The sequence below is a fragment of the Apteryx mantelli genome, chromosome 2, assembly GCF_036417845.1.
Source record: "Apteryx mantelli isolate bAptMan1 chromosome 2, bAptMan1.hap1, whole genome shotgun sequence".
Taxonomy (NCBI): Eukaryota; Metazoa; Chordata; class Aves; order Apterygiformes; family Apterygidae; genus Apteryx; species Apteryx mantelli.
Genome location: NC_089979.1, coordinates 154352298 through 154496476, shown reverse-complemented (window position 1 = coordinate 154496476; position 144179 = coordinate 154352298).

Here is a 144179-nt window from a genome sequence, read left to right as displayed (position 1 = left end):
AATAATCCCTCCTCAATCTTGTGAGTAGTTAACAGTGCTAATATGCAGAGCCATTAGTATGTCGGCATGTTTTTAACTTAATCGTTTGCAGCAGCCCAAGCTTTTCTAAGACCCATTAAAGCTGATCTGGATAAGCGTTGCCCATTTTTACACACTTTACTGTGTTTTCAGTGCTTAACAAAAGACACATTTAATCTTGCAACTTTTCCTGTATCTTTGTAACTTTATTTTACTTATTTCAGCAGTAATCTGAACATTTTGTAAATGCAAATATGCATTTTTTTTCAAGAAAGCTATATTTTGGAAAGTAATGCAGACCAAAACAGGGCCTCTATGTGGATACTTTCATCTCTGGACTATCATGGACTAACACTGTTAATCACACAAATAAATAGTGAGTCTGCCTACACTAACAATTTAAACAGATAATCCAAAGCTAAATAACATATGAATGAACTGGTCTTACATAAAAATAACTGTCTATACATCCTCACCTTTCCAGGTGTCCTTGTCTTTATTAGACAAGACAGCTCATTCTCCAATTCCCTCTCAAAGTGAAACTACAGAGACAAGGAGGAAGCATTGTTTTTTTAACAGGTACATACATAACTCATTTAGACTATAATGTAAAAGGACTAAATGTAAGGCCTCCAGTCCTTTGCCCCAACTAAGATAAAATCCAACTTCCGTCTACCTCTTTGACTGGATGATCACATCATTTTACTTTAGCAGGGTGGGATTACATGTGTCTACCTATCTTCTCGCACTTCTTTTATTGCATATCACCATCTTTTTGTTCTACTACTTGAAGGCAGTAACAATATCCAGCACTAGCTCACATTCTTATTACTTGAATTTACTTGCTTGAAACGCATGACACCTGCCATCTCTGTACCCTTAGTAATGATGACTAAACACAGCCTAAGGGCTGTTTTGTAGCTGATGAGTCAATTTATCAATAGGAGTAAATGACACACTCCTGTTCAAGAATAAGTCTTTGTATACTGTCAGAGCAAGCACTTCAGAGATGCAGAAATGTTCTGGACTGAAGACTGTAATTTGGTTTATGTTTACCCAGTGGCTCCATACTGTGGCTACAAACTTACTGTGTAGTTTCTGTGCTTGCTCACAGCATATATTGACCTTGAAAGTCTTCACTTTCCTTCATTATGTTTGCAATCTTCCTACATCAGCAACAAATTAAAAGCAAATGTTTTACTTTCAAGCTCACAGTCCACTAGCAAGTTAGTAGTTACTGACTCATAGCTTGAGTGATTTCAAGTCTTTACCCTGAGTTCAGGCTAACACAGAGTTCCTGGGATGATGAGGTTTCCCTAGTGGGAAACCAGACCAAGTTTATAACCTTGTTTCTCTTGAGAATCTTTCAACATGACTTTTGGTTCTGTTCTCAGGGGTTATTTTCAGTCTGTCATTCCTGAGGTCTTTGGCATGGTTATTTGGTTTCCCATGTTCCCACTGCTGTGTCTTGGCTCCCATGACTTTTGCTATATCACCTGCCCTTGTCCAGCAGTTATTGCCTACTGTTCGTTTATTTTGTCATTACCTGTGTACTTCTCAGAGTTGCAGCCACCACGGGAAGATCCTCTTCAGAACTGGTAAGTCCTTGACACAACAGCTACAATGACACACTTGCTTATTCATTTCAATTTCCTCATGCTACAGTTTCCTAGCTGTATAGTATGCAGATTGTGTGATGCACTGAAGCCTGTAAAAGTTGCCTCCAACACTATTCTTGAGCTCCGATAGCACCAAATAGGACCTCATAGTCAAGATTAGTCTTCACACTGCTGCATGTGCATTAAATTCCCCATGTTAGGGGAAGAAAACCACCTCCCCCAACATTTCAGAAGTAAGCTGAGGTCTGCTATGAATTACTATTGTGCCCAGAATTTCATTTCTTGCAAAGTATGCCTTTAATTTAAAAATCACTCTTCTGGCAATCACTTTGAATAGCTCCTAGGTACAGTAGGAGGTAATTCCTTCCCTCCAGATCAGGCAGAAGGAATCCATCTTTCTCAATTGTTAAAATTCAGGAGTTAGGCATCCTTGTAAAAGCCAGAATTCATTTATTTGGTATTTCTAGCACATCTTTTTCACTGAAAGAACAGATTTTTTTTTCATTTCCTTTTCTGGGTAATGTCACAGTCATTAGTATTTCCTCATGAAAAACTGTTTAGAAAAGATTAAGTGTTCTGAATTCATGAAGTATCTAGTTATGAGGGATCAAATTCAATATCAATAAGATGAAAAGTTTTCCAAGAACTGATTCCAGCTATTTCTACTCTGGCTTTGTAAAAGAAAGAAGATGAAAGACCAAATTCTTGACTGGTATAGATTGGCATTGCTTCATAGAATGAAATGGAGATATATTCCGATGAACACTGCCGAATATCTGGCTTTGAGATCATCAGAGCTAGTCTGTACTAACCCCATGTGGTTATTGGCTACACATTGCCCACTATAATGTGTTGATGTGAATACATTAACACATTCTACTGGGAAATTAACTACTCATACTATCAAGAGACATTAATCCTTATAATAAAGTTTGTCCCAGAGTTTCTCCAAGTGGGAAGTACACTTAACTGGATCAGGATATTTGCCTTAGTAAGGGATGATGGCTGCGGACTGACCTTACTCTCTGAATTAGTTTTCAGGAGTACATCTGAAAGTAAAGTTTGCTGAAATCAAACAGGGGTCTTAGTTACCCGTTTCACAGCATCAGAAATCTGCGTGTACATTATCATGTTTAATATGAGAACAAAAGTAGATGAATCTTCAATGGTTAATGCCCTTGGAGGACTTTGAGTATGTGTATGAGATTCAAATATATTAAAAACCTTGGTGGCCTCCATAAGGGAAAATAAATGACAAGTGAAAAGAGAAATGGAAAAATAAAAGGGGTGTATTTGCTTTTGCTGTTCCTCTTCTTTCTTTTTTTTATTGCATTTTAATTTCCTGCTCAGATAATCAAAAGAAAACTATATATAGCTGAAGCAAACTTTATGACAAAAGGAACTTGGTTTGACGTTGTCTTTATTACTGGCAGCTTTTTAAAGTAGCTTTCAATACTATGGACTGATTTTATTGAAGAATCTGAAATAGGGCAGAAGACAGACATTTGCATATGACTTTCCATGGGGAATTGATTTGTTATTTGTTTTATTATTTTATTTGTTTTATTCCTCATGTTGTAATAATATTGGTTCCTTGATACCAGTGTAGGAGTGAACTGAAGGTTCCTATGTTACAGGAAGAACCCAGGATTGCTTCTAGAGATTGCTGAGTAAACTAATAATTTTGAAGTTCCTTATTATTCCTTTCTGCCACTGACATACTTTGAGCTAAGAACAAGAAAGAAAGAAATTTCTGCAGGACACTTGCTAAGCACACTGCTGGGAGCAGTGTGAAGCACTATCACTCATGATCGTGATGCATTGGTTGGATGATTTAGTCAACTTTATCTGTTTTTTTCGCTTCCAAGTATCAAAGCAAAAGTTGGTTACATATTTAACAAGTTAAGAGTGATGGAATCTCTGTAGGAAACATTTCTACAAGAACTATGAACAGCTGCACAACTGGTTTTCATTTCAATATCCATTTAGGGGTAACTCCTTGCAGCAACCCAACACTGTTTCATGTAGATCCTATAAAAGTGCAGCTTTGTAGTGCAGTGATGATAAAGACTACGGATGACCTAAGAACAGGATATCTGTGTACTGGGGGGTCTTGAATATTCAGAATTAATTTTACATTTTGATCTGGAGTTAAAATATTTTGAAATTTTTCTGAAAAATTAGAATTCAAGGAAATTTGTTGGGGAATTCCCTTTTTTAACACTTCACTTTTAAACTACTAGCTACATCTCAATCTTTCGGTATGGTTTCTAAAATATTGCATCCCTGTTCATAGTTGTGGTGCTCAGACACAACAGTAGTGCATCACCTACTGGCAAGCAAGAAAATCCCGTAATCACAGTCTCATCCATATAGACTATGAATCTATACTAATTTAATACTCATGAAGTCAAAAGGAGACTGCAAGCTTTGTGGTCAGGGCAATCGCCTGAGAAAGTAACTTGGCTTTCTGGCCCTACTTCACTTAACCCCAACCCTGTAGCTTCACAATTAGTTAAACCAGCCAAAGGCCACATTACTATCCAAGTTAGGTTGATAATTTTGGTCACTCATTCTTGCCCTTTCCCAGTGTCAGAGCTATAATCGTATGACTACAAATTTATTTCCCTTATCTACATGGCATCTGATATTGTATTTTGGGGCTACTTTTCAGCTGCATAAGCAAGCTGACCTGACTTCCCCTGCACCCATGTAATTACAAGAGTCAAGATAGAGCAAACAGCAAGACTGCATGGACAGAGGTGGCATCAGGCCTTCAGGAGCCTCTGTCATCTTAAACCAACTGAGGAACAGTGTCTTTGTGAGAAACTTGCTGTCCATAGCTCTTCAGCACAAGCTGAGCCTGTGTATAGTGTCTTCTCAACCAGCAAGGAACTTCTCAAGGCCATTCTCACCAAACTTGAGATAAACCAGCTACCACTCTTTCTGTTTAATTTGGGTTTTGCTCACTATTTTTAAAGAAGAGATTCCATGGAATCACCAAAACCCACGAGCCAATGCGTTCCCTCAGACTAACATTTCCTGGACTTTGCTGCTTTGCTGTTGTTGCTTTCAGTACGATGTGCCTCCCACCCCACCCCCATTTTCTAAAGTGGTGGCTTATGAGAGCAGACTAGATTCTTCACTTTAATAGACTTACACCTATTTTGAAATCCATAACAGGGATCTAGCTGTTTATAGCAGATGTATTCTGCAGTGAATGCCCTTTTTCATTTAGACATCATAATTAATTTGGCAGACTTTGGAAGAATAAAAGAACTATTAAATTACTGTCCTAGAGAATAAAACCTTTAACTTGAAAGTCATATGACAATTGTCAGAGACTATACTGTAGGCACAGCGAAAGAAGAACTCCTTTAGGAAAAACTGAGATTTTAATTATTGACTTCTAGGAAGACATGATTAACAAGGGCTTCTCATCCTCAGTTATCAAATCCCAAGCCTCTGCTCCTGCATCCACTGTTTCTTAAATAAAATCCCCAAACTGTTCCTTCCAGTTCTCAGAGTTGACTCATTAAATCAACTGTAGTTAAACCTGCAGCAGATTAGAACTTGTTAGGGGAATGTAGATGTAACACTTGATTACCTTCCTAAAGCTGATGACATGAATTGATTTTTTAGAGATTGGTCAGCCCTGTTCCTGCCAGCAATCCCCTCCATTCTCCCTCCTTCCCCAACTTTCTCAAGCCTGAGGAGTTACCCTGTGCATGCATGCTTGCTGTAAATGAGCTCTTCTATTTACAGATAATTGCTAAAGTTTGAACCTAGAATAAGAAAACTCCACAAAATCTGTAGTCCACTGATACCATATGTCTTGTATCATCTTCAGGAAGGACTAAGTACCAAGGAAAAAGGCTGTACATCATCACAGCAGGAGACTTTGAGCTATTTAGCACTATGTGATTCAATCTAGGACTAGTTCTTAGTTTCTGAGGCCAAGAGTAGATAGGCCGCTGCTGTTTCTACCACAGTAATGATGGACAAAAGATCTAAAGACACTGTCTATAAACTGGTTGTAACGGATTGGACACATTTCATGCTATCCCTTTGGATAATTTTTGCTTTCCTTTAGTTAACATACATAGTATTTTCTGTCACATAAAACACACAGTGACTCATCAAGAGTAGCACACGAAAAATTATGATATCCTTGAATAATCATTTTACTGAATCATGACGTGTCTTAGGTCAATTTTGTAACAGTCTGCCTTGGCTATTTAACAGATGAACAAAGGGAATGCTTAAATCAAAGTACTGCCTGCTGCTTTAGCACAAGGTAAAACTTTGTCCACTTTGGAGAACTTAATGTCGACTATTGTACTTCTTTTGTTGGCTGTTCTTCTAGCCATTATAGAATATCATTGCCAAGTAAGCTAGATGGAGTAGAGTTTTATCCCTCTGTGCTTTATTGGCTGCAGAATTAATCAGCAGGCTGATTTTAAGATTTGGTCACTAACTAGGCTTTACACAGCTTAACTTCATCCTCTCAACATGAGGTTTTTGGTTGCTTATTCACAGGTTGTTTTCCTTGTTCCAATTTGAAAAGTTTTCATTTGTCTCATCTGTAGCTACAAATGCTTTACACAGATTATATGCATTTGCACATTATGTGCCCTTGGCAAAGGAGATGATCACTGAAAATCTAATTGTTTCTGAACCAAGGTTTGTGCAGGTTTCTGAACCAACTATCCAATTTCTATTCTGAAGTTATAGTTGCAAAATCTTACTGTATTTTATTTCATTGTCAAAGCATCATATAGTTACTTGAATTATCTGTTTAATTAAAGATGGATTTAATGATTACAGTTTTTTTATTGTAAGCACATTTCTTACTAAAGAATTCTCAAATTATATTCACATAGGAATTTTCTTCACCCATTCTTGAAATTCAGCTACTTTGTTATGAAGACTTATTAAAAGTACACTGAAAAGAGAATAACAATTATTCAACTTTGGCCAAAGATGTCTGGAAACATCCCTTTCTCAGATAAAACGTGTCATGGATCTTTAGTGTCTGCGAATCGCAAACACAGCTCCTCTTTACAGAAGATCTCATCTATGAAACATTCTTTCCTAAGTGTCACGGAGCTCAATTTGTCTCACTTGGAAGAGTCAGAGTAGGGCTACTAGACTCTGCCAGTTTTGAACCTACAGTTCAAGGGAATCCAGGTATTTCAAACCTAGCTTGGAGCACTAGAACAGCTCCTCCAGGTTTTGAAGTGTCAGCTTAATGAATCATTCCCCACAGAATAGTTGCTTCTGACATTTCAGCCAAAGCCCTGCTGCTTTTGCCAGAGCCTGTTTGCTTTTATCTTGCACATTGGTCTAAGCCGCAAAAATGTTCCAGTTTATCACATACTGCTCTGTACTGTCACTTAGAAATATGCTCGTGCTTGCTGAGTGAATATTGATAAGATACCTTGAGAATGTGATAAAAATGGGGCAAAGAAGATATTTTTCAAATTTGATAAATAAAGACTTTAAAACAGTGATAAAAGACTTCTGAGAATCCTTTACTGAGAATGAATTCTCAGAGGTGTACATGAAGTTGGGGGCTTATTGTTTGGTCATGCTCTTTCAAAGGTTTAGGGCTTTTACTCTGTGTTTCTAAGAAAAAGCTCTTTGAAGGTCATGTTTGAATTCAAAGCTGTACTTACTGTCTGTTTTTCCATGCTATCTACATTACTGTTGCATATCACATTTGGGAGCTCCTAAAGGTAATATTTTCTAATTCCACTTATCCTACCCTCTGGTGTAGCATTTGTCAGTGCAGGTTTGTGTCTGCAGGTGTTGATAAGGTAGCAAGAGCTACCTGACTAACATTATTATACTGCTTATTTTTTTCTAGGTAGTTTGAAATGATTATCACCACTGGACTATAGTTGTGTGCTAAAAGATAGCATACCTTTCTTCTGCAGTACCACCCTCAGCACTTCAAAGCAATGGTGGTTGCCCAGATTACTAAGCAGTGAGAAATCTGACTGTGAGGGATAGTGGGTGGAGGGAGGAGAGTGGGAAGAGGAGGAGCAGCTTTTAACTGGTAGTGTTATTCCTGCGCTGAAGGCTCCTTGTTCGGGAATCTGAGTGGGCAGTTCACCTCCCTGTGTTCAGGAGCGGCACTGAAGGCAGCCATTCCACCAAGCTAGTGGTGGTAAGGATGGTCACAGAAAAAGTGAGCTCTGAAACTGAGCCACAAAAACCTCTGCTGTTGACTTTGTTCTGTGAGATGCTGGATTTTCTGTTGAGCATCTGTGAGATGCTCAACAAGCATAAGGGGTGTGTGTGTGTGTGTGTGTGTGTGTGTGCACGTGTGTGTGCGTGCGTGTACAGATGCCCACCAGGCCCCAGGGAGACCAGAAGCAGCAGAAGCAGCCTGGGGAGACCAGAATCGCATCCTGAAGCTGCAGCACCCACGGTTTGGGTGTGCTGAGGGACGTAGCCGGCTGTTCCTCCCTCCTCCTCTTGTGCAGCTGCCCTCCCCTAGCAGGACCAAGGTGGCACCCTCATGTCCCTGCAAGAGGGGTGTCCAGGCAGGGCAATCGGTGTGCTTGGAGTGGCAGCCATGCCCCAAGGGACCCTGCCAGGTGTGTGGACACCATGCAGCACTCCTTGGTGCTGCACCACCCCAGTGCAACCTCTCTCACCTGCACATGGACTCCCAAGTGTCACTCTGGCTTTAGTAAAAAGCTGCTTTTTCCCAGGAGCTTGCGTGGTCCAGAAGCCTGGGGGTGGGCAAGGGGGACAAGCTTGAAAATGATTTTTATTCAATCAGTGTTTTTCTCCAAATTAATTATTTTATTTAAAAACAAAAATAAAAGAACCCCACTGAACCAGAAACTGAAACCACCAGTCCTTTGACTTCTACATGATCGTGACCTGATATTGCTGTGAGAGGCTCAAAAAATTAACTGCATGCCTGAATCCAAACAGATCAGGAGGAGAGTTCAGGGCCTCTGTTGGCTGCTAGAGACAATTCAGCTCAATTGCCTTCACTGCAGCTATCTGCGCTTTCATCAGCAAAGGATCAGGCCAGTTGTAGGTATAAATACAACTTGGCATGTCAGAACAGACCTGCCTTTCAACACCTCTCATGTGACAAAACATTCCTCCTTTCTCTTTCTGTAATAGAAACAAGCTCCCTAAAACACATTTAGTTCTAATGGAGATAGTTTACTGCATTTTTTCAAATCCCTTTTTTTCCCCAGGCTCAGTAATAATATAGCACTGGGATCAGAACGTGTGTAATAGGCACGTTGGAAAAGGAGCACATTTCTACAACACAGAAAAAAAGTTTCTATACCTTCAGCACTTACATTGTTTCATTTTTGTTTTACCTTTTTTCTACTTTCCTTCTCTTTCATCTTGAGCAGCCAGTAAAAGATATTCTTATCCATTTACTCTACGTATGTACATTGAACAGTGTAACATCAGGTAGGTTGGCAGCTAGACCAGCCTACAGGTGTTCTCAGTCTATGGCCTGAGAATCCAGAATTTCAGTCAGCCTTTGCGCAGGAACAGGTTTCTTATGCCGACATTTTCACAGAATCACAGAATCACAGAATCGCTGAGGTTGGAAGGGACCTCTGGAGATCATCTAGTCCAACCCCCCTGCTCAAGCAGGGTCACCTAGAGCACGTTGCACAGGATTGCATCCAGGAGAGTTTTGAATATCTCCAGAGAAGGAGACTCCACCACCTCTCTGGGCAACCTGTTCCAGTGCTCTGTCACCCTCACAGTGAAAAAGTTTTTCCTCATATTCAGATGGAAGCGTCTGTGTTTCAGTTTGTGCCCGCTGCCTCGCGTCCTGTCGCTCGGCACCACTGAAAAGAGTCTGGTCCCATCCTCTCGACACCCTCCCTTCAGATACTTGTACATGTTGATAAGATCTCCTCTCAGCCTTCTCTTCTCCAGGCTAAACAGGCCCAGCTCTCTCAGCCTTTCCTCATAAGAGAGATGCTCCAGTCCCCTAATCATCTTTGTGGCCCTTCGCTGGACTTGCTCCAGTAGTGCCACATCCCTCTTGTACTGGGGAGCCCAGAACTGGACGCAGTACTCCAGATGTGGCCTCAGCAGGGCTGAGTAGAGGGGGAGAATCACCTCCCTCGACCTGCTGGCAACACTCTTCCTGATGCCCCCCAGGATCCCATTGGCCTTCTTGGCCACAAGGGCACATTGCTGCCTCATGCTTAACTTGGTGTCCACCAGCACTCCCAGGTCCTTCTCGGCAGAGCTGCTTTCCAGCAGGTCAACCCCCAACCTGTCCTGGTGCATGGGGTTATTCCTCCCCAGGTGCAGGACCCTGCACTTCCCTTTGTTGAACATCATGAGGTTCCTCTCTGCCCACCTCTCCAGCCTGTCCAAGTCTCTCTGAATGGCAGCACAGCCCTCTGGTGTATCGGCCACTCCTCCCAGTTTTGTATCATCAGCAAACTTGCTGAGGGTGCACTCTGTGCCTTCATCCAGGTCATTGATGAAGAAGTTGAACAAGACTGGACCCAGTACTGACCCCTGGGGGACACCGCTAGCTACAGGCCTCCAACTAGACTCTGTGCCACTGATCACAACTCTCTGAGCTCTGCCATTCAGCCAGTTCTCAATCCAGCTCACTGTCCACTCATCCAGCCCACACTTCCTGAGCTTGTCTATGAGGATGCTATGGGAGACAGTGTCAAAAGCCTTGCTGAAGTCTAGGTAGACAACATCCACTGCTCTCCCCTCATCTACCCAGCCAGTCATTCCATCATAGAAGGCTATCAGAGTGGTTAGGCATGATTTCCCCTTGGTGAAGCCATGCTGACTACTCCTGATCACCTTCTTTTCCTCCACATGCTTGGAGATGGCTTCCAGGATGAGCTGCTCCATCACCTTCCCAGGGATGCAGGTGAGGCTGACTGGCCTGTAGTTCCCTGGGTCCTCCTTCTTGCCCTTTTTGAAGACTGGGGTGACATTGGCTTTCTTCCAGTCCTCAGGCACCTCTCCTGTTCTCCACGACCTTTCAAAGATGATGGAGAGTGGCTTAGCAATGACATCCGCCAGCTCCCTCAGCACTCGTGGGTGCATCCCATCAGGGCCCATGGATTTGTGGGTGTCAAGTTTGCTTAAATGATCTCTAACCCACTCCTCCTCCACCAAGGGAAAGTCTTCCTCTCTCCAGACTTTCTCTCTTGCCTCCAGGATCTGGGGTTCCTGAGGGCTGGCCTGAGCAGTATTTTCAAATAAAGGTATCTAAAATGTTATCCCTGGATCTCTGTTAAATACAGGTTTGTAAGGTAAATAGATGGATAACATTTTTTGGCAGCCAATTTATATATGTTGGCCTGATTCTTCCTGCCTTAGTTACCTAAAGATGATGATAACACATTAATAAGAATTATGGCCTGACTAGGATCCTGTGAAGATTCTTTAGGTGATGAGTGAAAGTGATGGAGAATCCTTTTCTGTGGCTGTCTCTCTAGCTTTGGAGCATGAACTAAGCCCTAGTGCGTTTATTCTCAAAAGACCCTTACAGTTTGGGAAATACTGTTATTCTCATCTACATGCTTAAATTCCACTTAAATGATGATTTAAGCATACTTCAGCGGCTCAGTTCAGTTGCCTAAAGAGAGGCATCCAGTGCCTGTTACCCAGCATCTGAGACTGCTACAGATGTGGCACATATGACACAGAACCTGTGGGAAACTCTTTATCCCTTTGGCACAGCAGCTGGGGACCAGAGAGGACACCCTTGGGTATCACAAAAGCCACTAGACAACTCCGTGATGACAGCTGAACAGAAATTTCACTGAAAAATTCAATCTGCTCTCTAAAATTCTGCCTGAACACTGAAAGTACCGAGGGTGAATAAATACCTTTGCTTTGGAGCAAAAATTCCTCAGGAGCCTTAGCAGAGGCACCTGCACATGCTCTGAAGCCCCGGCAAGACATGTGAAGTACAGTGCCTAAGCAGCACTGCTTCGTGAATTTTACATTGCAATGTCCACAAAAGGGGAATGGTTGGGAGGAGCTGGAGGGACCTCTAGTAGCACAGAAAGGGTTGCTCGCATAAGTAAGCTTCTCACCTATGTCTTCTGGAAAGAAAGAGCATTAAGTGGGCTTTTGAACAGATGGATTATTTTTGGCAGGCCAGATCAAACCATGGGCCATAGTTTGGACATTTTTGTTCTAGGGCATGCTACAAGAGGAAGCCAACATCTTTCTGATTGCCTTCTTCCAAGCTCAAAAAAAAGTCTAAAAAATGATTATTCAAGCACAATGTTTTGAATCTCTTAGGGAGAGAGGCATGAGTGGGACCCCTTGAGATGGGTGTTTGGTGAAACATTTGTCTGTGCCCAGCCTTCTTGTTGGCTTTAGACAGACGCCCTGCTTGACATCCAGTGACTAGTCTCCCTGGGTGTTAGTGATGACAGACAGCTCTTTGAAGCTCCTTCTGATTGCTGGAGAGGTCGCATGAGAAACTTAGGTTAACTTAGGGAATTTCACTCACCATCTTTATACCCCTTGTGAACCAGTATTAAATACTAACTATCCTTTTAACTACCCTATCCTGAGATTCAGTCCCTGAAGTGGGAGGTATAAATATGGACTTGCATCTCTCAACGTTAAATTGGAAGTCCATGACAGGAAGTGAATCTTCATTTCCTGAGCTTGGATCCTGGCCTGAGGATCCTGTAATCCACAGCTTTACTATTTAGCTTCAGCTATGAATACAACACTCCTTCCTTTTCAAAACTGATTCTTTTATGATGGCAGCTGTAACTACAATTATTAGTTCTGAACTGAGGCAGGGGAGGGAAAGGAAGTGCTGTTTCTTTTATTTCCCACAATATTTATTGTCCTAGATTGCTTTTCAGGTAATTCACAGTGATTCTTTCTTTCTTTCTTTTTAAATTTCCTCTTTGCTATTGCTGCTTAGATTTTATTTTTAAATTTTGTTTTGGTAACTTATTAAGTTTTGGTTAATGACGAAGATTTCTAAAGTCCTGCTTCTTCATTAGAATATTCAACATTTACAGCCCTTATAAGAAGCATAGATATAAATAGAAGGTGTGTTCACTTAAGCAAGACCTGGTAATTTGTTTTTCATTGTAATCATCACAATAATGAACAGTTGATTAAATTATTGATCTTTCAGGGAAAACAGTACCTCAAAAAGATGTGGAACTAGGTATTTAAAGCTGATGGAGACGCTGTTTTTACATTAGTGGAAGGTATGACCCATGAATGTAATACACCCATCTGCTGAAACAATGGCTGTGTACACACTTCTCTTCTCCCCAACATTTTTTATTCAGAGATGAGGAAATGATCATTACTGTATGGCTATTCTAAAACTGGAGTAATCGGTTGCTTCTACTTGGTATGGCCATTATTCATGCATGCATCTTATTTTAGCAACTACTATATTTCATAAGACTGAAGGTCCATTTATTCTAAACATTCTTGGCAACATGCAGAAACTTCAAATTGCGTTGTTTTCATTTCTGACAGAAAACTATACATGGCACTTTTTTTTTTTTAGTGTACTGAACATACGCAGTACGTTCTTTATACCAAAATGTACAAAATTAATAGTGTATGGCCATTCATTTGCATTCAGAACTGATGCATAGGCAAAACATGTGTACTTAATCCATCAATATAAGCCATTAAAATTAACCTATCTTGTACCTCATTCTGTGTAAAGAGGTTTTCTGCTGTGATAAGGTAAAAGTGAATTATCATGCAGTGCTACTTTGGCTCCTAGAAATTGTAACAGTGACTCAAACAATAGCAGTTCTATGCCTATACATCATAACTTTCCTCTGTATTTTTAGTGCAAATCTGTATAAATCCATACTTTATTCCTCCTGCGTGAACTTAGGCTGATACAATAGATCACTATTGCCATGGCAATAATAGCAGCCAAGGAGCGAAGGTTCTGCCTTGGTGCTTTAGGCCATCCACAACAATAAGAATAATATTTCTCCACTCATTGGAGAAACTACTTCATTTAGAGTCTTTCTAAAAATACTTTTAGAATCATCTGAGATACAAAATAGTCTACTTCTTCATCAAAGAACTCTAGTTCAGGTAAGTTCTTATCACTGGTTTGAACTATTCATTTTTTCATCATGAGAACCGTGTTTGATAAACTGTACATCTGATGATACGTTTGTCTTCTCTGCACAAACAAAATCTGTTGGTACTTTAAAATATTCCTTCTCCTTCTGAAGCTTGCTTAGAAAAATCTAACTTGTGCTAGAGGGTTGAATATACAAACAAATTGAAGCATTGATTTCCCCATTTCGTCACCTCTGGAGAACAATTCATAAAGCACGGAAGTTCTAACTAGTCAATCAATAGTTGCTACTTAAATCAGAGACGCTGCAGATCGCCTGTTGTTATTAAAAGTGTTCTTCAGAAGATGATGATAAATGAAAAGAGAGGAGCCAATTCAACCTCTGAGTAGAGTTCAGGATTGACAATGAGGGAAAGCAAGCCATATGTGCAAATTCTCTTTTTTCCCATAAAGGAATGGGAAAAGCATATCTCCCTAAAGGCTTCCCAACTCTTATGAGCAAGGTTGATCTGAAACATCAAAATGTTTTGTAGAAGTACCCTGGCTACAGCTCAGGCAGGGATCTGGCAGACACCTCAAACCTCAACTTTCCAGGCCCAACCCAGAGGTTTGGGTCCTGCCTTGCAGGCAGTGCCAGGATCAGACACGTTAGTGCTCCCAACTGCAAAGCACAGATCTGAAAGTCTAGAAGCCCCAGCAGACCCAGTCTGAGCTGGGAGTCTTGGGTTGCCATCAGTCCAGGAGCTAGACAGTTGCTGTGTTTGGTGTTTGATGATTTTTCATGCTTTCTGGGGCAGTTTGAGGGGACATTGGAGTCAGGAACAGTCAGGTCCATTTCAGGAAAGCAAGTCAGGATTCTCATTTCACTGGAAAAATTTAAAGATTCTTTCTTTCTTGATGAAACTCAGTGGCTGGGGTTTTATTTCTGAAATTTCATATGGAGTGGCAGTTTTAAGCTTTGAGCATTTCAGCCACAAAAGATGTTATAACACTCAGGCAAATGGTGCAGAGACAAATGTATTCTTCCAGCTGAAGGGAATGAACAGACATGGAAATGTACAGCACAAGATGTAGTCCTGTGCAATCTCTTTCTGAAGTTTAACTGTAGAGCTGTGAATAATTCAAACTTCAGATTTAGCTGATCAGGCTGTTTATCAGCTATTGGAAAACCTGTTATTCTTCCACATCCATTATTAGCATCTACTTCTTGATATTAGTTAAGGGCCTGTGCACATAAGCCAACAGGTGCAGGGTGGATATGAGGTGATCGTGCAGCCCGTACAAGCCAGCTCACAGCATCCTGAGATGGCTGGGTGCATGTTTTAGGCCCTAAGTAGCAGGGCTGCAGCTGTGTGTGGGGAGGACAGGACTGCCCTGGGTCAGACAGACCTGAGACACATAAAAACAGTGGGGAAAGAAACACTTTGTGGCAAAATTTAACCATTGTATGCCAAAACTATCTAATCAGAAAAGCACAGGCACCCTTGCTCAAATATATTTAAGAAAGAAGAGAGGAGATGCTGGAGGATGGAGGCATCCTCTTGGTGAGGAGCATTCAAGACCAAAACCAGGCACACTCCTGAGGGACCACTGCCAGGGCAGGGACACCCCAGAGGGACCGCAGCCACAGGTGGTCCATGCCGGGGCAGGGACACTAAGAAACAGAGTGGCAGAAACCATTACAGCAGAGCAACAGAAACTGTCACCTGTACCACCCTCACCTCCTATGCGGCCATCCCCTTGTTGGAGGAATTTTCACAGAGCGCACCCTGAGGTGAAAATTAGGGTAGAGGAGAATAAGGAGAGATAGAATTAATGTTAGTGCAAGTGGTTGTGAAATTGTTTCTATCCTCCTCCTCCTCAATACCTGAAACAGTGATTAGAGTTTGGTGTTGGTTGGCAATAAATTAACTCAAGTAACACTTCCCAGCTCTAGACTGCCTTGCCCACGACAGGTACCTGTTGGTGCAAAAGGGGCAAACTGTCTTGCAGTCACAGCAGGAAACTGTGATATAAGAATGTGCACTCAGGGAGTTTCTGCAAAGCAGTTAACACAACGTCAACCCACACCCTGGCAGTAATGTATTGGTGTACCTGTACCCTGACATGGAACAGATCATTTTCCTTTGTAGTCGTGCCTTCACCACGAGGATGGACTTTTCTCATATTGTTAAGTTAAGAAGAACGAGGCAGCAGGGAGTCTTGTCTGAGTGCAAAGACTGTTTTTTAAATTCACTGTCCAGTAGTGTTGGAACAAATAAAGCAGACCTTGCTGCCTCTTTGTTCTTTAATGAAGGAAAAACTCTGTTAACCCATGGACAGTGAACTGCAAAATGAGATTTAGTGGTTAAAGATATTTCTACCATTATTATGAGATTTAGACACCTCGAGCTATATCAGTACCTGGGTATCAGCTGAAGGGTCAGTGCCGTGCTGCTTATCCTGTTTAAGAAAATCTTCTTTTTAGCTAATAAAGTTTTCTGAACCTGTGATTCTTATTCTATTGCCTCATCCCTATGCTCTTCTGTGCCATTTAAACCATATTAGATTTGCAGTAAGATGCCACTGAGATGACATCCAGTGACCTATTTGCATTGGCTGTCTCTCACATGCTGATGTAATGGTGCATGACCTATCAGCAAGGCATTCACAAATGCATGATTGATTAAGCTAAGTGTTAATTGTTCTATTAAAAGAGACGGGGTGGGGGGGGAAACCCCAAACCTTCCTTCTCTTAACCTCAGGTTTGACCATGGTACTATCTGTCACAACCCAACACATCCTTGCTACTTCCACACCTGTAAAATTAACCCCCAAATAATTACAGTCTCTAATGGACACGACATGTCAATTTAAAATCAGATGCTCCAAAAAGAGTTGACAAAGTGAGTTGAAGTAATTCTGTTTCAATATAGCAAATGAAACATATTACTGTTAGAAGATACTGCATGCTTATATGGTCGGTCTGTCTGGGAGAAGTGGAGATAATACACAATCAGGAGTAAGGGCTGTGTAGTAAAGCTTTTGATATTAAAAAACTCATTTTAAAATTATGGGAAAGAAGAGCACAATTGCATAGCTCACAAGAGCTGTGTGTTGGCATCGGACTAAGAATTCTTTGAGAAGGGTTTGCCCTGAAAGCAGGTTACACAGAATATGCCCAAATTTCTCCTGTATTTGGCAGATAAAATCACAGGTATGTGATTCTACTCAGTAAAACACTGAAACTGCTATCAGAAGAAGCAGCAGTATTATAAGGCACCATAAAAGAAAGCCAATCAACTTGCAGAGTGAGAAGCAACAGTCTGATTTCTAATTCATGACTATTTGCTTTTCCTGAATGTTCTGCAGTTGTCATGCCAAGAGTTGCAAAACGTGTATAGGGTAGGAAACAGCAACCCAGCTGGTTAGATATAGTAGTAACACTAGCAAAAGTATGGGAGGTCCTGAGCTAGCAGCCAGATAAACCTCAGATCGTTTCCTATATAAGCCAGAGATTTCAAAAAACTTGACCATAATCAAGCTGAGCCAAGTATTCACATCAAATAGGAGATTTGTCCCATGCTATAATATGACTGTGTGAATGGCACTGAGCTCGGTGTCTTAGCTGGCTGACAGTAGTCTATTCACAGACACTAAATACAGTGGAATGATGCTCTCTAAAAACAGTGCAAGACTACACAGAGGAACAAAGAAAGAACAGATCTTAATAGAAGATACCACAAGAGAGTAAAGGTGAGTCAGTAAGTGGTAGTAGGGAGTGTTCTCATCAAAAATGTGTATATAGCTAGAGTTTGTGTTGTATATACGGATTTCATCTCCTTTGCAGGAATTCCCGATCTCCTGAATCTCAGTAATTTAAGGATTTCACAGAGTAGCTCCCAGAATTATGTTATCACTTAGCAAAGGGCAGATGTGGGCAACTGTCAGCCCCTCTCTATGGGAGAGAATAACTAGTGCATGCATTCAGCTTCTAAAGCACCCACTTAAATGTAGTGCCTTTTAATAGGTGTCAAAAATTGTCACAGATTCAGCTGTACTGTTGACCACATAAAGTAAGTCCAGTATTAGTGGACATCTGTGTGCACCAGCTTCCTTTGAAATATCTTCAACACAAACTAAAAATCCTTCTGCGTGAAACAACACAAGAGGGTGTAACAGAAATACAAGTAATTGTTTGAAGATACCATTGCTCCCAGAGGAGCATGAACTTTACCTTTAAAATCATATTAAATTAACTGAAACTTTTCATGGGAAACAGATTTGGGAACATGGCTAATATTTTAGCTTAGCATGTGTATGAGTGTTGTTTTGTAATAGTGGTTAGGGTGTGTTCTTTCTTAAATTAAATAGCTAAGAGCTAGATGTTAAAAAAAGTCCAGTGTGGATCAGATCTTTAGAAGGATACTTTCACTCACTGACTTCCTTCAGGATCTGAAGGCCCATGACTCTGCTCTGAGAACCAGCTGCAGAAGTGAAGTCTAAATCACTGCACAGTAGTGTAACAGGGAGAAGAATTTTTCAGGAAAATAAAACTCTGAAGGCACAGAAGGGACTTAGCAATGTGAATCCCACTGTCTGTCAGAGTGCCATAGGTTCCTAAACACTTTATGACCCAATTTTCAAAAGTATGTAGAAATCTAAAATTTAGATAAGCACTTTCTGGCATTTCAAAAAGCATCCACACAGTTCAAGTATGTAACTGCCACTGAAATCTGCATCTTCAAGTGAATAATTACCTTCGAAAATCATGTCTGAAGTTACTTTAGAAAGGATTAGACTCTTGCTAGTTAGGCACTTCAGAACTTTATAGAATGATATATCATAAAAGCCAGGAAAGAAAGCCTCCCATTTCCTCCCCTCTGTCCCCTCCCCCCCACCCTACCAAATTAGAGGAAAATAAAACATTATCCCTGAGCTCTTTAAACTACACTAATTGAAAGCACACAGCATTCAGATCAGGTCTAAATGTGATTTTTTTAAGTTGACAGTGTCCCTTTAAGGTAAGTGCTTTCAAATAGAACAACTGCCAATTTATGGAAATTTTAATACTTAACAACCTTGATGGTGTCCCTTTAATTAGCCTGTAAAAATGAAGTAGCTTTTGATAGGATAGTTCACTCACTTATTTAATGTCTCCATAGACTATCCTGGGCAAGCTGAATATCAGCATTTTGTCACTGGAAAAATTTGGTAATATTTGCAATTTTGCTCCAAAATTTAACCGTGAGAAATGAAGGTCTAAGCTGTATCCTTTCTTAGGCTGTTCTAAAAGATGCTCAGAACCACTCAATTTTTTTTATTGAAACAGCACCAACTGAATAGAAAAATAAATGTAATTATTAGCTTGAATCATGCATGATGATCTCTTTCAAGAAGGGAGGATTCCATTGGCTTAAGGACACAAAAGTAACGTTGTTATTTCAGAATCATGCATTTCATTAGTTCCTGTGAATCTAGCCAAAATTAAGCAGGTGAGAAAGTAACTGAATATTTACTCAACCATAATTTGATCAAAATAAATTAACTAACTGTAACTGTAGAGGAAGGACATTAGAGGGGGATAAACTGTTTCTTAGGATATCTCCCTAACAAGTAAAGAGGTGTTTGGTGGCTGCAAAGAGATAATGTCTGACATGAAAATAAATCCAAGGACCTTGTTCTGCCTTTGCCAAAGTATTTATTTCTCCACAGTTAAATTTAATACTTAAAATTTGATCTTTTTGTTGGCTTGGCTGCCCAAGCGCTGCCCTAGGGAAATTATGACCTTGTCAGGACCACGTAAGTGAGTGCTGAGTGACTGAGAGAGAACAAGATTTTTAGCCTAAATTTTTGGATTTTGCCTTGCACTGGCTTTCCTGACTGCACTGAGAGAATAGCTGCCTTACTTGAATAACTGGTAGCAGTTTGCAGGCTGGTGCTGCAGGCTTGGGCTCAAGCCCTGTTGATAGGGCACAGCAGGATAATGTAGACACTTTGCTGGAACTGACACAACAAAGACACTTCCTTCTACTCTTAGATCTTTCCAGCTGCTTCCCTCCTCCCAAAAACATTAAAATCAGAGCCCTGAGCGATGTTTCTACCTCCAGAAGAGAGAGGAGTCATCATTTCTCTGAAGTGTGTGTAGGGCTTTGCTACAACTACTACTTTTTGAAGTTATTCTGGTGCTACACAGTAGGATGAAACCCACATATTCATATTTGTTAGCCCAGTTTCTCCTAGTTGCTTCTTCCTCATTGCAGGGAGAGCTGTTTCTATGTTCTAAAACAGCTGCCACAATCTTTTTTTTTTTTTTTTTGGTTCTCACTCTCCCACTATTCTACTTTATTTACTCTTTCTTGTCATCTCTTTCTTTGCCGACTCCCCACACTTTGGTATTTTCCGTCCCTGTTGCCCTCCCCATCCAGGGACTGTGTGTGGCTCGCAACAGCGGTGGGCAGGCAAACGATGCCTGTCTGTTCATTATTGCCGCTGCGGACCATGCTGGGCATCCAGGGTGCAGAGGGAGAGAAGGGACCTCTGACCTGGAGGGCTGCGGGTGGACGTGTATCACTATGGGTAAGTTGCATCTCTTTAACTTACAGAGGGAACCACCAGAGGAGAAGGTAAGGAAGGAAGAAAAAAAAAATATTGAAGATAAAGTTGGGGCTTAGGGTTTATTTTTGCAGTTGTTAGTATCGCAAAGGCTTGACATGCAGCAAAGTTTAAAGATGGTCACTAACAAAAAAAAGGATGGGTCCTAATCCCTAGTGTGCAGATGTGAAGCATCCTCATGAAAGCCCATTCCAGGCCCCTGACCTGAGCTGAGACCCTGCTGGTGGAACATGGGAGGCATTATAATAGATTGCAATTGCTGGAAGCAATATAAGACCAATAGAAACTCTCTGAGCCTTACCTAGCACTGTTTATACAGATGCGATTTTTAAAGTTATTTATCATTTTATTTTCAAATGTTTTTCTGCAGCTTGGTCTTGAAGTGTTATTTTTCTCAGGTTTGGCTGTATGTCAAATCTACAGGTTTTTGGATTGGCTGTTATTGTTTTATTGGTTATCCAAATAATATCTTAAGGTATGTTAAAACTGAGAATACATAATTTGGAATGGGAGAAATAATTTTACCATTTTTTTTCCTTAAAAAAGGTTTTAATGGAAGCATTGAAATTATAAATCTACAGGGGCATTCTCCAAAAGATATGAATAAGGGAAAAAAACAAATCGTAAAACAGACCTGGCAGAAATGCTAGGTATAATTTTTCCTGCCATGAACATTATAAAATGGAACTGTGCACTTGTCTGCCTAGAATATGTAGATGTTTTCTGAATAATGTTTTCACAGAGAATAAAAGTAGCAACCATTCAGATGTGCAAATTCAGTCTCACATTTTTTTAAAAGTGTCTCATAATTGCAGTTACTTAAAATTGTAATTTTACACAGGGCAAAATAGGGCATATTTAGCTTTTTACATTAGTATATATTGTTTAATTTGGATTAAAGGAAATGATTAAATGAAGCCAAAATGAGAGTATAAAAAAGATTCTTAAGTTCTCTATGAAGTCAGCTAGGATTTCAAACTGGAACAAATCATTAAAAATAAAGATGAAAATATGGTCAACATGTAAAATCCTAGTGAGGAGAGTTAACTGCGCATTCAGCTGAGCACGTTTATCCTGCTCTACTGAGACAGACTGGTAGGGTAGAAGATTTTCAGCATTTGTTCATTTAAAGATAAGGATAACTCTGTGCACAGAGCACCACAAGCAGAATGCAAAGAGACTCCCTTCAAAGCGTGAGCGAGTCAGTAAACATACTTCTTTGGCATTATAAGAATTCTTGCCCATCCTCTTGTAAGTCCACAGGCAAACTGTGCCAAGGCAGCTACTTCTAATTTCTGTTAAATGAATGATGTCTTATTCAGCCCAGACTGATAAATAAGTCTCTCAGCTGTGGGTCAGAGCTTGCTATCTTGTGGAGAGTCTGATGTGTTTGGTATAAGAATCAACATTATGATCCATCTGAATTATGTTACAACAAAAACCTCATTTGGTTGACACAGATTTTTTTCTATCAAAATGAAACACAAAGTAGCCCTCTTCCTGATTTCTCTCTCTCCCTCTGTCATTCATTTTCCTGTGCACATTTCTAAAACAGAAACTGATTTTCTGATAATGATGTATTTTCCAAGGGCTCAAAAAGTGACAGATGACCTTACCTGTCTTTCATTATTTCCTTTGCAGAATTTTTATTCAAATCCTGTTTCAAAACATGTGCTTACAAAATAAACATACCAATATCAATACTTCCCATTAAGGCAATCTTTTCAGATGGGCGAAAAATCAGGTTTAGGATCTCAGAAAACAAAGTGGAGTATATTCTTTTTGCCTGTAGCGTTAGAGGCTTAGAAAGTCCTATTCCTAAGAATTAAATTGGCTTACTCTAATGCATACAGATGGCAAAGCCTTGTGCTAGGTACAGCTGCCATTTTTTTCTGTCCTCAAAGGAGAAAGGGAAAAGTCTAATCTGGCCACCTGCAACAACGGACGCATTATCACAACATAAAGGTGAGCTTGAGGGTTTATTTTACGTAGTCCCAAATGCATGCTTTGAGACATCTTTTTGTGCTTTTGAAATATTTTCAACAAAGTTACTGTGGGAGTGACACCTCTTGGAAGGAAAACAGAATTAAAATGTGACGCGTGCTGAAATGTTAAAGAAGTAGCTGCTGAGCCTTGTGGTCAAAAAAAAAATATTTGCAAAGAAACAGGGCAAAATTATTTTTGAGAACATATGTATTCATAACATATAAAAGGAATCACTACAATCTTCGTTAGGCAATCCTTGAGAAGCCTAACACATCAAAAGAGGAATTTTCGTTTCAGTTCATTGACTATTCATGCAAATACATTTCTAACTTGGTTTTTTTTGTGCATGGCAGTCAGTGATTTTGTTTAAATTATTATTTTCCACTCTCAAGGCAAACTCAGAATCATTTTCAGGCTCAATGTTGACCGCAAAAATTACTTATGAGTAAAAAATTTGGGCTTACAACTCTGATATTCACAACCTTTGTTTCCAATGAAAATGTGTAGGCTAACATAAATACTCATGGGAATGCTCGTAGAAAGAGCAAGTTTCACAAAGCTTGTGAACACTTGTTGATGAAACTGCACAGCCGACCAAAATTCCCATGATGTCAGGCTCATTTTGATAATATAAACAGTTGTCATCCAATTAGATATGTGAAATAGTGAGTGTGACTGAGGTGAAGGTACTTGTTCATAGAACATGTAAGTGGCATGAATAGGTAAGTGACTACATAAACTACAGTAAGATGGTGGTTGTATAAAATGTTAAACAATTTCAAACATAAGCCAGACTTATAATACATACATATATTGCCTTATTTGCACTTAAAACAAAACCCTTATATACTAAGGGAATGACCATATCCTGCTTCTAGTCACATAGGAAAGGGAGACCAATATACAAACTGAGCCTGCTTTACAAGACTTTGGAGTCATTGGATACATATGACTCACTGGAGGAAAAACAACCTAAAGAGGATAGCAAAGAGTTTGCTAGAAAACAATATTTGCATGTTAAATAAGGACAGATACAGTTTTCTTTAAAATGTAATGAATGCTAAAATGAGTCTCAAATCATGAGCTCTCTCAGCTGTGAGGTTTGTGGTTTTGCTGTCCGAGTAAGGTTTAGTCAAAGGCTCGTCCTCAGAGAGAGGGAACGCAGGAGAATGAAATAGAATAGGGACATTTTATTGGTATTGGGCCTAGGGAAAACAAGAATCCTGCAAGTCACATTTCTTAGGATTAAAAGATAGCCACTTCTTTCAACAGTATGTTACCACTCAGATTTTAAAATAACTTTGTATAATTCATCCTGCCTTTTGAAGTATATACTCACATTTGCTACATGTTGTGAATGAACAAACCACCCCCAAACAAAGGTTACACTTTGCTCTTAAATCTTTCTGGTCTCTTGACATTTCTGACTGATGGAAATTGGATGTAGAGGCAAGGCAAACTACTCCGGCTAAATGGTTCTGAATAGGATGATGTCTGGCTGCTACATAAATCCTGTGTGCTGTCAGGTCCCTGGAGCATTCTTTGTTCAGGCCATGGAGAGATTTCATGTCAGCCCACCAGACAGTAAGGAGAAAGCTGCAGCTGATTCTGTCAGGACGTCATACTAAGTGAACAAAATGATAGTTCTCCCTAAGTGTACGTTCGAGCTTCTTTTTTCCGAGCTCCCCCCAGTTCTAGCTTAGTTAGAACAGATTCCAGAATAGAAAGAACTCACCTTTTAATTATTCAAATGTTCTTTTCAGAGAGCAGTTATCAGAGTAATTTCCTTGAGAGACATAATTTTTCTCTGAGGAGTGTTGCAAATGGGAAGAACTTAGAACAGATGGGGAGGAGGAAAAGGTGATAAAAGGAATAGAAATATTGTGCAGAAATTCTTCTAAATCTTTCTTTCCTGATGTATTGTGTTGTAATCATACACAACTCATGCCACTTAACGCTTGAAACTGCAAGCGGCAGAGTTTAAACAATAAGCAGCTATTGAGGACGTGGAGAGTGAGGTGATAAAGCTCGCTGATGGTACTGTTATTCAGGGTAGTAGAGAGGAAGGCCAACATGGGTAAAGTGCTGCAGAATATTGAATGATGAGATATTGCAGATATTGAATGATGAGACAATAAAATGGCATATCAATTCAATATAGTTGAAATATCATTAGTGTTCATTAGTAGTCAAAAAAACAAATCAAGTGTTAAGGTTTACTAGCACAATAATAGCAAACCGGTGCATTAACTAAATTGAGTAAGACTCTTTGGCCTAGAAAAAAGCCAGCCGAGAGGAGCTATTATAGAAGCGTATAAAATCATGAGTGACATGGAGAAAGTGAAACTGGGAGACCAGATGCACGTAGGAAGTAGTTGGTAAGTTCAACAGAAAGGAGGAGATGGTGTTCCACTTGGCATGTAATTAAGCTGTGGAATTTCTTGCCACAGGATATTGTAGATGCTAAAATTTTATGGACTTCAAAAAGTAACTGCAAAAATATGTACTATGAGGTCTAATAAATTCAAAGACAACATCTTTGACTAAGGAAGTTGTGTGTTGCAACTTGCTGGAGCTGGGATTATTTCTTGGGAAAGTATCACTTTGTGCTTGCCTTTTTGTTACACTATTAGAGAAAAGATACTGGCTATATGGACCACTGGTCTGGTTCACTACAGAGGTTTTTCTGTTCTCTTATGATGAATAATGGGTTATCAAAGAAGAAAAGGAAAAGGATGAAACCCAAACTCAACTGAAAAAAATATCTCCATTGCCTTCTGTAGCAGTGTGAAGGAAATGTCATTCTAAAGCTCTTTTTCCAAAAAGACCTCATTCAGATACAAATATATTTGAAGCTGAAATGTACTCATGATGGAAAACACAGATCTACACATGGATTTCAAGCCTTCCAAGGATGAAAATTTGGTTGAATTGATTCATCACATTATGGAGATGGAGGGGAAGAGTGCAAAGTCCGATGGAGAAGTACTTTGATTTGGTGCCTTGAGTTCAGTCCTGAAACTTAAACAACTTTGCTTCTATTTCTGGCTGAGCCACTACTGTTGTGTGAGACCATAGCCAGGTCATTTGAACTCTTTGCTATTGAAGCTGGAATATTGATTGGATTTGTTTGTAAAGAAAGGCATGTGTGAGTGTGTGTATGTGCAGCTAATATTTCTAACTTTTGTTTTGTCCAATAAGATGCTGTCTTCTTTATTCTTAAAGTTAATTTACTGAGGCTCAATAACTCTAAGACATGGGTTTTTTTTCCTGACATTTGAGCAAGAAAGACGTGCTTCTGAGAACTCTGAGAAGAATCATGCCTAACCTTTCCCAGCATAATGATAATAATGATACCATTTACAGGAAAAATCACTTAAAATTGGTTAGAAGACACTTACATTAAAAGATACCTTACCAATGTGAGGAAAGAAAATGTAGAGTGCATTTTCATAGTTAATTTTGGCTAAATAGGCTAACAAATGTTTTAGACCTGGCAGGCAATCAGAACATGGCTGCTGGGACCTAACAACGCTCATTTTTCCTTTTCAGTTTGTTCTTGGATGCTGTGTCTGGCTTCATATGGATTCTGTGCATGGCATCAATGCATTCGAAAATGACTTGTTTGATCCCTAAGAAACAGAACTCCTAATCTGGTGCCATGAGTCTGGACTGTTTAGAAGATAGATTTGAGTTTATTTTATGAACTTTGCATGCCATTTTCTGTGTTTGAGCGGAGAGTTAGAACACAAGGTCCTCTTGATCCATCTAAGTGAACAAAGACCTCGGGTGAGATTAAGATCTGGTGCTTCACACAGAGCACACAGCCCTGCCTCAAACTGGTGGTTGTGCACAAATGAAGGTAAGCTTTGGACAGGCTGAGATGCATGTATCTACCATGATTGTACCAACATCTGTACTATCTCTGTTGTCATCACTAAAGGGGTTAGTCTCCCTGCTCATAAGCTCTTTTAGGCACCAAATTTGTTCTTTCTTCTTCATTCCATGTAGATGCTTGCTTAGAGCCCATAGGCCTTTGAACACCTTGCATTTTGCTTAAAATCATCATCTCAGAGAAATAGCTGCTAGGCTCTTTTCCCTTGCCTCCTTCTCAGAGCCCTGCAGGCACACTTCACTTATGTTTTCATGACTTTTCTCCGTAATTGCTAGTGATAATAACTTTTTCTTTTTTAAAGGAAGCTGGTCTTTATAATCAACTGACAGCAGGAACTGGGGTTTCCGAAAAAGCCTCAGAGAGAGTGAAATTCATGACAAAATCTGCCTCAGGAGTGCTGCTTTTGTCTTTTACTTCAGATTTCTCCTTACTTGCAGGTTGTAGCTGTGGAGCCTTGACTAAGCCTTGAAGAATACTAAAAAAAGACTTTGAATCTGACCCATCATTACTGCAAATAATACTAAAGGAGTGGCAGCAATCTGTCTATGCTTGCTCCAGAGCTTCCAGATTTGAGCTGTCCTGTAATAGAAGCTACCCATGGTTTGAAGCTGACTTCAGCTTGAAACTCTGGAGGCTGTAATTAAACTTAAAGAAAACCATGTCTGTCACACAGAGGGACAAAGATCTTTAGGAGAATCACCACAGTTGCTTTTCTTTTAAGTAAAGACAGCTCTAGCAAGAAGAAAATCAGACACTTTGGGTAAGTTAACACTGTGTAATACACCAGATTATATTGCAGCAACAATTTATGGTAGAACTATGCAAAGCTATTTTTTTTTTAAGTATAAAAAAAATCTTGTAAGGATGGCAATTGGTTTTAAATATGTATACTTCCTTGTTGTCAGTTTTTTACAACTTATTTCACTATAGTTTTATTGCTTATGTCCAGCCATGGAAAGAACCCCATTAAGTGCTCTAATTTTTCCTTTTCTCTTATCTTCACTGGTTGACCTTCCTGTTTGAGTGTGTTTGAAATTTCCAGCCAAGTTTGTATTATGAAATCCAGATTGTCTTCTGGAAATGCAGTGTTTTTGATGAACTAAAAGGGAAATACAGGTGGGTTTCTGGTAGAAACGTGCCTGAATTCCTGCCAGGTCATTTGATGGGCTGTTAGGGGTTTCAGAGCAACCATGTGATATAGAATCTGCCATTTTGGGAAACTCTGTCATGCCAGTGCCCCGGGCTAAGATTTCCTATGGGTCTGCAGGCCACCTGCCATATATCTTTGAGCCCTGGGGGCCTTGAGCACAGTTTTCCAGCTGGGATCCTGAAGCCCGGTCTTCCCTTTGAGCTGAGATTCTTCAGTCTTCTGTGTTTTCTAAAAGGGACCCCAAGTGCCCTTGGAGCACCTCCCGATTCAGCTCTCATGCTAGACTGACAGTCAATAACCAAGGCTCATCACAGCCATAATGTTGCCCATGGGACCTTCTGATATTGTTGCCACCAAAGGGAAAGATGCAACTGAAAGCAACAGGGAGGTTCTAGCACCTTATTTGTGCAGAATTACTGTGATGAGCTGGGGAAAGGTAAAACTGCTTTATTCTCCTGCCTCTGCAGCAGGGAGCCTGGAAGCCCTGAGGACTTCAGCCCTAAGTGTTATTCAGCTCCTGCATTGCAATGCTGTGTCTGGTAGCCCCAAAGGTCCTGCTCTGAGCTGGCAATCTGAGAGCTTCAGATGCCTTGGGGTAGTAGAACAGGGAGCAATTTTCCAAACTCAGCTGTAACTCCCAGCACTCCTAACTTCTTTCAGCGAAAGGAACAACAGCTGTGCCTGGCACCTCACAGCTTGTGCCTGTTTCAAAGGGTGCCCATAGGTGTCAAATGGTACTGGGCACATATAGCTGTGCTGCAGAATTCCACCCCAGATTTTCACAACAAGATATTTTGATTGTTTCAAACAGTATCTCACTGCAATTCATTTTCAATTGAAATTTCTAATTTCTACTTCCCATTTCATTTTTACACAGAAAGTAATTTTTCTCTGAATTTTGAAAGTCCCATAAAAAGGAAATTCTTCCTTTAGACCAGATCAGCACTGGCTTTTGACATTCACTTTGGTCCCCACTGACTCCCTCAAATCACTGCTGATAGCATCTCCTTGGCTTCTCCCACAGAGTCCCTCAACATATTCATGCTCATATACACGGTTTTATCCTCAATTTACTTTAGCTCCTTGTCTAAGACACTTCACAAATGACTGTAAAATAGCCATTTTCACCCAGAAATATTTTATCTAATTAAGCTAACCTTATGGCATTGGTTTTACAATAGCTTCTATTTGATCCATTTGGATTTTTTTTCCCTCAAATACCACCCCAGGCTGTCCTTTTGAGATGAAAATCCTCACTGCATTAGCCCAGTCTTCTTTTAGTTCTCTTCTCACTTCTGCCCTGTTTTTGCTCACTCCTGTTGCTTATCAGCTTTTCTTGTAATTAGCTTATAATGTACATTTATAAAATGCACTTACAGGTCTCTAGTTGTGAAAATATTTGGTTTATTTAAATGTGAGTCATATCTACTGCTTTTTCCTTCTTCTCATTTATTTGTGTCATACTTGTGTTGCTTCTGAGAGCAGCTGGACTTCAAGTTTTTCAGGTCAGGGAACACATTTTCTGGATTGGCACAATTGGTGCTAATAGTATTGACCAAAACAGTAGGCACTACTACACCATAAATAAATAAAAACATCTCTAAAAATCTTTTCATCACCTTAATGGCTATGTGATCTGTGTATATTTTTGTGATTGCAGTAAGTAGCTGTAGAAAGCATTGTGATAATGTCAATAGAAGCATGGTGTGGTAATGTAAAATTAATGAGCTAGATGGTAATCTTTTTAGGCAAATCATATTTGGTAATACAGCACACCCTCTCAATTAGTCTGTTCTCAGGAGCTGAGGAATCAGTGTATTGTGTGTGAAGTGCGCAGTAAAATTGACTGTGTTACTCAGGAAGATCAGTGTAGCTGATAGTCAAAGTACAATAACCTCATATGAAATGTAATCTTACAGTGGAGAACATTATAGAGGTGAATCATGGTACTTTCATGATTGTGTTTTTAATGTCTCACTGGTATTTGTTAGCAAAGTGGAGGAGACTTCAGTGACTTTTGCTAGGAAAAACTAAATAAGGAAGCTGGCCTGATTTCTTCTGCAAGTCTGTGCTCTGCCAACGCACTGATCAAGTCATTAACGAATGGTATGACAAGCAGAGGGCCTGAAGACCTGTTTCTTACTCTCCATGGTGATTACCTTTCTCAAACATTAAGATTCAGACTTCCTTACCTAATGCAATTGATATCCAAACCACTCCATAATAAACACTGTGAAGCAGGACCTCAAGTAGAAAAAGGATGCACTGTGCAGTCATTACAGCTGCCCTTCTACTACAACCTATCAGCACAAAGGAACTGGAGATAAAGCTTCCTTGGCAGAAGAAAACCTAGGAATTTTGATCTACTGACAAAGAGTAAAATCTTATCTGATACTTGGTGAACACCAAGCAGTTTCTTTCAATTTTACTTCTGCTGTCATTTTTGCCTGTGTATGGGGTGCTCTGAACAGCATAGCCACACACGTATAATCAGTACGGTTTAATGTATCATTAGCACAGGGGAGCTACGAGCTGATTTATAAAAATCGCTGAGGTAGCAGTGATACAAAAAATGGATTCAATCCTATGGTTCGCTTAGAGAACCTTCCAATTTCTTTAATGAGCTCTATGAGAATTTGATTAAAGATTGTAAGACTGGGTTCGTTATTTCTGGTGAAGGGATAGGGGAGAAACTCATTAATGGAGTAGTTTCTGGTGGCTAGGCCTTAAATCTGGTTTACATCATCAGAGAGATTCATTTAGTCTCAAACTATAGCTCAGTGGACATTAATCTAATTACAGCTCCTCAGCCAGTGAAAGTATCAATTTCTCTTTGAGATTAGCAGATTGAAAATATAGCCAATCATGAGTCAAACAAGAACCAGTACAAAATTTTTCGATTTGTAGAAAATTTTGACCAGATGTTGGCTTTCTGAAGTTTTCAACTTAAAACAATAACTGCAATTTGTGTGGAAGTTGGATTGTCTTGGGTTTTGTTTCACAAACAAGCTTTAAATATGTCTTGATTCATCTGAATGCTTACAGAAAGCCTTCCTTAGCTATAGAAATGAGAAATTTGATGTTGACTATAAAGGATGATGATGCTTATCCTATACTTTAAACCACTCTGTGCTAAGATATCATTCTAACTCTCACAGAAGAAGTATCTCCACATGATCAATATAGTAATCATAATAGAACAATGTCAAAGGCATTTCAACTCATATTTTTCATTCCATGTCCCAAAATGTTAAAAGAAAAAATGAAGGCTATTTTTGAAAATAGCTATAGATCTCAAAATAATGTTTTATGTTTTCTCCTAATTCCTTTTATGATTTTTTTGTTTTGTTTTCTTTTAGATCAGACTAACTCAAAACGTTGTGATTCTACACTGATGAAACATGATTTACTGCAGAGACATTACTTGGAGAATATCCAGTATTGGCCATTCAGGAATGTACTTTCATTCATTTCAAATAACAGGCATCTCTTTACATCATAAGCAATTGTAGTCTGTGGTGTTAATGGTGTCCACATTAATATAGTTCACTGTAAGAAAAAGCTAGTGGATTGTGATTTATTTTATTTATTAACGTGTTTGTGTAGTTCATTCTCATTCAGGTCTTTAGCAGTGGATAAACAAAGGAACTATTGATCAGATACAGAGAAGTCTCTGACTACTCACTTAGAAAAATCGTCCTTTGTTCAAATGGCACAGCATATTCCTAGAAAATTTCCTGCCTTTATGAGTTTTGTCTGAAAGTTAATTTTCCATTGGCATACCACTGGGTCCAAACCTGCTTTTACTGAAATAAATGGGAGTTTTGCCATTGGCTTCAACACAAGCAGGTGCACGCCCCTAATGAGGTGTGTAATGGAAACAGTGTACATACAGAAAACCTGGACACAGTCAGCATGAGAAACACTGGAGAAGAAGGAGGATTTCTCAGAATCCCAGAGCATATGAACAGTGTGTTGTGGTGACATTTAAGCATTGACAAGTAAAGTGAAGAGATCAAGTGGAAGAATAGAACTGGACAAGAAGATGTTGTCTCGCTAGAACAATTCACCCCGTGCTTGGAAAAGTTTATAAAAACCTTGAATAGGGAGAGAAAGGGCATCATGATAAATGAAAGCACCTAAGCCACATTAGATCAGCTGATAACATAGTCATCTTTGCTAAAATCCCTGAAGACCTTGAGGCACTGATGAGAGAATTAATCATGAAGAATATGGCTTGGGCAATTAGGATAGGAAGGTCTGAGTTGTCCCCAGTGCAACTTGACCCCAAGCCTTCACCTTGTATTGAAATCAGGTATGACCCAAACCTTTGCAGAAGCGTGAAAAAAGTCAAGGGATTTTTTTTTTAACCTCATTATTTTTCGTTTTCTTTTATCGTAGATCTGTACCGTGCACAACAGTGTGCTGTGGATAATCCCAGACTGGAAACAACTAAAATAGCACCAGAACAGCAAGATACTGACTTTATCAGGCAGTATTACATCCACAGTAATTAGCCCTGCTTCTCCGCAGCGAGGAAGGGCATGTTAATTAGCCTGGGCGCAGTGCTGTGTGAGACCAGGAAACCAACCCCGCAATCTCTGTGAGCGACTGGCCTGGCGCTGGCTGGCTCCATGCAGAAGCACTAGCTCTTCTGGAGCTCACTGAGGCATCTCCAGCACAGCGAGGTCTGGTGCACTGCGAGGCCGGTGCATGCGTATCCTGAGTAATACCCGCACTGGGGTGCTATGTGAGAGGCTCCAAAAGGGATCTCACGTTTGGGAGAAGGGGGAACAAGGCACGAGGAGGAAGACTCTGTGTCACTCCCTGCTGTGATCTTATTACAAATGAGGCGCTTCAGTCTTGGCTGAGAAACCTCATGCAGGAGGCATGGGATGAAGGAAAGCTATGGAGTGGACATGCTGATGGGTGCTCTACTGTTTCTCTCGTTGATCAGCACAGAGCTTGTTTCCCAGACATGGTGAAAGGACCCAGCTTGTTGTGCCAGAGGGTGCTAATGACTCGTGTGATGAGTACAAGCAATACTCATGTACGGAGTTGCTGGCTCTCTGAGGCAAGTGTAGGTGTTTGTACTCCCAGAGCCAGGCTGTGCCTGCTGTGGAAAAAATGAGGCATTCTGCTGATCTGGACTTGGAAGGTTTTTTACATACATTTGATGGTGCATATTTTTTTTACCACATCTGGCTTTGGGGCTGGAAGGAATCCTACAGGGGCATCTTTGTTGGATGTAACTACTCTTTTCCTATCCACTTTGTGCATTTCCTCTTGGCCACAAACTGAAGCACATATAATGAGTAAAGGACCATCACTCATTATTTGTCTTCTTGACTGGCAGAGTTGCATGGGTGAAGGCAGTTGTACATCTCTTGGGCTGAAGCAGCTATCTTTGCAGGAAATTTTTCCAGTCAGATATTCACATGAGGTCTGGGAGACTAATGTACTTTGCCTCTAGTTTTATTTTTAGTGATTTCACTTTTCTGCCTTTGGTATTTCATTCCCTTTTATTGTCAAGATTTATTACCAGCACTGTTGTGAAGTGCAGCCAGTTCCAGTCCTCTGACTCCTTCTTCCTAAACTTAATTTTTGTCAATGGAATAGTTTCCTGTAAAACGTCTAATTGTTGGCTTACTGGCAGATTAAGTCTAAAAGCTTTTTTTAAAACTGACTAAGTCCAGGACCAATTAAGTGGCTGGTGCCAAGTCCCTTGGTTGCTGATGGAATAAATGAGAATTTCAGTTGTTTCAAAGCTGGCTGCACTTTTGGACAGTGACAAGCTTAAGAACATTAAGTGCCTGGTTCCTAGCCACAGTATTGGTATTTATGTTTCTATTGTTTCATCCTTTGATATCTTTAGTGTATTTATTGACACAATGTTTGTGTAGGGTAGGAAATGCTGTTATCCTTATTTTGCAAATGGGAAACCACGACCCCAAGAAACTACAGCCAAGTTTATGTTAGAAAGCATATCACATGCAGAAGAAAAAGCAGCCTCCCCTAGAGGAGCCAGTAGGTTATACGGGAGTTCTTTTTTGTGATAAACCTTATACTGGGTCCCTCAAGAGACAGCCTAGACTGAAAAAGGCAAGTCTGCGCTCTGTCGTTGCATCTGTACCAGCAGATCTTGCTAATAACAAAGCCTTGGAGAAAAATCATACCTATAACTCTCTAGCCAAAATGACTTACCCAGGCCGTGTGAAATGGAGAACAAGGCAGAACTGGGGGGTCAGTCCTGATGTGGGAACCCCAACGCTGAGCTGTTTTTCTTCCCCCCAGTAGCCCTACTGAACCAGGATTTCCTGCATTGTAGGCAACAGAATGGCTGCAAAAACAACTGCTACAAGCATTTTTCTTCAGTGCAGTGGCTTCTACTGAGTAGCATTTGGGTCCAAAATACTGACAGGAAGACAGGAAGCCTTCCTTCTGTCTTCCTCTTCACAAAGATGATAGGATTTCCAGGACCTTTGTGTTTGGGTTTTCATCAGCTGCCATATGCTTCTTCTGTACATATCCTTTGCAGGTAGGAAACACACTACACAGTGGTTAAGAATGGGCTATGATGATGGTCTTAACTCCAAACACATAGTTTAGTGCTCTCTCTTCACAAAGGACAAAAAAATCATGTCCTAAACTATACCTTGGGGCTTTGGCTCCTGGTCCATGCCTAAAATATGTTGATCAAACTTGCATTTAATCCCAACTTTAAATTATTCTTTATTCTAAAGGAAAGGAATAGAGAATCAAAAATAGGGAAAATATGAATTGTACTTTGGTTGTGAGTTATGTCACAGAGATGACTTTGGTGGGTTATTTTCTTTGTATATGTGCAAAACACTGTCTACTTCTTTGATGAATACTCATTTTAAATATTTATTTTCCTTTAGATTGATTTTCCCCCCTCCAAAATGCAAACAAAAAGGTTAAGAACTGAAGTTTGACTTCCGTGTTTGCAAGCTTTCTTTAAAAGTCATCACACAGCTGTCAGGAAGATGAGTCATTGGCTGTCAATACAGTAACTATCGATCATAATCTTCCAGAATTCATCCTTTATATATGTGTAAAAGCAGAATATGCTGTGAACTGCAGAACAGAATTAATTACTTTGTCCCCAAGGGAAGAGCAGATAATTACCAAATAACATTTCTATCAAAGCTATAGCTAAGTCCTGAGTGTTACATGAGGCAAACTCCACACTCCTACAAAATGAATAAACTTGTCAGTACTTTCACACAAATTAAACCTTGTAACTTTTCAGTAGAAATCCTATTAGGAATGTCCTCATTTTTTAAATTAATTTGAATTTCTTTAAGGGAAAAGGGAAAAGAGATGTTGGAAAGAGTAAGTAAATATTCAGAAATCTTGGGCTCTCCTGTGGATATTTTTAAGAGATCAGTTTTTGGTGTCAGGTTTTCAGGATTCTTTCATCACCTGTTGATCAATATAGTTTTAAACACTTTCATATTGGTGACGTCTGTGTTAGGATGTTTAAACTATGCATTTTGGAAAGCAGTACTGTCATGAAGGAATAATTCATGCTTTTCATACCTATTGGCGTAAGTTTCAGTTTTCAGAGAATGGAATGCTTAAAACTCTCATTATTTTATATGCCTGCCTATGCTCAACGAATGGTGGAAATTTTGCAGCTAACAACATTTTGATGGACATCCAGATTATTTTAGTGAGGCTAATGCTACTCTCCAGAGTTCAGTGCAGATGTTTTCTCCCAGTGAACAAATAATGCACTGGTAATCATTTGTGCAAATCCAATTCACTATTTTAGAATGCAGAACTTTCTGTTAGAAGCAGTTGAATTACTTATTAGAAGTAAACTATCCAGGAAATGTAGCTTTTCTTTTTTTTGTTTGCAAGTTAAGATCTGATTCTGGATTCCATAAATGTAATTGCTATTCAGAAGTCCTGGCCAATAAAATGAAATCTTCTACTTCTGTGTAAGCTATTCATTTGTCTACTGGCTGCTTGTGGTACAGGACTGATCACCTCTATTTTACAGGGCATAATTACTGGCTAACTATAACTCTTTGAACAGAGGTATTATGCACTCCCCAGTTCACTTACCTCAATGTGTCTAAATTTTGGGAAGTCAAGAACAGGAAATTTCACTTACTCCTTCACTACATAGCCTTTTCTTTAAGTGCTTTAATGAACAGTGAAATTGGTAACAATGCAAACATTTGACATGGTATTCACTTGGCACTTGAATTAACACCTCAGGCCTAGGTTACAGGGACAGTTCTTTTGTCTTGGCTAATGCAGCGTTCCTCAGCTACCCCTTCCCACTGCCTCAGCTGGTGAAGCTTTGTGGTGAAGGATCTAAAAATACATGTAGTGGGAAGGTAACAGGACAACTGAGCTTCCTGCTGCTGCAAGAAGGAGATGTTATTTCCTTGCCCTTTTCCCTGTTCTCTCTGCTTCTGGCCTAGTGGTGCAGGGCTGTTGCACCTGAACCCTGTGCCTCCCTTTCTTCTGCCCACCTTGCACCATCTGGCCATTCACTGGGTTCTTTGCCAAGATGATTCAACAAATTAACCCAGCAGAAAACTATTCATGTTTTTTAGCCAGCTTATTTTCCTGCTGCATTAGCGAGCTGAATCAGTGCTCACAAGGGTCTGTTGGAAGCCAACGCTGGTGCAAGAGTGAGGAGAGTGTGCCCTCCCCTTTTGGCAGTACCATGAACTATCTGATCATGAAATGTCACCTAACGTACTAGTTTTGCATGAATAGTGAACTTAAATATGTATGCAATGACTGGAGAGACTCTTCTACCACACATCTAACAAGGAAGATCACTAAATAAATGATTTCTCATGTAAGTAGGGCACCTTCTGAAAAAGAGAATATATTGGAAATAATATTCACAAAGAAAAGTGGCCACATTCATAAGCAGAGCACAAGGGGGAAAGACTTAATTTCTGTTTTTCAGAGCCTTTCTCCTTCCCTGAACCAGAGGACTCTAGGCATCCCTGAAAGAGCCTTTCTGGCTCAGGGCAATGGGAAATTTTGTCCTTTTGCAGCTCTAGAAAGGACCTGGGCAGAGCAGATGTGAGGGAACCATGCACACCAGGAATGCGGGGCATGATCCCATTAACAGCAAACAGAAACTGATGAGAAAGGGAGAGGAACGTCTAGAGGCACAATTAATAAGGCAGGAATCTCAGACCTCTGAGACAGATAGACATTACGGGCATGACAGACTTCTACATAGGGACTACGGTTTCTAAAGACCACTTGCAAGGATGGAAGAGTTTTTGGCATCAGAAGAGGAAAGAAGAAAGTGCAAGAACAGTGATGTTTCAGTCACTGAAATTCTCTAAACCATTCAGCCCAGATGCAGTTCCAGCAGGTAGTGAATTTTACTTGTTATGTATTGGCTGGAGTGAGGAAGTGCAGAGAAAGTCTTTGGATGTATCACATACCCATTTACTGTGGCATGGGTTTGTACAATGTCTGGGAAAAATACTAGAGTTGGAATCAGGGGTCTCAGGACTTGGGAACTTTCCCACCGAAGAGTTATGAAACTGTCAGGAAGAGAATAAAGACTGAAGAAAACAGAGCATGGGGGAATGAGTAGATCAGAAGGTTACTTCCAGAATATCTTTTGCAGGTCTATGGGAGCAAGCTCTGCTTTTGCTCCAACATGATTTTAAGCTTTGAGGATATGACTAGTCCAGTGCTGAAGCCAAGGAAATACATTCTGCTATAAAAAAAGACAGTTGCAGCAGCAGCTGTCTTGGAGTGCAGACAGAGTGAGTTCATATCTGATCACAGAGGACTGCAGAAATGGACCATGGGAGTAACAACGGTGTCTCTACGGTACACGCAGAGACTCAGACCTGAATGTGCCTTCCTGTGTGTACTGGAGAGTGAGCTTGTTTTGGAAGGGAGAAGATGGATCTAGGAGATGAAGGTTGGCTCAATGTTATGAGACCTTACAGGGGCTGGAGGAAGAGAGCAGCCTTTTGGTCCCCTGGACTTGATTCCAATGCTAGAGTAGGAATATGTTTATATACACATGTAGCTTTGGTGCAGAGGACTCCAGAGGAAAGAGAAAGGGCCATTAGTTGGCTTCCATTACTTGGATCAGAAGCAGGGATGCACTATTAAAATAAGAACCACAGGTTCTGGGATGAGACTAGGGGAAGGGAGGGAGCCAACAGAGATTGCTCTCTCCCCTTCCTTCTTGTCTGCTGGATCCAAGCCTAAGCAAACAAGCCCAGCTGAACATGGATGGTTCCTGGGAGAAAGGGCAGAAGCTGCATGAAATAGAGCTTGCTGGAGGCAGTCTTCTACAGTTTAGGAAGCAGAGAAATCTCGCTGCTGTAAGATTTTGTTGTGCAGCCATTCTAATGTGACAGAACACGAAGAAAGAGCTCTTTACAGAAAGTATTCTTTTACTATGGACAGCTTGGCAGCTATTTTTTCCGGGAGTTAGTAATTGTTTAGCCATAATATACGGTAGAGAAACATAACCTAAGCTAAGGGCACTGAGTTTTGTGATCCCAGATATGTTTTAGGCATCCACTTCCCTGAGGATTTTGAGAAGGGGAGCATATAATCAAAGAGCTACAGCCTTCTGAAGCTGCAGCAATGATCAGATGCCGCAGTGAGCAGCATGAGAGTTCTCAGGCCACTGTTTGGTCCAAGCTGAACCAAGAGTGTATGGGACAGTTACTTTTGGCTGGAGTTTTTGGCAGTGAGGTACTTGTTTACTCAATAGTGCAGCTACAGTTAAGATTGAAAGCATCTTTAGGCAGCAAAAACCACTCCTCAGGAGTTTTATGCATCCCAGATGTAGTGGTGGATATTGAGCAAGCAAAGCCTGGTGGCCTCCCTCTGTTCTTTCTCAGGATATTTGTATATGGCAGGTTACAGTCAAAACTCATGTGAGAAATCTTCATAGCCAGGATCTGCTAGGCAGGAATGTGTGGACGAGAGGGTCTTTAAGGGAATAACAAAGGAAATAATTCCATATTGAAGAAGACAACTTAGAATCAGGCAAATATGCAAAAAGCTTGGAGACAAAAACAAGGACAATCTTCTCTGTTGTATCTGACGGGTGTAAAGGGAAGCATTATGGAAGAGACAATGAAGCTAATGAGTGGAGAGAACACACAATTTCATGAGGCCCACGAGGCCAGAGGGACCTTCACTGGACTTCAGTGAAGATGGTGGTGAACCTGGGCTTTTGCTAAACATGAAGCTCATTTCTTTCCTGGTCTTAGAGCCCATATCAATAGTGCTATTCCACTGATAGGATCTTTGGTCCATCTGATCCACAAAAATTGTGCTGGTGTGCTGAGGATACCTTAGGACTATTACGGAGATGTGTGTTAGGAGTAAACCAACTCAATTTTCCAAAAGCGTTTCTTGCAGTACCAGGGGACTGCCAAAGAGGATCAGGACTTCTGTGTATGACTGACAGAGATTCATATAGCTCTGCTGTTGGTGAAGGAGGAAACTTCCCTTGGGGCAAAGAGTTGACAGCAGAATTACATTTTCAGGTTTATTGAAACCCTCTGTATGGTTTTCAATGATGACTTCAGTAGAGACATCTTACTTTAAGTTTCTATTACAATATAATAATAGTTTATGTGACTTAAACCCGCTTCTTTGTTTTGCTTAAACTCATAAAGAATGGGATTTTCATGGACTCACTCTGAAAGAATGAGACTATATTTGCAAATTTAACCAGAAAGTACTGCAAATCTGGGCATGAATAAACACAAGTTATTCATTCTCTGTTTTTTACAGCCATTTGGAAAATCTCTACCATACTCTTAACTAATAAATTAGTTGAACAAAATAATTACTATTATTCATGGCAAGTTTGCAAATGGGTAGTGTGAATGTTCATGATGTATAAAGTTTTGGCCACATAAAACAGCATAAACAAATACCATGAGCCTCAGGTGACCATTCATACTGTATAAATAACATGAGGATAAATTCACTGGGTGTGTTATCTCTAATGAATAATTCAGCCAGCTGCAGCCATAATGAAGAATGTAATGGAAACTCATCTACTGAACATGTATTTTGGGGTGTCTATTACAACACTCAAGGCAAAATTTTACCAATCAGGTTTTATTCCTCTGGGCTTTCTTGCCATGGAATCTTCAGTATTTATTTATATGGGGAAGTGGGAAAGGGAATTGGTTAATTTTTTTTTTAATATGCATTACTCTGCTTCATTTAGTTTGACATGCAGTGTTGTGAAGAATAATACATTTGAAATATTAAACATTTTGCTAGATGTCTGATCTTGCAGTCCCTCCCTGTGCTTAACTAATTCTCTTTGATCTCCATGTGATTTTTGCACACAAAATATTTGCATGATCAAGCCCTAAATTTTTAAGATCTTGTTATACCAATAGCATAAAAAACACACTGAGATAATTGACCTTGACTTCTCATACATGCCCTGCTCTCTATCTTACTACGTATAACATGCAAGATGGTGAAATCTATTCTCTTCCAATAGCAACAAGAAGAAGAAATACTTGAGGATTGATGCTGGAAGCAAGCTGGATTGCAGCAGCATCTGTGGACTGTGAATCAGTTGATAATGCACAGCCTATGATAAGAAAGACATGCTTGTCTTATTAATTATTTATATTCTGAGTGTGCTTATAACATTGCAGCAGAGGCAAGGTTTGTAGGGAGATATCATTGGGAATCAGTTGGGCTAATAAAAGATATACCAAAATGAATTTAAATTCAATTAAAATATTTCAGAGAAGTCATTGTGTATTTCCAAAGATGACAACATATAAACACCATCTCAGCTGTTCTTTTTCACAATATTAGGTTGATAAGGGAGACTAGGTAGTTATTTGTACCTGTGTAGTAGGTTTCTTCTTCTGTACAAATGCAAACTGAACATCCCCCAGGTTTGAGGATGGCCCTTTACAGACAGCAGCCTTAGGAAGTTGTAATAGAAATTAGAGTCCAGGCGTATACTGGGAGTGTCCAATTGTTCTGGAAAAAAAACTATGCTGCAAAATCAAGGAGAGAAAAAAACTGAAAGTTGTTTTTTTCCCCCCAACTACCATGGAAAGGTTATGAAGTCCACTCCTGCCCATAATGACATTCTGAGGTGGTGTAGAAAATGTGTGCCTGCTTCAGCTGTCAATCACTGTTTAGAAATGTCACCAATAATTTGTACTCTGGAAATGCTCAATGTGCGGACCCCTGGCTCTAATTGGATCCACTGATTTCAGCTAAATCTCGTCCTGTCAGCAGCTCAGCAGTAGGTAGGATATTGAAGCTCTAATGAATCCAGTAATAACTTTAATTTGCCAACCTGCATTATTTTTTTCTTTTCTTTTTTACTGGTGAAAATAGTTGAGCTTTTCTGTGGGGAAAAAAAAACCTTGAATTAATTTTTGAAATAACTGTGCTAAACTCCTGACCAAGCAAATAGGATACATGAGTTTTGTGCGTGTGTATCTGTATGGTTCCTTCAATAGGGAAAAAGAAAATTAGGAGTCAATGACATACAGACAAGTTGGGTCAGAGGAATATGATTTCCTACTTTGGTCTAGCAAGCACAGAAATAATTATTAAAGAAAACCTTTCTTCTGACAAATAGGGATGGAGAAACCAGAAATCTGTACAGCATCCTCCTACATTGTTTCAGTAGCTGCTTTCATGAGGTAAGGGCAGATCTGCTATTCCAACCCTTGCGATTCTTATCCTGGTCATCTAAAGAAATGAGACTTATGTGACAGTGCTATTTGTCTGCATCTGTCTGTCTGTCAGCTTATATCTTCCACCAGTAATTTTTTAGAAGCTGTGGTGAATTTTAAGCAAAATGACAACGGATTGAAGTTCTCAAGGATATCAAGTCCCTACAAATTTTATGAATCTCAGTGGCTGTATGCAGATCCTACTCAACAGAGACAGAGTTCAGCTCCTCGTGTCTGGCCTGCTCACAGCCAAGTCACAGCAGCCAGGAGGCTGTTTTGCCTCTCTAGGTCACCAGTCAAAGGGGTCCAGGGCAGTAAGAGTGAAGCGGTGTGAGGCTCTGAACTAACCATCGCTCTATCTTCCTTGCCCATCTGGCAAGGTCTGAAAAAGGCGGGTCGTGAAAAGAGGAAGTATCTCAGGCTATTGTAGTGGGGGTGACAAAGGTGAGACCCACTTTGCAAGGTGACAATGGAGAGACACAGAAGTGTTGTGGGGGCTGGAGAAGACAAACAAAGCTTCTGGGGCCACTAGTGAGCTCAGTGGTTGCTGGGACATAGCAGGTATCTGAAGCTTATGTGGGGAGATGCTATGCTTGGTCTGGGACATGTGGGGAAGATTTAGGGATCTGTAGGTGGGAGACTATAAGGAAACCTATAGTTACTGGGAAAGCTGGAGAATGTAGGATACAAATCCAAAGGGAGCCAGCTTTCATGAGCTCTGCAACTCATGGAACAGCTGGACTTTTTTGAAATCTGACTTATTTCTTTTTGGATGTGTCTGTGCTGAAATGACAACACCTTAAGAGCTAAGGAAGCAGGAGCTATCGCTCAGATGTAACACAAATACTTGCAAGAGCACCTGAATGAATGTTCTTATGAAGCTTTCTCTGGGCTAAAGTAAAAGGTCCTTTTTCACTGTACAATGTATCTTTTTATTGTTCAACAATACTAGTGAACAACAGATATCATACAGTTAAGTGATGTTTACACAACCCATAGGTACAATATCATCCTGGCTTCCTTGTCCTGGAAGCTGAACATACATATCCTAACAATATATCCTCTGTCCTGAGACACAAGTCTCAGCTATTATTGCCCCAGCTATTATGCAGTCATAATAAAATCAATGAACTAGAACTAAGAACAACTTTTAAGGCATTAACTTTGTCCTTTGATGAATTATGGGCCTTATTCTCTATTGCATATACGGTAGTCATTTGCACGGCCATTCACACCTATGGTATTTTTCTACTCTGTCCTCTCTTTGTGCCAATAAAGTGAATAATAACAAATGTAAGTAATAGATATTCCTGCTTTGTATTTATAATTCCAATTTTTCTGGTTTAAAACAGTTTGGGTCTATTTTTATCTATTTTCATGGCAAACTATATGTTTGCTTGATAATTACCTCATTATTAAGACTTGTTTTTCTGATATTCTCATAAGACATTCTTTTCTTTTAGTCTAGCCCCAGCTATACCTTTATTTACCACTTTCAGTACTTGTTTTCCCTTCTGAATGTTTGCGACATTCAAATGCCAATATACTAATTTCTCCTGTGGTCTTAAATAGTCTGGATTTGGTAACCTTCTGGCCATATTGAAAAAGACCTGTTTGGCAGGATTTTCAAAGAGAGATAAGCATGTGTTTCCTGGATAATGGAGAAGCAGAAGGAAGTTTTTGTATGTGCTTGGCTGACTGAGCTACTCCTGAACTGATTGTTTGAATACATCTCTGATTCAGTCATACCGCTAATAGTGTGCTAAGGCACCGGGAGCCCAGGATAGCATCTTTTAATTATTGCTTCATGCCAAATAAATGAATAAATATTATTAGACAGATATCATATTCCCCTATGTCATAATTTACCCAGATTTTAATATGACTTCATTCAGACTCTCTATTCCTTCAGCTTGTTTTCTCTCAGTTCCTTTTGATTTGCCCACATCCTCCTGGTGCTGAAGTATCCAAAAGAGAGGAGAGGAAAGCGATTGCAGAAGCAAGATAAACTCGGAACGTAGGAAGCTGCGGTTGAATTATTTTATGTGTAAGCTGGGTCGGAAACTGCAAGCACAGTACAGAAAGAATATATACAGATTTTGGCTTGCAAGAAAAGGAAGCAACTCATATGAGAAATGACCACAAAAGGAAATGGGTAGCTGAAGAACAGGAGGACGTAAGCCTGCCACCTGCCTCCTTTGGAACGAAGTAGCTGCTGTATGCATGTTTTGCTTGGATTCATTTAAGTCCAACTTTCTAAACTTCTGCTTTCTTGGCTCCTTTCATGGTGGGATCTCCCCAAAGATCCGTTAGTATTTTGCTTCAGATAAGTTTATACTGCTGCATCAGCCAGAGCTGCACTCCTGTGAGCAAATATTGCATAAATTATGAAGAGGGAAAGAAGGAGAAAAAAAAAAATCCATTAGCAATACTTAGATTGTAAGTGTCTGATAACTGTTTTAATAACCAGACATCTGTCTTAGGGATCAGAGAGTCCAAAGGCAAGTATGTGGATTTGTAGCTTGTTTTCACTGCTTTGTATACCTGTAGGTGGAAAAACAAAAATAAGCATAGATAAAACCAAATGAAATGACTGACTGAGAAGTTAAAGCCCTTTGCCCCTTTAAGATATTTTATCCAGCTAACAAAGGTTTGCTAGTGATATACAGCAAATCGTAAAGAAGCAATATTATTTAATTAGTTAATATTTGTAATGTGAATGCTGATAAATTAGGGCTGGATTCCTTCCTTGGAGAGGGCTGCTGGAAGGGAGAGTCTGCTGGGGAAAGGAGAGATTGCAGGGGAACATGCCTGCAGCTTCCCCTGTGTCCCTGTTGTGGACAACAGGGTATAGCCGAAATGACTGCAGTGCTAGCTGGGGGGAAGCAAACAGGCAGCAATCTCATGTGGTGCTCTACTCTACAGCTGCTGTCAGTTTTCCTGTTGACTTACCCTCATACGAAATTCAAGGAAAATGGGAAGGGAAAGCAGGGAGAACTTCATACGCCCTTTCCTTGAGATAAAGCAACCTCAAGGTGTGTACATATATAGCCTTGCCCATCTCACTGAGCGTGTCAGGAATTTGGGAAGCGTTACTGATATGTCAAGAACTGGATATTATAAGTGTACAACAGAGTTCTTCAAATTGGAGGGGTCTGGACAAGAAACGCTTTGCCAGCCACGGCTGAGGTCTTGGCTAGGAATCTTGCTAGCTGAGGAACTGTAGCAGGGAGGTAAGACTAAAGGCAAGATCTTACTACATCCATGGCAGAAAACCAAACCAAAACAGCAGTTAGGAATACGTGAATGACGACTCCTGTATCTGTAGTCTAAATGGTTGTGTGTATTTAGGACCCATAAAAATGTCTGGCTGATTTCTTCTCTTGTGTTAAAGCAAAATTTCCATTTTAGACTAAAGTATACTTCTGCAGGTGCCTCATCTAAAGTACAAGTGTTATAACAGAAAAGCCAGGTCAAAACTGCAACAGAGGAATGTTTGGGAAATATTAACTGGAACATTCACTACTAATTTTTCTAGGGTCAGATTTTCAGCACTGAGTTCTCTTCTTGCAGATAAAATTTCATGCCTATAAATAATTACAAACACATTTCTCATACAGGCAGTCATGGTTTCCATTCAAGTTTTGGAGGCTAAATACTAATATTTGCAACCACAAATCAAAAGACAAAGCTACAGACACCTTTACCAAACTTTCAAGTCTACATTGTTTTCATAAAAAGTTGAAGCCTGACAAAAAAATCAAACCCTTGGACATTCACTTGTCAGTGACAAAAATTCTTGCTGTCTTCACTAGGACTACGGCAGGAAAGACTGCATAAATTCTTTCCTAACTAAAACCATCAATTATTTGAATACAGACATTCAAAGTGGTCAAATGAGAACATTTTTGTGAAAAGATATTTTTCCCCAACATGTGTTTTTTGCAAGATTTTTTTGGTTTACTAGCTTGTCTCAAAAGGCTTGTACTAACTTTACTTTAGTGTTCTTCCTTTCAAGCTTATTCTCAAGGCCTTGCCTGTTCTTCTTTGACAATGATTAATGCCAATACTATTCACTGCCCTCTCATACACACAGGTAGAAGCTCCACTGTTAATGCAAACTACTCTGTCTCTCCTATATTTTCTTCTTTTTCAGTGAGGAATAATTGTCTGCCTCGCTCTCACACACACCCCATGCCACCATGGCATCATTTGTACATGATGGCGAATAAGCATGCATGGGAGTAGCAGTGTGCTAGGAATAGCCGATCGCTCAGAGAAGCTCTCAGCGACTGGGGATGCAGTGACAGCTCCTGGTGAACGCTCACCAACCTTGCCCACGTCCAGGTTAGGTCTCCCGAACAGAGAGTCACTCCCCAAAGGTTAGCACCCCCGGTAAGTAGCGTGAGTAAGTTCACATTACTGAGCCACAAAATGTGTGCCTCAGAAAGACTTTTCTTTCCTTATGACTATTTTGTAAGCTGGGTTACAGTTCTACTACATATGCTGAGGTCACACCCTAGAGCGTACAACCCAGCTTGCTGTGCATTTAAACTATTGCAAAGGTACCAAGTTTGTGCCCCAGCTTTTCTGCCCGTGGATTCTGAAACCCCACAGCTTCCCTGGCCCCCAGCGTGCTGGCCGAGGGGGCCCGTGTGTGGCGCAACAGGGCCAGCCCAAGGCTAATAGGGTTCAAGAGCTCTCGCTCTTCCTCCTGGCCCAGCAGCTAGGGGATTTTCTCTGCTCTCCTGCCACTCACATTTACCCTTGGACAGCAAATAGCTCTCCGCCTCCGCAGAGCTCACCTGCCACTTCATGAGTTCACAAAAGAATACTGAAGCACTGAAAAAAAGCCAAAGTGGCTGCAGAGTTTTAATTTAAATGTTAGCAAGTAGCTGACAATTAGCAGTAACCTGCCTACCCCAGTTGTACAAGGACAATGAGCAGTAACACTCCTTCGGCTTGATTTTGATTGCTAAGAAAGGCTGGCTAAAAAGTGCTCTAGCTGTTTCTTCCATCCCTCTCTTCCAGCTGGCTGTATAATCACTGGCCCTTTCGACTCAGCCTGTTAAAACAGCAGTTAGTTGAAGAGCAGAGGTTGAAAAATGCCAGTCACTTTTGTAACCATACGGTAACTACATTCATTGGGTGGTTGTAAAGGGTTATGTTCTTACCACACATCTGTAATTTTTCTGTTTGATTGTGGACAATGCCAGCTACAAATTTAGCTTAAGCTGTAGACGCTTTAACATTTCCTCTGTCTCAGTTTATACCATGCAGCAGGAAAATGCAGATCTATTCCCACATGCAAAGGAGCGCTATGAGTCCCTGCAGCAAGGCAAATCTAGGAAAAGATTCTGATTTTCTAGTTGCACAAGGAGTCTTCCTTTCTATTGTCCCTTTGCTTTTAATTAATATGCAGTGTAGTAAGAAAAGCAAAGCATAAAATAAGAGAAAAGCTTTCAGCTTTTCCTCTGGTCTTTCCCAAATCTTGGATCGTGAACTGGCAAATCAGATATATCATCCATCAGCTGGGATTCTTTAGGAATCCAAGGGCATGGGTCTACTTCCTCCGGTCTTGGCCTGAAAGGAAGAGTCTCCTCCGCCCCACTCAGCCCTGCTGCTTCTCTCTTGTTAGCATGTACAGTTGTGGGGCAGCAAGATGAGCTGCATCAACCCATTGAGCCTAGAGGAAAGTAACCCTGCAGACAAAAGATAGTTTTCAGGCCAGCTGTACAACCATGCAGACAGGAGCATGGGCTGGGGCAGGACCATCTCTCTGGGGGCAAGAGGGAGCACAGGCCTCTCCCTGCTGGACACAGCAGGGCCCTGGAGCACGTGGTGCTGCCACCACCCGTGGCCACTCATGTTATACACGAGAAGCTGGTAATGCGGCAGGTATTCTGGCGAGAGGCACAATATTTTTAAGTCATCTGCTGTATTCAGTGGCCTTGGAGTCATTAATTAGTTCTAACATAGCTGCTGCACTTCAGAAGATGTGTTTAAACATCATTACCCGGGCATTCAGAGCTAGCATAATTAGTAAACAAAATATTTTTCCACTATTATGCTTCAGCATAAGCAGTAGGTTGAACGTAGTATTTTTTTTTAAGGTATGGATAATCTACTTTGCAGTAGAAAATTATATCGTTGTTGTGGTTAAAGTGTTCACACTAAACCTTTGTGAGTAGTGGGAGGAAAAAATACTTGACTGTACCTCAGCCTGGACTAAACGCTTGGAGTTTTGGCAAAGTCAGTGGTTTGCTGGAAGCACAGAGATACGTATGCAGAGATTCTCACGCTGATCTGTGCAGTGTACGTGGTTTGAGAGGTTTGGGGGGAAAAAATGTTTCAGAATTCTTTCTGGTTTAAAATGACTAACAATGAGGTAATGGTGGCTCAGAAACATGTTGTAGTTAAGGTTGCACTCTAGAGACTGTGGTTAGCTTCCCAGGCTCTGCAATTGGGCCAAGAAAAGTAATTACAGTGATTAATAATAATGTTTGATTTGCCAGTCACACAGTCCGTTCCTCAGAGTGGGTTGGTCTGGGGGAGGGGGAAGTAAATTGTAGGAAGGAAATTAGAGCAACAAAGTACAGTTCTTGCAATGTATAATCCAAACACTGCTGGAGCCAGCTCAGCCTGGCATCAGCTATTTTTATACAGCTGTATACTACAGCTATGGTTTTGTGCTGTACAGCAGGAGTTAATTTATGTATCTGTATATTACTGCTCTGGCACTGTGCAGTACAGTATGGGCTAATTCACATACTATACACTACAGCTGTGGTATTGTGCCTTGCAGAGGAGGCTGCTCCGTGTAACCGAACACCACGTGGATGATGCTGTGCTTCGTAGACAGGCTATTTCATACGTTTGGACACTACGGCAAGGAAAACATTTTGAATATCTGAGAATGAATATCTATGAGTTCCTCATCTTGCTGATGGGAAATTCCTGGGCATGCTGCAGTAGCCAAGGATGTGTAGCAGTTTGCAGCAATAATCCTAACACCTTAATAACGTCCCATGCCATGCTTCCTTCCCCTGCCCCTTCCCCTGTGGGTGTGACTGTGGGGAAGGTCCAGTGGGCAGGAGGAAACAGCAGTGTCGCCTGGGTCTGCCAGCGCAGAGCCAGAGGGAAAAAGGCAAAAATGATCCCTTGGCAAAGTTGGGCTTCCTGATTACAGGAGTCCTTGGTGGCACCACAATGAAGAGGAGTTGCCATGGAAACCATTGCAAAAGATTAAGCATATCAAGGAAGCCTGATTGTGAGAGAATGGGTAGAAATAAGAGAATTAAATTAATGTAGAAATGATGTTTTTGTTTCGTTCCACAAGTCATAGTAGAAACCTTTACATTCACAAACATCCAATTAAGAGAGAAGTTATAGTGAAATCTGTAAGCCCTGTTTTAGAGGAGCATGATTGCTCTATAATTAAAGGAAAATAAATAGTGTTTTACTATCCAAGATGAAAATCCAGTGGTTCAGACTCTGTTATTCTTCACTTTCCCACTGCAGAATCTGCTGGCTTTTCTTGACATTTTGAGGCAGACAGGCCAGAGTGACCCCCGGGATGTACTCACAGGTGCAGTGGCTTCCAGCCATGGAGTGGCCAAATGAATTTCAGATATTCGAGAGAGGAAGGGAGCACTTAACTCCTCATTCGCTTTTGTCACATGCTGGCCAGGCTCCTGGACCAGCTAAGCTGAACTCATTTGCAAGTTATGAGAACAGAATGGCAAAGGTCAGCAGTTTATTCTCCTTGTGCTGGGCACTGCCTACACCAGGCCTTGGCATAAAGCAAATTAGGCTTCAGGCTATTTTATAGTGACTAGAAATGACTAACAAGGTTGACTGGGGGAACTGGAAGAAAGATGGACATGGAGTTCACTGGCCACTCATCCTGTGCTCGGTAATGCCACAAGGACAACAAGGGGGTTAGCATCAGAACCCTAGGAGGGGCACTAAAGTCAAGCAGCCAGTATTAAGCTTTTATGCAATGCCAGAATGACTCTGAGCACTGATGGAGTGGAGAATCCATTAACCCCAGTGCTTGGACCAGCACTTGAATGTGGCACCCTCTGCAATGGTTTTCCCTCCTAAAGATAGATTTCCTGCAGAGTATGAAATTAATGCAACTGGTTTCACCCTGCTGCTGCTGGAACATTTTTAGGGAAGAGTGGAGATTATGCTCCAGTGGTGCAAGCAGCTATAATCGACAAGGGGATCCCTCTACCTAAAAATCAGCTATGTTGAAATACCTCCAGGACGGAAGAGTGGAAAGATACTTAGGCCATTTTTCCACTACCCCCCCAAATCCTCTGTCAAGAAAAAGCAAATGCAGAAACACCAGGCACCCAACGAATGACAGGGTAAGCATGTACAGAGGTTCTTTCTTGATTTAGACAAGACATTTTGGACAGACTGTGTCTTTAGGGCTAAGTCTTGCACAGCTCAGCATGTCTGAAATAATGACATTGGAATCTCTTAAGAACACGGTTCCTCCATCTCCTCCTTGGAATGAGTTGTATCCATGCCTCTCTGAGCTGATCAAAGTCAGAGAGTTGAGGTTTTGTCTAAAATGTCTCCATACAACTTCCAGCATCCGTCCATTGACTAGTCACAATCTGTTTTTTTGTAAATATAGTTCAAATTGATCAAACATTGCTACTTTTTAATGAAGATGCCTAGAGGGATAATGGCACCATTTAGGTTGTCCTGCCATCAATTAGGAAATGTAGAACTACACTCTTTTGTTTTGAACCTATGTGATGACCAATGGCTGCTTTTTTCATTTGCTTAAGACTTTGGCTGAGATGACAGAAGCTCACACCAAAGACTAACATAATTCCTGATTCATTTTTATGGCTGAGCCCCCCCAAAATTCATCCAGACATGGTGCCCTGCATTGCATTAGGTGCTGTGTCTTCATAAAAAAAAATCTGAAGTCACTGCCATGAAGTGTTTTATGATATCAATACCATTCCAGTACGTGGTAGGTGACTAAACTTCACAAGGGTGCCACTGAATGACACGAGAGTGTTGGCTGCTCCTGTCTGCTGTCACATCATGTCTGAAAGGTCACATGTTGAAGATGCTTTTGACATTGTTGCTGGCTTCTTTTAATTTACAACTGTCACATAAAAAATGTGATCCTGAGCTATGCTTATCTTGACTTTGCAAGACCCCAGACCTGCTTATTGCATGGTGCTTTACCTAAGATGCCTCTGAGAGCCCTTTGGAAACTTGAGTTGGTGCAAATGATTATTTTTAAACACTGTGAGTAAAGGTGCCCTGATACCAGAGTAACAAGTGCAGAATAAATCCATAGATAAAGAAAATTACTGTACCAGCAGATACAAACAGCTGTACTGGTTTCCTGTTTGTATCTGGCTTCAAGTCAAGTTGTTGAGATAGCTTTCTAAAGTCCTGTATGGCTGGAGTCCTGCTCTGCTGTGACTACCTCGACCTCGTGGTAACGCTCTTGCTGTGATATTAAAAGTCAGCTGAGATACCTGTGCTAATATGTTCTCACTGGGGGCTGGGTGGAGCCCTAGCATTCTCTTTCTTCCTTGTTCAACAAGAACAAACACGATGTTTCCAGGGCCTGGCATCCAGTGTGATTTTTCTCTCAGGCTTTGTCAGAAGGGGTTTGGCATTTAGTTTATTGTCTTGGTGGGTTTATATGCTAACACTAATCAGTATCATGATGTGTAGTGTTTGCCACTACTGCACATGGCTTCTGAGTTTTGTACGTATTAGAAAATAAATAAAGTACAATGAAATGAATTCATAACAGTGAGTTTTTCTTTTTGATTCTAACAGACAAGGGAAATGTATGGAAATAAAGAGAAAATACTTTCAGCTCTTGTAATTATTCAAGGTTATATCTCAATGTGAATATTTGTAAAGAATATACAGTGCTGTAGTTTTTCTTTCTTCTGCCTTTTCCCACACTGTTGCACTGCACACTTTATTATTGCTGTCACAATCTGCTCTCTGTCCAATATGATTGCTATCCCCAAAGGTTTATTCTACATAGCAAACATCCTGTAATAGTGACCTACTCTAATAACAGGAAATTTATTTTTAAACTGCATAATGCCTGCTCCATATTAATCTGTTTCTTTTCCAAAAAAAAGTTTGACATGAAAATCTACTAATATTGCCCAATGCCTGACTGGTCTTCACAAAACTTCATATCTTCTGAAGCCCACAGTGTTCCCTAATTCAAGATAGCAACGAGCATTTTTTTTTTCTTCTCCTTGTCCATAAACTCTAAATAATAAATAACAGCAAACAATATCAAATCAGTCAAACATCAAAGGTCAATGCCCATCCATCACAGTCTTTTTGGAAGCAGCTTCACTCTCCTCATTTTAACCAGTGCACCAGATCACTGCACATAGACGTTAACCCTTAATGGGCATATATCATGCTCTAAAATGGCTTGTGATTCTGTTTTCCTAAATGGGTTAATTTTTTCCTAGCCGCATGCATCTTTGCTCCTTCTTTACCTACCCTTGTTTTTTATGATATCACTTGGGGATTAATGACACACTTATCTGATGGGTGATAAGACATCAGTGTTGATTTTTCTGTCTGTAAGTGATTTTCTTGGGAAGCCAGAAAACCCATCTTGTCAGATGCTTCTTCAAAGGGCCCAGCAAGTTTGCATTCACTACATCTGCTGGAATACCTAATGAATAGGTGTAAGCCTTTTGGGGTTGCTAACACAAAGAACTAATACATCTTAGACCATATTTTAATACCCTTAAGCCTAAAGGGTCATATTATCAAATCTCTGTTCTATCAAAGTATTTTCAATTGTATCTTTTTCTGACTCCTTTTAAGCATGGTTTGACAGTACTTCTTCCAGATCCATTTTATATTCTGTATCGCCTGCCTCAAGGATATCATATGCATCTCTGTCTTAATGAGGTTGAGTTCTATATCTACTACTAGGCTATTTTCTTCCAGATAAATCATCATGTCTGGTTCTGTCAATGCATCTAAAGTAATGCACAGATGAGAACACCAGCTGATTTCCACTAGTCCAAGTCTTTTCCCCTCATATCACGGCACTATGTACTGCATAACTAGCCCCTAGTGCTTCCCACAACACCACTCTGACACTGATCACCTTTATACTCCATGGTTTTCCCTTTTAGATCATTAATGGGGCCTCATGCACTCAGACAGGTTTGCAGGAAAGAAAATTTGCTCTGTGTTAGGCCCTTTGAGAATTTAAACAAAAAATAAAACAAAATTTAGCACAACTTCAGCATAGTTTTCCTTCCCAGCTTGGCTCAGCCCTTCTTCAGATATAATACCCACAAAGCTGTCATTGATTCTGACAGGAAAGATGTGCTTAAAGCTTCACATTGGTGCTTTCCCATGTTAGTATTTGACTTAGACAACATTTAATAAAAAGCCTAACTAGTCATGTCTTAATATTAGAAATGAAACAGAGTGTAAAATCATTATTTTTTGCATCTGCTGCCTAAATATCCCAGGGATGAGCACATTGCTACCAGATATATTTGCTAAAACAGGTATGCTGTCCGCTGTCTGATGGGCTGCTGAACTCCTTTAAGGGTTATGAGTCATTAAAAAAAAAAAGCATAAGATGTACGGTTGTTTGTGCTTCCAGATCTCTAGATGGATAGTCACTTTATTTGACTTGTGTCTAATTAAACTTCTAGACAGACAGCAAATGACTCTTCTAATTCTTTGATGTATCGTTTTTTGAAAATGCTAGTCACATTTATGGAATCCCTATTGGTGAAAATGGCTGAAGCTGTTCTGCCTGCATTATAATGAGTTGCAGTCTGTCCAACCATGCTGTCATGGTGACAACTGGAAACCAGTGCACCAAATCCCTTACGCTTCCATGGACACAAGTGATATTGCTGGGCAAACTGATCTTTATATAAACTTTTGTCATCATTGTTTCTCTTTTCTATCTGGCTGACTAGTATTAAAAGTGTGCTAAAAGCAAAAAAAAAAGTTAAAAATGAGCTCAGTTTGTTCACCTAACACTGGACTAAATTCTTTAGTGTAAAACACCTTTTCTTTTTACCTCTGTTTCATACTTCAGCATTTCTGCTATATATAATAAAAATATATAAGTAGAAACATGTCAGAACTCTGCTTGTTTTTTTATCTATGTCAATATACGCACATGCTCACTCACGTATACCCGAAGAGTGAACATATGTATGCACGGGGACGCTGCAAAAGACCACTAACACAAAGAATGCAAAATTTCACAGAGTTCTGTAAACAGTTGAGGACTGCAGAATTCATGCCATGCAGGCTGCTGTGGTGATGCCCTATTCAATTTCCTCAGAAATCTTTTCCAGATATGCAAACCCTCTTTGATGCTTTATTAAAAAAAAAAAAAAAAAACACACCAGTTCAACACAACTTTGCAATAGAAAAGCAACTGGCTGACTTCTAGAGAATGGCCTCTCCTGCTGGAATCACCACACAGTTAATATAAAAGTAAAGATTGCACCTGTTATGATCACTGGTTTATGCCCTTTTTAAGTAAAACAGCAATTTTCCTCTTAGATCTAGTTCCAGCATTCAAAACCTTTACAGAGAAAAACAGCTGAATACTGGGGTCAGATTCAGTGAGGTAGAACTTCCTGCTTTCTGGCATGAGTGTGTTTTTGCATTTTGATAATGAGCAAGCCAAAGCTTGCAAAAAGTAATTTATGAACTTGGATAGGAGTCTGTGCTTGAAAAGAAAACAGTTGGTGTAATTATGGACAATAATGAAGAAGGTGGCAGGATGCTCCTGAGTTTCCACTGTAAACATGTAATGAATGAATAATAAATGAAACTTGGGAGACAACTTTCCTTGGCATATATGTTATTAAAACTATTCTGACTTTTAATTGGTATGGCTAGCACCCTTTGCCTAGGCCTATGTGTAGGGTATATTTTGCTACCAAGGGTTATGTAGGATTAAAAGTAACTACGCTCATAACATTCTTTTGATCACAGTTTGCCCATCTAAAAAATATCAGAGAAAGAACTATGGCTTGTCTTGTAACAAGAGTAGAATAACGGGACGGAGGAAATGAAGGCAAAAGCACCACCGTAGGATCACAGAATCACCTGGGTGGGAAGGGCACTCCACAGGTCATCTAGCCCAACTTCCCGCTCTAAGCGGATAGCAGGGAGCATCCAGCTACAGACTAAGCACATTGAAGTTCACTTGCAAGGGAAATATTTGAAGCGAAGTTATTTTCTGTATTATAAACTACCTTCTCTTCATCTGAGACATAATGAGGTATACAAGGCCCAGATAAGCCCCTCTGTCATACATTTCAATGCCCAGCATAATAGGTTAAACAACTCTGGGTATCAATTGCTTTTACTTCCAATTACTGCTTCCAATCCCAGCTGTTGCTCACTGCAGACTAACTGACTGACACTGCTGAAGTCACATAAGTGCTGATAATACCAAGAATTTGGCCTGCACTTTTTTTTTTATCAGCAGCACTCAAATCTTATTACCAGGTGGGTAGACATCATTATCTCTTTAGCTCATTGGGAATAACAGTGTGCAGAGAAGTTCCTTGCGCGAGGTCATGCAGAAAGTCACTGGCAGAGTCTGCAAGTAGAATTGAGGTCAGTTGTATCCTCATCATGGACACTCACAGGTTGATAAAGCTGCCAGCATTTCACCCATGCAGTTATCAAAACCATTCACTGAACTTCCTTGCAGTGGGGATGAGAGGACTAGTGACTAAGAACTGTCAAATGTATCTGTCTAGAAAAATTCTCTAGTTGTCCTGAAAGATAAGAACCAAACTTTATGCTTAAAATTCAGGCTTTTCTAGTGTTTCATGTTGATTTCACTTTGTTGTTGTTGTTGTTGTATAGTGGGCCCACGCAAAATATGTCTTCTCTCTTAGAAACACTAAAAGAACACAATATACCTAAAACTGGAAGTAACTGCTAGAGCCAGTACATATATCCTGGACTAAAATGAGCATTTCACATGTTCGCACTGTGGAAGACTCATAATGCTAATAAGAGGGGCTACTGAGGCCTACCTCTGCTATGGTATTTTGCCAGTGATCTGGCAAAATCTGGTAATTTTTTGCTACCAGTTTTTGGTGGCTTTTTTCACTGTTTTCCATTGGTGCATTTTCTGTGTTTCATTTCTTTGCCATCCCTTTGTAGATCAGGCAGATCTTTCCATTTATCTATGCAATCATTTTATTGGTTGACTCTTTTCTTTGTTTCTTTCCCACAAGATATGTATATTCATTAGATCTCTAAGTGGCTTTCTTTAAGTTCTCTGGCTATGAAATATGAGAGATAATCCCTCAATTTATTCCAGTTTAGGAAAGAAAATCAACAAAAGAAAGGCTCAGGATATGTCATAACATTTATTTCCACTTCAGTATTATAGACAACAGGTGATCCATTTATAAAGCAGTGATCTCTATCCAAGACTGGACTTTCCTGAGAAATGGACATACAAGGTGAAGCTATGCATTTTGAGTATGGTTTCTGCTTACCTATGACAGGTGCCTGAGGGTGTCTGTCTCTTTTACAGTTTGAGAATCTTTGTATGGCTCACTATGCCAAAAATAAAGTCCTGCTGAATTTAACTGAACTGAAAAACTTCAGGGATGAAATGAACTCCTGACTGTTGCCAAGAAAAAAGGTATGATGCTTGGTTATGTTATTGATCTTGAGAAAATGATTTAGGGTAAAGTGTTATTGTTTCAAATGTATGCAAGTAGTTTTGAAAAAAGTAGAAGAACTGAAAGTAGAATAGAGGCAACTTGAAAAAGGATAGAGGACATTTGTTCTTCGAGCTGCTTAAAATAAATTTAAATGTCTGTTCCTCCTGTCTAAGATAAGCTACAGATATTCATTGTTGCCAAGAAGGTGAAGGTGCAGTGAAAACATCACTGGAGGAATTAATTTCAACCTATTATTCATCAGCATGTATATTGTTCACAGTATAATTCTATTACCAGATACTATACCGGAATGGAGCAGGCTGAGCCAATTGGAGTGTGGGGATCTTGAATAGATGCTCACAATAGCACATTCATTTCAGTCACTCAACAGTATGCAAATGTATTCACTGTGATTGGTGATTGACCTTAAAACTTACCATCTACATGCCTACAATTCCCGCATGGCCAGTACCATTCTCAGTTTTCCTGCCAGTTTGACAGTAAACCATCTCATAACAGAAGTTTCACAAATTTAAAATTCAGTCAGCAATATCTTGAGGATTTTTCCCCTGTTATTTCAGAATTAGTTCTATTTCAAACTAATAATTACATAGGGCTTCTGACTTTTCTCAGCTCAGGATATGGTAATCACTTAATAAATAGAAATTATTTCTTTTCATGGTCTATAGAAACGGAGCCATAGAGAGTGCTTTGAGTGGGCAAATGAGATTCCTATGATGCACATCTGATGTGCTTGATGTTTTGTCCTAATGGGGCAGAAGTAAACAGAAATCCTCTATTTCACCAGCTGCTGGTGAGATGCCGAACAGGACAAGGATGGAGAAAGCTGTTGCCATAGGCCATATAGTGATGGTAGAGTTAGTGCTGGAAATAGCCAGCACTGAATATGAACGCACCAGGGAAGTGGTAGTGGTCTGGCTGCCCTAATAGAAATGAGGAAGTTGTGGATGTGTATGGCCATGATTACAATATGAGCAGAAGCACAGGCTATGAGGGCCACTGCTAAAGGACAGGGATAAACCTCTTTAGATCTTGCCTAGTATATGTATGCCTGGCCACCATGATGGATCTCCTACTCTGACTCTCTTCCTTTTCCCATCTCTAAAACAGATCTATGGTGCAACCCAGCACTACTACCACGAGTAGCGGGGAGACGGAGATGGCACCAAGCTGCTTAGCCGAGACACTCCTTGACTGTCGTGAGAGTTGGAGACGTCACAAAATCACAGAATGGTTGAGGTTGGAAGGGACCTCTGGAGATCATCGAGTCCAACCCCCCTGCTCAAGCAGCGTCACCTACAGCACGTTGCACAGGATCGCGTCCAGGCGTGTTTTGAATATCTCCAGAGAAGGAGACTCCACAACCTCTCTGGGCAACCTGTTCCAGTGCTCTGTCACCCTCACAGTGAAAAAGTTTTTCCTCATATTCAGATGGAAGCGTCTGTGTTTCAGTTTGTGCCAGTTGCCTCGCGTCCTGTCGCTGGGCACCACTGAAAAGAGTCTGGTCCCATCCTCTCGACACCCTCCCTTCAGATACTTGTACACGTTGATAAGATCTCCTCTCAGACTTCTCTTCTCCAAGCTAAACAGGCCCAGCTCTCTCAGCCTTTCCTCATAAGAGAGATGCTCCAGTCCCCTAATCATCTTTGTGGCCCTTCGCTGGACTTGCTCCAGTAGTGCCACATCCCTCTTGTACTGGGGAGCCCAGAACTGGACGCAGTACTCCAGATGTGGCCTCAGCAGGGCTGAGTAGAGGGGGAGAATCACCTCCCTCGTCCTGCTGGCAACACTCTTCCTGATGCACCCCAGCATACCACTGGCCTTCTTGGCCACAAGGGCACATTGCTGCCTGATGCTTAACTTGGTGTCCACCAGCACTCCCAGGTCCTTCTCGGCAGAGCTGCTTTCCAGCAGGTCAACCCCCAACCTGTCCTGGTGCATGGGGTTATTCCTCCCCAGGTGCAGGACCCTGCACTTGCCTGTGTTGAATTTCATGAGGTTCCTCTCCACCCAGCTCTCCAGCCTGTCCAGGTCTCTCTGAATGGCAGCACAGCCCTCTGGTGTATCAGCCACTCCTCCCAGTTTGGTATTGTCAGCAAACTTGCTGAGGGTGCACTCTGTGCCTTCATCCAGGTCATTGATGAAGAAGTTGAACAAGACTAGACCCAGTACTGACCCCTGGGGGACACCGCTAGCTACAGGCCTCCAACTAGACTCTGTGCCACTGATCACAACTCTCTGAGCTCTGCCATTCAGCCAGTTCTCAATCCACCTCACTGTCCACTCATCTAACCCACACTTCCTGAGCTTGTCTATGAGGATGTTATGGGAGACAGTGTCAAAAGCCTTGCTGAAGTCTAGGTAGACAACATCTGCTGCTCTCCCCTCATCTACCCAGCCAGTCATTCCATCATAGAAGGCTATCAGATTGGTTAGGCATGATTTCCCCTTGGTGAAGCCATGCTGACTACTCCTGATCACCTTCTTTTCCTCCACATGCGTGGAGATGGCCTCCAGGATGAGCTGCTCCATCACCTTCCCAGGGATGCAGGTGAGGCTGACTGGCCTGTAGTTCCCTGGGTCCTCCTTCTTGCCCTTTTTGAAGACTGGGGTGACATTGGCTTTCTTCCAGTCCTCAGGCACCTCTCCTGTCCTCCATGACCTTTCAAAGATGATGGAGAGTGGCTTAGCAAGAACGTCCGCCAGCTCCCTCAGCACTCATGGGTGCATCCCATCAGGGCCCATGGATTTGTGGGTGTCAAGTTTGCTTAAATGATCTCTAACCCACTCCTCCTCCACCAAGGGAAAGTCTTCCTCTCTCCAGACTTTCTCTCTTGCCTCCAGGCTCTGGGGTTCCTGAGGGCTGGCCTGAGCAGTAAAGACTGAAGCAAATAAGGCATTCAGTAACTCTGCCTTCTCTGCATCCTTCGTCACCAGGGCACCCACCCCATTCAGCAAAGGGCCCACATTTTCCCTAGTCTTCCTCTTGCTACTGATGTATTTGAAGAAGCCCTTCTTGCTGTCCTTGACAACTCTCGCCAGATTTAATTCCAAACGGGCCTTAGCCTTCCTCGTCGCATCCCTGCATACTCTGACAACGTTCCTATATTCCTCCCAAGTGGCCTGTCCCCCTTTCCACTTTCTGTAGACTTCCTTCTTCTGCTTGAGTTTTGCCAGGAGCTCCTTGCTCATCCACACAGGTCTCCTGCCCCCTTTGCTTGACTTCCTACTCATAGGGATGCTCCGATCTTGAGCCTGGAGGGAGTGATGTTTGAATATTAACCAGCTCTCTTGAACCCCCCTTCCTTCTTGGCCCTAACCCATGGGATTCCTGCAAGTAGGTCCCTGAAGAGGCCAAAGTTTGCTCTCCTAAACTCCAGGGTTGCGATCCTACTTAGTGTCCTGCCTCCTCCTCGCAGGATCCTGAACTCCACCATCTCATGGTCACTGCAGCCAAGGCTGCCCCCGACCTTCACATCTCCAACCAGTCCTTCTTTGTTTGTTAGTACGAGGTCCAGCAGCACACCTCTCCTTGTTGGCTCCTCCACCACCTGTGTCAAGAAGTTGTCACCAGTGCTCTGCAGGAACCTCCGGGACTGTTTGTGCCTAGCTGTGTTGTCTTTCCAGCAGATATCAGGGTGGTTGAAGTCCCCCATGAGAACCAGGGCCTGGGATCGTGAGGCTACTTCCAGCTGTCTAGAAGGCCTCATCGACTTCCTCTCCTGATCAGGTGGCCTGAAGCAGACACCCACAACAGTGTCACCCATGCTAGCCTGCCCTTTGATCCTTACCCACAAGCTCTCGACTCGCTCTTCATCCACCCCTAGGCACAGCTCAATACATTCCAGTTGCTCTCTCACATAAAGATTGGACTTGATCATGCATCTACTGAGTAGCGTTGTCCTTCTCTGTCCCTTTCCTGCACTGCTGAGTTCAAACAACTGATTGAAGAGACCAAGGACACAAAGGACTGAACTTACCTTTCATGGAACATGGGTATTCTGCTATTTTGTGGGGTATGACAATCTGAAAATGTCTCTGTTCATTTTATTCTAGGAAGCATTTTTCAATCTTTTCTTCAAATTTTGACTTTTCAATATGGGAAGTTCTGCTTGACATAGAGAACTTCTTAATGGCCAAGATAAATAGTATTCTATTAAGCAAAACTATTCGGTGGAACTAGCAAACCTACTCAGCTTACTAGGAGGCTCAGTAAGTGATAATAGGAATGGAGATTTAAATTAACTAAGATGTTTGTAAGCTGAGATCTAGCCAACATTTCTGCTCTGTTGGAAAATTAGAAATCGAGAAAATAAGGCCAGCTATCCAAATATTCTTATCCTAGTTATTTAATTTACTAAGCATACTTAGACTGTGTTTATATTGTACAGTGTATTGTATTTTACAGGGGCTTGGAATATTGTCTCTTGGTAAAAAGGAAGTTGTTAAACAATTGTCCTTTTACATCTGTCAGCTCAAGGCTATTCAGATTTATTCTAGTGGAAGCTGAGCCTTTCAACTATTTCCTCACATTCATCTGTCTTATTTCTCCCATGACAGACACAGAGTCCTCCAAAACAAATCTGGGACTTTCATGAATGGCAGGTTGCTGCATGCAGTTGGGAACTACCCACATCCTACTCAGTACAAACAGATTAGATGTTCTCTGCTTATGGAAGACCTCATCAGAAAAATGATCTTACACAGTTCTCCCGGCCTAGATACTCTTAGGCACCAAAATGATGATATAGCACTCATTTTGAATAGACTAGTTCATGCCTAATGTAGGACCCACTTGAACATTGTAGTTTTGAAAGTTTGACTCAGGCTGATAATAAATGACTTCATATTCTGCTAATAAGAGGTTGTGAGAAAGGGGAAGAGAACAGAGAAGGCAAAAGCTAATGAAGAGTGAAAATAGAGAGAGACTGAAAAATGAAGGGAAGCAGGTTCATCCATCCTTATTACTTACACAAAAGTTAAAACAGGATAGGAATAACTGTTGAAATGTAGATCACAAAAATTGGTTTCTGGCATCTCTCAGCTCTGCAGAAACATTCCTGATAATTTGTCCTTCGCACAGGAAATCATAGCCACATATGTCATCTTGAGAAATTCAGACTTCTGAGACTTGAAAAGTTCCTCTATTTTTCTAGCGCAATGCAGCTACAGTGCTTAAGTTATAAGGGAGTAAATCAAGAATAGAAGACTTGACTTCAGTGGAGTTTGTCTGGATTTACATTCTTGTAATTGGAAGTCTTGTTGGTGAAAAGCCATTAGATGTTACATATACTTGTTCCAAAATGCGAGAGGGCTGGTCTGTTATCTCCAAGGCTGAAGTAATGAGCCCATTTCTTGAATTATTCAGGGAAACAAATAATTTGTATGAGTTTTTCTTTCATTTATTTGAAGTAACAATGAACAAACACTTCTGAAAATTGCAGGAAGGAGAAACAGCAGCAGGGCTATGGGAAAGGCAATGCATTCAGTATCTCTATTAATAAATTTGTCAAGGCCAAAGCATGGGCGCAGGTCCTGGCCGGTAGCCGGCTTAATCGTTAGCACGCTTCCTGGCAGCCTTGGCCTATGCCAGCTACTGCTCTGCCGGACAGAGTCTGGTCCTGGTTCAGTGCACAGCATAGGCCAGGGACCATTCCCGAGACACAGCAGGGGTAAGACCACCCTGCTCGGCAGGACTTAGTTGCATGGGTACCAGCTGGGTCATGCTACTTGCTGTGAAGCCCAGGGAGCAGACCCTGGCCTGTTTTATTTAGTAATACAGAAGTAGCCAGTGAAGGTGACTACTTGAGGGTCATAGGAAGGAAGTGAAATGGAGTTACTTTAGGAAGTGAGGGAGCAGTAATTAGGAAAAAATCTCCTCTGAGACAGTAAGCACCTAGAAAAAATCTGATTAGGGAGTGAAGAAGGTTTATGCCAGTTCTCACTTTCATTAAATGATTTTTTTCCCCCCTCCTCTCTTTAACTGTGTAGACAACAGCCTAAAAGAAGCCCTGCTGTCACTGCAGTTTTCTTGAGAATATATGTTAAAACTGCCATATTCTACCTAGTGGCAGAGAATAAGCAGCCAGAAATCCCAGTCCATATGAGAAGGACCATGACCTGGCAATCAAGGGATTTCTAAGCTGATCCAAGAGTTGGTAAAAGAAGACTTTGTTGGGGCAGACACCTCACACAGACCTCCTACATATCCAGAACTGAGAAGTGGATGTCTCTCAAACACTGGGATGCTAACACCCACATGGCCTTGGGAGATAAATGCAAGGGAAAGCCAGAAATTCTGGCCTTCACTTCTTTCTTCACAGTCCTTCTCTACCTGTCCTGCCTAGATTTTCTGCCGTGCACCATGCCCGCTTCCCATATCTTCCTGCTTAGCTTAGCTCCACTAACAAAGGAACAAATACCCGCGGGAGACTGAGGAGTCACCAGATTGTTTGCTTAGCCGGTGACTTCCCTCCCTTCCGTTCTGTGTTTGTCTTGTTTATTCAGTTTGTAAACTCTTTGGGGCAGCAACTGTTAGCCTGCATGCAGCATTAACGGACACCATTCTTGGCCAGGCCCAAGGCATGATCAGAATAAATGTGAACAATAACAATGGTGACAAACAACATCAACATTAGTAATGACAATAATAATTATTGTTGTTATTATTATACAGTCAACCAGAATGACTTGGTAATTATTTGCATAATTTGTATGTATAATTTGCATAAGCAGAATAAAAGACTGTTCTCATATCCGGAGAAGATCTCAGCCATAATGTTTTGTTCCCTGTATGTGCCCAGGATTCCCACTGGTGTCAGTGGGAGATTTTTTTCCTTACTTATTTTTGAAACCAATTGCTCTGATGACAGAAATCAGCGGGAGACCCATGAACACGTGGCTTTATCCAGCGGGGTGCTGAAGGTGTCTTGCTACCTTTAACTCCAATTAGGCTCTTTGCAGAGGAAGGTACTTAGCACTTTTCAGAAGCTTCTCCTGACTTGCAGGATTGAGCCCCTCAAGACAGCTGTTTTTGGACTCTGACTATGTAAAGCTGAGCTGAGATTTTTTTTCCTTCTTTTTAATTGTCTATTTACAAAACAGATCCCAGCAGCTCAAGTGCATTTATAGCCTAATGGAGAAAGCTGCAGTGGGTGGCTTTTTGGCTGTGAAAGAGTGAGAGTCTCATCAGTGGCATAGGGAAGAAAGTACACATTATGCAAAACAGAATAGGGCAAGGAGCACAGAGAGAACAGACGTGAGTTACGGAGATGTTTTCAGAGTTTTGTTCCAAAGGGCTTGGCAGTACCTCTAAGCTGCTACACTTGGGATGACAAACAACATATTTCAGTCCTGTGCAGAGAATTATGTTGAATAGACTCTGAGAGCCACCAAATGACTGCGGCAATTTGTTCTGTCATTTCAAGGGTGCAGTTTCTTGGGTCTTGCACAGCTTTTTAGTTCAGAAGCTCTTACAGGCTGTACCTGGCTCTTCGTGTGATATGTGTAGCACATGAGGCGGGGGCACTTTGCTCAAGAGCCAGTGTGGTAACTGAGTTAGGAGAATGCTAAGGAAGGGGCTGCAAAAGTGCAAAGCTGACAGCGTATGGGATGGCAGGGCAGGGACTTCAGAGAGCCATAGAAGTGCTCTTGAGCTCTGCCAGGCTTGGGATCTTTGGTTTTGTTCTGTGCTAATTCTCATACACTGGTTTTTCTTTCAAGCAAACAAACAAGAGTAAACCTGAGAGCTTTAAGACTGCAATGCAAACTCTGCAATGCCAGGAAAGCGTAGGGCCTCCCTGCGCCGCTGGCAGTCCTCCCTGGCAGCCCTGTAACCTTGGAGCCGCGCTACGGACAGGCGCTCGCTGCAGAAGCGGCCACGCTGCGCTGGTGTGAGTTACTGTCCTCCTGCTGGAGATTACTGCAGAGCCAGATGAGCATGCTGTGTAAACGCTCTTCATCTGTCTCAGTACCAGCCGGGTTAGATTATACTGCAGGCAAAGGCATGTTTTAAATGTTTACTTTTCTGTAGAGGAGTCAGCTCCCCCTTTTGCTTCTGGAACTCCTCTGGCAGTGTGGCGGGAGGGGAGTGTAACAGACGACAGGCTGCAATCTCCACTATCTAAACACATTATTAAATATGGGCATGCCAGATCTTACAGGGATCTGGCCTTCCTACACTTGTTTAACTTAGCACTGGGCAAGTTACAGCTTGCTTCCACTCCACAAACGCATTCGTACCGAGGTGGGAATTTGAGCTGCTTAGTTCTGAAAACTGGCAAAAAAAGATAATTCATTGCATGATACTAATTTGTCTTCTGCCTCAGTAAAACTGGCTGACTTACCTTGATTGTGAGAAGCCTCCACAGACACTTAGAAAAAGGTTCTTTCAAAGTAACGATCTGTGACCATTAAGGAAAACTCAGTGACCTTTCTGACCACAAACCCAGATCTACTCAAAGTCTCTGCATTTTATATTTATTTTATGGCCACAATAAGGGTGCTCTTTGTATTGCTTCTATGCTGGCAAACCTTTTAACCCAGCTATTTAGCCACTTCAATAATTTCTTTTCTTAACTACAATCCCTCATAAACCTACAACCCTAAACACTGTCAGCTGCAGGATTAGGTTGATCTTCATGAAGGCGACATTACTATCCCCGTGTTCACACCTCATTCCCTTGGGGAATGCCTGTCTGTGTTACCTGAACCACCAGTTGTGTCTAAGATTTCAGTTTTGTATTTTGACAATGAGCTGGGAGGGAAGATGTTTCTAAATCATTATTCATAACCTTTAGAAAACATTGTATGCCCTGGAGAAGATTTTTATCTCTTACTTGTAAGTTCAAAATGCTGAATCAGCCTTAGTGGAAGACAGAGGTAAGTAACCTGTGCACTAACTATGGGAAAACATGAAATCCCCATACATGATTACCCATTTCTCATCTTATGTATGTGCTCATACACCCAGAGGTTATTCCCCAAAATCTATATTTTTCTTCCTTCTGTAACTGGAAAAATAGCTTAGTGCCTCTAAGAGAAGAAACAGTTCCCAACCCTCCAACTTTTTCTCGAAGTAAATCTCCATTCCTCTGCTGTTCTTCTGGTAATGGCTTCATTTTCCAGAGTTAATTTCACCTTCACTGTATTGCTGTTTCTAGACTGCCAAAACTGGTGCCAAAACTGACTCATAATAGATGCCCACACTGCATTGTTTTTGCATTATATAGCATGGGGGTTGGGATGTGGTTACATTATTAGATTTTATATGTGAAGGAAGTGTCTGTATTTGAGGGATCAGTTTGGAGAAGAGGGGGAGGGCAGCCTTTATGTCCTATATTGAAAGACTAATCCTCAGGGCTTCATTTTGAGTGTAACCTTGTTTTTTGCACCTGCACAAAACTAAAGGCATTTACATGTCTAGCTATTATACCTGATTGCTGGCTAATTATGCGTACAAGAAGGGAGATGGGGGAGGGGCGAAAATAGGTCTAAAAATCTATATTTTCCTTGGTGTTTTAGATAAACTGAGATATTTCCCATATAAAAACCTTTACAAGAAGAGACTTTTGGCTGGGAACTCAGAGGTATGGCATATGAATACCATTACAGACTCCATTTTCTAGCCATGGCATTGAAATGTAAGTGAAAACATATTAAATATTCTCTCACAGTCAAATTTCAAAGCCAATTAGTCTTGATTTTTTCTTCAAAAATTCATTAAGGGCTGGAAAAGAAAAAGCATGCGCATTTCAATACGAAAGGTATAGCAGGTTATTTTGTTCAGGTCTTTGTCATGCAGGCCTGTTTGCTCCAGGACTGTACTATTCTCCTTGTCCTCACTTGAATCAACAGTATTTGAGTATGGACAATTTGCTGCCTCAGAGACATTTACTAAAAGGAGAGGAAGAAAGAAGATGGGGGAATAAAATTGTATCCAGGGCTTCTGTATTTTTCTTATTCTGCAGAGGAGAAGAAGAAGGGAAGAAATGAGAAGAAGTCTTTGCATGTGTTTGTTCAGTAATGGAGCACAAATCTGTGAGAGATGACCAAATGCTCCCCAAAACACTCATTTTATCTGGCATTGTGTAGAAGACGTTTTCAGGGGTGCCAGTTTACTAAGTCTTCAAATCCATTTACTGTGGCCTGGAACAGTTGTTGATTTCCATTTCAACAGTTATTAGGATTTTTTCTTTAGTCATCAGCAAAGCTTGAAATAAATACATTTTATTAGAGCTGGCGAGTTTAAGAACAGATGTGAGATCTCCCATAATCTACAGGCAGGGATCTCATGGGACAGTAGTGTTCAGGATGAGGGCTGTTTTCTTCCAGAAAGCATTGGCTGTGGAAATTCTCAGAGTGTGTGAGGTCTGCACACATTTCAGTTATGCAAAAGGAGAACTGAAAGGTATTTTTTCCGGTTTGGGTGCTTGGAGTTTTATTCTGTTAATATACAGTGAGCTACAAAACATCCAGTCATGATATATTTATTTGCACTTGTTCGTGATGCCAAGCACAGATTGTACGGACATTTTACAGTATTAGACACCAAAACTGAGACCCATAAATCACAGCCAACATCTGTTATTCCCTTGTGGGAAGAGTCTTAAAAGAGTGTCTTCTGAGCATCTCTGTTACATGTCATTTATTACAAGTGGTCCCTCATCCTGGAACAAAAGAGACCTCCTACATCCTCTTCCCCAGGCAGCAATTAACTGACCTCATCTTCCCGCCCCCTTCATCAGCCCCCACAATCAATTATCCCAATCAATCCTTCTGAAGAGGAAAACCAGGCAAACAGGTGGTCCATTACTCTAAATAGTTTTTGGTACTTCGAAGAAAAGTTCAGTACAATAGGATATTATACAACAGTGGTTGCAGTTGTGGAGGAACTAATTTGTATAAGGATTTATAATAATAAAGATCATTACAATATTTCCTATGTTTCTTCCTGAATACATACATGTATATGCGCATGCATATGAAATAAAATTTCATAGCTCCTTTGAGGTCATTCCAATTTACTGGCTAGAGCTTATCCAGGTAGTAGTAATTCTAGATATCTATTTCTGACCCCTCAAAAAGAATTTTTTTGGAAGGATTGTAGAGCTCCTAACTATTGTCAGAAGAAGAAAGTGTGCATGGATGCTGACTGCAGCCCAAGGGGTTAAATAATAATATGGTAGAGGGCAGCAGAATATGGTTAAGTGCAGCAGAAGTGCTTTTGATCTCTGGACAGTCCTAGGCCATGAGGAGGAGTATGTAAGCTCTCTGACATTCAGGTGGGAGAAGCAATTAAGCTTCTCACTCAAAGAAGACAGCTGAAACAATAGATGTTACTGTCTAAACTGCTGTCCTTGCGGCAGGACTTAGCTAAAGGAGAGGAAGAGAAGATTTCCTGCATGGGAAACAGTGACGGAAGTAAGCAATACTTGATTACATTGATTATGTCTGTGGGAGTTTGGAAGGAGAAGATGAACAGAAAGCAGCCTAGAGAAAGTAGGAAGATCACCGACAATGTGGTCTTGGGAGAAAGCAAAAAGAGAAACAGTTTCCTTTGGATCCATAATTGGCAGTACCTGGATTGAACTTCTAGACAAGAAAAATGCCTCCTACTGAATATTTCTACTGCACTCAGGAAAAAGAAAAATAGAAAAAGAAAATAGAAAGGAAAAATTGACTCCTTTCATCAGTGGTATCACAATTAAAATATTACAGAGGTTTGAAATACTGAGAAAAATGTGATAGATGCAAAAATGAAAATGGTAAAGAATATTCTCCAAACATTAATGAGAGAAACTATTTTCACATCTTTTTTTACATCTCTGTTCTCTCTTCTGTGAGACTGTCAGCTTACAATTGATGTGAACTTCTACTGTATCAATGGAGTGGCATATGGGTATAGGAGCTCATGTGCATGTGATAAATGGAGGATGGATACTACACTGAATACAGTGTGCATGTACACACCTTTGATTCATACTGTGGATTGTGCCCTGGATCTCCGAGAATTAATGCAAAAATAATAAGTATCCAACATTTTCCAGGCAGTCAATCTTTTAGTAAAGTAACAAATTTACTGACTGCATCTTTTTTGGCTGGTTTAAATGACTTCAATATTCAAAATGTCCTTTCTCAGCTTCCACTGTGAAATATGGGAAATCAGAAAAGTAGTTGTTTCTAATCTGATTGTTTCAAAGTCCATTCTGAAATCTGTACCCCACTGAATCAATGGCAAAACTCCAACAGACTTAAGTGGAGCCAAGATTTTATTGATGATCTGGACTATAGAAGTGATTTTTCCAAGCTTTCACAATAACTATTTTAATCTGGAGCTTATTTATGCACTACAACAAATTCTAGAGATCTTGGCATTCTTTCATTGGTAGCATGTTGCCATTATGCTTAATATTCTGCCAGTTGACTAGAGATGAGCGCAAAAAGTATATGAAAAAGTCAAGCCTGATGTTAATGGAACTTGCAAAACATACTCTGGCTAAGGAAGATGTTTCTGTTTTTGTAACTAAAGTCTTAATATATTAGAATATTTTTACTATGAACAGGCCTATCTTTATCCTTTATTTGAATTAAAAATCTGATGGAAATGGGACCCCAATATTAGAATTTGTCACACAATTACATGGTTACATTCTATAGTTTTGATATTTTGAGGTTTATTCACTGGAGCTTGTTTAACTATTTTCTTTTGCATTTGTTAACTTCCATTATTATTACTAATGATGTTAGCAATACGAACTGATCTCCAGTTTGCAGAAAACACCCAGCTCTTCTTTCCAAAGCACTCAATTACACAGCAGATAAGTATTATTACCCCATTTTATAGACATGGAAACAAAGGGGACAAAGCATCCTTCTTGAAGGATAAGAACCATGTGTTTTGTGCCCTACTGTAGTTTGCTATGCAGTAGGCTGTACAACTTCCAGCTGGGTGCTGGTGATTAGGTGTTTTTATAACAAACCCTTTGTAATTCTTACTTTTTCCTAAGGTTAAGGATTGGTGCATGGCTGTAATGTCTATAAAACGCTAAAGCTGTTAAAACACAGTTTTTGTTGTATGTCATCCAATTTGCAGTTGGGAAATGGTAAAATTTGTTTAAATTGAAAACATATGTTGTGCTGGTGTAGGTAATAGTATTGCCACCTTTGCATGTTTGAGCGCCCATGCCTTTTCTGCAATTTACACAATAATAAACCTAACTAAAGAAACTATTTTAGCCATTATAGATCATTTTGTTTGGTGATATAAGAGTCTTCATGTTGGAGGTGGACAGGAAACATTTTTCCTGTCTTGTAAAAGCTTTCATGATTTCAAAACTGTTCCTGTTCAAAATCAAGATGAACCTGAGGCCATTAAAATGTGCAAAAGAAACTCCTCACCCATTTCAGCATGAGTGTCAACAAAAAGCCAGGTAATCTTTTAGAATACGGGACCCTTAACTTGTGGCAGGTGTTTTTTCTAATTTTGACCAGAAATTTTATACTTTATAATTAGTATAAACATTTTCAGGAAAAAATGCTCTCAGTGAATCATTTTTTCTTGATTAAAAATTGTGTTTGAAAATTTCTGTTAAACAACCCTTTATATTTTCAGCAAACATGCTGTGGCTGAGATATGACTCCTGAGAGATGCTGGGCTAAGAGATTTTCTTGCTATCTCCAGTCAGAAATGGGCACATTTTCTGATATTTATTTTATGAATCACAATCAACCACCCTTAAAATACACATTCAAAGTGTGCTGTAAGAAAAGCCTATGAGAGTGTAACGCATTTTCTCCATTGCTATCCTTCCCCTTTCCTATTTCTCTACTTTTGTCTCACTGTACTTGTTAGATGTATCTTCTTTAATGTGAAGGTTTTTCATTTACCTTCAAATCAATGTCTTAAGCATTTTATTTTGTTTGACCACATTTTAAGCTTTCTTTTTAACCTTTACTTTTACCATCCAGAATATTTTCCTATTTTACTTGACTGTTTTCTTCCTGTCATTTTTTGCTCTTTCTTACTATCTCTGCGTTGTCATTCTCTTTAGGACAGTAAAAAGCTGCAGGCCAAAAGTCAGAGAGCAATCATAAAAAGCTATCAAAGGATGAGAAAAAGATGAGAATAAATATGATTTTATTGTTTTCTGAAAGCATAATCACAGCACCCACTTGCCTCGCTTGCCTTTAGAAAAGGATATCATTGGGAGGGTTGGGAGGACAAAGCTGTATGCTCTATTTATCTAGAGCACATGAAAAATTTTGAGTGATCACTAATTGTGTCTGAGAAAGACAAAAATATTCCTTCAAGTTTTATAGATGAAAAAGCATTATTATCACCACTTAAGGCCTCTCAGACCTGTCAAGTTTTGATGGAGACCTTACTTCGAATATGAAATAATGGAAGGGAGAAGAAACCAAAACATATTCCTCCTCCCCCATGTGGTTAACACCACCAAAGGTTGTGATATATCCTCTGCTGCAGTGATGAGCTAGCAAAAGTAGTCCAGCATCTGTCCCCTGAAATTCCCTTGCTGCCTCATCTTGTAGCTGCATCTTGGTCTGTATTCTCAGCTTGCTACAGGACAGTATCTCTTGACCAAAACATCATTGCCATTTCCACAAATAAAATATAGTCAAATAATCTTCTCATAACCAATCAGTAATGATCACATTTCTAATTTCCTTGAAGTTAGCTTGATGCTAATTGCCTAAATTTCTACACCGTTTATATTAACTGGTGCAATTTGGCACTGCTTACATCAAAAGATTGGTCTAACATTAATAAAAGCCTCACACTGAACCATTATCCTTTCTCCTTAATATCTCAGCTGCTTTCCAAATCCTGCTGTTTAACAATAAGGATGAGCCAAACACCAGGCATGTGAAAGCAAATACTCTGGGCATTGAAGCTTACCCATAGCTCTTAGCTCTCAGGCTGAGGGAGGACGAGAACTGGTGGGCAGACCTGACCAGTGTAATGACATTGATGAGCTTATAGAAGTTTAACTTTCTGCAGAATAATTCTCCACCTATAATGAAAGCAACTTTACATTGTTGAAGAAATATTCTGACAGGAAATGACTGCAGTACACTAATAATCACCTATTCTTGTTCCCCAAGAGTTTAAACAAGCCTCTATAAAAGTCAATCCATTTGCTGAACAAAAATTGTTTCTTTATCTTTTTCTGCATTGTTCTCATTATATTATTATCATGGTTATTGCCAATATAATTAGTCCGGTTGCTTCTGCTGTTGTGCCACTGTCATGATAAGAATCAGATGCTCTAAAAATTCCTGTTGTAAGAAGAAAACTCTTGCAATTAGACCTCGGGTGGATCTTTTTTTCTCCCACATATATCTCAGATCCATATTTCAAGGACATCCCTGACCTTTTACAACCAAATGCAGAACCTTAGCAACTAAGGTTAAAAGTGGTAGAACACTCTGGAGAAGCATATTAGTGTATCGTGCATCTTTGTATCATATGACTTCAAGTTAAATACTACTGATGCTTGTGCTATGCCATCTTCCTTGTTAAACCTTTGTGGGTTGCCTAACACAATGGATTTCTAACCTATGATTAAGACTTCTGGAAGATAACAGTGACACAATGACATTTTTACACCATCTTGGATGTTCCCATGCCAGACATATTCCTTTTAAAGCTACCAAGAAGCATATTAAAATTTGTTTGGACAACTGCTGAAGTGCAAAATGCATAGCTGATATACTTCACCAGAAAAAAAATGCCCTGCGGGTCTGCTTCTTCCAAATTTAACTCATTACAATTTGCTGTCCCATTTAAAATCTGCTGAGGCAGAAATATCTCTGTAAGAGTATTACCCTCTATATTCCCTCTAAGAAAATCTGTGGAACAAACCCATTACTTAACACACTGGCACTTTCCTTAAGAGGTCAGTGTAGGGACCCAGTAAAATTAGTAGCCTAATAGAGTTAGTCTTTTCATAAAGGTACACTGTACTGTACTCACCATGCTGGGAAAGATTTTGTGATGACCTCATGCTGGAGGCAGTTACTTGATTAGAGTGATTTCCGGAAGGGTTTTTTTCTGTGTTCTGCTTCAATACATCCCTTTTTTACATCATTATGCTAGAGGTGTGTTTCAGCTGCAAAGACCATATCTGTATTCAAACTTCTTCAAAGTTGGGGAGTGTTTGATGTCTAAGGGCAAATGAAGGTTCTGTACAAAATAAGGCCGCAGGCATAGGCACGTAGCAATTACTGTGAGATGCAAGATGAGAGTTCCTTGAAAAATGTTGATGCTCTTGTTCTTTAGACTTTGTATACGGCTCCAGGGACAAGTTTCAAGAAGCAAAAGAAAGAAAATAGGCCAGGATATATCTCTGCTGGGCAGTCGCTGTCCCAGATGTTCTCCCAGAGTTGTTTATGTATACCCACATCTTATTTTCTACCACAGTAAAAAGAATATTCCCAAAGAAAGCAAATATCCTCATGGTCTCTGGAGGCAAAATCGATGCAGTGCATCAGACTGTGGCTTTGAAGTCCCAGCTCAGGCTGGAGAATGGACTTGAAGCAGAACTGATACACAGACTGGATGAAATATGTCTGAATCCTGCTGGCTGCTGCTCCTATTGCTGACACTGAAGGAAAGTGGTATATTCATGGCAAGATGTGGTGGCACTCACTGGGAAGGGCTCGAGGAGCCTGTGAAGAGCCCTTAGCAGCTGGGAGGTGCTCTGGGGAAAAGAAGGAAGTCCTAAAGGGAATACCTAGACAGGCATGTGAACAGTACACTATAGGATACAGGATAGTATAGGATAAATCTCACTGTGATTCTGGCTTTATCTGTTTGTTAAGTTACATTCCTAGCATATGCAAATTTAGCTGGTTTTACTCAGTTTCATATTAGCAACATAAGGAACCCAGGCAGCTCTGCCCCTTTTTTTCTCACCACCTATACAGTTTAATAGTTGTTACCTTGCCAGTTGTTATGTTAAAGACTCATTTCAGACATAGGGTCCATCACTGACTTCTCATTAACCTCATCTTCTCATCTCCTGGAGCCCAGCGGGTGCTGCAGTGTCATTGTTCAGGAGAAACTCTTTTCCCTTAGAAAGGTCCCTTGGGTGTTTCTGGAGAACATGCTTGGTTCTGCCATACTGACAGGCATGGCAGAATATGCTGCCCTTTCCAAGATTAGAAATTGGGGCTGAGTATGCGTTCCCCAAAGGGATTGTTTGTAACTCCGGGGCTGTGCACAAAGCAGGAGAGCCCCACTTTGCACTGCCTGCCCCGCTGGCCCCCGAGCACAGCAAAGCATAACAGATGCCTCTGCTCTTGTTAGGGAGGTTTTGTAAGGATCCTCATTCTCTGCACATCCTGGCTTACAGGTTTTGTGTATGATTTGCACATTGGTCATGCCCTTTCAGTATCGGTACCTGAGAATAAGATTAGCTCCAGTCCCCATTAAAAGCAGTGAGCTCTAAAATAGTTTCACTTTGCACAATATAGACCCAAGTGACAATGTATTTTTTTCCCCTCCCAGAATGCATGGAACAAGCCATATTGCAAGATGTGTCACATATTAAGAACAACTTTATTTTTATTCTAGTGGAATTCCAGGAAGCTAACTCCAGTGCCCTCATACTGACTGGGAACATGTGACATGTCCTAATAGCTACAGATGGGACAAGGAAAGTATGTAAAAGGGACATCTAATTAGTTGCCAGAAAGAGCTGAAGTGTTGTTACATAAATTGTGTGTTTCTGACAGGCTTGAAGGTGTCTAATGATTTATAGCACTGGAAGAATTTTGATATATTCAGCCTAGAAAGGCTGTGAAGTTTATGAAACAGATCATTTTAAGTTTCCTTGGTGAGGGTTATTGGAACTTAAATTAAATGCAAGAGAAGTCCATGTTACAAGTCATCTTAGCCTTTAAACAAGCTTCTACTGTTAGGGTAGGACAATATTTCCAGGTTCAAAGTGTTTCCATTGCATCATTCAGTCCTGAAAAACATGAAAATCAGCATCTTAGATATGATGATACAATTGATCTAATTGATGTTTTATAATAATTGTAATTTATTTTCTATGTACCATGCAACACCTACACAGCTTACTCAGTGAGCAGGGCCCCATTATTCTCAGCATGCTACAGTTAGTTCTTGTTCTGTCTGCATGCGTCAGACAAAATCTGTTTGTGTTTGAGCAATTTACACAGTGTATTGAGGTGAATGTGAAGAAATATCGTTCTTCTGACCAACAACATTTGGAAATGTCTTACAGAATTCTTCTGTTGTGCCTCTTTGATTTTCAGTTACACGTGCTTGCTACAAGTCTTTCCTGAAATATAGGATTTCTAATTGTGCCTAGCAGTCTGATTTAAGTGCCAATCAGATCCTCAAAACATGTGACTCAAGAGGGATTTTTCCCAGTGCACTAGAAGTATCAAATATTCCTTGGGGTGGTGAGGGGAACTAAGAGGGAACCAGGGAAAGCTGAGTTTGGAGCTGAAAATCACCCCAGTGGCCAAAAACTTTTTCCAAACTTCTTAAATCATTTAATCTGGAAAGCTGTTCCAACCAGATGAATAAGATGTTATAACATAGTATTTTTTGTATTTTTGAACACAGTTAATACAAATAGTTATGGTTCTTAAAACAAAATTTAGATAGGCAAATTTTCATACAGAGGGAGGCATTAGGTGTTGTGCTATAAAACAGCGTAATTATGCCGAAACATTTCAGCCTTGTAACTGTCAGGACTAGGAGGTGCTAAATGCAGTTAATAATACAATAATGTTTTCTGAAGCAAAAATTAAATAAAAGATGTAAAAGGTAAAAGAAAAAAACATAATCAGTTAACATAATAATAATGCTTAGCATTTAGCGGCTGCTTTATATCTTCAAACCATTGCTACGTTATTAACTAATTGGTACCAGATACGCCACATGCTTGCTAGCTCAGTGCAGAGTAGCAGTGAGAATGCCAGCAGAATGCTATTGTTGGCTGGGTAGGTAGATGAATGTTGCAATGCGAATGATAGGAAGTAGTATTATTACCATATACAGCACAGTACCAGGCCCTCAGAGTCCTGGTTCTAGCAGTAGTAACCTTGCCTTCAAAAGGATATAATTGCTCTTATAGGGTTACCTTACATGGAAGACAAAATGATATCAAGCTTTAATAATTAAATTAGGAAGCAAGTCAGAGAAGGACAGATTTGTTCTCAGTAGAACACAAGAGACTACCTGCTTTGGTGACCTAATTGCTGCAGTTTTAAAAAATATATATGATTGCTGATTAAAAGGAGCCAGGGAGCTTATTCACATTTGCCAAGAGCACACAGCAAATCAAGCTTTATGACTTGAAATGAACTTGGTGCTTTGTCCAGATTAAATTAGGAAAGGAGGTCACCAAAGCAAGGAGTTCAGAAGAGCACTTGAGACTGGAAGTATGAGAAATGAATAGCAGAACTGAAATGAGAAAGGTATAAGGGAGACAGAAGCCATTTCTGCTCCTACCATTCATTTTCTTGAGAGGCTAATGAACAAAGAGAGAGGAAACAGTCAGGAGCAAGGAACCACAACAACCCATCCTATAGGGCTGCAACAACTTCTAATCATGAGGCTGAGCAGGCAGCAACAGGAAATCTGTGACTGAGATCTAACCGGTACTATGTGGGACTGCTCCTGGACGCAATGTCATTAGGGGAGCTCATTTTGTTGTCTGCTTGGAGAAAACACATAGAAAACTAAGACAAAATCAGAGGATTCTGCCATTACAGGCAAAAAACAGTTTCTCCATAACGTATACAGGCATTCAAGACTTCACTGTATATTCTGTGTTTGCTGCTCTTCCAACAAAAAAGTGGTAAAAATAATTAATGGTGAGGTCCACAGAGGAAGCTGGGGAAGTGTGGCAGCACCTGACACTCAGGGCCTGGCTTGCCCTGGAAGCCTCAGCCTTCCCCTGCACATGTAGGATCTCCTCACCTGAAACAGGGGCGAGTTGGTGTGTAAGAGTGGGATTCCTTTTTCTGGGCAGAGGTCTAAGTCTGCCTGAGTCACTCTTCTTTCCTCTGTAGTCAAAAGAAGAAATTCCTCTGACCTCTCTTAGACATATCGAGGAGATGCACGGCTGTCTAGAGGCACTTATTTCTCCCTGTTCACTGTAAAATGAGCTTAGGGTGACTGAAAAGCAGACCATTAATTTTTAGGTGCCCAAGCTAAGGAATATGACTGATGAGGAGTGGAATCGCCAAGGTCATTATCTTAAGCTGTGAGCCGGCTGCAACTGGAGAACATGGAAGAGAGAAGCAGGTCAAAACTCCTACTCTCTGACATGATCAGCTCATGGCTCCTCTAGGGATTCCTGATCAGGAATCCTCCCATGGGACTGGGATCCTGCGTCTCACTGTTACTCTGCCCACCAGGGTGTCAGGCTGGTGGCACAGACTGCGAGCAAAGGATGTTCCTGCTCCACATGGAGCTGCAGATACACAGTCAGTTGGGAGAAAGGAGAAGTAGGCAGATTCTGAGATGCTGTTCTAGTCATTCCCAAATAGTTTACGGTCTCCTGGCAAGCTGTATGTACCTGCAATAAACCAGTATACTTCAGGTTACCTTTTTCAGGACCAGATGAGGATAGAGAACGTAGCTCAGAACACGTCCTGTCCTGCTTTGCTTGATCCACACGAGGGAAAACATAATTTCATTCCACACTCTTACATATAAGCCACTGGCAGAATATATTGCCATTAAATAACTTTGCTATGATTTCTGGCTATGTGGAAAATGTCTCAAAAGGAGATTTAATGGCATATGAATATTAGCTGACCAGTTTAACAGTTCCTAGTGCAGAAATATATTCAGAAATATAAGTGTATCAGCTATTGGGACATAGAGAGTGGAGCAGCATATGAAGCTCCTGATAGACTCCGCAATGTTTTTCACACTTAGGCCATGAATGTTGCTGCAGTGCTCTGCACTGAAGCTTTGTTCTGAAATGTAGTCTTCTTAAACATTTTCCATGGACCTCTCCTGAACCTGGGCTGAGTTTTTCAAAGATGTATATGGGAGTTAGCTGTTTTTCAAATATATGCAGTAAAAGTTGTCCTTTGTGCTTTTAAATGTCCTTGTATGGGCAATTTATGGCAGCCACTTAAGAATGCTATTGAAACTTAATCAAACAGGCGACTTGCTGTGTTAAAGAAATATATAAAGGAAAAACAACATGTTTAATGAGGCTTTTCCATTAGTTTATGTGACTTCTGCTATTTTGTGAAATATGTCTTAGCCATTACAAGTTCTTTTATTGAGAGAGGGAATGTTGGCCAGGGCCCCAAGTTTATTACTCACTGTATTCAAAGGGTGCTTGGGGGATCTTCAATTTCCAACTGGATAGCTGGCAGAAGGACAGTAGGTTTAACATTTTCTCTGAAGGATGACACCTCTAAAAGTGCCACATGCTGCTTATTACTGCAGTACACTGGATGGGAGCCAAAGTCCCAGTATGGGACTTGAACCCACAAGTAGTTGGCTGTGAGACAGACATGCTACCCACAGAGTCACAATGACATCTAGTAGCATCTTAATTTAATAGACCACATTTTTTCAATAGCAGTCTCTTGTCTTGCATTTTTATGGTCTGGATCACTGAAAGTTTATTCTTCACTTCAGCATGCATTTATTGAGAATGGCACTTTGCTTTCCTTGCCTGTATTGCCATTGGCAACTGTGGACAATATACTCTTGAATAGTTATGTCCATTTAACAGTCAACAAAATGTTACCATTTTGTAACTTATTCCTCCAATCTTCTTAAAGAGATTTTTAAATGTTAGGGCAAAAAAAAAATCTAACTTGTTTTCAAAGAAAGCTGGGGAAATATCTGAGTCCACAGAAGGCCACTGGACCATGAATATTCATACTCTTTTCAGATATTTTCATAGATGTAAGAACATAAGATATCCAGCATGAAACACTAAAGCCAAGATTTTCCAAAACCAAAGATTTTATTTGCTATGTGTTTGAATGGTCAGCTTGAGACACTTTATAAAAGTGTCCTTAGCACTTTCTGAAAATCAGGTCTGTTTAAATAAGATACCTCAAGCTAAGCCCCAATAACAGGAGCCAAAACCACTTTCTGGCATTTGAATTTGGGAATGTGAGTCCTACTATAATGTGTCTCGATGTTTCAACTTGTGACAACCAGATGTTCCCAGATGTACCTGCAAAACCTGAGGCAACAAAAACAGGGATGTGAAGTGGGGCCCCACCGTGCACCTCCTGAGCTGTGTGCAGCCTTCGCATGAGCTGTGTGCTTAAGTTCCTCCACACCATCAGTTACTGGTTAATGAAAACTCCTTTTGAAACACGCAAGCCTCTTAAGCCAGGAGTTGACAACTAATTTCTGAAAGTGCAGTCATTTGGCTTCCCAGACACCTTTGTTGCTACTTTGTAAGAACAAAGCAGCAAACCCTGCAATTCTGACTGAAAAAATGGCACCTGAATCAGGACAGGGTGAGGCAGGAGGCCCAGGGTGGGTGAGGTGGGGAGCACCTTTGGTGATGGAGGGCCAGAGGGATCCAGGTCGGGGAGGGATCGTGTTCGATGGGAGGGAAAGCCGCTGCCTGGGCCTGGGGTCTCTGAGCGCGGCTGTGCAGCAGGGCGGGAGCTGGAGGAGCTGGGGCTGGGCGAAGCAGTTGTGGGCAGCAGCAGGACTGGGGACGTGAGCTGGGCTGCTTGTCTGGGGACATGGGACATTTGGAGCAGCTGTGGGGGTGCATGAGGGCATGGGCTCATTGCGCAAGCTTGGGCAGTGGGGCAGTGGAGGAGATGGCTGAGGCAGGTCTCCCCAGGCTGCGTGTGCAGTCTGGCATGAAAACCAGGCGCTGCTGCCAGCGATGGTACCCACTGCAGCTGATCGGGGCTCTTTGTACATTTATTTTCTTGGCTCTTGGTCTGTGAGAGGTTGGTCACCCCTGGCCTGAGCACAGATCCAGATTCAAGCAAGCCAGGAGCAGGCCTGGGAATACAGCTCAGGCAGTGCTGCCTCCAATCCCTCCCCTGCTGCTCCTTTCACTTAAATGAGCTTCGCTGTGCTCTAACGTTTGCATAATCCAGGATTAAACTGTGAGAGCTTTACAATGTGTTTGCCCTCCAGATCTGGAAGTTTATTTTTGACCATAGCTAATAAATAGTTAATACTCACATTTGATTAAAAGAAACCCTTACTAAGAAAAAACAAACCCAAAGCAAAACTCATAAACTCCTTAAATATCAGAGAGATTTAAAATATATATATATATAAATAAAACATTAGTGCACTCAAGGGAAAATAATATCATTTTGATCTCAGTTTGGAAATATATTTGTCAGCACTTAAAGAAAAATATAAGCAGTTCTGTCAGGTAACTAACAGGATTTTTTATGATTGGTGAAGATGATATCACTTCAAAAGCACCGCCACTAATTTATCTGTTCATTTGAATACATCAGCTTGAACACACAGTGTTCCTAACTGCAAGAAGAAGCCGGTGGGTTTCATAACTGGGAGGAATTTCTCCGCGTAGCTCGCCTTCCCTGCTTGGACGCCAATTCTCCCAACAGCTGATGCACAGAAGTAGCTTCCCACCCTTGGCAGAGGGCTCCCGGCCTCTGTGGCATCCCTGCGGCATCAGAAGCCCTAGGGAGGCACAGAGCTCGTTTCTGTAGCCCTGGCAGGGATATCAGAGGGATGGGACTCATCTGCCCTAGCATAGCCATCTAAAATTAGCACAAGCTCGTGACCATACGTGCCTTTCACAGTTAAGGGGGAGAAGAGGCACCTCAGGAGGGAGACTCATCTCCTCCCTGGATATCCAAGATTTAAGGCATCCTGGGCACCAAAGCCAAGTCAGATGAGTCACTGTCTGAAGGTGCCTGTTTTTCTCCACTGGCTGTGAAGAAGTCACAAGGTCACCAGCACTGACTTGGATAGATAACTTTTAGACATTTGAAATTAGATGAGCAAGCCTTTGTATCCCAACCTATGGTCAGTTTGAGGTATTTGAAAGAAATATGCTACTTTAGCAATCTGCATTTCCGAGAAGAGCGATATTATCTTTTAAAATACGGTTTGTACTCCTCTATCATTTCATTACTTATTCTCAGCATTAACAACAATGTCATCAGGGATGAGCTGCAAAGGAAAAACAGGAAGGGAATTCATTTACAAATGAAAAACTGTTTGTGGTGCTTGGTGTCTTAAAGCTCCCCTACACCTGTAATTTCCATATCACCATGCCTGATGGAATACAATTGTCCCTTAAGTGGCTGAAATCTGGTCTGCACTACGGACATGACCATTAAGTACCTCAGGAATTTAATAAATTCACGTTTTATTCTCTCATTCTTTCCACAGCAATTTCAAGCACCCATCACAACTCTAAATATGCTCAACCTCATAGTGAGGTCCCTAACTGAGATCTGATCAGTTATGCCTATCATAGACGTCTAATTAAGAAGTACATTTGCCAGCAAATTTCATTATTGTGAAGTCACTCAAAGATTCATATAATTGTTGCAAGTCAAAAAGAAAAGCAATCAAGGAATTAACTGCTGGACAAACATTTACCTATGAGTCTATTAATTAGTTAACCAGACAGTTCAAAAGTAATTCTCACATCTTTAATTTGGAAGTTCTTGAATGACAATGTGTCTATTTTAATTCCATTTTGGAGAGGTATGATGCTGCCAGTTTCCAGAAGTTCCATTTATTTGATATTTCTCTGAAAATCTTAGCTTGGAATTACATGAGAATTTCAATTCTAATTTAGAAAATAACAAGAAAAACAAAAAAGCAAGTATTAAAACAAGAGGTCAGCATCCCAAGAACTCTAAATTATAGAAGTTAAATAAAATGCCCAAATGTTATTTTTATTCTAATGGCTTATAAACAGTCTCTGGAATATGAGAGATGAACAGATTGCCTGACTTTTTTTGAGCATCCAGGATTGTTAATTCTACAACAACAATAAAGAAAAAATAATGAGAAAGGTGTATCAAACAGGGATAAGCTGCTTTACAGAAATATACAGGTAAAGCATATGTAGTAAATGTGCCTCATTGTCACTCTTATTTGAGTGAAATTCTCCATATTTGGAGTTAAATGGTTAAATAGCTTTGAGGATCTGCTCGTCAGTTCTCAAGGCATACATTACAAGCCGTAGAAAAAGGAAACACTCCTGATAAATCACAGTGTCACAGAAAGTGCAAAAATGACTGTATTTTAGTCCACAGTGAAAAGATTATAGTTAATGTATTAAGTATGAAATCTATTACATTCAGAATTTTTCACTTCAACAGCTCTGAGGATATGTGAAGTTTTCTTGTTTGTCTTTATGGAGAAAAAAGGACATGGGCCTAGGCTGTTACTCTCTAATTTTCACTGCGCTTCTTTTAACGTGGTGTTCGGGTTTGTAGATTATTTAATTGTTTTTGTTGGAAAGCACATTTTAACATCTGGAGTCATTTGAAGAAATGTAATCAAGTCTGTCCTTTTTTTCAGAGTATTTTCTGTTAATATTTAACCCATAACTGATTGCATGATTTACCAATTTAACCCTGACCAACTTGTGAAATTTATCATCTTTGGCTGTTACTACAGAAATCTATTATGGTAACAGAACTTTTTTTCTCATCCTGTCCGTATACAATAGTCTTCTTGTCTATGGCAGGCCATTCCATTCATGCCTCTCTGCTGTTCAGCCAGGCTAACGCTAAGAACAGGAGTTTCCTAAATGCGCTGGAACCTCCTTAGGGTGAAGACTGTTTTTTCATTGTAAAAAAAAGCCCTTCCTTTGCAACTGTGGGCCCAATCTTGGCATCCGTCCTTACTTTCTACATTAAGTTTTAAGGCTTCACTTAATCTAGTATCTAATACTATATAGTATAATGTAATTCAAAAGAACCTTAAAAGTTGATCGGACAATATTAAAAGAATGTAAAGATGATTATAAATATGCATATTACAGTGCTCCTGGGGACTGATACTCTGGCTTCTCACAGTTCCAGAAATTTTGTAAGACTGAGCCCCAAACAATTTTCAGTAATTTTTTGAGATTGTGGTGGGGCAAAATCCAGTCTATGGAAGTCAGTATCAACTTTGTCTTGCCATCACTTTCCCCACCATTCCTTCTTTGAGTGAAATACAAGGTCCAAGAGGGGCTGGGGGAAAAAGGCCAGAAAGAACAATATAGTGATAGAAAGGGCGATATACGTCTTTTTAAATAAGGTCTAGGAAAGGTCAAAAAGTAAAGAGGTGAGAAAAAAAATAACAAAATAAAAGGGCAGGTGCAAGTGAGAGACCTATTAAATCAGAGATGGTATCAAATTGGGGAATAAATCAAACGATAGAGCCTAGACAGAAGTAAAGGTTGCAGGCCCTAAAAGTGCTGGGAGAGAGAATATGTCAGTGAAGAGAAGACAAATCAGGATTTGCACACATCTAGTGCAACAGCCCCCAGCAGAGCACATCTTATAGGGGAGGGAGATGCAGAGGGGAAAGTTATCATCTGCTGTGTGTACAGGTGAATGTGCAGAAATAAGATCAAAATCAATTTGTTGCTTGATTTACAAGGACAAGCTCTGATTTTTTAAATATTGAGTCTCCTCATGATGGAGGAGAATACCATCCTCCACCTAGTCAGAGACCCAGTGCTGATAATAATACCAAATGTTCATGCCCAAATGGGGAAGGGGGAGTTGAGGGAGTTCCCCAGACATAAATCATTCTGTAGTTAAGTAGAAATTGAGTCTCCCTTCCTGTCACACTAATACCATAGGCACTCTGGGGTATGATTTAATCTGTTTTGACCCCAGACTTTGGTAAAGATAAATTTCTGCACATTTTTGGAGAGATCTCATTCACTTGAAGGTAGGAGTCACGGTGGTTGCACAAATGGAAGACGGATGGTTTTGCTGTTGTCTGATATGCAGAGCAGTTACACTGTAACCGTGCATATTATTGCCCCTGTAATTGCATCCATCATACCTCCAGTAAAAACAAACAAATGGACTTTCAAATTCACTTAAAACTAGATAAACAACTGTTGGCAATGTGACAGATACTTACTGCTTGCGAGTAGCCCATAACAGATAGGAAGGACAAGGATTACAGAGGATTTGTAAACCATAAATTGTAGAAATCCACTTGGAGTCTCTGAGCCAGACTCTTCCCTTAACTTTGCTTGAGTTATGCTGGGGATAAATCTGTCCTTCTGCTGAAGCTCAGTAAAACTTTGTGCAGTCCCCTTTTACTGTGTCATTCATTTACGTGTTATAAAAGTTAGAGCTTCTGCAACTTTCAGTTAGCTTGGTACTTTTTCCTCTCACTTTGCACAAGGATGAAAAGATGTATTTCCTGTGACTCTGCTTTGCTGTGTAAAAGTGTATTAATTAGAAATAAGTGAAAATGCTGCATAAATGTAATTTTCTTCTTGTCAGTTTTGAAAGACCTGAAAACAAAATTGCTTCTTATAGAACATGTATATATAAATATATTAAAATAATTCCAACTTCTGCTTATTTTGCTTTTGCCCACAATAAATGAAAGTGCAAAGCTATTAATCAAAATTAACCAATGGCAAAAATTTAAAGATTAATTAATGCTCTAAGCACTAAATTAGTGTATACACAAATTCAAAGTTAAAACGGATGTGATACTATTGAGCTCCCTTCCCTGGGCCCACGTGGATTATGAACGTGGTGCCTGGTGACTGAGGGCATGTCAGCAGTCTGAGCAGGAGCCTTGCTTTGGAGTTGTCCCAGCCACACATGCATATCAGGTAACTCAAACCGGAGAGCATGCAGGATCAGATGTAGTGCTAGCTACAGCACACCCAGAGGCTTGAAGGCTTTAACTGTGCTGACTTAGCATGCTGCTTGCACCCAGGTGGTGCTCTGATCTTTTAGACTATTTCCAAATGAGAAAGTCTGCACAGGAGTTGAAAGCAACTCAGGTCCCAGAGGGATGTTCATCACAAGCAGCTCAGACAATTAAGGATGCTCGCTCCCTCAGCTGTTTGCCTTTCCTCTTCCACCAAAGCCAGGGGGTGCTTCCAAATTCACTCCAATGCCACTCAGGGGTGAGGGGATACCAGGTTCGCCAGAGCACCGTGTCTTGCAGAACTGGTATCTTCTCTGAAGTAAGAAGCCTGAAAAAGCACAGATACTTTTTAAATTTGAAAACTAGGGTTTTTTTAACATAAGCTGAAAGAACAAACCTCTTACAATGGAGAAAACCTAGAATGAGACTGAATAAAAGTGGGGTTTACAAACACACTTCCTCCTGCACCATCTCTTGACAAGACAGGGGCTTTCTGACAGGACTGCTCTGAACTTCAGCAACTCAGCAGTGCAACAACATTTTTAGTGTCTTTTGGGTATCCTGAAAAAATCATTCCTTCTGTAATCTCCAAGGCCCACTGCACATTTGTTCCCTGTACTTCTCAATGGTCTCCCAGTACTCTGGGCTTTGTCTTCCCTTGCTGCATCCCCCACAGTCATCCTGCCCTCCAGAAACTTCCTTTTTTCCTGCACCCGACCACACTCTGTTATTTCCAGAGAAGGCAGAACCTCTTTCTCCTTCAAGAAGATTCCATCTAATGAGGACAAAACAAGGAGACTTCTGCTTTGCTTCTCTAGCAAAGAAACCTGGCATGTATCAGTATACAGTAGCTCTGAAGATTTACAGAAGCCTTCACATTTAGCTTGCCTCACCAAGGGAGGAGGTGGGTGAGGTTACCCCTCCAACTGTGGTGCTGGTGAGAGTTTGATTCAGCTCTGAGCCCCAGCGACAAGCCGTCTTCACTATGCACTGCCTTTCAGGCACCCAAATCCTACATGTACACCCAGCTTTTCAGAGCTGCTGCTGCTGCCTCTCCACATGCGTTCCCATGGCCCAAGGGCGCTTTATCCATCCAGTTTATGATCTGACCTGGAAACCCTTGGTTTACTGCTCCCTGAATTAGATGATCTGGGGGCCCAGCTGATCTGAGCTCAAATGGGTTAGGTAGCCTTCATATCATATCTTCTCTGGGCAGGATGGTCATTTCTGACCACAGCTGAGAGCAGTTGGGAGCTGCATCACCTGCAGGTGGAACTGTGACTTCCAGAAGTGGATCTCTGTGGCTTTGGTAAATCTGTATCTAATTTTCCAGCATGTCTACCTGCAAACAAGCACTGTTTCAGTTCAACAACATCCTTAGCAGTAGTAAGTATAAGAGATGGCAATGCAAAGGGAAACACAGCAGCACGATGACAGGTGCAGAAGAAAGCCGCTTGGAAAATCAGACACATTCTCTGACCACTGGCTCATGTTTTCTGACTCTAAAATTGGACAGGCAGGAGTGTATATGTCTAATGGGACTAGAGGAGGCAGAGTTGGGCTAAAAAGATAAAGACAGAAATGGAACAAATGGCAAAGATGCCATGAGGAAAGGGCAATGTGAAGGTGCTAAGAAATAAAGGACTGGAAAGGATGCTGTTCCTCCTCAGCGGCAAAGTGGTCACAACCAAGAGCAGATTAGGGTTAGACTAAATGGCCAGAAGCCATTTGTTTTCCCCCCTTTTTTCTTCCCTTCAGCATTTTCCCCCCCTTTTTTCTACTTTTTTATGTTCTGTGTGACAATAGTTTAATTTTCTAAGTCACAGAAACTCAGTCTTACATCCATTCCTATTCCATAAAGGCAAAATTCAAATGAATAATGATGCTTTGCAAAAGTACAGTGTCAGTGCAGATCTAGATCTGAAATGGAACCAGCTTCTTGGGGAAAATACCTAACAATTCACTTAGATTTGAATTCTTGATGTTGTTACGTTGTTTTGAGATGATAGTTTAACAACAGATAGTTATTTCTTCTTGTGGAATGTTGTTGGGTACAGATTGTTTCACATAAAGGGGTTGCTCTCCTTTGCCTGTTCTTTTTTTTTTCTTTTTTTTCTCCCTGCAAAACACTTAACATTGCTGTTTGGAAAAAAAATTGCTACGTGCTGCATTTGAATAGAAGGAAGGAGTGTTGTGACAGCTAGCAGGGGACATAGTAAGGTGCCTAGTGTGGTTGTTTTATTGTGTGTTGCTCCTTTTGATTCTTCCGCAGAGTTCAGTACAAAGACAGCTGCTGGATATTGAATAATGCATCTTGAGTATATTAAATGTATCCTGCATATTCAACACTGAAAATAAATATCAGATTCTCATACCATTGTGTATTGTTCAATAAATTGGGCCTATTGTGTGCCATTTTCCTAGCTTGGTTTTTCTCTTCTCTCTTTTGCCATTTGGCATTTTATTTGCCTTTTTTTCTCTCTTTTTAATTTGAAGATATTACAATCATCCCAATATTGTTCAGATGGAAATAGGACATTTCTTTTTGCAAAGTTTCCAGGTGAACTCTGAAATAAATGGAATATAGCTGCTGTTGTCTGATATTTACTTTGATCTGAAACTTTGTATCATTCGCACCTTAACAGACTGCATTTTACAATCAGGAGGCAAAATCTATGGTTGGTACAACTCCACTGAACTCACTGGAGTTGAACTGCTTTATTGAATTGTCTTGTGAACCTAGATATTATAAGTGGATTGAGCTGTAGTCCTTGGAGCAGAAATATCAATGGCTTTCAATATAGCACAACCTTAAATATAACCCCAACCTCCTTTAATTCCTCTAGGGGTATTATGTTAGTTTTATTAATATATGGGGAGGGTCTTTTCTTCAGTATGTTTCATTAGTCTATACTGGTTGAGAGGCTGTTCTTTGAGTCTATTTCAAATGTTAAATTGGAAGCATCTCTATGACATAACCACTTTATGAGGGTATTTGAAACTGGAACTGTGCTTCTGGGAATGAGATCACATCATAGGCATTGACCAGTGTGGTTATTTCATTGCTGGAAGTACTTGGGGGAAATTGCTTCTGAGAATTACTTTGTTATTTTAAATGTGTCTTTTTGTGCTGAATATCCCACCCACCTCCAAGCTCCAGCTTGGCCTCCACTCAGCCAATGTTAGTTTCAACTCACATTTTTGTTTTATTTTCCAGTTCCTAAATGAAAACTGTGCATGTTTCCCCATGGACCATTGCATTACAGTTGCATATATTCACAAGTCTACCACTCATTTCAGATCTCAGCTTAAACTCATGTCCACCTGTCATCACCATCTCTCACTTTTGCCTGTTTTAGCGATGTCTATAACAGTAAATAAGGCTCAGGCACTTTCCACAGCTGTTCATACTGTTTAATTGTTAGGTTGCTCCTGCTGCACCAGCCACCACTCTTGCAGGTGGTGATTTAGGGAACAGCGTGTGCCAGAGACGGTTCCCAGTAAAAGAATGGTTTCAAGGAGGAGGAAGTTCAGCCATGTGCACATGAACTGAGACATGCCACTCGCCCTCATGCTCAGAGGGATGGGTCCTGGCCCATTTCGTGTATCAGTAGAGATGTAGGTTATCTGTAAATTTCTAGAGGGTCTGATTCTAATTTTCCTGTTCCAGCTGAGAAATTAACTGGACCAGGATTACCCTGTGAGTAACCACTGTACAGGATGAGATGATGACAGGGATCTTATTTCAGTTGTAGACTACACACTCCTGAGGTGAAGGACTGCCTTTTTCCCTGCTTTTTTACAATGTAAATCAAATCAGTACCAATATAATGAAAAGATATCAAATAATGCTATTTTTAAGTCTTAATTTAAATTACTTTTCACTTGTGAAAGGAAGTTTATTCTTTGATGTTGTTTATTCTGGTTTTCTTGTACCCCTTTACTCTATAGTAATCTATACCTCCAGGTGGTACATATCCAGAAATTGATGGATTTTAGAAAATAAGTCTGTTATTAAGAGGAAGAAATCACAGATCAGTTTATCAAATATTTTTCTGAATATTTATTGCCAGCAGTAGCAGTTTGACTAGTTACAGCCAAACCTACAATAAAACAGAACTCTGTAGCTGAATGCCTCCTGAACTGAGCTTTATAAAGTACTGTTTGGATGACTCCATTTTTCAGAAAAATCCCTGCATTGTTCGTGTCTGTTCATCCAGCTACCTGGATTTCTCTAGGTATATCCTAGCAATCACAGAGGGAAAACATCTATAGCAACATAGCAAGATAAATGAGTATTTAAAATTATGCAGCTTTTACGTGTGTCTTCAGCATATATCTATACACTTTGATTAATATCAATACAGCTAATAGCACCCATTCTTTACACAAGCAAGAAATCTTAGATTATTATACAGGAACATGACCCCCAGCCCCATGCTTGTAAAGAATATAAGGGGGCTGCTCCATGTGGAAGATTGGTTAATGGTAACAGTAACTATTCAAATACTAATCTTTAAAATATACCCTCATACTAGTGCAAGTTATTTGTTCATGTGGACTGCTAGCAATTCTCATGTGTATGTTTTTTGGTTGGTTTGCTGCCATGTAAAGCTAGTCTTCTTCATTTATTCAACAATCTGTGCAAATTTAACATCATTTGGTTAATGATTTCCCTGCCAAATTCAGAGAGACAATTGTACTTAACTACAAACCTCATTTCAATATCTTATTTAAAAGTCTAATCAAACCATTACTATTTTGCCTTTGATTTGTTGTATCTTTGTGTGTTGTCTTGGAGATTCTGATGTTGCTTCCTTCCAGCTCTACTGATGTTTATAACAGGGATGGCATGTTTCTAGAGGCATAAAAGGGTGGAGAAGTGTTCTGATAGAATACGATTCAGGTTCTGAAAGGTCTAAGGGGGACACTTCACTTCCGTAAGATGGAGATGCTCTACTAATGAGAGTGTTAAAAGAAAATAAGCAGCTAAAACCGGAGTGCACACTGTGGCAATCATGCTCATGAAATTAACCATGGAACTTCAGGTTCAAAATAACAAATACTAAACCTAAGGCCAGCTCTTTGAAGATTTCAGGAAAAATAAATATGTTAACATCTGAAAATAATCCCTTCTAGTAGCAAGAAAAATGCATAGAGTATTAATAAAAAATGGTGACTCAGCATGCATTCTCAGTAAGACAGTTTGAATGCAAAATGTTAAAATACTTTTTGTAAAACAGGTCTAATATTTGGTGGGGTGCAGGTACTGGGCAGGCAGTACTGGTTGGAAGACTGCTGCTGGAAAAAGAAAGCAGGATCCACTGCAGGATTTCCCTAATTCTGAGATTCAAGTCCTCATAAAAACATAAATAGCATAATCATCTCGCATGTGACTAGCCCCATTTATAAACAAGATGGTTCTGGTGCTATGTAAAAATACTAGGTTTTGTGCAATCTAATCACAAGATGAGAGATGACTATGAAAAACAGTGATTTTTTAGAAGTTTAATTTCTTTTCAGTCTTGTAGCAGCAGCCATGGGAAAGAGCACAAAGTTGTATGCAAATTACTTCTGTGGGGTTATATTCTTATATAGTTTATTACTGGAATGGTCAAAGAGTCATGCTTTATGGGCCTTAATGGGAGCAAGGCATCCATTTGCTCATGCACAGATTGAGTAATTGTTCTGCCATATTTTATTTCCAAATTAGAGAAAATGTCACTCACCGCTCATATTTAAAATGAGAAGGAAGAAAAGCACTGCCTTCATGTAGTTTAAAAATTAAAATGTAAAATCTGTTAAATATCCACAGACATTTATAAAAATTAAAAGCAATGCATGCATTGTATCTTGGATTACCATAGTTCATATATCATATTAGGTAACATATAGCGATTGTTAGACTCTGAAACATTTTGATTTTCTCTGTGGTAAACAATTCTACATGTCTCTCTGTTACACAAAAGACCCAGCGTGGGCTCCTTTGCACAGCCAGGACATAAAGATGCCCTGTGTGCAGCCCATAGTACTTCTGAAGCATCTTGTAGTAAGTACAAGGTTAGAGTCAGATATACTGTACCTATATGTGCATACCTGTAATTACAGCCTCCTATGGGAAACTTGGACATTATTTAGCCATCTGCTGTACAGATCACTCAGCCCAAATATAAATAATTTGGACAGTACATAAAGGAGATTTCTCTTGTTTTCTTTCCCACACACATTCAGAACTAATCTTGAATTTGAGGTCTTTCATTCAAAATTATAGTCCAAACTACAGTCCCTACTGGGAACTGACATAAAGCGTTACCTGCAAAAGTGATTAAAGTGTTGGTATCTGCATGCACTTCTGAGCAGCTGGTCTATATTTGATGTATATCTCTGTTCTTGGCTCAATTATAGAAAGGGACAGTACAGAATGAGCTAACTGGCAAAAATCTCTGAGGATTTTCCTTTGATATTGGCAGGAATTTGAGCGGAGTTTTCTTTCTTCTTTGCCTGCATGGAGAAAATCCCGGCATGCTTGAAGCTGCTGTTCTTATGGTTGCTTTTGTCAGTGCTGGAGTCTGCTGGGCATTTTGTAGGAGCTCAGAAGCACCCCAGGAAAACCAGGTTTCTCAACCCGATGTTGTAGGGAATCCTGGTGATAGCACCAGGTTCAGGTTCTTCTGAGCACTTCAACTCAGCTCCAGTTTCTTTTTTAGGAAAACATACTTGATTTTTTTCTTAAATTCTTACCCCTTCACCTTAAAATATTTTCCCTATCAGCTGTTGCCTAATCCTGCAAAGTACTGAGCGTCAGTGGCTGTTGCAGGGCTTTAGTCTGACCAGTAGTGCTTTGCAGTGCTCCTGCTGCATGTCACCACCAGAGTCCGAGGCTGAACAACCTTGTCCAAATAAACTTATCCTTCCATTGTGAGGAAATAAAATATTCACAGTAGATTATGTTAGCTGTCTGTCTGAGTTGCTTTAAGACATCCAAATAGCTGTCCTATTTTTCACACAAGTCAGCAGCCTCCCTGAGTTTCATTACCTGTATCAATCTTAACACTATTTAAATAAAAGGAAGAGCTTTAAAATGAGAGAGAAACAAGCCTAGATATTCTCCCATGGGGCACCTCTGAGCACTATAGCATCTTCGCTTCAATATTTTTTCTGCAACTCTTTCAAGCTAACCACATCCAGACTGTGGACATGCCAGGAAATGCCATTCTGGGGCTAATTTACTGGTACTGAAAATGTTATTTCCAGAACTGTCACTTTCCAAGGGAATTTGAGTATCCACAAGTATTTCAGCTGTGAGGATCCATTTTCTGACATTTGGGATCCATCTGCACTCCAGTCCAGCTGGAACCAAACTGAGCCCCATACATCTGTAATCTCCCTGAAACTGTCCAGGATTGTCAAGGAAATTGCACTATGACCACACTAGAACCAGTGTTGGTGTTGGCTGGTATGGTTCAATGCTTTGTGAGGAAAGGGATTTAAATGAGATCATTTCACTACCCTTTTGGTAAATTCCGTTGGGAAACAGCTGGAGGCAATGATTTCATTGCCCTATTATTAGTTGTATTACAGAACACAATAGAAGCAGAAAAGAATAGGAGCTGTGTCAGAATTTTATGTAAAATTGTTCTCTCCTGCCCAGGCATCAGTTCTGGGTCAGCAAAATACTGATCAGACCTGAATCCCACAGGCAGGCTAAAAATGGAAGGATGCATAAAATGGGGCTCCACAGGGGTTGTTCTTGGACTGGTATTTTCATTAACAGATGATGGAATCAAGATTATACAGATGATTGAAACCCAGAAGTGACTGCAAGAACATTGCAAGGTGTCCCTAGAATGCAAAACAGCCTTGACAAGCTGGAGGCTAGCGTGTTATTTAGCTGGTGGATATACTGGGTAATACATTTGGGCAGAGCTAATCAGCTGCACAAATACATAATGTAGACTAGGCAGCTAGGTAGAGCTGGAGATTAGAGTGGATCAGCACATGAACGTAAGTGAATAGTATCAATCTGTTGTACGATGTTTTCCTTCTTTGCAGAAACATACAAGCAAGCATAGATGGAAAGACAGATGAAGCTATCTTTCTGCTCCACGCAGCTGTTTTGGACTCAGCAGCAGACTTGCCATTTTGGGGAGCTTTGAGAAAGATGTCAACCAAAGGAAGAGAGTCCAGAGCAAAGGAACCAAAATGATCAAAGATCTCAAAAATCCAACCGATTGGGTTGACTGATGAAACAGGTGATATTTAGTGTGAGTAAGGGATGATGGAGGGGGGACACAGTAATAGTCACTTACACTGACTCCTTCAGAGCTGAAATGAAATATTCTATTGCCATGCAGAGATCCCTATTCTGGTTCCTGCAGGAAAAAGAACCACTAGTGACACATTTTACCTTGGTCTGAAAGAGCCAGGAACTACTTGAGGACCCTCCTCCCAAAACAAAGAAAGTAATCCTGAATAAATAGATCATGACTGTTATTAATCTGTATAGGTAATGAATGACAGTCCGTGCCTTACAGATGGGATCTGCAAGAGGAAATTATTTTCACAATCCACTAAAAGCTTCCCCTTCAGGGAGCTGCTGATTTGTTTAGATTCATCATCTGCATATTTCCATGCCCTGCAACTCTTCTATGACTTGCTGTCTCTACCTCCTCTTTCCCCACAGCTGTCCGTCCACCTGTCTCCAAGCCATGTGGAAAATGGCCCTCCCACAAGTACACTGCTTTGGTTTCTGTATAGACAGTGATAAGTGTCAAGCGTAAAAGACTATCTGATGACTTAATTCACTTTGCAGAATTATGATTCTGCATGCACCATTAGTTCAATCACAAACCAGCTACAATAAGAATTAGGTCTGTTTTGCAACACGAGGCAGACAAGGCTGTTCAGTGGAGCACTCAAGGGTGCTTAATGTTACATTTGTTGTTGACTTTGAAAACAAACGCATGTGCAGCGATGTACAGCAATCTGAAAGCCTCACGCAGATGTAACAGCGGTGGCATCTCAGGGATCCTGGGCTTGCATTCAGGGATGGATGTGATAGAGCAGCAGAAGCTCTGAGCTAGAGCTTTAGACAGCTTGCACTGGTGCAATAGCAGGTTTTACCAGGCAGGAGCTGGTAGGGAAAGCATCATTCCCTGGCTTAGCAGGAAATCAAAGGCCTAAGAGTGAAAAAATAGGAGCTTCCATCCTGAAAAAGAGATGTCTGAGGAGCAAGGGGTTTAGACAAAGAATATAAACAAGCAGTTTAGGAGGGATATCACTCCTCCCAGTGGAGGCTTGAAATTTTGGATGAGAGGAAACTTCATGTCACCGGGTTACATTTACTGTTGAATTCTGATCAACTTTCCCTCCTAATAACATTTCTCTTGACCTTAGCAGGGTAGTTTGCGTCAGAAAGGTAATCTCAACTTCTCCCTTACCACTCCTCCCTCATCACTCTTTCACGCCACATTTTAACACTTATTCGTGAGAGGTTGACTGGGAAACCAGACCCAAACACCACCTAACCATGGCTGAGTGCGAGCCTACAGTTACAGTTTAATGTGTATATTGCTTAAAAACCTCTCCTGTATTTATTTTGGAGAGAATCATCCCGATACTTTCATAAATAAGTAGTAAGGTATTTAGCATACTCTCTTCCACTCTCCTTTTGAAGCCAGTTTTCAAAAGGAAGTCCCTAGTCAGAAAAGTGTTCTTGGCAGGGAAATTACTTTTAACCCCAGCATGTTGTTCACTTATGCCATAAAAGTCCAGGCTGGTCAAGGGGGAAAGTCAACAGCCTTTATTCTTGAACTGCACTGTGCGACATGGAGAGGGGTGAGAATTCAGTGATGACAGTTCAGTGTTATCTCACCACATCCCTTATCACAGAAATAGTGTGAAGCCATTTTCACCCATAGGGAAAGGCAAAGATGCCATGCTCAGTAACCTATGACTACACTTTGAAATGAAAATGTTTGCCATTTACACACAATTGAGGATCGAGATTTTCAGTGGTAAATTTTACAGCTCTTTTGTGTTGCCAGTCAATGATAAAGGAGAGTAAATTGCTGATCAGATGTATGTATTGAGAAGCAAGAATTTAATTCATTGCTTGGCATACTTCTTCTTAAGTTAAGAGACTATTTCACTACCTTACTGGCTAGTAAGCTTGTAGAGTCTCATGCTATTCTGCTTTTCCTATGGCATAGTTTATAGATTAGGGCTACTTCATCCAGCACATCTGCCATCTGTGATGTCCAAGGATCTGCTCCAAAAATCTTTTGAAATGAATACAAGATCTTCATTTAGGCCCCCAACCACTAAACAGATATTGATTGAACACATTGAAGTGGTGCAAGATAATGACTTGTTTCCTGCCACAGGCTGTTGTAGGTTTTGTTGTATAGATATTTAGATTATAACAGTGCCTAGAGGCACTGGTCAGATGACTCGTCCCTTGTGCTAGGCTCTGTACGTACACACCAAAAAGGCAGTTCCTGCCCCGAAGAGCTTATTGCCACTGTTGTTATCGCAGAAGTTTCTTATTGACATGCTTTTATACTGTAAGCTTCCATTATACTAAAACAGCAATAAACCTGTGGTCCCCATTCTATTTATGGATTGGCTCATTACATTTCTTTTAAAAAGCAGTATAAATGTCTAAACTCCTATAAATACATCATCATTGCTGCTTATCTTGCTAGTTAAACTGGCAGCTTTGTAACCTCAAGACATTGCAGCTGTGCAATCTTTCACATCTATATGGCACAAGAGCTGTGTTTTTTCTTTCCCCAGTTTCCATGATATGAGAAAACTGCTTTGACACACTTCTTGTAAAAAAACTGTAACTGCTACTGATTGCAGATATATTGGCTTAGCCATAGAAATGCTGAGCTGTAAAGCAAGATAGGAATTTCTATTGTCATCTGATATTTTGATCTTCAGTCAACACTAACCATACAACAAAAACAACAAAAATATCCTGTTTTCAGCCATGAATCAACATCTCTGTCATGCTGGAATTGCACTGAAAAATTCTTGTGAATTAGGTACTTTAAAATATTCAAATAGAGTTTTCAAGTGTTGTTGCATCCACGGACAAAAAAATCAAATCCATACAACGTCTGATGTTGTTGCATTTGTCATGTCTCAGAAGACAGAAAACACTGGAGTTCCTAGTCTGAACGAAGACACGTAAGAGTTTACAGTTTCCATTACCTTTTACAGGGTTATGTTTGGTTTCTGCACTGGACCGTATGTCTATGGTATGTGCAGCTGCAGTGGGGTTGGTGGCAGAAGAAATAAGATTTCATTTTTAGTTTAGTAGCTGTTTATTTTTTTCTCTTCAGAAGTTTAGTTTTCACTTGCAATAATAAAAGCAAAAACCAACTACTTTTTGTTATAAGCAAATTTATGAGTTGCACCTCATGAAAGATCTTTATATAAGAATCCTACTGGGCTGACTCTTACCCAGCACCAGAATAAGTAAGGAGTACCTCCAGCAAAGGCAACAGAAGTGCACTGGCATACGGTCAACACAAGCACAAGCAGGATCTGGCCCCAGGAGTGCTCAGTACATGGGGATGTCAGCCAAGCTGGCCCTGAAAAGCCGTCTCTGAGAAGAGCTGGGGCTGCTGGCTACAGACTACTAATGACTCCTGGAGAATTTAAGAAGCAGCAGCTCTCTTTACATGCACAGTTTTCTGTCAAAACTGCATGAATCTCATCAGGATAGATGTCAGCTAAACAGGATTTTGAAGAACAGTGCTGTTGGCTACAGACCGTTGATAATTGACCTCTTGGAAATTGAAGGCAAAGCTTTATACATGCGCAGATTCTGTCTTAGCTGCCCGATTAGGATCATACACATGCCCTTCAGAGGGCAGGGAGGCAAGGAGGAGAGAAGGAGGGGAAGAAAAAAAAGAAATTGATTCTGTAACATTTTCCAGAGTTGACACTGGTTCTCATTATCTGCTATATTTCATGCCTGAATTTCATTCTGAGACATTTGATTTGCATCACCATAGTTAATTCTGTAGGCCACTGTATGCTTTGGCATCTTTGCTGTTTTAGGAGCCCAAGTGGTGCATTCTTTCTTTGTCTGCTTTTAGCAAGAAAAATCTCTCCTTTTCTACAAAATCTGTACTTAAAGAGTAATAAATAGTGACAGTTTTGTTGTGTTAAAATTAGGAGTTTGACTCTTTAAAACCTACTTTGTTTCTCTAAACCCATTTAATGGGTTTACAGAACCTTACTGCTTTACCTCAAGGTAAACTACAGCCACTGGTCAGTTCATCCCACTGCCTGCCTTATGCAGCCCCAGAATAAGCTTTGAAATGTGCTGTAACATTGTTCATTCTGTGAAGAAGACTATAGAGCATCTCTGGTTGCATGGAGATGAAGCAAGGTGGGACGCTGTGTTGATCTCTGGGGGTCTGTGGCCGCCCTAGACCAGGCAGCAGCCGTCTTTTTGCTTCACAGGAGAGTGGGAGGGAAGGGGTAGGTAAGTCCCTGGGTCTTGCCTGGGTATGGGTTTATGATGCCCGAAACTGAGCCTAAGAGCTCCAAGTGAGACACTCAAATTTGGTGACAACTCCTGGATTAATTCCTTTTTCTCTTTACACTGTGATATGTGGCTGTTTTTCTTGGACTGAAAAAGCTTGCCTGTATATGCTCTCTGAGTTGGATCCCCCGGGCCTGGGAAGGCTAATTCATACACTGATGACCCTCCATGTAAAAAGACTTTCCTTAAAATGGAAGGAGGAAAAGTTTACTATAACTAACTTGGATCTTGGAATAGTAGGTGGCAATTTAATTGGAAGATGTAAGCTGCTTACTACTAATTTGCATGATTATAAGATTTTGTAATTGCCCTGTAAAAGTTAATTTGGTGTCAGGTTCAGTGAAACTCAACTATGGTAGCATGATATTGATGAGTGTATGAGATTTGCTGTTGTTGTTTGATATGTTCCCTGCTGGAAGACCAAAGGAGAGATTTGAGGGGTTATTTTTAAATATATACATGCACACACACAGAAGAGAATCTCATTGTAATGACCCCTGTGGGGCCTGGATAAATGCATGTTGTATCAAGAAGTTCACTGCAGCAGGAGCTGGTAATTTCATTCCTTAAAAATAATGAGGAAATATCTAGTTTGTACTGAACATCGATATCTAGTAATTTTTATGAAGATTATCTCATTGATTAACATTTAACCTGTATTGTAAAAAGAAAAATAGTTAAGAAATGAAAATATACATTTAGAGGCTAAATATAGCCTGCGCTGAGGAAAGTGAGAAAAAAGTGATTTTGTATTCAGCTCAACTTTGCGTGTTTGCTCTAATACAGCCAATTAGGAAGAAAAAATGGCTTTTGTTTGGGGGAATAAATAAAGTGGAGTCTGAAGCAGAGCTTATCATAGTGCCATTAGATTTTATGTGTGTGTATGCATGTGTGTGTATCTACCTGCTTCCTTCCCTCATTGCATACATACATCCTGTGGGCTGCAATGTATACAGATGTTTCTGTGCAGTGCAGCTTCCTGCTAGAAATGTCAGGGCAGGACATGAGCGAGGCACAACACAGCACCATGGAGAGGTGTTCACTCAAGTCCCAGAAGCTGTCTGGCCACTGGGGACTGCTTGCTGGGGTGTGCGCCTGTGCACCTTGCCAAGGGACTGTGCTCCCCTTGCAGAGCCTGCTCCATCGCTGGCGGGTCAGAGCTTCTGCTCTGCAGGAAACTCCAAGTGTAAGGGTACCTCAACCTGAAAAAACTCACCCTTGAAAATCCAAGAGAAATGGCTGATTTCCCACCTTCTACATTTTCCCCTACTTGTAACCTGGCAACCTAGAATGGGCCACTTTACTGCTGCAGAGTGGTGTCAAGGGCAGAAATAAGCAGAGACAGGAAAGGCATAGAAAGGGTTGTGCTAAAATGCGTGATTCCCATGATGTATCTACACTGGCAGAGAACAAACTAGTGTTTTCCTGATTCAGTAAGACACATAAGCACATACTTAGCTAAAAGCATGGTACTAGAGTTGCTGTCCTTATGTATTTAAATTAGGGACACATCGATGTACCTGACTGGGCTGGGACCCAAGCTGCCAAACAAAAACACACCCACACCCACACCCATCAGTTTTCTGGCAGGTGATATTTAGTTCTTGAATTCATTTTTTACTCCCCCCCCTCCCCCTTCCCTCTCTCCCTTTTTGTATTCCATCCTGTCTGGGGAGAAAAATGAAGGGGATGGTTACATGTGAAGTTTGTAATTGTGATAGCCAGGCTAGCTTCTCTGAGAGTGGCATGGGTGGGTGGATGTCAGTACGTCGGTTCGTCGGGCAGCTAAGCAGGCCCGTAAAGACAAAAGGACAGGAATGCTTTATTTGCTCTCTGGCAATGAAGGAAGGCCCTGCCAAAAGTGTGGCAGGTCAGGATGCCAGGCCTGGAAAGTGGGAAGAAAGCCGGAAGATTCAGAATAAATTACTACTGCAGGTGAAAGCACAAGGAAATGTATGACAAAGATTTAAATATTGCATTATAGTTCTTACACAAATTCTTTTAAGATGAGAGCACGGAGATGTTTTTCTAATGGGTGCTGAAAGATGTGTAGATAAAGAAACAATTAGGAATGAAATTGGAAATCTGGAGATCTGAACCTGTCTTTTACCAGAATGCTTCAAAGTCACTCAGGTGTTCGCAACTATTTAAATCCTTCACTTGCTTTATGTGCCTCAAACAATGCAATGAAGCAGCACCATTATAAAGAGCCCGGCCCTGCTCTACCTGAAATTCGTCTGACATAGACAAAACAAACCAAAACCCCCAGAAGCCAACAATGCCATTTCATGTGCAACATTATATCTACTGAATGAGAGGAAATGTAGGGATGCATCAGAATAAAGTACCCTTAAAAGCTCATTTAAATGGCATGGTTTTTACCTAAAGGGGAAACTACTGTATATGTAAAACTCAGATGAATATTTACAATATCCAGGAATAGGTACCAGAGTGGTGGTGGGGGGAACATGCAGCAAATGTAATCATCTTCAGAATGGTCCAAAAACAAATTGTTCTAGCTGCTGTTGCTGAGCAACAGTCCCACGGTGGGATTCAGTCTGTGTAAATGTATGGTGGAAGAGTCTAACCTGCCCAGAGAGTAAAAAATCAGAGTAGTGGGAGAGACAGAGGAAGGGGCCAGGCATGGTTAGAACTCCAGTTCTCAGCAGTTGTGACCCTCCGAAGTACGTATTTTAGCCATTCTCCTGACCTTTCGCTGCCTCCCTGCTTTCATAACAGGCTTAAAACAAATATCGAAGCAAGACTGGTACCAGAGAGAGATGGGACTCTAGCTGTTGTTGTAGAAGGCCAGTTGGTATCTAGGACATTTTCTGTGAAGTAAAGCATTAGCACTTCTTCTGAGGTGTTCAAAGGCTATGAAACTCTGGGGAGGTAAAGAGAAAAGCAAATAACAAGTCTACCAGACAATTCATGGGATTTAAAAGCAGTGCCCCTCTGTGACTTCAGCTCTGAAGACCATATGTGTTCTCATTAGGTGGTAACACAGTAAAAATCCACTGTCTAAAGGGACAATAATCCACTATATTTTGAAATAAAAATTCTGGAATGCTTAATCATCTGACACAGTATGATGTCAGTTTTCATTCACTTCCTTCAGCGGGTTATTCTTTAAACAACTTAGAGACACAGAAAGGAAAAGGAAACCACAAAAATGCATGTTCAAATAATGCTAATAGACTGTTCTGAAGTTAAAAAAAAAAAAAGTGACTTATGGCTGGTGGGACAACTTGACAGGGCTCACTGTGCTGAGGTGAGGAAAATGGTACATTGGAATACAGATATTTCAAATGCATAGTATGATAGACCTGGTAATTTAGCACTAGGTTTATCGTACTATGATTGTTCATACTGCAGTGTAAAGCTGACATTCCTCTGAGTGGAGGAATAAATCTGGGCTTGCCCTGGATTTCCTAATCAATAAATTTTATAAGACTTTTATTTTTAGTTATGTTTTGTAAAACAGGAAGTGCAGGACCATTAATTCTCTAGGCAATTACCGACAACACGGTATCTGTAATGAGGAACTTAAACTCTGTCAAAGCATTTTTAAACCCTAAAACTTATTATTCTGCATAAAACTCTAATTAAAAATACAGTCTCTTAGGCTGAGATATCAACAGATGGGTCGACCCTTCATAAAAAAAGGCTTATCAGGAAAGGAAAGAAGTATAACAGAAAGATAAACTGCTTCAGCCCAAAATATCTTATTCCAGTTTTGTAAGACTGGCACTCAGTAACTGTTCCTAGGGATAAGCCTAAATTAAGTGTCTATACCCAAACCCCCAAACTGCAGGGCTGTTCTGAACATCTGTGTGGACAAGTATCTAAATGTTCACAGATGGATCTCACCTCAATTTTGGACCAAAACTGAGTACTATGTCTAAACAATCCTATCTTTCACATGCTCAGAATCAAGATCTCATTCATGTCAGGGGGCAGTAAAAAATGAAAAGTCAGAGAGTAACCCCCCACAATTCCACTTCCTTGGTTCAAGAGGAAAACTTCCCTTTATCAACACAGGTGAATAAAGTTGGCCTGCTTGTTAGACTAACTATTGAGCAGCTGCTTTTGGGGTAGCGCTTAATAAAGTTCCTCACACACACAACAGGCCAGGTGGGAGACAGCAGAAGAACACAGAGGAAACTCTCACAATATATTTCCCCCCTATTATTTCTCAGCCTATTTTGAAATTAGGAAATCATATGGAAACAGCAGGAGGATTCCTTGCCTTGCACTATTTCCTTCCCCTGTGATCATGAAGTTTTATTGCTGCATGAGCCCTGCTGCCTACCATTTCAGAAAAACTCAGCAAGAGGCAAGGTTTTTCTAAGTGTGGGTGGTCATGTCCATGTATTCAGCAGAAGCAATAGGGTTATTCAGTTTGAAAAAAGGCAGCTCAGGATAAAGTATGGAAGAATAATTTTCAAAGAGAAAATAATGAAGAACTAACAAAAGCACCCAGGGAATTCGTTCTTTTATTTTTTTTCCCTTCAGTAATTGCCACTGAAGAGGCTGGCACTGAAATGACATCATTAAGTCAAGTTATCTCACTCATATACTTGTGGGGAAAATTGGATGAAATGAAGGGAAATTTCCCCAAGATTTAGCCTATTGCATTGGAAACCTTGTCTACTGGTGAAAAACAGTCTTACATGCAAAAAGACATCCTGCCTGGTGATACAGACAGATGTATGGCCTATAAGACATGTTTCAATAGTTGGGAGGATGGATTTTGGGGGGTTTAATATTATGGTATTATTTATATATATGCAGATATTCTCATTCTTTCCCACCTTTATGAGTGGATTAACTTTATCTGAGTCAGAGCACATTGCTCATTTTTCAGATGGAGTTTACAAACGAGTTTCCTGGAAGGCATTTTCATCAAAACAACCCCTTAAACTTTGCTTTTACGCAAATAGGACATAATATTTCTAGGAAGAAAATGTTGAATATTGAGTATTAGTAACATATTGCTCATGAATGAGCTCCAAAGGAATACTGACACAAACTATGCAGAGAATAATATTGACCCATAAGGACATCAAAGACATCATACGATTGGAGAAATAGATTTTTTTTCCCAGCAGATTACTAATTAAAACTGAATTACTCTGTTCAGTTTGGCTAATACTCCTCAGTCTCTTCCATATGTATATCACAGAATAGCATAATGGCAGAACCCTGTTCTTTTTTTTTTTTCCTTATAATAGCTGAAATTTCTACAAGCAGTTCAGAGATACAGACTATAACATGTAGGATAGAGTTAGGATATAATCTCCATTCAGCACTTGTGAGTAACCTTTCTGCAGATCAAGAGGAAAAGAGCAGCTCCAAATACGATACTACATTTGACCACTTTTCTCTGAGGCTTGTTAACTGAAATTCAAGTAGCAAAAGAAGAAAACATTCCCATTTTTACACATTCATGTCTTTATTTGTGGAAATTTGCCACAAGTAGAGACATACTTGAAAGCAATCAGTTATTATCTAATCTAAATTATGATCTAGGACATCCTAATTTTCAGAACTCATAAAACAGTCCACAAGAAAAACTAGCTAGGTCCTCAGTTATGTCCTGGAAGAAGGGAGTGTGGTTAATGTTGGAAGGACAAATCCGGGAAATAATGGCACGGAAAATTAACTGGTTTTAAAGAGAGCAGTGTTTTCATTACAAAAGTTACACTACTAGCTTCATAACTCAAGGCAAATTTGTTTCTCCTGAGCACCTGGATGATACAGATCTGCAGCTTTAATTTTTGCTTTGGTCTTCGCTTCCTCTTCCCATGCTGATTTCTTTAGCCTGCTGTGGGAGACAATCAGTGTTGCAATGTTCTTGAAAGCAGAAAGAATCTGCTCCTCTGCCTTGAATTTACAAAGCAAAATGCTCTTCTTTTCAAGCTCTGTTCTGTGCTTCACATACCTTCCTACGACTAGAACCAGATTGATTTATTTTCTACACTTTCCATTTTCTCTTCTCACTCTGGGGCTATCACATCTCTTGCTCAGACATGCATCAGAAGGGAGAACCCTTCATTGCATTTAGATAGTATTAGAGGAAATATTTGGTCAGATCTATTGCTCTGCATCACACGTACCTTCATGACTCATAAGATCCTCATTGCTGTGCCTCTGTGGCCATGTAGGGAGGGAAGGGCTCTAGATCTGTAGCTGCGCTTTGCCCTGTTACCCAGTGGCCAGAATAACTGGCTGCTTACAGAGGAGCCTAAATTGCTTCTTTTCACATGTCAGATATTTTAATCTCCTACCCCAACTCTGAGCCCTCCAAAGGAGGATATTGTGGCTGTTTTCTATCACACTGCAAGTTAGCCGCTCTTTTAAATAAGATTTTAGGTTGATATTTCCCCTTTTGTGCTTTAAGCCACCTTCTTCCCACCTCTGGACACAGCGGACATGTCAGGGCCAGGAGAGGGCAAAGCCAGAATGGTCAGTTCTGTCAACGACTTCTGGCTGGGAGAAAATGTCACTGTGCAACATTTTTGGAGGTACAACTTAGAGCATGGGGCACCCTGTCCCCTGGCTTCAGCATCTGAGGAGAGACCGAGGGGCATAACAGTCTCCCTGCTTTTCCCCTCTCCAGCGCAGCATGATTATCCCAGGCAGAGTGGAGGAGTGAGCCCATGTACATGGGATGCATACAAACTGGTTATTGTCTTTCAGCCTGAAGCCTCACAAAATAGTCCCACCTCTCTCAAACAAAAGCAGATATGGATTGTAGAGCTGGGAAGAAAAACAAGCAAACAACAGCCCCGTTTTAAGTGAAAACACTGCCAGATGCCACAAGTAGTATGCGGAACTAGCATCAGACAGACGCTGTATAAGAATAGCTTAATAATTTTAATAGAGGTTTTGTTAGCTCTGGCTGTTTATGAGAACAATTGAGCCTTCCCCCCTATTTTCTTTATGGAGCAGTGCATACGCTGTGCTGAGTACCTCGGTGCAGTGGCTCTTTGCATTCTGTCAACTTAATGTTGTAATCTAAATATCACTGAGCAGGTTGGAGCTTGGGCCAGTCTTAATGAGATAATATCTCATGAGGGATTGATCCCAGATACATTTAAGGGGCCTCTCTCCTAGTGTTTTGCAATATACTGCAGATCCTGCAACCTAGGAAAAGAAATAAAAAATTACTAAGGCATATGAAGAAATGCAGAACATAGACTTCTCAGTCCCCAAGACATTTCATGCTCCATGGATCGCATACTCTTGTACTGAGCTGATGCAGTCATTTATTTTTTTGTCTGCCAAGCATGGGTGACATCATTTGACAGGCGGTATGCTTACTTATCTATTTTTGCAAAGTAATGTTTTTGCACATTTTTCTTCATTATAAGCTCTGAACAAGTGAGGTGCAATGTTCCATTTAAATAGCTTCTGCAGGAAAACAGCAGCACCACAAAGACAGGTTGTAGGAGAAAATACTATAGAAAATAACATTTTAAAAGTAGTACTGCAGAAGCGGGGGTAAGGAATATTTCCTTAAGAGATATTTATCCTTTTCAAATAGTTCACTTTGTGCTGTGACAGGAATGAAATGTATTCCATGGTACAAAATTGTTTCCTAGGAATGAAAAAGTGATTGACACCTAAGTTTGAATTACTGTGAATATGTGGGGAAAATGGGATTTTACACATTGACAAAGCCAATAAGAAGTTTGAAAAGCATGTTTATATTGGTAGTGTTTTAGCTCAGAACAGCCTAGTTTTTAAAAGCAAAATGGTCTTCATGCAACAGGCTCTAGTTGTGAATGAAGTGCCATTCAGTGAGAGGGAACAGATTTAACAGCTCAGTTATTAATGATGCTGAGTCAGGAGTCTGTGCATTGAAAGTATTCATTTGCTTGGTCACTGGAAGTAGGGAATCAACCTTAATAGACAAGCCAAAGATTTCTGATAAACCTGCACTGGATATGATGCATTTCTGATTACGATGAGATTTCCACTAGGCAGACTGTCAACCAGGTACTGAAGCCCTTCCTCAGCTACAATTCATTGCTTAGCCAGGCCAGGATTGCTTGAGTTCAGCTGAGCCGTCACTGCTCAAAAGAGTGACTAGGAACTTTTTCTCCCCCCACAGCCATCCCAGTGCTGGCAGCTCATCTGTGTGCACACCCTTGGCCCCAGGGCCTCTGCGTCTTTGAGTGCGTTTCCTGAATTGCAGCTGTCACATCTACGTGTGCCAGGCTGGTGACGGCTCCCTGTCCTGCATGGGGCTCCTCCAGCAGGTGAAGGTACCGCAACCCTCTGGAGCACAGGCACTGCTACCAGGGAGCAGCAGCCTGAACACTCGCTATGAGCAGAAATGCAGTGTTATGTGGAAAAGACTGCCGGTCTAGTCGTTCACTTGCCATGTAACACCTCTGTGGTGGAAGTAACATGTGGGCAAGCAGAATAAAATAACTGAATAGCAGAGAGAGTGGTGCCTCTAGTTTTCTCAAATACAAATTAAAACTACATTGTGTAAAGGATAAAAGAAACTCAGCTCTCCAATGGGAACATACAAAGGAAAAACAGGAATTCATATTGGCAGAGCACTGTTCTGCGGCAAGATTGTCCTTTCACATTCACAGCGCTGGGCTGAATCATGTATTCCCCTTCACCTGTATTGCCTGGACAATACCAAACAAATTATTCTGTTCTGCCTTTGTCCATAAAAAAGGACAGAAGACTTCACAGACCTGAGAGAAAACATTTTTTCCCCTTCAATTTTCACTAGGCCATTCTTGATAAATCCTTTTGCACAATTACTTTACCTTCAAACCATTACAGTACTGTGCAATTTTCAAGAATAAAGTGACCATTAGGAGGCATTAGCCAAGAACTGAGAACCCTAATAACTCCTTCAAGTAAGCAATAAATGAAAGTGTCTGAATTTCCGGAGGGTCGGCACCTTTGCAGTCATTTTCAACACACCTTTGCTACCCTTGCCTACTTTCCATTCCAGAGGAATGGAACACTAAATGTAATGCACTTAGTTGCATTGCTCCTATTGTTTTGTTTTTTGCCTTAAAGAAAAACTTACTTGATCTCCCTGCAGCCTCATCCTCACCCTATGAAGAAGCATTAAAATATAGACTTGTTACTGTAAAATATCTTGTGCATGTGCGATAAAACCTGAATGTCCAGATGGCCTCCAAATGGTCCATGCCCAGTTGAGAAACAATGGGGTTCTGTTGTTTCTTAGATAAAAGAGTATCAAAGACAGTCTGACTCGTCGAGATAGGTCTGGTTTGTTTTATGTTTAAGTGTATCCTGTTTTCTGACTCAGTAGGAGAATAGTTGGATGTTGCTTTTTCCAAGTTGAATAATGTACCCCTTACCTCAGTATTACTTGATTTGTTGTGCTACTTTCTGTTATGTGTCAATTTTGGAGAGTAATGTAATATTGCCCAAAGAACAGGCACAGCTCTATTCAGGACAGACCCGAGATGATCAGAACGACATTCACAATGCCTGACTTTGCAAATCAGATGAGCTCTCCAACAGCGAGTGCGCTCTGCGTGTTGGCTGCTTCATTACCTATACATATATATTCCCTCTCTGTACCGTCTGCTTTATTACCTGTGCATTGCTTGCCTTGATAAATTAGATGTGGTCTTTTTAAAGCATCTATATTCATGCACAACATACGGATGTTATTTTTCCCTTCTTCTCCGTATAAGAATGGTCTATCCCAATTGCAGCAAGCCTTGGGGGAATATTATAGGATTAGGAGCTTCTGAAAACTGATAGTTAAGTACTTATCATCAGGAACAAATGAATCAGACCAATTTTCTTTCATTTTTACTTTCAGCCAGATGATTTTGTAGGATGAGGCTCTTTAATTGGTCATCTCAGCACTGTGAAATAAACACAAATCTTGTTTCTCTGCATAAGGAGAATATATCACAGAGAAGCTGGTAGAGTGCAGTAATATTGTCCATTATATAGATATATCTTTCTAGCTCACACTGATTCTCTGCATCAGCCAGGGATTTTAACACAAATGAAAGCATATTAGCCCCAGAGGTGATCCAGTCAGGAGTACATGTTCCCTAATTAGCACTTTGATGTAGCTTTGTCCAGGTTACGTAGGTGGCTTTAATCATAGTAAGCCATTGTCTGTGATGGTCAGTAAATCCCTGGTTCTTCTTTTCATCTTACATTCTGATGTCTCAAAGATAAATGCCTAGAAATACTCTTTCTTTTTATACCTGCTTACTAGCAGGTGCATTATGGGAGGCTCACCCTGATCCCAAAGAAGCAGAAATGGCTCGGAACAAAGACCCAATATTAATGTAAAATCTTCCCTCAAATGTATCCCTCTCTCTGATCTCTTCTGGCTTATCAGCAAATTTGCTGACGGAAAAGTTGAAAGTGGAATTTTATTTAGAGAGAGTTGTAGTAGACCCAGGTCCCAGCTTCTTCTGAATGGCTGTCAAAAGCAAGGATATTATAAATTCATCATACATTAATCATAGATATCCACTAGAGAATTTGCCGTTTCTCGCCTTATCTGTCATAGGGAAATTCACAAGACCCAAATTATTCCATTTATTTTGCAGTTATAAATAATCAAGCACAATTTGTGACTCTATGATCCATAATGCATTCAGACTGATTGAGAAAGCGATGGAAAGGAACAAGTTGGGTTGTACCAGAACTTTGCTAGGGGCTGGAGTGCAGCCCCGGGTGCCCCCTTTCGCACCGCGTAGGGCACAGCCAGGTTTCCGAGACCTCGCTGCAAGCCTGTGGGAAGGCTTGATTTCACCCAGCTGCTCCAGGTGAGGGCTGCCAATGGGCGTTTGTACCACAGATGTGCAGGCTCGGACGGGAATTATCAAGATTTGGGCAAGTGAAATTGATTGAGGACTCTCTGTTAAAAGGTTTTAATACAAAAGCCTTTGATGCAGAGAAGAAACGCGGGGTGATAGTGCAAGGCTGAATATTGTCACTACGAATCTGTTCTGGCAGAAATGTGGTCAATGGTTTGTTTTTCACAGTTCAGTTAATATCTATTTCAAGGCTGAGAGGAATGCACTACAGAAATGTCCAGCCCACTCTGACACTGTGGGCTCAGGAAATGCTCTTAGGACCAGAAATCATGAAATCTGTATGTTTCTCTTTAAAAGCAGTGAGCGAGGTAGCGTGCATGCATTTATCCTCCCACCCTGTCTCACAACGGGCTAGCGAACCAAACAGTGTGGGATTAATGGAGCAGCATGTTTGGAAGCAGTTGGGAGCAGACTTCAAGAGTCACCCAAGTGCAGTGTGCGCCAGAGGGGGCTTTCGGAGGCCCCTTTCGGAGCGCGCGGAGCCGAGCAATTACTGAGCAGGAGCCGCGGGAGCAGAGAAGTGCCGGAGAGGGCTGGTGTGAGCAGCAAGGAGGGATGGTGCCCGCGGCTGCTGGCCGCGATGCCCTCGGGGCCCCGCGGCGGGAGGCGGCGCGGGGCGGCCGGCTGCTCCTGCCGGGCGGCGAGCTGCAAGGGCGAGGCGAGAGCGGTGGGAGAGGCGTCCGCGCCGCGGCGGCAGGAAGGAGTGAGACAACTTAATAGCTGTGACAAACGAGCAGCCAGCACGGAGCAGGCAGAGAGGGAGAAGGGGAGGAGAGCGCTGCGGGCAGCGGGGGCAGCTAGCTCCCGAGGCGGCTGCATGGCGCCTTGCCGCTCCACGCGCTGTGCAGCCCTTGGAGATGGGCATGAGGGAGCGAGCCAATTCCTATCTGCTGGGAGGAGGAACGGTGACAGAAAAGCCCCTCTTCGTGTGGCAGCCAAGCCGGCACTGGCTGCCAGCCGCTGAACGATCCCGTTTCCCTTCCGCGGGCTCCCAGCAAGGCCCACGGAGGGTGAGGGGAGAAGGCACGAAAGCCTGCAGCCCCCGTCGCGGGTTAATACAGCACCCCATAAACTGCTCCTACTCTATCAGTACATGTCAAACTCCCTCCTAAGGCTCTCCGTGCTTGTCATCACTGTTGTGTCCCTTGGTGTGTGACAGGCTTCGCTTCCCGCGCGCCTCCGGCCCGAAGCCCCCGGCTGCCGGCTGCAGGGCCCAGCATTGCCTCACGCCTCTCCCCTCAGGACTGCGCGCACCCCGGCTCGGCCTCCTGTTATCTGCACTCTGCGGTAACGCGGGCTTGGGCTTCATCTCCACTCCCTGCACAATCAAGATATGTCAACAGCTGTCAGTTTCTGGTAGAGGCCTATTCTGCCATTTTCTTTTTCAACCACTTATTTTTCACAGCTGATTAGAAATACACAATATTTTGTCATAAAACCAGCCTCATTTACAGGATCTGAATGATTTTTCCTGCTTTGCAGTTACTACCTATTTCTATCTTACAGCTTAGGGATTTTTTTCACTTTCTTGCTGCTGTTCAGCACTTTTGTTAATGATGTTAGAGTTTTTTCCGCCACTAACCCCATATACTGCACTTCCTTAATGTCTCATAATGTGTGACTATTGAGTGGATATTCTCTTTTCTTGTTTTTTTGTTCCCAGACTCATTACCTTACATACTTTGAATCTTATAAGCTACTATCTGTCTCCAGCTCCTGGACTATATATTTTGAATTTTGTTGCCCTCCTTCTTTGTTTTGACTGCCCCTTCGCTTTATATCATCAGCGAGTGTAATCCACTTACTGCATCTTCTTTCTTCCAGGTCACTGATATATAAAGTGAAGAAAATTGATCCTCATACTAATCCTCGTGGCTCCCTTTTAGTCACATCCTTACATGCTAAACTGTTGGCATTCAGTTACCTCTTGAAGAAATAGTCAGGCTAGTTTGTTGCTTATTGAAATTGGATATCCCTAGAGTGCCGTGACCACAAACATAAAGTAACAGGCGGGGCGGTATGTGGCAGCCATGGGCCTTTCCTGTGGTGCAGCAGACAAGGGGGGTCTCCAGCCACGTGGTGCCCGCAGCTGCGGGCAGACCGCCGGGTTCAAGGCAGCTCCCTCCAACCTTCCCCTTCCTGGGCCGCGGAGGCTGGTCCCGGCCTCTCCCAGGACGCCTGGGAGCCACTGCTGGCTGTGCATCCCTTCGGCGAGTCCCACCATGAACAGCCTGCTGAGCCGTCCCCTCCTTCCCAACGCTCTGCATTGTGTTTCTGCGTTGCTGGGGGTTTCAGTCCGTACCTCTCATCTGTGTTGCCTTGATGTGAAAGAGAAGGTTTTGTAGTCTCTGATGGAAAGCTGTCATAGGCAGGTGTTAAAAGGGGGTTTCCTTTGCATCCCTTCTCTCCCCACAGTCAGGCATATAACACAAAGAACCTGGTTTTGTCTATGTGAAAATCTAGTTAAATGGAATATATGGCTCCCAGTTATCAAATATTTTTAATAATCTGAAAAAAAATCCCATCGGTGGACTATCAAGCACAAGCTTGTTTCGGGAATTCATGCTGACTTTTCATAATTTAATCACAACTTCCCCCATGCCTGTCCCTCACTAGTATTTAAATTTCTTCCTACTGCTGCAGACAGACAAGCAATGAAGGTCTCTTGCTTCAGAAACTTCCCAGTCACCTTTCCAAAGAAGAAAGGCAGCCTATTTTGTGCACTGGGCTGGGACTCAGGAGAACTGACTCTAAATTGTGGCTCAGACACAGGTTTCCTGTGTGAATATAGACAACGGACCTAATCCACCTTATGTCCTAGTAGCACATCTCTGAGCAGAGATAATAACTTCCTATCTTTCAGGAATACTGTGCAGATAATTTTGAGGCACTGAGATGCATGAAAAAATAACTGTTAAATGATTGCCATGATATGTACTTGATATGGAGTTTTTTTATCAAATGATCTGAGTTGAAGACCTAATTCCTCAAAGGTGCTCAGCATCTAGATACAACAGGAATTAGATATCTAAGTAAGTACTTTTGAGGAGGTGGGCCGAAGTCTGCATCATCAGACTGGCTTTAGCAGTGAGTCCAGCCTCATTAAAACCATGCTTCTTGAGTAATAAATACCCTGCTGTATCTCCACCGTATTGTAAGACACCTTTGCAGAGATGCGTCTCTCCCGCAGTGCTGTCTGAGCCAAGCAGGGAGGCTGCTAATGGGCATTATGCAACTTTGGAGCGCGGTTCCCACACCCCCTCGGTGCCTGGCTCCAGCTCTCTCCCTGCCGGCCTGCCTAGGATCACTGAGCAAGTGCCTCTTTCTTTCAAGCTGAGTACCCAGACAACATCCCTGGATGTTCTTCAGAAAGCTGCTCAGTACTGGGGTAACTGAAAGGCTCTAGCTGCAGAAAAAAAAAAGAACCAAGACTTTCATGCCTGCTGTTGTATCACATTCACTCATCCGCTCACCCCACAGCTATTGCTCCTCTGGCAGAATGCCCTGTCTCCAGTTCCTTACCGAAGAAACAGAGAAAAATTATTCCTTCACTAGCGATACGTAACATTATTATGTCTATTTTGCAGATGGGCTGGCTGAGTTGAGGTAAAACTGTGACTTTTGAAGAGGACACCTGGAATTGCTGTATGCTGAGAATCCTGGGGTTTGTCTCTTGTCTCCAACTTAAAATTTCAGCATGTATAACTAGGGGTGAATTTATCAGGCATGGGCAAAACAGACCATAGCTTCCTCATCAGCACTGGCTAGCAGGGTATGTATTTCTAGTTATACAATGGGGGAGCAGCTGCACAGCTCCTTCTCATTATTCCACATCTCAGATGCATTCATCCCTGCGTACGCTGCATGGTATGCAGTAAGTTTCCTTTGTTTTACTCCATTTTGATTTTAATGCCACAATTGTAATTTATATAACCTGAAAATCTGCTCCAAAGAGACCAGGCTTTTCACTGAAACGTGCAAAGGTCATCTATCAAACAAATGGGTTAGGAAATAATTTGGGTGCTTAAGAATAAAGAATTAGTCTGGCTATCAAAGACAGACATTTTGAATGGGAGCAATTCACCGTGGAGGGCTGTGACTTGGGGAGGGAGATAATGATAAGTGTTAGGATCAATTTTGTTCACTTTCCATACAAACGAAGAAATAAAGAGACAGTAAGTGGATTCATTTGCTGTTTAATTGTGAAGTGGCAGCCAGAAGAAAAGAGGAGGGCAATAAAGTTCAGATTGAAATGAGGAAGAGCTGGAGGAAGAAAGGCAACTTAAAAATTCCCAAATATTGTAGGCTTTTGAGGCTGGAAACAAAGAATAAAAGCAAAGGAGATATACTATGCACTCAGAAGTCATAAATGATGAAATGGATGCGTACACTATGCTTGCATACGCAGGTGCTGCCATTATGGATGTACATTATAAATCTGCAGGGCACTAAAGTGATTACTACTTCCCCCATGTCTCTGAATGCCGTATTTTTCCAGCATGCTGGATCCCATCTGGCCTCAAAGTTCTGTCATTCTTCAGACATTTCAATTTCTTGATTACCTGTCAGGTTATGACCCTCAAATTTTTTTCTTTTTTAATATCTCTTCCTCCCCACTTGGGAGACGTCCATGTGCTTCTGACATCTGCCACCCATCCCCCTTTGTAAGCCCCATGACAAAGCACTAATTAATGCATTTATTTCAACAGTGTCCTCATCTCCTTTCAAGAAATGACCCAAGCTTTCTCTCAGAGCACCCATACTGCTCTCAGTTCTTATATTTGTGCTCCTCCATATTTTACCATAACCGTCTCCAGGTTTTTTATTGAGAAAGAACAGCCTTTGAATCCAGAGAGATTGCTCTTCAAAGTCACACTGAAGGTATTATGCAGAAACTAATTCCATTGCATGCCTTTAATGGATAAGCTTATTTTCAGTTTGTTTGTCAACCAGGACCATATCCCATCTCCTGATCTTCCTATGCAGTTCAGAATACCTTCTGTCTCCATCAATTCTAGATAGAAAGACACCACTGATTTTTTTGAAAAGAAAATGCCCTTATGTTACTGGAAGAATCCAATGGTAGATTTGATTAAATCTGAGTCCTGATTTCCTTTCCACATTCTTCTCACTTTAATGACTTTAATAGCATGAGAAATGTATGAGGAAGATCTTGCCTTGAGTAAATACACAGCAGGTATGAAATTTTGATCTGGATTTACATGCTAGTCTTTGGTTCTTTCTGAAGACAAAGGATCATTCAGAATCTAGGGTTTGATTAAGATTGCACCCTTTGGTTTTATGTTGTTTTCTGTGACCACAGCCACCATAAGTACCTCACTCTTTGTGTAGAGTCCAAAGCTCAAGCTGGATTTCTGTTAATGCTGGGACAGGGATGGGTGCCTTTCAGTGGAGTTCAAAACAGCCAGTGAGCCAAGGGAGAAGGAAAGATGGTAGGAGTCTGTTTTTTAGTAGCCGAGTCCTCCATTTCCCAACTACATACACCTTTAACTCACCCAAAAGATCATTCTTCACACTTTTTTCACCTGGCTTAGTTGATTTTTTTTAATGCAAAATGACACAGTTTGAAAATAGAATCTAGAGAAATTATTTATGTGTCCTTCCTCATCCCTCATGTTCTAAGATAGCTTAATTAATAGAGAACCCTTCTAGAAAATGGGAGATATGGATTTGAACTGTCAGGGAGGTCATAAAAGCAGTGCTTCCCACATCCTGGGGGGAACTAAGAAACAGATGTCATTATTGGTCACTGCCTCTACATTTTGTGCGAGCCTGATTCTTTCAGTGTGTGGTCAGTATATAGCAACTGGATCTTTCCTTTTTAGTAGCTAGCTGGTGAATGCTTAATGGTAGACATTGAATGAGTTTAAGCATTGTCTAAGAGCCAGACTGCTCATGATGGCTAAGATGGAAGTAGTTTTGAACACATGCAAAACCTTTGTCTCTTAGGGAACTTTAATGTTGAAAATGCAAGCAAATAGCGGGTTTTGAGATTCACGTTTTTGGACTTAGGGGCTCAAATTCCACTGACATTGCCCTGTGGATACTTAAGTAATTTGGGAGGATTTGGAACGAATAGTTGTCTTATTTGTACAGCTGAATGGCTAAAAAGAGTTAGTGTTGCCTAATACTATGAAGATTAACATATATAGCATATATAAATATATGAGTAATAAAGATCACTTCTTTCACTGTGCTCATTTCTACCTCTTCCACTGCACTGATATTTTTCTTGATTCTTATCCTTCACTTATGTCATTACTACATAAAATTATATTTTATACTAAAATCATTTGAATCTATTCATCATTAAGGGCTTTAAAGGAGCAGATGAACGTGGGAGAGAGGTGTCAGCTTTTTCAGAAATTAAAGAGTTTGCTTCATTTGTAAATGACCATGGTGCTTATAGAAGTAATTATTGATATTCAGGTATTAGCATTACAAGCAAGAGCAGGTTACAGTGCTGTGGAAGTGAACTTGCATTACAGTAGGGTTGTGCCTGAATGAGAGTTAGTTTTGGCTGAAATTATGCCCTCAGAGACTTACAAGTTCTTCTCAAGAGGTCTATCCTCACACAGATTAAATCCACATATTGAACAACAGTGCAGTTCACATCGTTCATGAGTTTGAGGGTTTGGGGAAAGATACATCCTTTTACTTCATTCATCCTACATTTTATTTGATAGTCTGATTGTCAGGCAGTAGTTACAAGAGAAACAGGGCTGAAAAACAGTTATAGTCTTCAGACTGCATGCTTTAAATGGGCATAATTTGGAAATACTGATATTTCTTTTGGCTGAGGCCTAAAATAATGAAATGTACAGGATACTGCTTTAGTTATCTCATTATCTTACAACCCCAAGCAACCTTCTGACATATTATATTGATTAAAGCAAGAGAAAGTTGGCCATTTCAACATAATTTATGCAAGCTCAAACCAATAATTAGAACTGCTAATTAGCGATTGGTATCTGATTTTATAATAATCTGGAAACTAAGATAACAGAAACAATATACAGAAGTCTTGTTGAGTAATAAGGAGTTTGGTTTCTCTAGCCTAACAGTGATCATTAATTTTGCTATGTTTTGATTTAGTGTTTGTGTTAATATATTCCAGTATGTCTGAGGATATGAAAGTAACACCTGGTGTGCTCTGTGCAAATGTTTCTCTGCTTCAGGAAGAAAGCCAAAGGGGACATGCAGCTAAACCTAGAGCATCATTATAAACAGTCTGGTGGGGATAAATGCCCATACTTTCTAAGAATAAAAAAAAAGTAAATGGAAATACATGGAAATATTTTTTTATATATTTGTATATGTAAAGAGAATGCAGGGGGTAGTGCAGAAGTAGCATTTGTGCTGAGAAGTTTGTTTTGTTTGAATAATACAAGGGGTTCTACATGCAGGCTTTTGTTTACATCTTCATTCATTTTCTGTTTGCAATTCGTTAGTGGAGGCAGAAAGCCCAATTAAAAGAAAAACCCTCTGTGCTCTGAGTTTTAATTTTGCTGATATCCTAAGACTGTGAAAGGTAGATATTCTGCCCAGATTTGAACGTGCCAGCACTGAGCTTTGCTAGGCTAGCATGAAAATAAAGACACTGCACTGCCTTTTATTTCCTCATCTTCAAAACAGTCTTTTCTCTCTGCTGTGAACAGTGCTCATCTCCTTACATGTAACTGAGATCTGGTAACTCACATAGTTAGCTTATTACATAAAAAAAAAGAATCCAAGAATAACAGGCAGAGCCACTGACCCCTGAGACACAAAAACAGAACATCGTTCACACCAAGCCAAGCTGCTGGATTGCTAGAGGAATGTGGCATAAACTTAGGCAACTTTAGCAAAGACAGAAGTATCCACTTTTTAATTTTAGTACATAAATACATCAATGTCCTTTGAAGATAGCTTTTATTCTATTATGCCTTTTCAAGAAAGGTTGGTGGCTGAATCAGACCCTTTATCAGATGGCATTTCCCGCTGGTACAATACCAACAGATGAAAATAAAATTAATCTGGCTCTATCGTTCTCTTTATTAAACTCATCTTTAAAATGGGAAGCTGGAGTCTACCTTTATGTGACAGAAAGCCAGAAAGATTTTTTCAGACCTTTTATATATCTTACACTTAATAGGTAAAACCATTTTATTTCCTGTGTCTATCCCCCACCCCATGTGCATGTCCTTTCCGCTCATCTCTGCTCACACACATTATTACGTCCCCTTGCAAGCACTTTGGCACTATTAGCACTTGGATATCAGAGCTTATTACATCCAGTGTGTCTGTATGTTAAAATACACATCTCTGGCTCAGCAAGAGGCAGCAGAGCTTCAGCAAGAATTTTCTAGCCCGTTAGGTGAATGTAGTGGTCAGAGGAGCTGGCGGGTTAGCAACATTAGCTAATTAATGCACTGCTAAATGCGTTCTTGGAGTTGCACTGGAAGAGAGCGCACACAGTAAAAGAACTCCCTTCTCTCTAACAAGCTTTCCCGCAAAGCATACGATAAAATGTTTACATGCACCACAAGCCCATGAAATCTCAAATCTCAGCTTTGTGCTGTTCAGACTTGGGGTTTTTACTCATGCCAGCTTCTAAATAAAAGCTGAAAATCTAAGAGGATTTTGACCTGTGGTAGGAATACCTTCTGCTTCTTGAATAGCAGCTTTTCAAAATGGATTCAAGGATGGTCCTGTCTTATGACTTCGCCCTATAACCCGGCCTGCCAATTTGAAAGGATCCCCTTAAGAATGAACAGTATATATATACGTATGTATATATATATAATATACACACATATATATATATGCTGTTCAATCTCTCTGCAGACGCACAGATAGTCAGAAGAAAAAGAATGTGAGAATGGCTATAAAAATTTAGATTATGTGTTTCTAGCCCAGTTGCATGTCACCAACAGTGGCCAGTGGCTGATACTTAGGGATGAAAATGTTAGGTGGTGGTGACTCTCTCATGAAACTTCCCTGGTATATTTTTACACACATCAGCAATCTGCAGTTCAGGGAATTCCTGAACCAGAGGAGATATCTTCCTGTTTAATGGGCCTTGATGTTTCCTTCCAAGCACTTTTCTAAATATTTCTTTAAGCCTAGAAACTTCTGTCACCTACAACACCCAAGGATTCTGTGTTCCACAGTTAAACTTTGTGTTATATAAAGGATCTGATCTCACTGTGCTTATGTTATATCAAGTTGCTTTGCACATACACTGCAAGTCAGAGTCTTTTGATATTCTTTAAATGTGAGGAGTGCAAGAGCCCCATTCATCCTTAAGACATTCTGGCTGAAGGACTGGGTAGGTGAAGAATTCATCGCTGGTGCTGCAGAAGAGTTTTTTTAGAAATAAAAAATTCCAGTGGTTAAAAGAAAGGAGCCTTAGGAGGATAATCAGCTGATCACCAGCCAGTTTACCGAATTGCAGGTTGGGTAACTGTGCTCCAAATTCACGCTGTACAGAAGCAGAAAGGTCTGTTTGGGTCTGTTTGGTCTGTCTCCCTCTGTCTCCCTGTGCCTACCATCTATGCAGAGCTTCATCAGGTTTGAGCATGTCCAAAGGCAGTTACTGACACGTTTGCCTTCAAGTGTCCCCGGTAGAGTCAGTTTAGGGGCAATGAGGGACAGACAGCTGCCCTGATGTCAGGACGCACCTCAGGGCTGTGCCTGGGGAGACGGTGTAACTAAGGAGTAAAAAACTCTCATTTCCCCAAAGCCATTTCTAGCCAGCACTGCCTCTGAAAGGCTGGGATGGGAAATGTGACATAACCCCTGAGGAAATGCAATAGTGGCATTTGGAAAGACTTCCACAGCTTCCCATGTTTGAATTTTAGCTGTTGAGCCAGTGTTCAGGTTTTTCCACAGGAGAAACCCAGGTATATTGCAACTTCTGTGTGCAGTAGATGGTGTTCAAGATGCCCATACAGGCTCACAAAATGATGGAATACATTTGAAATTGTCGATATCTGTGTGCATGACAAATCACTTTTTGGAGCCATTCAGTGTCATGGGGCTACGGGGCAGGATGGGAGGCCTGCAGTAGCAGGCCTGCAGTCCTCAGCACCCTTGGAGTCTCGCTCCCTCCTGGCAGAGAGGTGCTACGGCCTCACTGCCACCCTGCAGCTCCACGCGCCTTCACACCACACCGTGCAGCCTGTGTTGTTTGGTGGCATCACGTCCGTGGTGGGAGGCAACAGCAAGCTGGTCACGAATTTGTGAGAACCGCGCGATCCCAATCTCACCATGGGGAAGTACAAGCCCATGAGCACATCTGTGACTTGTGTGGTCAGTCATGCCATCAGCTGTGAGAGACCTCACTGCCATGTGTGTTTCATATTTTCAGGCAGGCATTACCAACCTGCACCAGACACGTTTACACAAAACCAGAATTTGTGAAAAAAAGTGACTTGCCCATGAATATTTGTGCAGGATGAATGCAAAGGGAGTATTGGATGTGATATTTTCATTCCACTACAGTTATGTATACTTTTATATTTTGCAGTATTTGATCAGCGTTGGAAGCAACCAATCAAATCACACATTTGACTTTATTTAAACAAGTGCAACCAAAACCATAAAGCCAAACAAGGCAGAATTACGAGTAAACCAGCCAGTTTCTCTCTTCTGCTAAGGACCTTTGCAGCAAGTTGTTTTACAGTACCTATTTTTCCTCATAACTGTATCCTTTTTCTCCAGGGGATCATTTTGCGCTTTAGGAACTGCAGAAGTCATCCTAAAGCCATTTTTCCTGAAGGGAGTACTTAAATGGAAAAGAACCTTCTTGTCTTGATTTAGAGTGTGTAAAATGCTATCCTGATCCTACCAGGCTGAAAGCTGCAGCCCTGATTCTTTCCTGAAACTCTTACATCTGCGAAGAGTCCCATTGAATGCAGAAAGGCGGTGCACAAGCCAAGCAGCGTACTCATGTGTTTTACATTATAGGAAGGGGCCTAAGAAGCCATTTTCCTTGCACTTTCCAGAGGAGCCTCCCTTTTATTAAAGATCACTTAGTCTACTGGGATGTAAATTACAACCCACTGAAAATCCACCCAGAATCTTGAGACAATCCTAAACTGAGCATTCTCAGACGCTGAATCTTTTCAGTTACTTTAAAAGAAAAAATTTTTTTTTCATCTATAATGCATTGCCATGTCTGCTGGTTCCTTCCCATAAAAAAAACTCAGAATTGCCAGCATACCACAAGTGAGCCTGTGCTTCAAATATTTCCTGCCTGGTGGGAAGTAGTAAATATGTTGAGAGAGAAAAATTGTTCCTAGGAGATTTTCAACCTAATTTTGTAGACTTAAGATATCTGATTGTCCTGGGAACTCTGTGCATGCAGCTCCCATTAACTTCAGTAGCAGGTGTCTAAATATTTCTCGTGCCCAGAGGTTCACATATTTGTAGGAAGATGTAGATAAGGTTTGGATAAGCATATAGCAATTCTCAGGTTAAACAAAGCAGAACTCCTTGCCTCTTGCTGTTCATCTGTTGCTACTTATTGTCAGCCATTTAATATGCAGATGACTAGGATGTGCCAGGCTGATCCTAAAGAGGATCCTTGGGAAAGCTTCTGTTTCAGAAAGCGCAATGCCCTTGGTGTGAGACACAGGGCATAATTTGTAAACTCTCTTTAATGGGTGCACTGTGATTTCTTCATTCAGTTTCTTAAATACTGGGAGGAAAGAAAAAGGTAATGAAGGTCATTGACCTCATCCTCTTTTTTCAGAGACTTATTCTCTTAATCTAAGCCATTTTTTTTCTTCCTTCACCCCTTCCTGGTCCCTGTAGGGAGGGGCATGCCCTATCTCACAATAAACTTGCTGTGATTCAGAATGAAGTCCACAAGTCTCAAAAAGTATATGACTCACTCTTTCAAGAAGATTTCTTGCTCCTAGTGTAGCACAGTGATTTTAAAATGATTAGCAGGAGTAGGAAGGTGGCACAGGTTTTGCCTGTATGTTCATTTTCTCCTTTGCTGGTGCCAGCAAAAACTGCTTAGTTTGCATCTGGTAGCTTCCACTGACCAAACAGTTGTAAAGTGACAAATCAGCGTGCGTTAGCCCTGAGCTGCTGGAAGGCACGCATATGTGTCACTTCCCGAGCGCCCTCAGCCTCGGGGAGAGCCGCCCTGACAGCTGGCTGCAGCGGGGCTCGGTCATCGCTCACGGACGTGCCCGAGCCGAGGAAATGGTGCTTAGCAGCAGCCGCAGCAGAGCAAGCGAGCAATCAGAGAGAAATATATTTAACTGCTAGGAGTTGTTAGTAAGAGTCCATCTGAGGGGGACCAATGAGGCCTTTTTTTGCCTTTTCTCTTGTACTGTAGAACATGGGATGCTCGCGTCTGTCTCCTCTGTGACTTGTTCTCTTACAGGCTCTGGCATCCTAGGATGAAAGGGCATGTCCTTAACATTTCTGAGGAGCAAAACTTTACAGCCAGTTTTCCTACTGAGGATTGCAATAAACATTTCAAAACTGGATTCATAAAGCTAGCATTACGGCCCTGCCTATATACCAAAATAATCCTAGGGGACACTGGTCATGTAATGCAGCCATTTATTTGTCAAATGTTAAAAGATCTGAAAAGGATTTTTATTTTCCTTATATCACCTAAGAAAGTTTTAAGAAGGACAATCATTAAAATTTACACCTTATAACAACACTGATTTTGGTAAGGGGTGAGGGGGTTGCCTGAGGAGCTGGTTTTGACAGATGCAAAAGCAAATACTCAAGTGTCTTTGTTTAAAAAAATATCCCCCAGAACTTACCTAAGAACTGGCTATGTAAGGTTCGCATTTTGACTCTATTCTGATAGTCCTTTTTTTCTAGTGACTTTATTTCTTTTTTACCTTTTTAAAAATATTGATATGTATTAATGATATATTAATGCATAAGATGACAGGTCAATCAGAATGATAAAATGGTATGATGATGGTATAAAATACTTTAAAAAGGGACATTATTTTAATATTTGTGGTTTTGGTCTGGATCTAGGGTAGTGTCTTGCCAGATTCCTTTCTAATCTGTTCGTTGCCTGACTTGCTTTCCTGCTTCATTAAGGCTTTCTTTAATTTGCATTAAGTAATTAGAATCTGGCATTAAAGATCATCTAATAAAAGTGTCTTAAGAAGTGGACAGTTCATGTTCTTGCTCACAGGTCTTACATTGCCTGTTTTGTATAAACTCTATGAAATAACTATGAGATAATTCTTAGTTTAAAATAAATAGGAAATCATGACATGGATCATGCTTCTTTGGTTCTGAAAGACACAGAAGAGATTTTTGTGCTTTTTTGTGTGATATAAAAATGTTCTTTTGATTTATTAGATTTTCTTGGCCTTTAACTTCAGATGTATCTTGAATGTCAAGTCTGATCTTTCTGTGTTTTAGTCATGTGCATTCATTTAGTGAGTTCAATAATTTCTCTGCCTTTCTGGTTAAATTATGCCTTTTTAAAAGGTGTCCTTTAACCAAATAGCAGTCTCTGTTAACATAACAAGAACCAAAATTTTACAAGACAGGCCAGTAACATTTCTCAGAAACTTGATTGTCACACTCCTGACTTCTTTTGAGCTGTTTTTTTTGTATCTTTTAAAGAGGAAGTGTAGACATTAATATATAAACCTTCATTTTGTAGAGCTCTTATGATTAGTACATGGACTACAAGTGGAAATCAGTTGTTCCTACAGTAGGTTTTGAATGCAAATGTTTTCACCCAGTGGATCTGCTGCAGATACTCTGCTCTGCATTTCAGAGCACAAATATCAACATTTTAATTCCCCTCTGTGAAAGACTGGTGAGCGAGAGTGAGCTTTCAATTACTAAGTTAATGGTTTTAATGCAAGATGAAAAATGGCTGCAGTATATATAATTGAGTATAAGCTTGAAAATAATGTTTTAGTTAGCCGAAAATGTTATTTTTTATTTTATTTTACTTTGCTGAAAATAAGTAATGGTGGTGGTTGAGACCTTACAAGCAATATCAAGAATGTCATGATTTGGCATTCCCTTTAAAGCTGAATCCCTGGATGATGTGTATCTGCTGAACCTCCTGCAGAAGTGGCTCTGCTGGCTGGACCACGGCAGTGACATGTTTACATTAAAAGTAGATTAAAAGTCGCAGTGGAATAAAATGCTGGACTGAGGAATACCAGGTAAATGAGAAAAGGCTGAGATAGGGCAAGAATAGTTTGTTTTTATAGGGCAGATGAAGGAAATCTTTATTTCTAAACTGAGTAATATTTTTTCAGTCATTTTTGCCTATAAAAGTTTTAGTTCCTTGCCTCATGTCTTTGTCCTACCCCATAAAATGTGTCTTTCTCAAGATAATATATTAAGCAATGCACACGTGGCTTCCTTATAAGCCAATATTGGCATCAGGTTCACACGGCTACTGTATGGTTCCGAAAAAATAAATCCCTGGCTTTGCAATGCATACAGTAGTATACTATTGTTTTCAAGAGCAACAAAAATATAACTGTTTCCTTAAATTAAATTTCATGAATGCTATGGTTCTTTGACAATTGCTTCTGTATTTTTCTGAGGGTTGTAATTTTTAAGTTAAATTAAATATCAGTATTTTTCAATGCTTTTGAAAACTAAGGTAATATATCAGTTGACAAGCAGAGCAGGAATGTATCCTGGCATTAGAACCATTGGCACTACATTCATGCTTTTTCTGTACAATGTTTTACACCTCTTTGAAACACTCAGTTCTGCCCAAGGACAGTGCAGCAGAGAATTAAAATTCAAGCACTAGAGGCAGTCTCTTTCTTTCCTTCTGAAAAAATGAAGGGAAGCAGAGAAGAAGGAAAAATACAGAAAACGAAACAATGGATGATTCTGCCAGGATTCATACCAAATATTGCCATGCTTTGTCAATGCTGGGTTAACTATTGTTTTCCTGTTTGGAGATTGTAATGTCTATGAAAATATACAGTACAATATTCTAGTAGAAACTAGCAGTTACTGTCAGCTTCACTGAGATTTGACCAAGTGTGAGTCAGTGTGGGAGCTGGCCCAGACTCCGTGTATTATACACACAAATGCATTTGGGGAACTTGTTATATATGGGTGTTACCTCGCATGTATAGACGTGAACATAGACTTGATCATTTTTAGCCTTTGCGTCACATTTGCCAAATAAATCTGGTTTGCTTAAGAATTTTCAAAAAAGAGAAAAAAGAAACTGATTCTCTGCAATAAATGCAAGGCACAAGGAAACCCATGTGGGTATGGACAATTATAGTGCAGAGAATAAATCAATGGGTACCGTATTCTGCAAGGAAAGCAGAGTCAGCTGGAAGGTGAGGTTAGGTGAGGGCTCGGTTCTGCCTCCTTGCCCCTGCGCAGGCACCTGGGGGAAGTGGAGAGCCGCGTGAGACCCCTCTGCGGCCCCACAGACGGGAGGCAAAAGCTGTTTCATTACACCCAGGGTCTGGGGAAGAAAAGCAGGGGCAAGGAGGTGAGAAGGGGGAAGAGAAAAAGAAATACCCAGCGTGAACCATGCAAGGAGGATTTCTGGAGAGGGGCAAGAGAGGCAGCAGCTGGTGGGCTGCCCCTCAATGCCCCTGCGCCTGGCTCAGGGCCAGGCCATCCCCGCACCAGTGCCAGCAGCTCCCGCGGGCGTCGGGGCTCCCAGCCACTGCTCCCTGCCCCGGGAGCGCCTCCACTGCCAGGAGGCAAGACCAGGCCTAAACTGTCCTGAGGCAGTAGTGTTTTTGTTGAAAAGTGCATCTTTATTGCTTTACAAATTCATTATAACAAGGGAGTCGTGTTTAGACTGAAGGACACACTTATTATCATGCTGTGGTTTTCAATTAATAAGTTCACAGCTAACAGTTTTTAAGTACAGTGAATCATGCAAATTTCCATATCACAGCAGCTAATTTATTTGTTTATTGGGGAGTAGCAGGCGCCACATGAATCTGTTTTTGAAATGAATTCCAAGAAAGGCAGACGATTTTGGTCAGAGCCATGGGAGGGGGAGCAGCAGGGACTGCAAGGTAATGTAATGATGCCTCTGCACAGCGCAGGGTGTCTAATGTGGAATAGCAACATGAAATGAGTGGCAGCACAGATCTAATATCCAGGGGACTGGTCCTGAAGTCCAGCTCTCACCCACTGGGGGATTTCTCGCCAGAACTAACATTAGTGTATCTCCAGGTTGGAATGATAAAATCCAGGTGCTTTTTATATATGATTGCCAATGACTTCATTCTGTCTTCCACGCACCGTTCCAGCTTTTGTTCCCCAGGCAGTTTTCAATGCTGGTTGCAAACACAAGGATCATTAAGTTACAAGCTGGATTTATTTACCGTTTGCAGCTAGATCTGAGAGTAGTTGTCTGTTATACCAGATTTTAATTTCAAGCCTGTCTGATGGGTATATAAGATGTGTTCTTACCTGCTCTTGCAACTTCACACAATTATGCTTTGGACTTGATTCTGCCTGTACGAGTCATGACAGTGCTCAGAGGAAGACTCAGGCAAGAAAAGAGTAGCGGAGTTGTGTACCAAAGATATAGAGGACATGGAAACATTGTGACTTGAGGCATTGCTCTTGCAGAACTCTGGCATAGGCACAACACCTGCAAACAGCTCCATGGAAAGTGTATTAATCAGTGGCCATCACTGGATGTTAAGCCGGACTCCAGGCAGCACAAAGGCCCTTCTCCACATGGATGAATTTCACTCACTGTTCATAAAGGTAATTTGCAGCCCATGTGGACACTCTGCTATTGAAGCTGTGCTTTTGGCCTGCTCTTTGTGATGAGGGAGAGCTGGTACATCATGGGGTGCCCTTTTCAAGGAAGCAATGCCATAGGCAAGGGGCTAGGATTCATCTCACTGAATTCTAGGCACCTGAGACATATGAGTGGGGAGTATAGCTGTCCTAAACTATACCACTGGGGGAATCGAGCTTCAGGGCTTATCTGTCAAATGAGACTTGGTGCCTTGCTTTCTGGTTTGGCTATAGGGGTAGTCAGGGAGTGCTAAGCTTCACATCCTGGTGGATGTTGAAAGCAAGGGGGATGATTCTGCATCTGCAAATGCCCTTCCTGCAGGGTGGCAGGTCACTTAGTCCTCTCTCTCTTTTTTTTTTTTTTTTTATATAGGTGAGATAGGGACTAAATAAGTCCACAACCTGTGCACTTTGGCTGCTGTATGAGACAGAACTCATGCACCTTATTGTAGTCATTTGTGCAAATTATATCCCCTAAATGCTTACACAATGAGGCTATAATTTAAATGTAAAAGTGATGGGGGCCTAAACAGGCTATCCAAGGGAGAGACTGAATGATGTTCTCAATGTTTGAAAAGAGATGAAAGAGTCGCTGATATGGAGGAGCCCATTCCAGACAATGGCAGCGGAAAAGGAAATGGTTCCTGCAACATGAGAGATGAAAGTTGAAAAAGGAAACACTTATGTAGTTGTGAGAAGGAACCTGGTGTTATGACTGAAAAAAAATGATGCTGGGAAGAAATAACATCATAAAAAATAGCAAGGGGAAAAAGGCGATGACAACTTTTTTACAGGGGAATAGACCATTGATCAGAAATAGCCAGCAACTTAAGTAGAGCATGATAGCACTGAAAATATTCTCAGTGTCTGTCTTCATGCAAGATGGATATTCACATCAAGTGCTGGCATTTAATTAAAAACATATTAAACTGGAGAACTCCTCTGACTGTCCTACAGGTGTATTTTTTTCATGTGTTTCATTTTGTTTAACCATCCAGAATGGTGTCGTGCCATTCAAGGAACCTGACTTGAATTTGATGGTTCCTTTTACAACTCATAAAACTCTTATGGTTAATAAAGAGCATTTCTGACCTTTCACATTAAGATCACTCTGACTGCTTCCCACATATTCAGCCCATCTGTCTTCCTCTGAATCTGTACTTCTCCTCAGCAGGGGAAAAAGCACCAAAAAAATGGGTAACACAAAAAAATGAAACCATTTAAACTGCAGAAGATAGGAAAATACTTAAATAGTGTCTTTAGAAGTGGTTTTCATTTTTCTGTTTGATGGAATAAAACTCAGATGTTCCAGTGTTTTGACTCAGTGAAGATGAAGGCTGAGCATCATGGCAGATAGAATCTAGAATAACCCAAAAGCTGAAATCAAAATGCTTTTTCCACAGCAAGCGCTGCTACTAATTCACAAGTAGGGAGCTGCAGTAGCATCACTTGCTTCAAGAAAGTCTGTTCCTTTAAAACAGAAAGGAACTCCTAGCCACTCCACTGGCCTGTGTTTCTCCAACATAATTTCACATGGTTTTAATAAAAATAAATAGGTAGCAGGAAAAAGATATGTGTTGTGAATTAAGTGATCTCCATGCAGTGCAAATTCTGGCCCCAAATATATTTAATATATAAATAGTTCTGTTTGTAATCAAAGCCTTCAGAAATTCAGTTTCTGAAAGAAAACAAATCCTACAAATTTTGATGTTCAGGCTGACCTGCTGAAGTCAACGGAGATGCCTTCTTTGCCAAGCTGGACTTTGAATCTTGGTCTCACAATGAACAAAAATTGTATACTGAAGAGTTGCATAAATATCTGCTGGCTCTCAGGGGAAAGGAGGGTGTGAAAAAAAGGATCAAAAAGAAGGAAGGAGAATGAAACAACACTAAGGAAGGGAGAACAAAAGGACACAGCCTGGAATTGAGCTACAGGATAAATAAAGGTAAAGGACATGCTAAAAGCATGAAAAAAGAAATTGACAGAAAAAAAGTGACAGAGGAAGAATGACAGGGAGAGGTAGTGAAACAGAACAAGAATAGAAAAACAAAGGCTCAAAATAAGAGTGAATACTGGAACTGGTGAAGAGATAGAAGCAGCCCTAACAGGGAAAGAGGAGAAAGAATGGCAAGAGGCCTAAGTGGCACTGTGAGGAGATGCTTGAGAGAGCCTAAGTAAAACAACAGAGGGAGAGACAGAAGAGTGAGGGGGGCAGCACAGATTAAATGAGAACCAAATGTAACTGTAACAAAGGCTCTGAAATGTAGGCAATGAAAACATGTGAACAGGGAAACGCTCTGTGTGTGTGTGTGTGTGTGTGTGTGTGCGTTTACACATGCTAGAAAAGATTCTGCCTCTCCTCCCCTCTCCCCCCACCCCAGCCCAGAAAAGCTCAGCCTCAGAAACAAAAGCCAGGACCTCTCAATGTCATTCTGCACTTCAATTATTATTTGTTTTTCTTCTTTCCCTTTCTCAGTTTTCAAACAAGCACCTTTGTGGTGGCTGCTCCTCCTTCAAATCCATTTTTAAAATACTCTCTCACTGTGATGGCTGCAAAAGATGTGAAAATGGGCAGGCTGCTGCTGTGCTCAAATGAGTGTTTGTTGTGCTGACTGGTTTTCTAGCTGTTTCCTTGTAATTCCTAGACAGCTCTTTGTACCCACTTATTGTTTTTTCTCTTAGAGTGTCAGCACTTTAGCATGGGGCTCTCCCTCTGCCCATGCAGCAACCAGGGAAGATTAGCAAAGAATCTCCCATGATTATTGTAAGTCACTTTTGAAAATTTCTGCCTGTAACTGAAGGACTCAAAACTGGCCTCTTTCTTGGCTGAAAGGAAGTATTTAGTTGCAACATTGTATTTCTGTTTTTATCACATGCTGCTGCGGAGCTCACTGAAAAGCCTCCAGACCTGAAAAGAAGTTGAAGCAGCACCTGCCCAGACTCATGGCCATAGCTCCTGTTATGCTGAAGCCATAGCTCCCGTTATGCCGGTGCCGATGCTCCTGTTATGCTCATGTAGCAGGAGTGGCCAGGGCGGTGGCAGTGGTTTGTCCTGCCAACCCTGCAGGCTCCCCTGCTCTCTTTCCCACGGTGCCCTTGGCAGCTCAGCATCCTCGTTAGTGCGCACAGCCCCTCAGAGAGTGTCTGTGTTAACTCAGATCACAGCAAGAGCTAAGAGAGCATGGGGCAGAGAAGCAAAAAGTGCCCAGGTTTATTTCATGCTTGGAGAATTAACAAGTCCTGCCCCCTTTCTGCCCATGCTCCCTCGAAGGGTGCAGACTGGAGGTCCTCTCAGGCCTGGTTGGCTGCCCACTGTAACACAGCTTTGACCTTCTCTGTCCTGATCATCATTTCATAACCTGCTCAGCTTTCTACATCCATGTCTCTCTCTCAAGCACCTCCTTTCCTGATGCCTGAGACAGCAGCAATGTCAGGCAGGACCATACAACAAGGAATGCATCTACTCTATGCCGTCATCTGATGGAAAGGGGACTGCTGGTCTAGCTGAGGAATGAGTCCTTCGAGGGACATCCTCTGAGCAATGGCCTCAGCTGCAACTTAGCACCTGCCTTCCCCTGGTTTTATGAACAAGTGTGCAGGGTTGTGGCGCAATGTCTTCTAGAATATAGCACAGAAACACAGCAATACCTATCACTGCCTAGTGCTCAGACAGGTAGTATGAGAGAGCCCTAAATCTGTGTACAGTGGTATGGAATACTTTGAAGATGTTCCTTAAATATTGGCTGTCATTGATATTCCATGTATATTTGTCTTCTTTAAAAGAGAAATGCCAGAATTGAACAGGTCATGGGAGGAGAAGGAAACATGGGAGAAGAATAAAATAAATTTTTTTATAGTGTAACTTAGTGGGTTTTAAGCAATATAAATGAAGAACAGTTGCTAACTCAATGGAAGAGGACAGACCTGCAACTCCTAGCTCTTCATTAGATTTGTTGTTGTTGTTGTTGTTTCATATCATGACTGGAGAAAAGAAACTCTTGATCCACAAAGTGGAAATTAAAGGCCAAAACGGGGACCTGCTGTGAGTACCAAACTGTGTTTCAAGGAACCAGTGCTCCTAATGACATTCAGGTACTGTTTCCCACAGAGTTTGGAATAGGCTCGGGTTCTGAAGTTTGGATCAAAAACTGCTGAGAATTCCAAGTTTTCTCTAAATATGTTTGAAGGTACACTCTGGGAGGCTGCAATGATGAAGTTCTGCAAGCGAATCTGAATTTCCCAAAGGTCTGGGCTGCACTTCCATGCCAAGAAATCCACATTACTGAGTTTCAAACAATGATCATTAATGATGATCTTAATGATCATTGACATTGTTCTTGTTAGAGTGCCAGGGAAATGTCATTCAGTGCAATCCTTGCTGCTAAGGGGTTAAACATTTCTTGGCTAAGGCTGCCTGCTGACCTAGCTGAGAGAGAAAAAAGCTATAGGTCTAGAGACTGAGACTGCCCTTACCCAGCCTGGGAAAGGCCTGGGAAGATTACAAAAGGTGTGCAGAGAGTTAATTAGGAATCAGAGACTAGGGAGTGCTGATTTCAGTTCTTTTATGCACAGTCCTTAGGCTGACATCCAGAGAAATGCATGGGCATAAATTATTCCAGTAACCCAGAGGATTAAGGCCCACCTAATCCAGGTGCTTGAGCAGCACCATACCTGGGACTGCTGACATTTGGACAGAAGAAAAGATAGATTGGTCTGACGGGATAATTGGAGTCATGGTTAATGATTACACAGGGGAAAGGAGGATCAAGAAGAAGCCATTATTAATAATCTTTAGGTTTCTCTCTTTCTCTCAATGAGGCTTTCTCTCATTCTCTAGCTATGAGAGAAAAACAGGTGGTAAAGGCAATCTTAGACATATATTCACGGAAATGGCATTGTATTTCAATCAATACACAAGATGGTAGGTTGTACCAAAGAAATCAAACCTGGCAAATGAAAGATGTGATCTTATTGCTGGCCTATCAATAAACCACAGTTTTGGAACAACAAGAACAGAAAAGAGGCCCAATCTACCATTTCTCTGGAAGGAGCAGTGGCAGAACAAAGAAAATGCAGATGTGTGGCAGTTGTCAACAGCAGATATTAGAGCTGATAATTTACCAGTTACAATATCTGGAGTTTAGCATTCTCAGTGGCTGGTGATACCAAACTTTCAGCTGACAGCCCATGTTGTCTTTTAGCAATACTTTAATAACCAGGCTATTTGAGCTCACAAGTGCGCCACACCATGTGTCAGCCAGCTGGCACCTCTTTTCACAGCAATAATAAAAAAATATTTCATTATGCTTTGGACTAAAGTTGGCTCTCAACAATGTAGCCATGAATAGGACCATGTTCAGCTATGACCATATTTCACCCCTTGGAAGTATATAATGGGAAATGCCAACAGTGAATTCATGAACAGAGATTTGGGTAGGAAAAATGATGAGTGGCTGAGTATTGGTTCAAAACTCAAAAGTCACAGATGGAGATGCATAAGTCTGGAAGTGTCTGTAAGAAACTGAATGGGGAATCCAAAAGTAATTCCTTAAAGTTCTCCCAGCCAAAGCAGAAGACAGGGTGAAAAAGCACTAACTAGAAATCTGGTGGTAAATCTATCTGGAGAAAACCATCTGTAGACAGATTTCTTTCAAATGTGGCCTTGAAAATCACTCTGGAATTAAAGAAGTTTACCTTAGCCATAGTGCATTGCCTTTAATGTACAAAGACAGGGACGATATTCCCTTCATGCTGACTTATGTACCAATGCAATTACCTCTCCAGCTGATTGTACAAGTCTGTTCCTCACAGCTGGGAGCTATTTTCATAGACACATTGTTTTAGACACTTGTAGAAATTATGGTCTGTTTTTAATGTAAGAGAGCCCTAACAATGGAATCCCTGCTAACGGACTGTAATTACAGGATTGATCCCACAGTCTCTGGCAATATGAACCCTTCTGTGCTTTCTAAGGCAACAACAGCGTAAATCAATGGATTGCCACAACAAGCTTCAGAGGATTCAGGGTGAATAGACCTTGGTATACACAGTACTGCTTGCTAAATGGGGACAACACACACCTGATTAGCATAGTATCATTAACTTTTCTCCATGGGCATGTGAAGAATTGTCCTTGTACTGTACTTCATTTAACACCTGGCAAGAAACTGATCATTTTCAAAACAGGTCTTTACACTTGAGAATGGCCTCATCTGTGTTAGAGGCTGCAGCAGGAGCTACAGAAGACATAGAACAGATGTTGAACAAGATTGTCCCCTTGGGGAAGAATAATCTCTTGCTTCTGTGAATCCATGGCACTTACATGGTATCGGGTAGGAGCTATGAAACAATCGCAGCATGGACCTTGATTTTGCAATCTCTCATGGATAAAGGGTCTGTAAATTATGTTAATATAGGGAAGCACTTCTCTGTGGAGCATTAAGGAGGATTCCTTTCAGTATATTCATGAAAAAAGGGTAGCTGCTTCATATCTTTGTATTTGAAAGTAACACATCAATTATATCACATGACCAAAAGTAAAATTATAAATGAATAATAGATCTGATTCCTCTTACCCTCTATGTCTAGCAAGAACTATTAAACCTGTTGCACGAAAGCCTTGGTCCCTGCCTGAGCTATGTTTCTGTTATGCCCATGTCTGGCCATATACCCCACTGATTTCTACTCATGAAGGCTGACCTCCTGGCTTAACTTTGGACCTGCCTTGTCACTGTGAACTTGTCTGGCAATCTGGACTTTCAGCTGAACCCAGCTCTCATCCCTAAACCTGCCCTCCTCATGTTGCTCGGGTGCTCTGGGACTGGGCCCTTCCTGGTGAGACCCCAGCCCTACCTGCTTTGTTGCTGTGCTCATCGCTGGGTTCCCCTTCCTTTATGGAGCAGACCACTCTGCTGCACCCTGACATTTAGGACTTTTGTTTGTATGTTTAGTTGTTTGTCCTCTCCCTACCAAATACACCTAGATCCTCTAATTCTCATTTCATTAATAGCAGTGTCCTTGAGATGATAGAAGCAGATAGAGTAGGGTCCTGTGGCAAACTTATGCAGAATACATATATATGTGTGAGTGTGTGTGTGTGTGTGCATGTGTGTGAATAAATAAATAAATAAATAAATAATATGTTTCGTTCATAGTAAGCTCCACCACTTGGTAATGTAGATGGGTCCAACAGTGCTCAATGTGCTAAGAGTCGTTGTCACCTTGGATTGTTCTGAAATGTCCTAAAGGATGATCTTTAAGTTAACAATAGAAAAGTGTTTGCTTGTTATGAATCAAGAATCTGCGTACACTGTCACATCAGTCAAACCGATGACTTAGTGCAGTCGTTCAATTAAACTGAGGGAAATGCTCAAGTGATTTATCTCAACCAATTGCTGCAACCAGAAGATATTTCTTCTAACTAACAGTGAGTGTGGTTTCATCAGGATTTTATCTTTTAGGCATCTTCTTCCACTTTCAACAATAAAGTGATACCTGAGCGGATAGGAAAACAACACCCCTGCCATCATGAAGTATACTAAGAAACTAAAAAGTCAGCTAAGGACTTTATGTGACTTGCATGACTTGAGGTCCATTGGGTCCAGACAGAACAAGCAGAACAGCAGATAGAAAAAGGGCCAGATGAAGAAAATGTGAGTCTGGGACTGAATCTTGGTGTTAGTGTCCAGCTGACCACATTATTAGCCAGATGGCAGGTTCAATATCAAGCCCTTGGAAGGGTCATCCCAGTAAATTACAAGACCTGTCAACTGAATTTGGGAGGGAAAAAAAAAAAAAAAAAAAAAGCTAGATCTATCATGTCCATCTGCTGGGCAGACAGACTGCCAGAGAGGGATTTCTCATAGTCCCATGTAAGTAAGGTCCAGGGCTGGAGCTAAGTGATAATTCCTCAGAGTACAGATTATACCAAGAAGGTACCTTAGCCTTGCACAATACAAAACAGTAACTTGTCTTGCAGACATGCTTAAGACAATCTTTTCCAGATGTATTAGATGAAATATCTCTTATCTTTTAATATTTCTTTCCATGTTACCATTTGAATATCACATCTCTGATGTAAGGGTGTGTGGAGTGGCAAAAGAAGAACTGTAGAAATGTGGAAAATGGGCATCAGTTTGTTCCAAAGCATTTGGCACAGTCTCATTGATCTTGATGCCAATCCAGATCATCCTGGAAAGTTCTACAGTAGCCTCCTCCAAATGTGCCTTTGAAGTAATTTGTTGTTCCCCATGCTGTTTGTAGGACAAGCACGATACTTGTGCCTAGAATTAGCCAAAGCTTGTGATAAATATCCCTACCTCAAGACCTCCTCTGAAAAGATTTCCTTTTCCAACCAGTAGGTCTCTGAATTGAGGCAGTTTGTTGTTCCGTTCGCAACGTACAGCAGCAATATTTCAATAAAAAAAGTCTTACAACTTCACAGAATTTACATGGGACTTCAGATAACTGTGCAAATTGGAAATAGCATCTGGAGAGGACACCCCTACATTCCTTTTTGCTCCAAACAGTAGATCCAGCAGATATTCAGTAAAAGGAAATGCAGCTGTAGTACCAACAATACCAGCTAAGACCATGAAATCACTGATAACTTGCCATTCAAGACTGCCTTATCCTTGTGGCCAAAAGAAAATTATGGTCCAGCTAGGACATGATTTTTAATGCTGACTCTTGCTGCATCTTTTGCAGAACTAAGCGAGGACAACTTTTGTTTGTGGAGAAGTGCCAAAGTGTTTTGGACACAAAGGTTTAGTGCATTGAGTTTTTAGATGGCCTTTTACAATCATCTAGACTGTTTTACATAGTCAGGGCGGTACTGTTACAGGATCATGAGGAAAAGGAAGATCCTAGGTTGCTGTCCTATCCAGCGTTATAATGAAGGTTGCTGCCAATTTTCAAAGGTACATAAAGACACTTAAATATTTTCTTTAACAGTAATATTTTATCTACTTTATATCTTTAAGCTGCTAAAAAGCTCAAAAATTATGATGCAGTAGCTAACTTGCAATCATTTTTATTTATGGTGAAGTATTGTTCTGGATGGCAGAGGATAACTGCACCCTTTGTTTTCTTCAGGATGGGGTCAGGGGAACTGGGAAGCAATCAGGAAATTAGCTTCTAACACACACTTCTGATCTGAACTAAAACACAGATGTGGATGCACCTCTAGCCAATTGATGCAGCACAGTTCATGTCTAGCAAATTTCTCTCTCCCTCACTCCCAGGCCTATAATAATAACTGAATCAGCAGTAGGGAAATTTGAGTGGGATAGTAACAGAGAGATCATGACAAACCTCTTGTTCTCCTGTGCTCTTCATGAACTCCAAGAGGGGAACAGCTGGTGAAGGCAGGCGCTGAATGAAAGATACTTGGTTACTCGCTTAAAGCCACTTTCTCATCTGCACTACACACTGCTACATCTACACTGTGCACAGTATATGTGTACACTGCTGGTCTATGCTAGCAAGGACCCAAAAATCTAACAAGAAGGAAGCTGGAGAAAAAAAACAGCTTGTGAAGGAATCAGTGCTGTATTAAAGAGTATTATAGAACGGTTTCTTCACCACAGCATGGCATGTTCAGTCTGTTAGTGACTTCCTATTTTCTCAAGAAAGTTTGCTGATTACCTGTCATCAATTACACTATTCCTAGTCTTTTTGCCTTTTCATCCACAGGGTAGTTTAGATGCAATAACTAGGAAGTATTTGAGAGGAAGGAAAACTCATTGGGTATTTATTAATAGGTTTGTAAAAATTCTGCCTTGTTTGTCAGCATGTTGTCTTTCTAGTATTAGTCATCTGCTGTGAGGGGAATTATTTTAAGTTACTGCCTATTCAATTTTAAAACATTCAATAAAACAGATATATGATTTCTACTACTCATGTGAGCATCATAGATATTGTGTCCCACCTCTCCTTATCTTTTCAGATTCACTGTGATTTCCTGACATTTCTGAGAATTTTCAGGTTTGTCAAGATGCTAATGGAAGTGGTGACAGTGGTTGGAATCTGGGGTGGAATATAGCTTGCAGTAGAGTTTCTCAGGGAGGACAAAAAAATGCATGCGTTGACATGTTATCATCACAGTAAACTGACATAGACACCAGCAAGACTTGGAGAAGGAGGGCTGTGTCTCTGTCTCTTGAGCAGGGGAGTGGTGCAGACTTTTGGACAAAAGCAGCAATTCTAGTAAGTGAATCACAAAGGATTCTCCCACTGTCTGAGTCAGCAAGAACAATGCTAAGCTCGTCTAATCCAGAAGAAATTTTTAACCCTCTCAGCTTAGTATATGCTATTGACTCTGTGCAATCCTTCAGAAGGCTGTATTTATCCAGGCAGTATCTTAGTGTTAGTAGGCAGAGCAGTAACACAGCAGCACCCATGTAATTGAAGCCACAGCATGCCATTGCATGTAATGAAAGCTGCTATATATGAGGTTTCCAAAACTGTGGGAGTGAGACCCATATGAGCTGTTGTGGCCATTAACTTCTTTTGTCTTTATCCTTTTCATTATGTTTGAGAGCTTGGTTCCAGGCTAGCAGCCTATGGCAGCAGGCAGCAAAGATGAGGTTTCACTGAGACGCAATCCCCAGAGAGAAAATGTATGTCAAAATCGTGCTCACTAGGTAACGTCCCATTTATAGCTTGTGGTTGGAGATGGCCTTATCTGTTTTCCTTTATGCACCGAGTGATTAAAACCTCATTCTCATTTCCTGTGGTACCTTGCTGTTATCATCCAGATAATTTCAGTGTCCTTAATCAACATTCACAGAAGTAAACAATGCTGTGGTAATAACACTGTTATGCTGTGAGCATTTCCTAAGTCATACAACATTACCATGAGGAGGGTGAATGTCAGATATTGTCCCATAATTAGAGACAGAAAAATGGAAGAAGAAACTGGTAAAGTTTCTATGGTCTATGATCTAGTAGATCTAATATGGTCTATGATTATATTAGATTGTGTCGGGTCAGGGATCCCCAGCTGTCTTGTATTTAAGCAACAGACATTTCTTCATATCATGTTTTGCAGCTTTGCATAAAAATCTTTATGAATTAGTCTATAGATTTTAACATGAAACAAAAAAAAGAACAAAAAACCCCACAAAATACCCAACTTAAGGAAAGGTTTATTCCTAGTCAATGAAGAACAATTGTTTGTGTAACAGGGCAGTGGATGACTAGAGAAAAAGATACACAAGTTACCATTCATTACCTGATCCACAAGGAAAAAGCAAAGATGATGAACAAGCTTGTTAACAGACATGACACCCCAAGCAACCATGAAGCACTTGCTGAAACAGTTGGGATTTTAGTGCCAAACATCTTGATCTTATCACTATCACATTACATGGCTAAATAATACAGAAGTGAATGTGATGTGCTCTCTCCAGCGACGATGTTATCCCATAAATGGAAAAGTGTGGAAGATGGAATGTGCTATATAAGCATAAATTATATATGTAGGCCCTAATTTCCACAAAAATCAATGAGCCTGGCCTGTGCTTTGCACTTGCATAGCACATTCCATCTTCCCTATGCTATTGCCTCACCAATTAGAAAAATTAAAAATCCAAGATAGAGCCAGCAGCTGCAACATCCAAGAAAACAACAAATAGAGCCCAGGACATGAAGAAAATCATGCATATTGCTCATAGAAGGTTAAATTACAGAAAGTTAGAAGCCAAAGACAGGTGACCATTCCATCATCTTTATCTTATTTTCTTCCAGTTTATTTATTTTTCAAGTAGCATGGCATTCCTGTCAAATCCTCTGAGTTTGGATGCCCTAGATGGAATCACAGAATCACACAATTGCTGAGGTTGGAAGGGACCTCTGGAGATCATCTAGTCCAACCCCCCTGCTCAAGCAGCGTCACCTACAGCACGTTGCACAGGATCGCGTCCAGGCGCGTTTTGAATATCTCCAGAGAAGGAGACTCCACAACCTCTCTGGGCAACCTGTTCCAGTGCTCTGTCACCCTCACAGTTAAAAAGTATTTCCTCATGTTAAGATGGAATTGTCTGTGTTTCAGTTTGTGCCCGTTGCCTCGCGTCCTGTCGCTGGGCACCACGGAAAGGAGTCTGGTCCCATCCTCTCGACACCCTCCCTTCAGATACTTGTACACGTTGATAAGATCCCCTCTCAGACTTCTCTTCTCCAGGCTAAACAGGCCCAGCTCTCTCAGCCTTTCCTCATAAGAGAGATGCTCCAGTCCCCTAATCATCTTAGTAGCCCTTCGCTGGACTTGCTCCAGTAGTGCCACATCCCTCTTGTACTGGGGAGCCCAGAACTGGACACACTACTCCAGATGTGGCCTCAGCAGGGCTGAGTAGAGGGGGAGAATCACCTCCCTCGACCTGCTGGCAACACTCTTCCTGATGCCCCCCAGGATACCATTGGCCTTCTTGGCCACAAGGGCACATTGCTGCCTCATACTTAACTTGGTGTCCACCAGCACTCCCAGGTCCTTCTCTGCAGAGCTGCTTTCCAGCAGGTCAACCCCCAACCTGTCCTGGTGCCTGGGGTTATTCCTCCCTAGGTGCAGGACCCTGCACTTCCCTTTGTTGAACTTCATGAGGTTCCTCTCTGCCCACCTCTCCAGCCTGTCCAGGTCTCTCTGAATGGCAGCACAGCCCTCTGGTGTATCAGCCACTCCTCCCAGTTTTGTATCATCAGCAAAGTTGCTGAGGGTGCACTCTGTGCCTTCATCCAGGTCATTGATGAAGAAGTTGAACAAGACTAGACCCAGTACTGACCCCTGGGGGACACCGCTACGTACAGGCCTCCAACTAGACTCTGCGCCGCTGATCGCAACCCTCTGAGCTCTGCCATTCAGCCAGTTCTCAATCCACCTCACCGTCCACTCATCCAGCCCACACTTCCTGGGCTTGTCTATGAGGATGTTATGGGAGACAGTGTCAAAAGCCTTGCTGAAGTCTAGGTAGACAACATCTGCTGCTCTCCCCTCATCTACCCAGCCAGTCATTCCATCATAGAAGGCTATCAGATTGGTTAGGCATGATTTCCCCTTGGTGAAGCCATGCTGACTACTCCTGATCACCTTCTTTTCCTCCACATGCGTGGAGATGGCCTCCAGGATGAGCTGCTCCATCACCTTTCCAGGGATGCAGGTGAGGCTGACTGGCCTGTAGTTCCCTGGGTCCTCCTTCTTGCCCTTTTTGAAGACTGGGGTGACATTGGCTTTCTTCCAGTCCTCAGGCACCTCTCCTGTTCTCCATGACCTTTCAAAGATGATGGAGAGTGGCTTAGCAATGACATCCGCCAGCTCCCTCAGCACTCATGGGTGCATCCCATCAGGGCCCATGGATTTGTGGGTGTCAAGTTTGCTTAAATGATCTCTAACCCACTCCTCCTCCACCAAGGGAAAGTCTTCCTTTCTCCAGACTTCCCCTCTTGCCTCCAGCGTCTGGGGTTCCTGAGGGCTGGCCTGAGCAGTAAAGACTGAAGCAAAGAAGGTATTCAGTAACTCTGCCTTCTCTGCATCCTTCATCACCAGGGCACCCACCCCATTCAGCAAAGGCCCCACATTTTCCCTAGTCTTCCTCTTACTACTGATGTATTTGAAGAAGCCCTTCTTGCTGTCCTTGACATCTCTCGCCAGATTTAATTCCAAACGGGCCTTAGCCTTCCTCGTCGCATCCCTGCATACTCTGACAACGTTCCTATATTCCTCCCAAGTGGCCTGTCCCCCTTTCCACTTTCTGTAGACTTCCTTCTTCTGCTTGAGTTTTGCCAGGAGCTCCTTGCTCATCCACACAGGTCTCCTGCCCCCTTTGCTTGACTTCCTACTCATAGGGATGCTCCGATCTTGAGCCTGGAGGGAGTGATGTTTGAATATTAACCAGCTCTCTTGAACCCCCCTTCCTTCTAGGGCCCAAACCCATGGGATTCCTCCAAGTAGGTCCCTGAAGAGGCCAAAGTTTGCTCTCCTGAAGTCTAGGGTTGCGATCCTACTTAGTGCCCTGCTGCCTCCTCGCAGGATCCTGAACTCCACCATCTCGTGGTCACTGCAGCCAAGGCTGCCCCCGACCTTCACATCTCCAACCAGTCCTTCTTTGTTTGTTAGTACGAGGTCCAGCAGCACACCTCTCCTTGTTGGCTCCTCCACCACCTGTATCAAGAAGTTGTCACCAATGCTCTGCAGGAACCTCCAGGACTGTTTGTGCCTAGCTGTGTTGTCTTTCCAGCAGATATCAGGGTGGTTGAAGTCCCCCATGAGAACCAGGGCCTGTGATTGTGAGGCTACTTCCAGCTGTCTGTAGAAGGCCTCATCGACTTCCTCTTCCTGATCAGGTGGCCTGTAGTAAACACCCACAACAGTGTCACCCATGCTAGCCTGCCCTTTGATCCTTACCCATAAGCTCTCGACTCGCTCTTCATCCACCCCTAGGCACAGCTCAATACATTCCAGTTGCTCTCTCACATAAAGAGCAACTCCGCCACCTCGCTTGCCTGGCCTGTCTTTCCTAAAAAGCACATAGCCATCCATGACAGCATTCCAGTCATGCGAGCTATCCCACCATGTCTCTGTAATGGCAATGAGATCATGGCCCTGCGACCGCACACAGATCTCTAGTTCTTCCTGTTTGTTCCCCATGCTGCGTGCATTGGTGTACAGGCATTTCAGGGAGGTGATCGAGCATGCAGGTTTCCCAGGAGGGCTAAAAGAGGGTCCTCCATAGCCACATCCCATGCACACTTCCCTGGCTGCATTCACCTGCTGGAGTCATCCCGACTTGAGCAGTCTTTTGCCAGCTACCCTGGCACTATAACTCTCCCCTTCCCCCGTCTTTCCTAGTTTAAAGTCCTCCTTACCAGGTTGGCCAACCTGTTGGCAAAGACCCGTGTGCCCCACCTCGTGAGGTGGACCCCATCTCTCGCCATCAGTTGTCGATCTTCAAACAGGGTCCCGTGGTCGTAGAAACCAAAACCCTGTTGCCAACACCAGCGGCGCAGCCAGTCGTTAACTTGGAAAGTCCGTCTCCTCCTCCTCTCATCCATCCCCCTCACTGGCAGGATTGAGGAGAAGATGACCTGGGCTCCCAGACCCTTGACCACCATCCCCAGAGCTCTGAAATCCTGCTTGATGGTCTCCAGTTTGCCCTTGGTGTCATTGGCGCCCACATGGAAGAGCAGCAGTGGGTAATAGTCTGAAGCATGGACGAGCCTTGGCAGTCTTTGCATGACATCTCTCACACGAGCCCCCAGCAGGCCACAGACCTCTCTAGACATGAGGTCAGGTCGGCAGATAGATGCCTCCATCCCCTGCAGCAGGGAGTCCCCCACAACAATCACCTGCCGCTTCTTCCGGGCATTCCGGCAGGGCACAGGGTCTGTTGTCCCAGGTACTTCCCTTGCAGCCATGCCCATGTCCTCCTCATCCTGGAGGGCACTAAACCTGTTCTTCAGCTTCAGGTCTTCGGGAGGAGTAGGAGCCTTTCTCCTCCCACGAGCAGTGACCAGTTTCCAGCCTTCATCCACGATGTTATGATGTACCATTTCACACGGCACAGAGCCCTCCGGCAACTCCACTGCTGTTGGGGGTTGGGACTCCCGAAGCTGCACCGTCTCCGAGAATACCCTGTCTATCTCTTGCTCCGCTTCTCGGATGCTGTGCAGCCTACTGACCTCCTCCCGTAACTCCCTTACCTGACGACACAGCTCGCCAACAGCAGCACACCTCCTGCAGGAGAGCTGACTGCCAGCCCAGGCCTCCCGGAGAGGCCCCAAGCACTCCCTGCAGCCTGAGACCTGTAGAGCTGCATCTACTGTCAGAGGGTCGGTCTGGGTGGCAGCCTCTGACACAGCAACTCCAACAGCCACTGGGGAACGCTCTGTGCGGCGTGTACGTAAGCAGTACCAACAGGTATCCTGATCCACAGGAACAAGATATAAAACTGAGAAGAGAGCACAATAGAAGAGTTCAGGAAGTCTCTGGGTGCTGAGTCCAGCTGATCTGGTGCAGCTGAGGCAATGGTAGACTGGGAGAAGATGTTTTAAATCACTTTATTCCTTCTCTGGGCTCAAAGACCTGGGTGTTTACAGCTGCCAGTCCAGTTTGAAACGGCACAACACACACCACCTGGCAGCCTGCTGAAACATTGCACCCCCTGTCTCAGTCCCTACCCAGTAGAAATGCCCTGAGATAGACTCAGACTGCTGGCCACGGCCCCTTCTGAGGCTGTGAGGGCAAGTGGCACAGCATACCTCCCCTCTGCATGGTCAGACTCTCTTCTTCCCCAAAGCGGGGTGTCCCTCTCCACCAGCCTGCTGGAAGGACACCCTGAAAGGTGCCAGCACCCGAACTGTGCTGTTGCACAGGTCAAAGTGGTGCCAGGGAGCCTGTAGCAGTAAACAGAGAGGACAGTCACGGGCCAGGACTTGATCCTATGCTCTCTCCCTCTTAATTTCTTAGCATAGACACAGCCCAAAGTCCACAGTGTCATGTAGATGTCAGTCTGAGCCCACCCTGAGCCTGCCTGCCTTGTATACTGTCGAGGCTGTCCTGCAGAGCCTCTGTGGCCTGCTCTGGCTAAGCCCAAGCAGGTTTGGTGACTAGCAGGGTTCATACTCGTATTCACGTGTTTGGGGTGCACTGGACACAGGCAAGGCTGGACACGTCCAGCTCAGTCCAGCATTAGTGAGTGTAAGCTCAACTCAGTCATCATGCAACTTCTCTGAAGCCACTTGGTAACCTCATTAAAGCCAGCAATGAGGAAGGAAAGAGCACAGGCATGGTACATCTGTCTACTCACAAGCATGCTCTTCTCATAGAGTGGACATGGCCAAGAGATCACAGTCCCCCAGCTGATGTTCTAGCTCATAGTGATGAGGGGGCAAAAGTAGGTGTATGTTTACCCAAACCTCTGTTTGTAGATCCTTCCATCGTAAGTTTAGAGGTCCTTGAAGGTATGTGGTTGTATGATGCATGAGATAAAGTTAAGTCTAAACTGTAAAGCCAGTATTTTTAATGAGGATGATTCCAAAAAAAATATGGTTAAGGTTTGCATGAAAATGAAAAATGGTCTGGAGACTATTGACTCTGATCAGAACCAGAATCTAACCAGCTCAGCATACTTAGATGTTATTGTGACCTGGTCACCCACAAGAACTATGAGAAAGTCCATTCTCAGAAGAAAAAAATCATGTAAACATTGCAGATAACCAAAGACTGGAGACTTCGTGGAGCAAAACAACTTCTTATTCAAAGCGCTGTTAAAACAAAACTCTCCTTGACCTCTGTGAACTTTGAATAAAACTTGAAAACAGATCATAGATATTGTATTACATCAAATATCTTATTTTTTGCATAAATCCTGTCTACAATGACAATAAAGGAAATAGACCTAATTATTATCTGGAAAGTCACTGCCTGACCCACTGGGAAGGAATGCCACACATTCCTCCTGTTCTTTCCTCCTTTGATTCTTAGAAGACAAAATATTTGGTTTCATTTTTCTTTTAGTAGATAATATGCCAACATTAACTGATATGAGGCTGTCACCTGCTCACTCTTTAAAAGTAGATTACTACAAGCTTACTGCTTAATCTTGCTGATTGGCAACTCTAAGAAATATATATCTGTAAAGGGACCTGAGCTGTTAATCAGTGCGCCAACATTAAATTAAAAAGTGTTCTCTGTCATGCAGATGATTAGCTGGCTAAAGCAAATAAGACAGAAGTCCAAGAAGATGCTGTGCCTATCTCTGTGAAGTGAACAAACACTTTCATGTTGAGTATGCAATAAAATCCAAACAGAACATCCAGGGAAAGCAGACAAGAAAGGCAGATGTTCGGACTGATTCTATGCACTACAATTTGATTGACAGGTTGGTTTGCTTCGCTCAGCTGCTGAGGAGACCTGCATGGGAAGTAGAACCTTTCCCGAGAGTTGTGAGCCCATCTGCAACTTTAACCCTTCCTTCGTCTTGTAAGTTAAATGCTACCATGGGGATTCCTGCACTAGGAATGCTGGTATTTCTGATCCCTCTGCTCACATTCAGGGAAATGACTTTAAATGGGTTGGAGACAGCTCATAGAGTAAATCACTTGAAGAGGCTGCTACATTGTTTCATACAAATATTTACAGATCAGTTACACAGACTCCTCTGTGAGCTCTGTAGCTGGTCAATCACTTGCCAATTTGGGTTGCTATTGCTGGCCCAGGAGCCTGCAATATATTGACCACTATGTGGAAGTTGAAATATTTGGAATAAATTAGGTCTAAAGAGAATAAACCACTGTGGATTCCTTTCTAGCTCAGAATTCCTGAAAGACATTCTCAGGGAAGTGGTAATTCAAGAATAACTGGATAGCAAATTGCCCAATCAATATAGTTTGATGTTTACATGTAATTTCACAACATGCTATTATGTTAACCACTTGATTGGCATATATTTATATTGTCACAGTTTCCAAGCACTCAGAAAATGTGGACCCAAGGAAGGGATGATTTCTTTGGAGATGAAATAGTTGTCCAACACAAAGAATACTGGTATCTGCTCCACTTTGCTTACCAGTTTCTGCTATTCTTAACAGAGAGTTGAAATGGCAAAGTCCAATGCACCTGACAGGTCACATATGAAGAACAACATTTTCTGAATCCAAGGGAGTTCTGTGCCTTTATAATAATAGTTTTTGACTACTGCACCTAACTTGTTTCCAAAAGCTTTCAGCCCTAACCTGCTCCCCACACCACTGTACAGCATGGGGCTGAGCATATGCTGATCCTGATAGGACTGCACTCATCTTCCCTTCTTGTTTCCCTTAGACCCTTATAATTTTCTTGGCCCCTCATAAAGGAGAGTTTTCACTCCAAATAAGCAAACAACCTGCAAAAACATTTTGTATTGGTCCTTGCTTATCACACTTAGTCCTGTCCTTATAAATAACATTAATAGTTCAATAGCTTTTGTACTTTTGCCACACTACCACTTAGTCAGTTTCCATCAATCACATGCTGAAATAAATCTCTGATAGAATCAAATTAAGTGCTCTGTGAAGAGTTTACATCACTTCCCAAGCTTGGGCCCTGAACAAGGACTCTCTAGTGCCTATTGAATATTTACTTCATGCTACCACTGCACAATATACTCTATTGCTCTCACGCAGAATCCCCATCCTTAATGAGTCTTTTAGCATGTAGAAAGGAAAGGTTTATAAATAACTATGCTATCAGAAAACACCCCCAAGCACTTCCTTTTACAGTATTTACTAACAGCTTTTCCATGTTATTTTTTATTATTTATCTTGAGATCGAAATCAGACTTTATTGTGCCATGTTCAATATTCTACAGGAAAATATACATAGCAGGTTTCGTCTCACCAACTGCCATTCACAAATTGCCTGCAAGATGCAAATCAAAGTGACACGTGGCCCAGACAGTCATTATATGCTATGATAGATCCAATTGCATCTGTCTCTAATGCATTCATATATAAATTCTGCTCTTAAGGTTACTTACACGAAAATCAATGTTCAAGAAGCTAGTCCCCATCCTGGAAATGGTTGCACGGACACTTTTCTTAACATGTGGCTCCTGTTCTGTGCCCATGAATTCAAAGTGGCCCCTACAGAACAACTCATTGTAAAATATGGTGATATTTTGTAAGAGAGAGTAATATCTCTGAACACACTCAGATGCATAGGTCTAGATGAGGCCTGAGTAAGCTTACCTAAAAGTGTTGCACTGCTCTCTCTCTACCTTCAGTCTGAGCAGGAACTGGTGTTAAAGATTCCACTCTTGCCAAAAATTAAGGAACTATCCATCATTCTAGAATAAATCCCAAACCAATTTAGAAGAAAGGTATATATCCTGGAATCCCCACTCCTCCCCTACTATGAAACCTATAGAATAAAGAGATCCACTGGGGAAGAACTGTTGTCCTTGTTGATGAATCAACATCATGTTGTCATATTTTTGAAGGAATTATCTAAGTAGTAAAAAACCAGCTTAGGTTTACACACATTTGCTTGTGTCTTAAACAATATTAAATAGTCTTAAATAGAAGATGGTCTCTTCTTTCATTCTTCTAGCAGCATATACTTGTATGTTTGTGTGCATATATACACACATATATAAATCTATCTAGAGAGAGACCCTTTATTCTTTCTCTGCAGATTATAACAGGTTTAGGTCAGATCAAAAGTAGGAAGAATGACTATAGATTCATAGAATCTTGATTCTGTTGTTTTTGAAGATGACATATTCAGTTTGTTGTGTCAAACCCTTAATCCTTTTCAAGTTAATCAGATTTTTTTGTGATGTTGCAAATTATGATCAT